Below are 125,756 nucleotides of genomic sequence, written 5' to 3'. Positions count from 1 at the left end.
CGGCTTTCAGTAGCTTGTATAAGCGGAGATAATGCGACTGGCCCGTGAGACACCCAAACTTGTCTTTGCCCCCGAATCGGGAATTGACGCGATGATGCTCAGAGGATTTATCGGTGGATGAGTTGATTTTTGATTTGGAAGATTGATCGGAAAGGAGCCTGCGCTTAGGGGATACGGATTGGGCTGTAGGCAGAGACGGAAGAGAAGATTTGGAAACTGGCTGTATCGGCTGTAAAAATGTACATTTATCCTTTATATCTTTCATGCATAGATTTTATAGAAAATATTTTGTAATATTTTTAACTAAATTAAATTTATTATACACTTCATTTTATTAAGATTTTTTTAATAAAGGTTTTTTATTACTATGCACAATCACCGAATATTTAAATTAACTGATTAAATTGTCCTTATCTATGTAGGTAATTTACTTATAATTTTACAAGTACATACCACTTTCATTTAACTTTGTTCATTTAATAACATTCTTTTTTTCTTTATTTAATAATAAATATTATTGTAATTATATTTAAATACTCAAAAGGTTGCTGCTTAATTACCGACTTAACGAAAATAATACAATTTTTTTTTTCTGAATATAAATTTTCCTCTATAATTTATCGCGTGCTCTTTCATCTCAAAAGAAAATTTAGTAATATTCATATAAACTTCTTAAACAATTTAAATCCTTGGTTTACTTTGTTTCATAATTTTTCACATCACAGAAATAAAAAGTTTTATTAAAAACAAAACAAAACAAAATACTAATTAATAGTTAGTGAGATTACCTTTCTACGTGCATTTAAATGTAATATGAAGTTTAATTTCATAAAATAATGTCACAATAAAGAGTGATTTAATTTGCGCATAAATATGGATTTAAAATTAATTGAAGCTGCAAGGCTTCATCAACGTAAAAATAAATTTTAGTGTACATTTCAATCAATCAGCTTCGTTACACGAATTATACTAGTTTCAAGGATAGCTACAATTTAAATTTTCGTCCTTATCGTAATGATTATTAATGTTATAATAGTTTTACCAACGATTCAATATAACTGACCCTAGAAAAAAGAATTATACTAAATAATAATGTTATTACAAAAGTCTTTGTCGATGAAAACATACGTATCCTAAATCTTCGATGACATGCTGAAATATATTTAGCACCCTTAGAACATGCTTGAGTAACTGCTCCATATTCCATGAGTTTTGCTTATTCTTGAATAATATCCAGCATTTATAGTCAATCATTGCTTCCGAATCACTCTTAATTGTATCTGCATTCAAGTTAGCTTGTTGCTCTCTTGGCCAAAAAATAGTACAGGCTATACCAGAAGCGATATTACCGGCAAGTAGCAACAAATGTCGATGCATAGATAAATCCAAACTAATTGGAGATGAAGTCAACAGTATTATAGTCTGTGAGAAAAGGCTGCTCGATATTGGCGACAGCACTTCATTGGAAAATCCTGGGCGTTTTTAAATAGATAAATAATTATAATAATGAAAACGTATCTCTTATCTACTTTTAATATAAATTATTATTATGCTTTTTTTCCTTTTTTTTTAATTTTCGTGTTGTTAATTACTACTATTGTATCAATCTATTATTATTATTAATCGAATTTATTATATATCCGTACTAATAAAAATGTATCATAATATTGAAAGTTGCTCAATTTCCAAATAAAAATTAAATTAATGAAAATAATTGACTGTTTTAGCTAATAAAATTCCAAAAAAAAAACTATTAAGCTTTTATAATGAGAAAGTATAAATAAAAAGATAAAAGCAAAACTATTATCCAAACTTATAAAAGAAATCTTACCGGGCACATTATCAATAATTTCTCCTCTCACGCTCAGCTTCTTCATCGGCTTCTTGACAACTTGCTTACTACCCGATCCAAAACAATCCCACGCCCTCGGATAAAGAGTAGTCAAGTAAGCCTCACTAAGCATACTCAATGCTTCGCAGCAACCATAGGCAAAATACTTCGATGAAAACACAAGGAGCCTGTCAACTAGCAAGCCGATTACCCGAGACAGCGCCTCGTCGATCCTTTCGCGCGAGATACAATCCGAAACGCGAAAGAGAGCGCTATGTGGCTTAACAAGGCTGCTGATCAACAAATTGTTCTCTATATAGCTAGGGAAGGTTGGATTTACAGGACTCGATACGATGGATACGAGGAATCGCTCCATGTATAAGCTCGCTTTACGGGTCACCGAATCTTCGTACGGCGATCCCAAATATAACGTTGGTATAATTCTATCAATTACAAAGAAAAGCATTTTACTAGTTAGGCGTCGTATCTACGCCATCGCTTTTATTATTATATCGACTAACAAGATTGTCCTTCTTTACAAAATATTATAATATTTAAATTTAAGTTTTAAAATTTTATCAAAATTTGCTTATCATAGCTAAAATTTACTACACATATTTGGAATATAAACGTATAAGAAATAAACATATAAATTTATACATCTGTATTATTAATGATAAATAAATAATAAATTTTTTTTACATTCTATAATTAATAAATGATAGCTTATGACAAACTGCAATAATAATGAATTATTTATTTAAATAGAGCGTGTAAACAAAATTTATAAATAAAAAATCAACTATGAGAATTTAGCATTTATCTTTCATTTACGATAGATTGATAAATTGACAAAATTACATATTTTCGTATTGTAACTGTAATTATTTATAATCAATATAAAAATTAAAATAAAATTTTATAATTCTAATTAAAACTTAATATTGTATTAAATTATCAATTTTTCTTTTAACACAATAATCAATACTACTTTTATGAAATATTAAATTTATAATAATAAGTTTTATGTAACTATTTTACAATTGTTATAATTCAATGAGTTTTATAAAAATTACTAACTTTGTAATGGCATTACTAGCAGCTTTCCGAACTCTTTGATCTAAGTCACTTAGTAGTTTTAGCAGAACATTAAGTATACTATCTTGGAACTTTAATTTTTTATTTACATGTTCAATTGTTGTATACGGCAACTCACTAAGAATTTCGGCTAATTTTATTTTTACGAGAAAATACGGATTTTTCACTAGATTTGGAAGAACTTTCAAAACTGGTATTGCATATTCACATTTTTCAGATTCTAAAAGACTAGGTAAAAATATACTAATTGCATTCAGCGTATGGTGACAAGTTGTTGCAGATTCATCTTCAAGTCCCTAAATAATTAAAAAAAAATTTAATACATTAAAAAATAAAAATATGGACAATAACTTTATAATTTAATACCATTAGGATTAAATTAATGAGATGCTTCACCGTAATGGAACTATCAGGATACTCCAAATGAAAATATCCTTTATTATATGTAAGAATACCCTGCAATAAGCAACCAATAATCATCGACACATTTCCCCTAATCTGAGGATCCGAGTGATCAATGAACTTTAAAATGTCAGAAATTACTTGCTTATCTTTAACATGTTCGTAGCTTTTAAACACTTTTGCAACCGTTTCAAAAAATATGTCAGGATAAAGCCTGAAAACATTACCAAGACATGTCAGTGCCAATGATTTTACACTAACGCGGAAGTACTTGTCAGATATAAGTTCACCCGAGACACCAGTGAGTAAGAAGGATGATACTATGAAACGACAACAAAAGCGTAACGGTACGTCATTGTCCATAATATTGCCAATCATTAAATCATTACGTTGTGACATAAATTGTTCAAAAGTAAATTCGTGGACTGAAATTGAGGGCAGAGACGTTTCTTCATAATCTTCATCTTCTTTCGTATCTTCACTAGAAGGTAAAATAATATCGACAGGTTTCTCCAATTTTTCGACATCACTACTTGCATTACTTTCTAAATCCATTTCTTCATCTAAAAGAAAAAATCCAATTTTATTCACTTAACTTAGTTGAAACTATTCATAATTAGAAAAAATTTTACATTGCTTACTTCCTGTACATCCAATAATAAGGCTACTATAATCTCCCAAATCTTTGGTTTCTATAATTTGACTAGAATCCGATATATTAGTATTACTTTGTGCTTTATGCACAATTGGTATATCATTTCTAACATTAGTCATCCAATCTTCAACTTTTGGAGCTACATTAGAAATATCCATATCAGATTCAAAGAGATTCGAACTAGATTCTAAATTATCCTCAGACATCACAGTCATCAAAAGGCTTATTCTGCTTGTCCATTGCTCTCCTCTCTCCTTCAATTTATGAATTCGTTGACTTATTCCTTCTGGTGATAAGAAGGCCACTACAACATGTTTAGGTGGATTTTGCAGCAGCTGTCCTAACGTTTCAAGTGCAGCATTTATCATATTATGATTTGAATATAATTCTGCATAAAATAAACAAAGCTTATAAATACAAATATAATAGTCCAGGATGTGGTCTTCATTAAAATCTAAATTTAAATTTGAATTTGAATCAATACATGGTAGTATTAATCTTAAACAGGCAAAGACACCAAAAACTCTATTTGTACATTCTTCTTTTACTTCTTCTATCTCAGTATCTCCTTCCGCAATTTCAAACAACATATCTAATAAAATAATATGAAAATAATGTAAAATGATAAGAAACAAATCTAAAATACTTATATTTGTACATAAATAAACTTATAAATATATTGATTAATCCTACAAGTAGTTTTAATTAGTAATATAATTTACCTATTAACTGTTCAATCACATAATTCAAAAATTGCTGTGGCTTACGAGAGTTTAAACAAACAGTCAATATCATATTGGCTGATGCTCTTCTATGAATAGCTTCACTAGATGCAAAGTTTTTAAACAATGTTTCCAGTAATATCTGCATTAAAAGATAAATTAGTTATCATATTGTTATATCTCTTTTAAACAATATAAATTCTCTGTGTACCTGTATATCTTTATCGGGTATGTAATGACCCAGTGTTTTTAAAATTAATGGTAAAGATTGTGAGAGAGTTTCAATTACAACATCTTCTTTGCGATTAACAATTTTTAAAATACATGGAATCAATTTAAAAGCAAATACTTTCACCTTCACTGGTCTAATTAAATGACTCAGTAGCCCAAATCGCCATAATGCTGCTCTTAAACAACGGGGTGCTCCATTTCTATTAATTTCACGGTATAGCAAAAATTGTACTTTCAAAATATAACTATTATCCATTGCCTACGAAAATTATACAACATAAGATTACTGTTTCTTTTAAAAAACTATGATCTATATTTTGAACTAAAAATATATCTGATAAATAGTAGTAACAATAATATAATATGACATATTTTAATCAAATATTTATTAAATTTCAAATTCTTGTTAGTCAAAATCTTATTACTATATAGTTATAAATAAACATAATACCTTTATTATTTTATTAAGGGATTCATCCGCTACTGTCCTAACATCCGAATCAGAATCATCACATAAGCATAGTAAAGTTTCGATAGAGAGATTCAATATTTGAGGTACAGTTTTAACATTCAATAATGTAACACCATTTGTTAATACTAAACAATTTGCAATTTTTTCTTTTTTCCTAAGAATATGAAATGACAAAATTTTTAATAAAAAATATATGGTAAGTATTAAAATTAAAATTAAAATCAAATGAATATATAAATAAATATTTTATATCTATATTTCAAACCTTAAAACAATGTTTCAAAAATATAATTCTTAAAATTACTTTTCTAATAGTATAATAAGCTGTTTAAAACTAATAAAAATAAAATCTAGGAATTACTTTGTTTCATAATCATCAGGTGCTAATGAGTCTTGAATTTGCAAGTTTCTTAAAATGTCTATAGTTTTTGCAATTTGATCAAAAGCTGCCACATCTTTATCTAATGATGTTTTTCCAATCATAAAACTCATTTGTACTTATCTGAAATTGTGATGAGTTTAATACATTATGAATGAAGATAAACAAATTAACTTTAATTTGTAAAGACTACAACAGTAAAAAAAGAAAACATATTATGAATTAAAAAAAAATAAGCTTTTATAATAAAGGAAAACTTAAAATTTATGTAAATATAAAGGAATATTACGGTTTAATAAATGATTTTTTCTTAATAAATATTCTATCTATTTTTTTTACTATTTCAATAATTGAATTTCAATGTTGTTGATATTTTATGCAGCTCTTATTTGAATATAAATACACCAAACTTTTTTCCATTGAATCAATAAAATAGTCGACTTTCAAAGCAAAAAAAATATTTATTTATCGATTACAAACCCTAAAGAAATTGTGCAGGTGTCGCAACTTGTTAAAAAACAGATGGCAGGCACAATCAACGAAATTTAAGGTTATGAAGAATGAATTGACATTAGATTACAGGTTAGGTTTAGCGCGTCTGCGTCTTAATAACGAGATATAGCATGGAGTTTTGTTTTCAATCATTTATTCTTTTGATGTATAAAGTTTTCATTATGTAAATTAATTTTGTTATCACAGTAATATTATTTATCAATGTAACTTTAAAAAATTGAAAGATAATTTTTAACAGAGTAAGTATTTAATATTTTTTTGCCATTTAATATCCAATCTTAATTGATAATTATTTAAATTATATTCAAATTTTTTTTTTATTTTTATTGTATACATTCAACAAAAATATTCATAAAAAATCATTTATAAAGAAAATAATTTATATAATCTTATTTTAGTATATTTATTTTTACTTACAACATTTAAATACTAATGGTATATATTTTAAAAATTAATATACCCATTCATGTGTAAAAATGTTTGAAATATTCAATTTATTGAAATATAGTAATTTTATAAATTGTTTTTTATTAAATTTATAAAATAAATTTTTTATTTGCATAAAATATAAATTAAAATTTAAAAAATTATTTTTAATGCAAATTTTGTTTCAATAAAAATTGAAAAATGTTATTCCATGATTTAATTGTATTATTTTTTATTACAAACTTCTAAAAATAAATTAAAATTTGAAGGAAAACTGTGACTTAATTATTTTATAAGTAAATATATATTATTAAGTAATTAGTTTTACTTATTTTTCTTTAAAACCTCAATTTTTTTAAATTGAATCTGTTATATGGCATTAAAAATTTAAATAAGGTATGCAGATATTGAAATTAATATTTTTTTTTATATTAAATTGATATTGAAATTTAATATTTACTTAATAAGTTCATGTACTAAAGATTGCAAAATTCAAAACTTAATTATTAAAATTGATAAGTAAAGTAAAAGCTGTTTAAAATACCCAATTTTTTGTCATTTTGAAATTATTCTTTACTAAATATACAAAAATACTTTTTCAGGTAGAATAAAAAAATGGCTACAAAACTAAACTTTATTTTATGAAAAAAGGTATAGGAAGTACCTAAACTTCATAACTATAGATTTTAAAATGCCTGGTTGTGCGGCAATTGGTTGCAATAATCGAAGTGAAAAGGGTTATACAATGAAGTGTTTTCCGCGTGACCCAGCTTTAAGAAACATCTGGAAAAAAAGAGTAGGCCGAGCTGATTGGGAACCATCTAATAATTCTTTTCTATGCCATGTACACTTTGAACCAAATCAATGGGTAGTCACACCAAGTGGACGAATTAAATTAAAAAAAGGTGCTCTGCCATCCATATTTACTGTGACCTCTACAAGAAAATCTCCAAAAAAAAGGCAAAAATTAGGAGTACAATTAACGGAAGAAGAAGAAGATTTAGAAGAATATGAAGTAGAATATTTAGAAAATGATTGTCCTTTTATTTTCAATATGGATAATCAAAAAATTGTGCCAAATATTATAAATGTACAAACTCAGGTAAATAAATATTATATTTACATCTTGTTCGCATATAAAATATATTTCAAAATAAATTGACAGAAATAAAAGTAATATTAAAATATTTTGATTACACAATCTCAATATTTTTTTTAAACACAAATTGACATTTTTTATATAAATTTGCAAGCTTAATAAAAAAATATTTTTATTCCTATCATTCTTGATAGAAAAATTTTAATTTCTTTAATTAACATATAGTTTTTCAAGAAAGAAAAGAAAATTCTAATTTATTATTGATATCATTAACTAAATTCAATTATTTGTATTTAATTACGTTTTTTAACAGTTTTGCATTTACATAAATAACAAATTTATAAGAAAATAAACAATTGTTATCTGGTTCAACAATTATCAACTGTATGTAATATTTCGTAACATTTATTAAATTTTTATTATTGTATAACAATAAAAATTTGTTACATATTTATAGAATGCTTCATCAGTCAGTGGACAAATATTGCAAAATATTAAATTAGTAACAGGAGATGCTTTAAAAGACTTACAAAATGAGAATATTATTATCGTAGCTGATGAAAATAATAGAGAAATTGGAAAAATAATAAATGAAAATGGATTTGTATTATTGGACAATGAAAGAGGAAAAGAAAATGTTCAAATCTTTCCAAAAGTTGATAAAGCATCAACATTAGGAATAAAAGTTGAAATCAAGGAAGAAGTATCAGAAAATGGTTTAAGTGCTCACGATTATGATGAAATAGAGAGAAAACTTAAAGAGATATGTAATTCTGAAGATGAAACTGATATTTCAAACAATAATAAAGATTCTCCAAAAAATGTAAATAATCGACCAATAGAAACTGGAAATACATTTAAGTCAGAAGATTTAAAACATGTAGATGATTTAAAAAAAACGTCGAATGACAAAACTGAAACTAATGTAACATCAACAAGAATAGGAACAAAACGTAAACGAAAAATTAAAGCAAAATCCCCAAATGAAGAAAATCTAAAAACTAGTCAACACGCTTCTGGAATAGATAAGACACAATTCACAGAGGATGTCAGTGATATTATAAATGATTTGGAAACCGAAAGTTCTATAGAATGTATTTCAAAGCAATCAAAATACATTTCATCTATCATGACATTAAACACCGATAAAACAAATAATACATGCAAGCCTATAATAAAAAATGATATTCAATTAAAATTTAAAAATGATATTGTTATTAATAAGCCTGTAAGTAATAAAAATATTAATTGTGAAAATTCAAATAGCTTTAAGCATTCGAATGAATTGACGGCTAAATTAAATATACAAGGAGAAGTAATTGAAAAATTAACAAATCAGTTGATTTTGTATAAAGATATGGATCGTAAAATACGAGCCTTAACTCAAGAATTACAAAATAAAAATAATGAAATTGAAATGCTAAATCGTAAAGTAGCTATAAAAAGATCACAATTAGAAAGAAAAGCTCCTAAAAATGAAAGTATTGATTTAAAAGATGTAAATGAAATAGATTTAATAAATAAACTTGATTTTCTAGAAGATACTAATAAAAAACTTATGAAAACTGTTACATTAGAAGGTCAAAATCGTAGAAAATTGGAATGTCAAATTAAAAGTAGAGATAATCAAATAAAAGAATTGAATTGGAAACTCGAAAAAGCTTCTAAATTTCTGGATCGAGCAGAAAAAAATTCAAATAATTATCGAAAAAAAATGTTGAATATGCAAGCACTTATTAGACGGAAAAAACTTTTAAATGAAACAACTAGCATATTTGATGAACTTCTTATTTGTCAATCTAATCAGAACTTTTCAAAAAATTCTTTGAAAATAGCTTTAGAAATAGAAAAGATTTGTAGTACAGAAGGTTACCAAAAATTATTGAACTATAAATTTCCTTTACCAACTTTAAAAGAACTGAATAGAAATTATCCTGATAAAACTAACTATTACAAAACAAATGAAGAAATTTCTTTGGAAAATGGGAAAACGGATACCAATATTGAAATTGTATCTACTGATCAGAAAATGGAAAATATTGAATATTTGGATCCAGAATTCCTAAACGAACCTGGTGAAACTGTGATAGGAACTGTACAGGATATTTTTAATGAAAATAGTGATAATGAAGATTTCAATTTAAACGAGTTAAAAAAACATATCATGATCAACTTTGATAGTACAACGTAGTTGGAGTTGTTCAATATGTTTTATAATAGAAAAATCTTGTATTAAATAACGTCTTCAGACTCTGATTAAATAGAGCTTGTGTATAATTATATGTAATCAGGTAAGACTTTGACTGCAAAATGAATTTAAATAACTTTGAATATATTAATTTTTGCAGAAGTGAAACTATATAGTTTATAATCTTTTCTTATACAAGAATAGAAATAGAATTAATATAGAAATTATTTAAATAATTATTAATTTAAAAATACATTTAATCTTTATCTCTAATCCATTATGCAATCAAATTCTTTTATAAATAATCTGATTACTAATAAATTTTACATTAATATATGTATATGCAATCGAATATTGTCATGTACAATTATCTACTTGTACATATTTTTTCTTAGTGAACAATTCAAAAGTCATTGTACATTCAAATTAAAAATTTTGGTAAGCACCAAAGACTTTGATAAAATATTAAGTAAGTATTGTACAGCAATATAATGTTATAAAACATGTATAAATTATACACCAATTTTTATATTTTAAATGAAAATGTTAAATTAACTGTGGATTAAAAAAATAATATTTAAATAATTTCAAGCCTAAAAGTCTATATAATTAGACAATTATCATTTTTAATATTATTTTTTAACAAATTTTGTTAACAGCCTGGTTTATTCTATCTCATTGTACACTTTTAAATAAAAATCATTATTTTCTTATAAACCTTATTGTGATTACGTTAAATTTGGAAATTCTTTATAGTATTCTATATTATTCGTGTATAATTTTGTTTACAAAATATTTTAATCCGTTATGTAAATTGTGTAAAAAAAAAAAAAAACAATAATAAACAAAAACGTACATTTGTCAAGAAGCATGCATGAAAAAGCGTCTTCGAAAAATAGTTTTTAAACATCATGACTTGTTCTATTTTTATATCCCTCTAAAAATTTGTATAAATATTGTTTACTAAGACATTAAGCATGGTATGCAATATATATTTTCAAATATGTAAATTTAAAACGCAAAGTTGTACATAATATACGTGTAAATATATGATTTGTTCATGGAAAGGGCAACATTATTTAAAATCTGTTAGTTTATTTCTACAAATGTTTTTAGGTGGATTCTTCATGCTTAATGATAACTGTGTAGAAACTACGTTGAGCTCATATAAATAACTAGCCAGAAGTTTTGTGCCTTCGATATAACAACGTAAAGATATGTTTTCTTCCTCGGTATGAGTCTTGGCTTCGCAACTAACTATTGGTAGCATTAATATGTTGCGTTTTGGAAGCGCGTTGCGGATATTTAAAAGAATAGGAAAACCGTTCCCCTCGCGAATCAAACTTACCTCTTCTTTATAAACCTGGTCAAACGTAAGTTAATAAGTATTTTCATGCACAGAATTTCATGTACGAATTATTATAATTATATAATTATACTAATTCATGAAAATAAAAATAATATTATCAAATATATTTATTATTCAATCGAATAATTTATTATTTTTGACCATTTTTAATAATAAACATAATTATATTTAACTTATATATTACAAATAAAATTTTATATACTATTTTGAGTATTTAATTAAAATTGAATGTTTGTTATAATATTTTAAATGATATTCAAATAAAATATGGTTTCTATGAGAAAAGTGATCCTATATCAAATATTCATGCAAGATACTTTCCGTGCAATTAAATACATTATAATACGAATTTTCAATTTAGAACATTAAAAATTATTATTTATTATATACTATAATTAACCTGTTTAGTTGCTGCAATAGCAGCTTGATAATTCCAATGTTGATTATCCTCATACCATGGATCTGAAGATTTTTCTATATCTAATACAATTTTATTTGGCGTTTTTAATTTTTTTATTAATTCATGAATATAATCAATGACCAACTTTGATACTATTTCATATCTTTGATTAGGTACAATACTAAAATATATAATTAAAACACTCTATTAGTTCTAGCAGTGAATAAATAATATATAAATGGCTTTTTATAAGAAATTTGTAATTCAGCAAGAATCAAAAATAAAAACTTTAGAATTTTAAAAAATATACGAATAAAACTTATATTAAACTTTTACCGTATAGAAAAACGGCAGAAAATTTTACTAGGTATATCTAAAGTACTACAATCGTCGCATGAACTCTTAATATAATGTAAATTTAACCAAGGATGTCTCCAAACATGCATCAACATCGTTTTCATATCTTCGTTGTGTCCGAAATGATTTACACCTACATTTTGTTTGTATTCATGAACGGAAACTTTGATCTTTTCATATATTTTTTCCTCTTCGGGCGTAACTCGAACAACATCATCATAAAAATGAGGAATATTTATATGTCCAGAAGAATCTATTAAACTATTTCAAAATATATTTAAAATGAAAATAATATTTATTATATCTGAATTATAAAAACATTAACATTTAATTGATTATATAAATAAATCAATAAATTACAAATAATTTCAAATTCATTAGTTATAGAATCTTCTATAATATTGAAATAGTCTTCACAGTTATAAAAGTGTGATAAGTACCCATTTATAATGTTCAATAAATCTTGCATGGGTTCATAGATAATGCCCCCGAAATTACCACTATCAAGATTCCGATTTGGACCTTCAATGATCACATTAAAATAACAAACACCCCTTGTGCCATAAATTATACACGGATATTCTTTGCCAAGCCAGTGACTGTCGGTTAGCAACACGCAATCAACTTTTGAAAGAAAGGTTGCCTTTAATTCATTTAGTATACTTACCAGTCCTTTACTTCTACATTCATTCATTGATTCTGAAATGAAGATTATGTATCATCAGCCTGCATTTACTTATTACATGACTGCATTCATTCAAATTCTCTAGGAATAATACGAGGCCTTGACATTTAATGATACGAAAATAATACTAAATATTAGCGAAATAACAGTTTTTTATCAAATTTGATATTAATATTCAGAAAGTTTTTAAAATAAAAAGTATTTTTATGACATTTAAAAACGAATAATAATTTTATTTATACAATTTGTTTCAAATATTAAATACATCATAAGGTATGCTCGTTTGTATTAATAACGTACCATATTAATTCTTTCCTCGTAATGTATTACTTTAAATAACTATAATTGTAATTCAAAAATAAATCATACAACCCATTAGGTAGTAACTTTATGTAAATACTTTAACCATTTCATATACGACATTTCACCTATTTTTAAAATATAAACATATGAATAATATTAATATTAAAATTCTTATATTTATAATACATCAATTGAATTCTATTATATAAGACAAAATTAAATTTATTTAAAATCTATTTCAATTTTATACAATTTGGAATAATGAATTTTCATAACTTCAAAATTAATTTTCCTATATATCAACAACCATTAAAATAGTTAAATTAATTTGAAATAATTTGGAACAAATTTTAATCTTAAAAAAAATGATACTAAAAATTATAAAATAAAAAGTATATTTTAATTAAATCATTATCTATTTACTTATATAATATGCGTAATAAAATATTTTTTAGTCTAGATGTTAGGACTGTTTATTCGAGAATTTAATCAAAGGCCTTTACTAAAAAAAATTAAGAAAACTAAAAAATTTTTGAATATTACAAAAGATTTCAAGTAAAAAATAATTTAAATTATAGTATAATTTATGTTGCATCATTTTAAATTATCTATAATTTTCAATTTAATAATTACTAAAATAGTTTAAATAATGTTAATGATAAAAAAAAAATATATATATATATATATATATATATATATATATATATATATATATATACATTCTGTAATTCTCAATTGAATTTTTATCACAGCTCTCATATTAATAATTTCTATTGACATCTTATGGAAAAGAATTTAATAACTATTTTATGCTTACCACAAATTATTTTTATGTTTACAGGTACTTCAATTCCTACTTTAACGTAACTCTCAATAGCATGAATAAAACAGAGTAGTGGACCTTTCATCTTTGCAGTACCTCGTCCATATAATTTTCCATCCATTTGGATCATTTCAAAAGGATTATTTTTCCAATTTGAATCATAAACTTTTAATACATCGAGATGACAATAATATAAAAGTGTTTTCTTTTTTGGACAATTCCCTAAACTCGCTATAATAATAAATGGTTTATTTCCCTAAAAATGTTTAAATATATATAGAAATTCTGAATTCTTTACTTCATTTATTAGTATATTAATCATTTGCCTTATATTTTTCATAATCTGGCTCTTTTAATTGAGTTTGAAAACCCAATTGTTTTAACCGATTAGACATCCAATAAATCATAGTTATTAGATCACCTTTTGCTACCGGATTCGAACTCACGTTTGGAATTTTTATAATCTGTCTTAATTCTTCGATAAAATTTTTACTTTGTAAATCTATGTATTTGAAACATTTTACTACATCAGGAGGAATAGGCATTTTTTATATTTATGTTAAATCTAAAATTAATGTACAATTACAATACTATTTAAATTAGAGAAAATTATAATGAAAAAATAACGGGAACACGATTTTAGGTTAACAATTTTTTAATTCAATTGTTTTTTATTATTCTGTATATATTTTTTATTTATTCAATAATTTATTCGATTTTCATTTGATAGTAGGTAATTCAAATAAATAGGGTATTTTAATTATAAATTAAAATTAAAATCCCCCTAAATATAAACAATTGTTTTCTAATTATTAAAATTCTGCATTAAAATTAAAATTAAACTGAATACAAATTACTTTTGTATATTTATACAACGAATTATAATTTAATTTATAAATCACTGGTAATTACAAAGTTTTTTAATATAAGTTATTTAAAACTAATACATAAAAACAAGGTAAACTTATAATATAATACATATAATTTTTATTAACGTTTTATTTTTTTATCATTAGTCTTTTTATCCTTTGTTACATTATTGGTATCACATTGACACCAAGGTGTAATAAACTCATCACACATTAATGAAATATTTAAAATTGTCATTGGTGTACTTGCTATTGTTGCATTAATTGAATTTTCTATTTTATAAGACACATTATGTAGACCTGTTTGCCGATCACGTTTTCGAGTAACTTCTCTTTGATTGAAACACTTTACCATATCTCTTTTACGATGATTTCTATTATGATTATGTCTGAAACATTAAAATTCTTGATGAGTTAGTTGAACAAAACAAAACACTTTTTCATCAGAAATACAAATAGTAAATAATTCCTTATTTTATGTTTGAAATATTAACATTAATCTTTTTATAACAATGTTAAATATTATATCATTGGAAAAAAATTCACTTTATTCTCACTTAAATGTGCCTTGAATTCCTGTTAGAAGATTTGGTGGTCGTGTAATATTTAATCCAGCTTCCTTCAGTCTTACATAAAATTCATCATCTTCTAGCCCCCATCCCCAATATTTATTTGACATTCCATTTACTTGTAAGAAATGTTTTCTGAAAATTATCAATATAAATTAAATGAATATATAATAAATATAATAAATATGTAAATGCTTTAAAACTTGAATAATACTCAATAAAATAAAATAAAATAATTTAAAATCTGACAATCATAAAATTTATCAATAATTTTCATTTTACTTAAATATTACGATTATAAAAATATGTAAAATATGGTAACAATTTGTAATTATTAACTTTTTGTAATTAGAAAATTATAATTTATTATGTTTCATTTATATTTACCTATTAATTAATAAAATTCCACCTATAAAAGTTGGATAATGATATCTTGGATGTAATTCTGGTGAAGAAATATGTAACGGGCCATTTTCAGGATAAAAATATTGTAACTCATCATTCATTGGTAAGAGATCTATATCATGCATAGCAATATAATCAAAATCTTGTTTAATTTCTAAAAAACCTACATTTATAAGTGATGCTCGATTAAATCTATATCTATCTATCTGAAAAAATAATTAAACACAACTTTGCTATTTGAAATAAAGATACGGTAATAAATATAATTACAAAAGTTAAATGTATTTGATTTACTTTATTGAAAATACTTTTTTGTAATTATATTATTGAAAGAAATTAAACAATTTTGTACAATATAATTTATAAATTCTGTTAGAAAGTTTATTTACATCCAAAATTATTTAGTCCATAAATATACCTACCTGATTTAAAATAAATATATGGTAGTCTATATCTTGTTTATCAAGAAACTTCTTCATATGTGGAGCAAACATTAACAATTCTTCAAAGCGATCTCGAAATGGCACTAATATGGCTAAATGATGCTTGTGGTGTTTGGATGCTACTCTATTCACATTTTGTTCATGTAAATCAATCTTATCTATATTATTACATTTACATTCTTCTGCAAACAATAAGTAAAACAATTTATAAAGTAGTTAAAATTATTAAAATATATATATTCAATATATTAGTAATTGATAAAATTCAATTAAAATTATTTATATTTTATGACTTTCAGATAAAGGTTTAAGATTATATCAAATATTAAAATATAAATCATGAAAGGAAGGACATAGCTTTGAAGCATTTGTGTAATTTGACACTTTCAAAAATCTATTAAAGTAGATGTAACTCTATGGTCTATTTATTCGTTTTTTTTATTAAAAATGGGCATATTTATGTATATGTTTTATAATATAAATTGTTGATACCTATACTAATTGGAGCGATGCTAATCAAACAAGAAATTATAAAAGTAATAAAAATACATGTAAAAATGTATTTAAATTTAAAACTCGTTAAAAGTACTTTCATAATCACGTAGGATAATTCAAAACACTGAGCACCAATGGAAAAAGCAATTTTGCAAATGAATCCATGACATTTTTAGTTTTTACACTCGTTTCCCATAAAAATAACTAAGAATCAAACACATTATATTCAATTTGAATTATATCCTTACTAATTTTAAAGACCCCAGGCTTGGTGCTACTGATTACCCAATGATAAACTTAAACTCACCTAACCTATATGATATTTTTTCAAGTAAACTACCCGCCCACACATTAATCTATACTTGTTTTAAATATTTTAAAAGGTTTTTAAATTAATTGCATATTTTTTAATTATACTTATTATAAGTAATAGACAATTATATCTATTAATTTAAACAATACATTATCATTTAATCATAATTATAATTTTCTAAATTTATTACATGATAAACATATTTTTGAAGAAATGTTTTTAACGAATTATAAAAACTATAATATTGAGATGTAATATTGTTTTTTCAATGTACACGAATATTTGTATAATTATGGCTCGTTGTAGATACATATATTGGATATTTTTTATATAATATTAAAAATTTTGAAATTTCGTTTAATAATGTATTGAATTAAATTGAATTTGGTAAATTTTATTTGTAACTCAAATGAATATATTCATTACGATAATATTAAATAGAAAAAGTCTTTTAGTTTATGTTAAACTTATTTTATACAATGATTTATTTTAAACAATTTATACTACATACATGAATATATTTTAAAAAATTGATCATTATAAAAATATATAAAAAGACAAAAATTAATTACACGTAATTATATGCATATTTTATAAAAATCTTAAAATTCACATATTCGAACGTCTTTAAAAAATAAAACAGACTCGATGATTAACTTCGCAAACTTCGAAGCAAATATATATTTATAGAATAATAAATTCTTGTATATTTATATAATTAGAAATAATATTAAATGGATTAATAAGGGGTTCTAATATGAGGTAAAAATCTCTTCCTGCGCTGTATTAAACTTAGTAGTTAGTAAATAAAACGCGATTTATTCGGTTTTTATGAGATCTTATAACCAATTTTAAAAAGTCTGTGAAGATGACTATAACGCAAGAGTTATATAAAGATGGCCATATATCAGATAAAAGTGATAATATATCGGTATATAGTGAAAATCCAGCCAGAATCGAAGACATTTTCGAGTGGGTTGATGGCTTACCTTTATCGAAGACTACGAAAAATTTAGCTCGGGATTTTTCTGACGCAGGTACCTAAATGAATGTTTTTATTTAACTAATACAATTTCATATGTTCAATGAAAAATGATTTTTAATTAAAATTTATGGATGTTATTAATAAATTATTAATTCGACTGTACATTACTAAATGCAATTTAAAAATAACCCAATATGCTATATTATTGTATTCAAGTATTATAAATAAATTAATAAAAATATATGATAGAAATCCATATTGAAAATTGAATATTAACTGATTAATAGTATATTGTTATTAAATTATTATCATTTGCTTTTCCCGTATAGTATGTAAGAATAATAGATTCTCATTTAAAATACCATTTTATAAATATGAAATATTAATACATTTTGTATATCATAAATCGTTTTATTTGATAAGAAGATTCAAATGTAACTAAATCCAAACTTAAATAATTTTAATATTCCAGTCCTCATGTCAGAAATCTTGAAGTACTATTATCCGGGTCTTGTAACAAAACATAACTATATACCAGCTAGTGGGGTGTTCCTGAAAAAAGAAAATTGGAATACCTTAAACCGAAAGGTTCTCTCTAAAATTGACTTAACTCTAAGCCCAGAAACGATAGACCAACTGGCGCACTCACAAGTTGGTGTGATTGACAAAATTCTTGCAGATTTCCGAGAGAAGCAGATGTTGAGAAAGAAAGTAGGGAATAGTGGAGCAGAAGTTACTCCAACTGGTTAGATATTCTTTTAGTAGTGCATTAAAATTAATTGTATATATGTAATAATATTTATATAGTAGAGCATAAATCAGCTTGAAGGTTTTGAGTTTTAAAAAGTCTAGAAATTTGAAAGATTAAAAATACATCCGAATCAGTAGCTTAAATATTTTTTAGATAGTATGTTCGCTTTTATATTTCTAAAAATTAATTATTGTTATTTTCATTGTTAAGTATTTTACATTAAATTGAAAATTATTTGTTAAATTTAATTCATTAATTGTTCAATGATTTCCATTATAATATAATTATTCTGTTCAATAATATGTTTAACGCAGATGACTCAGACGCTGAAATAACAACAGTAAAACAACTACCTTCTCACCAAAAGTACTTATGCACTCGAATGTATCATGGGATAAAAAACTTTTTTGGCACTATTTTCGGAATCTTATTATCTATTATTTGCTTTTGGAAATGGTTTTCTAGTAAACAAATGACTCTTAAAAAAGTAACGACGATACCTTCCAAAATTCAGCCAGAAGGTAAAACAAATAATCTACTAAATAAAAGAGAATAGAATAAGTTAATGAAAAATAATCCTTTAAACTAAAAATACTTTCTACTTTTAATACTACAAATTAATTTTTTATCTTAGCTATAACCTTTAATTTTATAAATTTAGTTTTATGAATAATATTAGAGATATTTTTGCAATAAATAAAGCATAAAAATTTATCTATTATATTTATGAATATTAATACTTAAGTTTGTACTCAAATATAAATAAAAGAAATTAATATTTTATTTAAATTTAAAACAAGTAGAATTAAAAAAAGTCAAGAACAACGATTCTTTTGATATTAAAAAATATTGGATAAATACATAATTGGTTATGTTGAAATGAAACTATTTAAAAATTAAAAATACAACATATTGATTACATTATAACATAGAGCAAAAATAAACAACATGAAATATAATATGTTAAGAAAAAATGATGATATAACAATTAAGGAACAAATTTTCTTTCACATAGGAGAAAATTCTTCTGCCAAGGAAAGGAACCTACGAAAATCATACACGCAAGCATTGCAAGATCTGCGCATGAAATCTGAGATGATAAAAACGCTTTGCTATAAGATCTCTTTCCTCGAAGGTGCACTTAAATTTAAAAATATAAAAATTACAACACTCACTAGTCAATTGAAGCAGAATACACCAGAAACTTTTAGTCCTTTCATTTCTAAAATAAACACCACATCGACGAACATAACAAAACCGCGTAGGAGGCCGCGTACACAAATATAGGGGCCAATATCATTGCTGTTTTCCGTTTTCCTAGTTACTCGGACAAAGATGCAGATAATATGCCCTAGGCAAAATTTAAGGAAAGCAAATGACGAGAAGGACGTGGACTCTTACCGGTCACAACAACTACCACACGCCATAATTTATTCATTATTTTTTAACAATTTCATTATCCTTTCTAAGCTATAAGCGTCTGTATGGGGCGGAAATTGTAGAAAAATATGAAATATTAAATTTCACCTGTATATAAGCCTATCGTCTCTTTTGATAGTTATGTATTACAGTTTATATTTACAAATTTTATATATTTTATTGTAATAAATATTTTTTATAATGCCGTATTCGTATTCGTATTCGTCTAATTAATGGAAAATCTAAATAACATTTAATATAGGTAATACACTTTGAATATTTTTTTCTCATTCGCCATTTTTTTTACAAAAATATGAAATAAGATTTTTATGATAAAATGTTTCAACAAAATTAAGACAACACAAAATATGCTATTATAATCATTTTATAGTATTTTATAATAATTTTTAATAATAGTTTTTTACTATGTGTTTAATGAAATACTACTCATAACATTAAATGATATTATTAAATAACATTAAATTTTTAGGAATTCTAACTTGAAAACATTCATTTTTATATTACGATTGATATGAAAATATTGTAGTTCCAAAACTAGAGTCCAGATCCAATCATTGTGAATATTATATTCATACTTAACAGTGCTTATAAATGCAACAATTATGATATAAATTCATCAATTGTGATACGCTTCCACGCATCACGCAGTCAAAACGTAGAGCATTAGTTTCAGTAAATTATGTAAAGAAATTAAAGCAGTTTCATTAAATTACTGCTATTTCAATACTATTATCAATTTTTTTTAATCATACTTCTTAAATAAATGAAAATAAATGCAAACGATGAAAACCATGAATTTTTCAAAAAAGAAAAGAAATCGTAACTATCATAAGCCCATTTTGATGACAAAAATCATGTTAATAATTGTACAATTATAAAATTCACTTATGGCATTACATTTTAAAGAAATTGTCTATTTCATTTTATCAACAAAAGTTAGACAAAATATACTTAATAAACAGATTTCAAATTATACTTCATTTAAATATATATTTAGTGAACGTTACAAAAAGGGTCATCTCCCTCCTTTACACTGTCTTGCTCTCACTCGTTCTCTCTACCTATCTATGTGAATTTTTATCTTTCAATGGAAATTGAGGTAACGGTACCAACAAAAAAATTATAATTTTCATTTTTGTCATAGATTCAAGAAAAAAGTTCAATCAAACTTTAAAGTCTTGTCTAAATAATACAAACTACATAGTTAAAAATACATAAGTATATTTTTACAAACTTTAAAATAACTTCAGAATAAAAATTTATTTTCAAGTAACGTCATCATAACCCTATGATAGCAGATAATAAAATTTTATATATAATAGAGCATTAATATGATATAATTTCAAATAAATATTAACTTTTATTATTCTATTAAAAATAAATAATAAAGAATAACAAAGAACACTCACTCCTATAAAAGTATGTTTCTTTTTTAAATTTTGTATATTTATACTCTCATTTTATAGTATTTAACAATGTATATCATGTTGATAATGTTTTCAGATTATTAAATGTGAATAAATTTTTATGCATAAAAAAAGCGAAAATTTGAAAATCTTTATAGTATGAAAAGCGTAATAGAAAAATCATTTACTACACTACAATAATATATATATATATATATATATATATATATGTAATATATATATGATAGTAATAATAGATCATTTTTTAATTTCATTGACTAATACTATATATACCAGATAATTAAAACAGTATATGTATATGTAGACGAATGATCTCTGTATTATATATAATATATTATATATAATCGCCTCTGGGTATGTGCGTACACACGTATGTACAATATTAGATATCTGTAATATTCGATATAATCGATTATCAGTTAGATTATTAATTACAGGCGTAATTATATAGATTTATAAATATAGTGTCATTTAATAATTTCGAAATTAATAAATTCACGATTTTTTTTTGTATTCAAATATCATTTACCAAATCTTTCAATAATACAACAATATTTCAAGTGTTATGATAGAATAATATGTTTAAAAATAAATTTTTCAACTTTGTATTGATCTTAATCATTAAAAAATAAGATAATAGACTTCAAAATATAATTCAATGATTATAAAATTAGTTATTCATTTTAAAATCAAATTTATATTATATTATTAATTTCCATATAAAAATTTAAAGTACAAAATGTTAATAATGTTTTCGTATTTGAAACTATGCTACTACAATGTAACTTATTTAGAAATATACGAATTGATAGTTGCTATTTTCTTAAAAGTTATTGTATGAAATATTTCTAAAATAAATTGTTAAATACATTTTTTAAAATATTAATATTAAAAAATATATATTGCGAATAAAACCCAAATCTTATAAATGTTTTTAAATTTGAAGAATAAATTAAATATTATTATGTACAAGAGCAGCCATCCAATAGGTATATAATACATTTAAAATTCATTTAAAAACCTTACTAAAAAATTGAAAGTGCAATTATTAAAATTAATTTATAGTCCTTATTCATATCCACTCTATTAATAGAGCTTGGCCGTTCCTAGTATAATTATAGTACAAATACCCTAGTGTTACTACAGTATAATGTACCATTCAATAGAATACTAGTTTCATAGCAATAAAATATTCGAATTTCTGACTATGATAATATGTAGTATATCTTCATAAATTATAAACTAACGAGAACGGTATAATATAATTTAATATAACAATTTATCAGTTAAATTTGTTAATTTGTCAATGCTGCAAATTTAATAGTAATTGCCCAACTAATTTTCAAGATAATTAGTAAAATAATGCATCCGATTTGTTTTAACAAAAATTATATGTTTATTCACATGTACATATATTATTATTATATGTTAAATAATTAATTATATCGTATTTATTATTGATATTTCGCTTTTATGATTTTTTTCTAAAAAATTTATCAATTATTTTCATGTTTTAATTTACCTTATTGTATGAAATAAATAAATTGCTTGTATAAATATATAAAATATAAAATTTTAAACAATAAAAATTATTACTCTTAACATAAATAGTTCTTCACAATTATTATTGAAAACTTTTATCAAAGATTATATTTTAATTTTTAATATTTTATTTTTTAATATATTAATATGTTATATAATTAATATTTTAATACATTAATTTTATTTCTAAATGGTAGCCTTATATATGCATAAATAGAAATTTGGTTAAAATATTATTGATGAACATCTTTACTAGTAACTATATTGAATATAATGATTAGTTTAATAAGCATTCAAAAACGTTATAAAATTTTTTTTAGATATTTCCACAATATATTTTCTGTATAAAGTAACTTTCTAAGTCATCGTTGACCTACAATTTATGTCAACGATTTGCATTCCTTTTTGAAGTTAATATTACATTTCATTTTATATCTAATTCTATGGAACAGAAAGGAAGACATTATATAAATAGAAATAAATAAAATATTTAATAGTCGTAAAATCGAGTATTAAGCTTTACAACAACTTTTATTTTAAAAATATTATTTATTTTTTTCAGTATTGTATCTTAAAGTGGTGTAAAAGTAATTGTAAAGTAAATAAACCAATAACAACATTTTTCCATATATTAAAAAATATTTTTACCAAAAATATATTTATATTCTATTTTATAATATATTTCGAAATATTTGCACAGAAAATATATGAAAATGTTACAGATGTAGTAATAAACATTAAATAAAATGAAAAAGAATAATCATAACTTGCTGTATTTATTGTATTATCATCGGTAGCTAAACATTTTCCGCTGAAAAGTAGGGGAACTGTTTTATACATCATAAGTTTTATTTACTTTGTTACATTTAATTGTAATTTCGACATATATATTTATTCAAATATATATATATATATATATATTATTTGGATTTTTATCTATTTGAATAAATGAAAATTGAAGTCTATTACAATTATGCATTTACTTTTTATATTAAAAGCTCCATTTGAATAACTTAGAAATTCTTTCATTCTCGATGTATTAATACATTCGTTGGAAATTGCTGTTGTATCTATAACCTAAATACAACAAGTCATTTACATAGTTTCACTCTATCGCCATAAATTCGAATTATTCATAAACAAATTTCTTTCACAGAAAAAATATTTCTTCAAATAGGAATATCGAATAGTGGAACAATTTTCTCATATCAATGCCATCGATTACGAATGGAAATATCAATTTTCGATTATTCGTATAATTAAAATATTCATACGCCAGTCGTATTCTCTCACGCTCTAGAATTTAAGGCCAGATCTCTAATCTCTAAAATATATTTAAAGTTAAGCAAGAATGTTGGCCAAATGATGATTTCAATGACGCTTAATTAGTATTCGCTTATTCACCGTATTGCAAAATTTAGATGCTAAATGACATAAAATTTGTAAGTTAACGGAACCAAACGATTTCGTTTTAATTTAAATTACTTGCATTTCAATGCAATTACAATACAATCAATATCCAAATTTCACTCAAATGTGTACTGTACATAGGTTAAAGATACCGTTTGTGAGTTATATTTCCTATTACTTGTATATAATTATTCTATATAACTAGATTATCTTTAACTTCATAGTCCTAATATTATTAATAAATATTTTCATGTAAATTCTTAATTTTTATTTATAATTATTTCATTAATATATCAATTATAAAATTAAAAAAAAAAATTATTATTTCTTTAGAAAGTTTTTAAAATATGCCAAATATTAGTTCAAAAATATGGAATGAAAGTTTGTTATCAATTTAGTTTTCAACTTTAAAAACAATTAAGTCAATTGTTCAAAATTATTTTTGACATAATCATGTAATAAGACATTACTTTAAACAGCTTTAAAAGAATATTATAAAAATTATATATATAAAAGTGCAAAGGCTGTTACAATTTTCATTATTAATAATATTATTGTTTATTCTGTCGGACATAATTTAATCACATTTCTAACATTGTATAATTCTAGATTATAAATCACAGAAAATAAGCAATTCTTTATTGTCGGAGAACTTCAAGTTCCAGAAATTACAGAATTTTTTTTACAAAAAGAATTTAAAAAATAAGAAATTTCTCTTTTTAACGCTTATATAAATCTTTACACGCACGCATACACAAAGGCAAAGAGGAGCACCCCCCTTCCTCTCTATCGGCATGCTTTTCTTTCTATTCTTTCTATTACATATATCTATCTATTTAGCCATTCGTTTATTTGTCCGTATGTCTACCAAATTTATCAATGTATGTCTAATCAATTTTGGTAGTTAGATTTCCAATTGCTAATATTCGAGAAATGATATAAAGTATTGGAAAGACATTTTAGAGAGTTAAAATTCTACGATATTAGCTTGTAAGCACAGTCAACGCAAAAATCCTTCAAAAAAACGTCAAATGCACTTAATCTTGTGGCGCCACGTATTCGATTCCGAGCACGTCTATGGTAAGTCCTGGAACATCATCAGGTGGGGGATATACTAATCGTATTTGTCTCTCCATCTCACCATCTCGACGAGGACCGCGCGGATACCGCAAGTTGAATGCACGCGCATAGTCCAACGTGAGCAGACGCTCATCGACAACAATCACGAGAGTAACCGAAAACGTAAGTCACGCTTACATTACCGATATTTTTATTAATTTGCATCCTCTTTTGTCTGCGGTTCCACTATATAATTGAGCCACTTGTTGAATTCTTTGAGAAGTAACATTTTGTAAAAAAAATTCTATAGTATATATCTTTTTGGATTTACTTATATAAAACATAATTTTAATCTATCCTAAATTTACACGTCGAAATTTAAAAAAAAAAAGATTGACTCGATATTTTATAAATTTGATAATAAATTTTCTTAAGTAATTATTTTTAAAAAACAGAAAAAAAATTAGATTTCAGATAAAAAAATAGAAAACAGAAAAATTATCAAAGTAAATTATTGAAATTTATTCCTTTAAGATTTTTTTAACAATATATAAAATGTAATATTTATTTAGCATTTGTTATTAAAGGATTTAGATACATGAGATATACTTTAACCTTTTTAGAAAAACTATATTCTAAAATTATATAAAATATAACATTTAATACGCTATAATTACTTGATCAATTGATAATTTATATTATTTTTACAATGTTCAAAGAAAAGATTTTTATTCTATTTCCTACAAATTCTCTACATATTAAAATACAATATAAAACCAAATCATATTTCTTGAAACGTTAAAGATCCTATTAGAAATAGATATTTAATTGAAAGTAAATGATTCGATTATCTAAAACATTTTAACGAATAAATTTAAATAACACGATTGCAAAATATTTAAAGAAGAAATATTAAGATTCAATAATCAGAGTTCTTTTATTAGTACTTTCACTAAATCGGATAGTTGCTTCATTATGCCCTGAGAAATTCGTGTTACACAAATAAAAACGTCAAATTTCACACTGTAAGTTGATTCATACGTTGATTCATATAATTAAGAAATCTAATGTTGCCTGAATCATAAATCCATCATAGCACTCCCAAGTCATACCGGATATTTGTTTTTCAACGGGCTACGCGTGAATCGAAGATATGTCCGGTCAAACCTCCTGCGTGTCACCAACAATTCGTAAAAGAAAGCGGACGAAATGTCCAAAATGGCCGCGCGTGCGCTACAGAACCGGCGTATACCCTGAAACCGGTTCCCGACGTTTACCTTGACTGTGGCTGCAAATCATCCACACAGTTGTCGTTAGATCGTTGCGCGTGTGATTACTCGTATCTCGGCCTCGAAAGTTTGGAAAGTCCTGAGTGTCCGTCCGGTGAGTTTTCTCATTTGCTTTTGCTCCCACGACCAATCATCCACTATTTTCTTCCTCCGTTTCCCTCGAACTACTTGCATCTTAAGATAACTAAATAAATTTAAAACGATTAAATAAATTTCAAAAACGATAATTAAAAAATCTATACCTAATTATTACAATCATGTGCTTATTCGTCCATAATTTTGTATATGAAAAACCGCTAAATATGTATTTTCAAATACATTAATATGATGACATTTCGTGAAACATACAATTAAAAAAAAATCATACAAGTAATATTTACGGCTATGGCTGCTAATAAGCTCGATGTCTTTGGTAAACGATAATGTTAGTTGTGTACTTTTACGAATTATATTGCACACGGTTTACATATAATATTACGATAAACTTCGATTTATGTTATATAGATTTGTTAGGCAAAAAAAAAACTTGTTTGTAGTTAATTTTTTATATAATTATTAAATATTATTAGAAAATTTTAAGATAATATAAATGTATATGACATACTTGCATCTAGTAATATTTAACACATAGAAACATAGTGCAAATATATATCAATGTAAAATTAACTTACTATTAATTAATTAGAAGGTAATATAAAACTTGAATTAGTATGAAAATTCAGAACTCAGAAATTTTATTCCAACTTTTCTCCTCGTACATTGTTAGTTCTAATTAAAAATGAATAATATTACGTGTAATAAAAAAATATAATACTTCAGCAAATGCAAGACAGAAAATACCAACGAATACTTATACTGAATTTTCTTCAATAATAGAGAAAGTCACCATAAAGATAATTTACTACAACAATATTCTGTATATCATTACTTTAATTCATAAATATTGCATATGACGATTGAGAAATCTACAGTGACACAAATACGAAATAAAAAACTGATGACTCGGGTACACTTTCATTAACGTAGAAAAAATCTGATCCCAAAAATACAGTTAGTAAAAGTTCTTGACTTACATTCTATAGAATTACATACCTCGGTTATTATTTTATTTTTAATAATGATTCTGCAACGAGCTGACGACTCGATTAGCTAACAATGCATTTCACAATTGTTTGGGAATAGCGAGGCAATAAGTTAAAAATAGAAAAAAAATGTAGGTTTCTTTTTTCTGTCCCTATCAATTGCTTCCATTATATTCGTCATCATCATCATCATCATCATCATCATCACCTACTCAATGGCAGGCAGCACGATGTTTCTAAACATTTGGACATGCTCGATAATATGCCTGCTGGTAGCCGCGACCATCATCGGCGGAGTTATTTTGCTTCTACTGCTCCTGCGGGTCTACATTTACCTCAGTACCGGGGTCTGCAAGAGCAAGGTCAGCATGAAGGGCAAAACCGTGTTGATAACCGGCTGTACGTCGGGCATCGGCCGCGAAACCGCCAGGAATCTCGTAAAACGCGGCGCCAGGCTTATCATGGCCTGTAGGAACGTCGAAGCGGCCAACAAGCTCAAAGGTAGGCCACTTTAAATGATTGCTAATGGAAAAATCGATCCACGAAAGCGGAATCTGATGTTCGCGTGCGTTCCGCACATGCGTTTTATTGGCCAGCGATAGTGCGATCTTCTTCGAAGTATGCGAAAATAATTCCTCGGCTTTTTATGTTTTTAATTGAACATATCTATTAGCACGCCTTCTCCAACTTTCACTTCATACTAGATTCTGTATCCCAGTTTGAATTTATATATCTTATATATCTACTGCTATTGCAAATTATATTTTATTCGATACGTGAATCTGAAAATTTCACGTGCGCAAATTTGTAAGAATACTACTCACTAAATCGGCTCTTCATGATGAAACTTACGATTCATCATTTATTAAAACATCTCCTCCTAAATGCAAATATTACTTTATTCGAATCAAATAATGTTCTTTTGGCTTTTTCAATGCAAATTCTTCAAATGTTAACGTTATTGATTTTTCAAAAACTATTTAAAATTTTAATAATATATAATAATAATATAAAACTCACGCATCTTCATATTGTAAAGCTAATAAAATTGAACTTTTTCTAAGATATTCTATTATAAGATAATCCAAGTATAAGAAAATTATCAAAATAAATACAATTCTAAACACCGACTAGCGCACGTATAATTAGTAGAATAGGCAGAAGAAGCCATTCTTATCAAATAATGTATATTTTGTTAAGACTACATTACCAAAAACAATTGAAATTTTACGTATAAATAAAAATTTATCCTCCATACATCAAAAAATACTTGAAAAATAAACTTTTAAATAAATAATAACGATATTTACAATAACAACAAAATGATATTGATAAGAAGTAACCTTGCTTATTTTGATAATATTGTTATAATATTGTTACATAATAAAGATATCTCTCAATTTCCGAAACTACTAAACAAAAATGCAATTCTTTTTATATATAGGAGCAGTTTTCGTATTTAAAATTTTTATAATAAATTCTTTCCATGTTTCATTGATTTAAAAAAATATATTAAATTCTAAATACAATATTATATAGTGTTATTATTTTTTCATTAATTATTATAATTCTAATTAATAAATATATTCCAATTACATGAAAAATTTGATTCCGATATTTGTTTTAACGTTTAACTTTAAAATGAATAAAATATGAAAAATTCAATTCAATATTAGTCGAATCAGATTAGATTTATAACTTTTTTCTGATATACTTTTTTCTATTAGCACTGCAAATAGCAAAAAATTAAACGTGATTTTTTTTTAAATTAACCATTGACAACAAAATCAATTACAAAATATAATAAATATTTATTCATTATCGTTCTGATGTCGAAGTTTCATTAAATTATGATTCATTACTTACGAATATTATAATTTAGCCTTCTTACTTTTATAAAACAACGGAAATTTTTATTTAATATTAGTCAAATTCAGTAATATGTATATATTATATTAATAATATGAATATTCAGTGATTATAAAAAAAGTTATGCGACATTTTTATATGCAATATAATTAAAGAGATCCGCTGGTTGAATAAACGTAATATCTTATATTAATACATTTAAAATATAATTGTATGTATTTGCAAAATTTTGGCTGACGATATTTCCTTCTGAATCAACTTCCAAAGGCATGAACGAAATTCTGTTTCAACGAATGTAGATACCACCTTGCAAATAAAATATTAAAGAACCAATGTAATTAAAAATTGCTTAAATCAAGAACATACAAATAAAAATTTAGTAAAATAATATATATATATATATATATATATTATATATATATATATTTATTTATTTATAGGCAACATTTTTAGTCCTTATAATTTATATACACATATTAATTAACTTATTAATATATAAACATTAAATAAGCATCAATAAACTGTGAAATAGTAAACAATTTTTTTAATTTAATAGTACAATATATAATTTTGAGGATGTATATTAAAATTAATTTTCTGAATTAATGCTGCTTACATTATTAGATCTGTAGATTAATACTTTGTTATTACTTTTGTTGTAAATATTTTATCGATATCTTAACACAACAAATAAATTGTAAATGGAATTTATAAGATTTCATATTACAATTTGAAAATAAAAATTAATCAATATCATTAAAACGATCGAATACTTTATAAAATAAGTATTATTTAAATATTATTAAAATTCAAGAACATTATGAAAATATTTGGAAAAAATTTGGTACTTATACTTATAATTGTATTTTAATAAATAATAATGTAAAAAATAATAAAAATCTTTAAAAAAATAATAATTTAAAAAATAGTATTTTAAAAAAGCTGTAAAATTTGTAATGGTAAAAATTTGTAATTGTAATGGTAATTGACATATAATTATTGTAAATGTTAAACGAAATGTACAAAATGTTCATAGATGAGCTAATAAAGGAGAGCGATAACCAGGAAATTGTCGTACATAAGCTAGACCTATCGTCCCTAGAGTCGGTGCGAGACTTTGTTAAGCAAGTGAATAACGAAGAGAAACGGTTAGACGTACTGATACACAATGCTGGTACAGCAGAAACTTTCAGTAAGAAGATTAGCATCGACGGCATCGAGATGACCATGGCCACGAATCACTACGGCCCCTTTTTATTGACGCATCTTCTGATTGGTAATTATTGCAACGTAGCAAAATAATATTAAACTCGGATGCCTAATATCATAAAATTTTTTCTACTACATGCTCATAAGCGCTGAATAATAAATAAAGACCTCGATTCATTCATAGATAAATAAATCATTATAAAAAATTTCATGATTGTTAAAAAATTTATTAAATGCTTATAACATATAAAAATATCTTTAATATTTAACGTACCCAACAGTGAAATTCAATACCTGCATATAATGAAAAAATTACAAATAATAAAATAAAGTAATATGAAAAATTATAATTATATTTAATCAATATTTGTACACATGTTTAGGCATTAATAAATTACAATAATGATACAATCCTTACAAATTGATGATTAAACAAATTTCTTCTCTTGTCCTTTGCTACTCTATCAAGTCAAAAATGAAAAATATTAAAATATATTTTGCACATTATTGTATACATTACAATATATTCTTTTACATATTATAATAAAATTTTATTTTTAAGTAATTCATTATGGTAAAATTCCATAAGTAAAATTTTCAATATTATTCATTTCGTTAAATAATCGAATCTAAAAATATCTGCTTTTACTTTTTGTAAGAAATATAAAATATTCTTATAAAATTTAATAATTTTTTATCTTTTAAATTGAATATTAATTATATATATTATGAAACTAAACAAATGTAATTGCATTAAAATATAGGCCACAAATCCAATTTATTTAGGAATAATATCTTTATATTAAATTACATTGTTTAAAAATGATCTTTGAATTAATTGCTTAAATAAATAAAAATAGTTCAAATTTATAATTATAAGATATTGATATCATACACAAAGTTATATATAAAAATAAAAATTGAAAAATTCTGTAATAAAAATTTATTTTTATTCTTTATTTTATGTGATACGTATGATTTATTGTCTAGAAAAATCAATAAAAATATAATCGGTTGCATATAAATTAATCGTTACATTCTTTCAGTCTTACATTATTTATTTTATATTTTAATTTTTTACTTTGTACTATCCGAATTCAAGCCCTTTCATTCTTATGAAGCTCTTATGCTTTTCGCTACGAAAATAATTTTCTCTATATAAAATTATCTTTTTCTGTTTGAATTTTCATTTATGCATGTAAAATTTATTATGGTGCATTGATAAATCATATAAATATGACCATACGTTTGTAAATTATGTAAATAACATACAAATTCTAACAGACTTATAGATTAAAAAGAACAAAATATAATATATCGATAATAGCAGCTATTCCGAATTTTATAATAGCTCTTATTGTTTCTTGTACTTCATTAGATACTCATTTCTTAGATTATCTATAATAATTTATACATCCATGTAATTTAATATCACTGGTCACGCTACTGATCAAAACCACGCGATACTGTCACAAGCTCTCATTCCTCCTTATTTTCATCGTTCTTCGCCCTTTATCATCACGCAATTGTCATGCTGTTTTAAACCAATAAATTTTATATTTATACTAAAGATAAAACATGTGACATTATGCTTGGTGGTACTACCTAATAATAAACATTATATTAAATGTAATTATATTAAAAAATAACTACATTATCAAATATGGCCGTTCATATCAAAACAAGATTTCATTAATTACCATAATAGTCCATAATTTTTTTAGAAATTCATCATTCTTCAAATGGTGGTTGCTACTTCTAGTTCCTACATAATATCCACTTCTTCTTCAACACCTTAACGCCCATCTCCTTGAACTCTATTGAAGTGAGGGAGAAATAACTTCCGTAAGGTGTACGGAAATACCTTTTGCCGTAATCGCAAACCGTGTCCCCTTTTACCATCACGCTTATTATTTTACTAAATAATAGTCTAACTGAAAGCATCTCTTTAGCATCTAACAGAGTATTATGTACTCATCTATAAATAAAGCTATTATTTTTCCAGCTTTTTTTGTTTATTCTTTCTTGCATTATATATTCAGTCGATCTGCAATTATCCTATGTCTTCTATATAATAATAGTTATATTTATATAATTATAATTGGACATATATAATAATTAAGATTACAATGAAGAGATGATAGTATGATTAGGATGATAGAAAAAAAATATTTCGATAATTATTTGACATCACGATAACGAATTATTTTTAACGATTTTATATAAATACTATATATTTTATATAAGAAATAAAATATATGAACGTAATTTATTATTATTCTTATGAGTAATTGAGATTTTTTAATATTAAAAATAAGTAATTCTCTAATTGAATAATCGAATTCGTTCCTTGATATAAAAATAACTGACAGCTAATTACTCTCATTATTACAAAGTCTAAATATAAGATAAAACAGATCTTTAAAATAAGATTATAATGAATTAATATTTTCATATATTCATTAGATTTTGTTTTAAATTTCATTAAAAAATCGTTTGAAATTGTATAAAATATATTATTCGCTTATTTCTTAGTTGTATTTAACTTTCTTTTCTTCTATACTTCTTCGTGTAAATTAAAAAATAATAAATCAATAAACTGTATTATTAAATAGATTAATATCCTAATAAATTACAAGGCATTTTTCAATCACATCAAATATTAGGCTGTTTCCTAACCTTTAGTTTTTTTATTTCATAACTTTTTTTATAATAGATAGATTCTATATAGATACATATAGTAACGATATATGCATAAAGCCCTATTATACATAAGTTAACTTTTATTTTAATATATGGATTCTGATAATCAAATATTGCATTCTCACTGCTCTAAATGGAAAACGATAGTTTCACAACTCTTCCTTATTTCCAATTTTTCTGCAGATTTGTTAAAACGCTCAGCTCCAAGTCGCATAGTCGTGGTGGCGTCAAGCCTGTACCGATTGGCTAACCTCAACTTGGATAATATTAACCCAACAATGACGTTTCCGGCATACCTTTACTACGTATCCAAGTACGCCAACATCATGTTCACTCTAGAGCTCGCCCGTCGTCTTGAGGGAACTGGTGTTACCGCTAACTGTCTGCATCCGGGAATGATCGATAGTGGCATCTGGCGTAATGTTCCAGCACCGCTATCCTGGGGACTCCAAGTAATTGTCAAAAGCTTCTTCAAGACACCCGAACAAGGCGCTCAGACCAGCATCCAGTTGGCCGTCTCCGAACATCTCAAGAACACCACTGGAAAGTACTTCTCCGACTGTCAGGTAAGCATAGATTTGTATACACTGTATCGATTTCTTCTTGCCGATGTTAATAAAGATGAGATTTAAAATAAGAAACAATAATTAAAACATCGTCTATGTCTACAAGTGATTTGAAATTTTCTTTTTTAATACAAATAACTACAAAAGTGAATGGCCATATGGCTAAATCAGAAGCTCATATTTCGAAAATCATTCACAAATTTATATAACTGTACACAAATAAATTTATAATGTGATATTATGTATCTAAATATTATAATGATTCATACACGTGCTCATACATATACACATTGTACATTGTTCTCTATAAATAAATTCACTTATTAATCGATTTAAGCTTAATAAATTTATCATAAATTACTTCATTTTTATATATTTTTTAATATATGTACATTTTTAGGAAAGTAGTTTATCCTCGGGAGTCAGCGATGCAGCCAAATGTAAAAAGTTCTGGGAGCTCAGTGAAAACATTGTTAAATTGCAATCTACCGACCCGAAAATATAGTGTTTCTTAATCAAAGAATAATATACAATATATTTCACGTTACATATGATAATAGATATATTTTGTTATTTTTCATATTTGTTGTCTTTATAGAATAGCTTTATGGCATTGCGCATAATTATTTAGTTTTAATTATTTAGAAATATTAATTAATAAATTATATAATATTTAAAATATTTTAAATATCAACTTGTAATAAAATTATAATAAAAACTATTTAAGCTTTTTCTAGAAATATGTAATACTTTTAAATAAATATTTATATAAATTAATTATTAAATTATTAAAAAATAATTTTACTTCTACAAAATAAGAATATTCTTCAATAAATTAAAATCGTAATATAATGTGACGAATGAAATTAAAAAATTTTAATGTTAAATGATTGTTTACTAAATATTGCAAAAGTATTAATAATAACTATAAATATACATATTATTTACAAACATGGATGTTAAAGATTATTCAAATTATGAAAAATACAATACATTAAATTTATATTAAGTTTTAAATAATTATTTATAATTTTCAAATGTACGAGAAACAATAACAAGTGTATAAGATTTATATTGATTATTTATTTCATTTTTATGTATTTCATTTATTTTATTTACAGTTCCCTATCGACAACAATAATTCCAATAAATTCAATTTTGAAATACTATTTCTGATGGTTTTAATGATGATTCCAAATTGTACAATGAAACAATTATACTAAAAATAAATGAAGGACTCCAAATATCATCATTATGTAAGATCTTGTAAATAAGAGTTGTTTCCATTTTGAACTGCTTCGAATATTTCCACCTATTTTATATCAATTTTCACCATTAAAAATATTTATTCAGAATTAATGATATCTCTTTATCTATAATAATAGATACTGAAATTTTAGATATAAAAAATATGTTTTTTAAAACTACCTTAAATTGTTCACTACATGTACATAGATCACAGCAAGGATAAACAACAATTTGGAATGCTATAATTATAAAATCAACTATAAATAAATTAAAAGATTTCAAATAAAAAATTTTGTAATTGTAAAATTTATTACCATAATATACAAAAATGCAAATTAATATATAACCTTCAAACAATTTTTTCCATAGTTCTCGGAAACTGCCTATACATTAAAATTCATTTTAGAAAGAGAAATAAAAATTCTAAAAAATTAAAAGAAATTAAGATACAAAGAAAACGAAAAAATTACAACTTTATTAAGTACACAATAATTGATAAAGCTCATTTAGATATTAAATTCATATTACAACATTAACACTTTTTAATATAATTTCATACGTACTTAGGATATTGTCAATGATTCTATTTTTGTACCACATCGTAATTATTATGATCTTCTCAACTAATATAAGTATTTTAATTTTAAATACAATGACAATAAGATAATATATAAATCAATAATATATAAATAATATTTTAGGCTCCAAATAGTATAAAAATTAAAAACCGAGATTGGCAATTACCTAAAAAAATGTTAAATATAATTTTCAATATAAGCCAAATATAAATATAGTTAAATGTTCAATATGTAAGAACTAATCTAAAAATTTCAAATTAAAAAATTTGATAATGATAATAATTTTATTATTACATTGAATATAAATGCATTTTAGAAAATTTAATTCAAATCATTTTAAGATTTAACCAATTAACTTTCTAACGATAACTTTTTAATTTGTATTATCTCAAAATTCATAATTGAATTTTTATTGTTTGTTCTTAAAATAATTGTATTAAAACAAATTTTCTATTTATGCTAATTACAAAATACTATCGTGACTATATAATGTAGTCACGATATAAAATACATCAATGTTTTCCAATTAATAAATTATTATTATGTAACTTGCTTTATTTATTGTATTGATACGTTAGTATCACTAACATATTAAATATTTAATTAGTCCAGCAATTTAAACTGCAATCAAAATTTTTGATTAAAGAAATTCATGGTTCTATATTCTTTTAAGTATAGCAGAGTTAAATCCAATATATAATATAATGAATTTTTAATATATAATTTTATGTATATAGGTTTTCAGCAATATAATTCTAATTGATTACACAATTAAACTGCAGTACTGTTATGAATAATATAGACTGAAAATCACATTAAATTTAAAATTAAAATTGATAGTACCAAAATCATATACCTTACACATTTAATTACATTTATAATTCTGTTAAAAAGTAACTGTAATGTGAAAAAAGTAATAGTTTTATTGTTATATGTGTATAAAATACTCGTAATTATTAGATTGACATTTTAAAAACTTCATATTTAAGTATATGCAAAAACAGACAATATTTTTCCTTGCGTAATGCCAAGAATATAGTACGTCTGAAAATGTCTAAAGATTACTCGAATTGACTAGAAAGAAATGATTTCAATACACGTACTGTATATATATAGATAGTAAGCGATACAGATTTCATTCATTTTCTAAATACAAAGTATGGAACTACATTATCATCTTAAAATTTTAAATTTCCAGCTGAACACAGTCATCCTATAATTTTCACTGATTCCAATATAAACAGCCATACTTCTTCGTTCTTATTATATTCACTATAATATTAATTATTTTTAATTATAACGAGAATGAAACTATTAAGGAGGTTTCAACATTTTTCTTTGATATTCACATAAAAAATAGTTTATTTTATTTTATTTTAACCACTTGAGTTTATTTATCTTAGATTTAATATGGATGCATATCGATGCTAGATGCATAATAAATTTAAAACTACTTTGAAATTGTATTAATAGTTTGAATATAATTTCTATATTTCTATATTTATATTTATTGAATAATAATAATTTGAAATTAAGCTATAGTTGATGATATAAAGAAGACTTGTCAATAGCAAAAAATATGAAATTTATCTAAATTTATTTTAATTTTTAAAAATTTAAATTTTGTTATCATATATATATATATATATATATATATATATATATACATATGTATTTAATAATTATAAATCAATGTATAGCTTACCATTAGTATTTAATAATAAACTTCAATACAACAAATAGTGCTTAAGATATAATAATCCTATATAAACACAGAAACAAAAGTGTGTAAATTAGTTCATGAAAAATTTTATTATATTAACTATAGTATCAATATGAAAATAATTTTCACTAACATATTCGAATAATAAAACTTACGTATATACTTCTTTGATGTAATCTTTTTACCAAGCATTATAAATTTTTTCCTTAATCAAGATTTACAAATCCAATCGAAATATAATGCTGTAAAATTTAATATTTTTTTAAAATAACCCTTATCTTTAAATAATTTTAATACAAAAATAAGTGATACAATTTACCAACTTCATAAAATACCTTTCACCAATAGACGGTCTCCTGTATGTAATTCAGTTGAAGCAGAGAATGAATATTTTTTGGTGTTTGCTGGTCATAAAAGAACCTTTAATGGTGCCGAATTTCGGCATCGACGACGGAAATTTCTTCGATTGCCGTGAGAACTAATAACTTCCATATACATTCTTTACAGCTACGACAAGTGAGTTATACAAAGCCTACAATATTGTTCTTATACAGATTCGCGGTACTTGAACGTGAATGATGATATGAACTACGGACTTACATATTATAAATATAAATTACACTCGAACAACCATTATAAGCGCATGCTCGAAGGAAAAGAATTTAACACTGTGAATGACAAATAATAATATTTTTTTAAAATTGTGAGTACTTTTTGTACAATATTACAGATTTATTCAAAGCAAACAGTTCCGGAAATAAATTCTGTTTACACACATTCAATTTTAAATATTTTTTTAAGTTAAACATATTCTTTATTAATTAAAAATATAATTTCAATTTGTTGTTAAAAGTTAAGTATATAATAATTTAAAAACTTACTCAGCAAAATTAATTTTCTATTAATAAATTATATTCTACTTTGGATTCCTTAAATTTAATTAGATTCTTTTGATCCTACGGAACTATAATATTAAATCACTTACATTATTTATTTAAATTTATTCCTTTATTAGTAATAATGAACATTAAACATAATTTACATTGAAAGTTAGTATCATTTAAATTCTTATTTACAAATAAAAAATAGTGTAGGTAACAAAGAACATGATACATTCAATACATTTTGTTGAAGTATAAAAAGTTAGTTTTTGAAATATACTAAACAGGAATACATATAAAAAATTATAAATAAAATTTTTCTTTTCATTGAAACGTGATGATGAAATAAATAAAATTTGTTTATCCTAGTAAACGTGTAAATTTATTATCATAAACTATATACGAAAGTGACTAAAGTAATTCTTCATTATACATACTTGTGTATGTAGTTGTTATTATTTTATTAAATCCAAACAAAATATACAAATAAAATAAATTCATTTTAATTTTATAAATAGTGTACAAACTTTATGTCTACTTTGAATGTTTTAAACTACAAAAAAAAAATAATATTTGTAATGTCCGATAATTCATAAACTATTAGATTTACTATTTTATATAAAATAATAATTCAACGTAGTATTGAATTTAAATCATACTGTATTCCTAAAAATATATTATAATTAATATATTATAAATAATTTAAAAAGTTTGCAATTTATCTATAATAAAGATTTACTGTTCACAAATTATCACATCAAAAGAAGCTTTAATTACACGGTGTTTAAAAAACAATCACTACTTGTCTAATTGCCAAGTAGAAAGAACTAATTTTTTTTTAAACTTAATTAATAATGTTTAAATATATAAAACACGTTCTAAAAATTTAACAAAATTATAATAATAAATTTGTTGTATTAATTTTTTGTTATCTAATAATATTAATATTCATACCAAATCACAGTTAAAATTCAATATGCTAGATTTTAGATTTAATAAAACCTGTACTTTAAAACTATATTATATATATTAAATTACTTTATAATAATAATTATCATTATAATTATTATTGTTATTATTGTTGTAGTTACTGTCATCATTGTTATTATATTACAAATTCTATTAAAAACAAGCATTTCTATTATTTCCCCAATTAATATCTCCTAATCTTGTAAATGTGTGTTTTAAACTCTAATCTAAAAATTCTTGATATGCATTTTATAGATATAAATACTTGATATTTCATTATGTAAATTTTATCATCTTCATTACATAATAAACTTTAATAATACAATGTCTAATTATTTTACATTAAAAAAGAAGTCTAATAATAGTTATTAGAATAGCTATTACGTGGTGTATACCTTAAAACTAAATTCTCGGTTGTACTTAGGGCCGAAGTTGAAATAGCATAAAATTTAAGCATTGATATTGATGGATACGATCCTTTTTTACTATCAATTTGAAATTCCATGATTTGCTGTGCGAGATTCATAATATAATGTATTCGTTACAAAAATTAAAGATATTCTTAATTCCCGAAACACAGAATTCAATGCTTTGAATATAAATAAGAAAACCTTTAATTACAAAATTTGTATAAACGTCACGTTGCGTTACGTTGAAATAGAAGTGGTTCTGTTTATGGTGTAAATTACTGGAAAATGGATATTGTCTTTGAAGATCCATTCGGCTCTTGTTTAAACATCGAGGATTCTTGTACATCCAGCAAATAAATTTGCTAGTGCACATAATGCGAATGTGTGTCCGATGGCGCACTCTTTAAACACTCACGGTAATAAAAACCGAACGTGACTCGTGACAGACGATGGAGGTCAAAAAATGACACCCCACATCAGTTTTCATTAAAAAGCACGACCTGTCCTTGTCGACGACTCGTGCATCTGTTTTCCGTAATATCAAACCACTTGAGTGGTCTCTCTCTCCCTCTCCCTCTCTCTCTCTCTCTCTCTCTCTCTCTCTCTCTCTCACTCAGATTCTCCTTCTATCTACCTCTTTATATCATTATATCTTGGTTTTTTTCATTTGCGCCACAATTTTCGCGAGGGTGATACAGTTGAAGACAAGCTTAAAAAATATTAAAATGGCGCCAAGGTTTAAGAAATAAATTTATATAAATATTTTATAAATTTAGCGATGGATGTTAGATTAGAAACAGGAAACGAAATTAAGTAGTATTATTATTTATGTATTATTCGCTTTAAAATTTAAAATAGTATTATAGTTTATATTAAGTTGTATTGTTATTGACAAGTACTATTATAGCTAATTTAAAAATACAAAATGTGAGATATTCATCTATTTATTACGAAATTTTCAGAATAAGCGATTTTTTATTAAAAGAATGGGCAAACTACTACGTAAGAATGAAATATTAATTATTTAAAATAAATCTAATAGTTATTGTTATATTGCTATATATAAGATATATTTTCTTTTTATTTCGCAATATAAATCGAGTATCACAAGATCTAATAAATGATAATAAATATAATGACTTGCATAAAATAAATTGTTTTTCATGTGGAAGAGCATTTTAGTGAGGCGTAATGGAATTTTCTTTATAATTTCTTTATAATATTATTCACAAATCTTGAATGTTCCCATGAACTTTTTTATATTATTTTACAATATAATTTCTGGAATGCTTAAGCATTATTCTGTTTAATAATACAAAAATAAGAGCTATCTTTTAAAATTAGACAAATTTAATTTAATGTAAGTAAATATAAAATTCATTAGTGGCAAAAATATAAATATTGTAAAACGAAGGATATTTGCAAACATAAAAGATAAAAAATAATATATGAAAAAAACGAGTTTAAAAAGAATTTATTCCGTTGTTTTTATATGAAGAATTTAATATCGCAGCTTTATGATAACCAACATAAATGTTAAAGACAATTTTAATTGATTGTATTTTCAAATGCATCATATCGTATAGATTTATACTATTTCATTGACAATAATTAATTAATTTTTTTTATTTTCAAAATTTTATATTCTTATTGCAACTATAAAATAAATTATTTACATATATGTGCAGACTCATAAATTAGAAAAATAAAAAATTTTATTCGCGATGTTGCCAATTTCATAAATTTTCATGTATTGTGAATATTGAAAAATCCAAGATTTTCTAAACAGTATGACGACAAACAACACAATGTTTTGTTACTTAAACACATTATTTTGTAACTCCTACATTATTAATAAACTTAATTGCTAATAATGTATTATAAAATGGATTACGTTATCACACAACAATTAGAATAAGTAAAATAAACATATTAACGATCATTAAGTATCGTAAATGAGTGTAAATATAGCCTTCTGATAATTTAATGAATGTCTAAATCTATAATTTATATATTTACCTATTTAGAAACATATTACTTATAAATGGGGCTGCCTGCTAAAAAGTTAATACAAAAGACTTACAATCAACACATAGATGTCCTCTTTCATTCGTAGGCTTTGAATGCTACGTAGCATCAATGCATTTTTACGTAAAAATCCATAGACAGGCCTTGATCTTACCTCGGAGCCAAAAAAAAAAGTCCGCTGCGACCAGAAATCGAGTGGAAGTAGGGTAATACGGCACAAAATGAGCTTACAGTATCAGGCAACTGATAAGAATGTGTCAAAGAGAGATACGCAATCCTTATTGCGATGCAAGCGACGATCCATTGGGGATGCGAGCAGTTTTTTATTAATGGAACTATCAACCATTTTTGGACTGGAGCCTCTCTCGCGATTTCCCCGAACTGAAAGAATCGCACGACTTTGTCATCGCCTATTGGCCTTGTGCACGGATGGGGATTTCATGGTCTCGGACTAATTGACGGGATGCGTGTACTATTGATCGCGTAGTTGAATATTTCAAGAGCGCTTACTTGGAGTTGATTTAAATCGTGATTTATGAAAGATAAATAAACGCTGACTCGGCCGCCTCGGCAAATTGATGGGATCAAGTAAGTCTACTAAAAGGAGAGCTTTAGATTCTAATGTACTGAAATCGCCAAAATGACCTATAATTCTCTCTCTCTCTCTCTCTCTGTTTCTCTCTCGGTCTCTCTCTCTCTGTCTCTCTCTGTCTCTCTGTCTCTCTCTCTGTCTCTCTGTCTCTCTCTCTCTTTCTCTCTCTCTCTCTCTCTCTCTCTCTCTCTCTCTCTCAAAATTGAAAGCATGATCTCTGTTTGGCCATTACATGGAAAGCATTGAAACGATTAACAACAAATATAAAACATTGACGAAAAGTTCGTGTAAACGATCGTTTAAGATAATCGTCGGTGATTCTAGGCTCTTCTTGTTATCAGGAGAGATGCCGATGACTTATAGCACCTACCAAGTTGTATAAGAAAATTATGTATGAATATTGGATTGTATTTGTTAAAATATCGAATGTCTGCTTACGTATCACTAGCTTATTAATAAAACCAAATACAGTGCGTAATGAGTGATGTAAAGTGACAGCGTTGCGACGTCATGTTGACCTCGTCTATTCTTAAAAAAAAAAAAAAATTCAGAACCTCAAGGATATGCGGAACCTGCTTCGCACGCGATGCAATGTCCTTTTCGTAGAACTGCCGAGTCTCCGCGCACGCACGCGCAAAGGCGTAATTAGCGCCCATCGCCTTCTCTTTTCCCGCATCTATTTTCCCAAACGAGCGGCCCTCGGGTACAGCCGCGCGCGCGCGCGCATATCAAATGAGAGTCGTGCGCTCAAGACTAAAAAGTGGGGAAGTGGAGAGTCGAATTTCAAATGCGAGACAAGATGTGTCGAAGCGATGTCTCCCTTCTCGTCCCCGCCACTCTTCAACATATCCCTCGTACTCTCCTTATCGCGCGTCTTCCTTAGCAGCTTAACAGCTCGCATGTTCTTTTACTCCTTTCTTTTTTAACCGCTCGCACTGGCGAGTGTCCAGTACTCCAGTATCCGTATGGGAGTTGCGCCATCGTTTTGTTATGTATGCCAATAGAAGCCAGCTTGATTCGATTAATATTCGTTGCGTGGTAGCCGTTTTATACGTTTCGCGGAATCACGCTATTGTCACCATCGTTCATGTTACTTTTTTGACTCGCGCCATTTTGTCGTTCCGTTTGTTCCGCCAGCATGTAACAATGGCTTTTCTGACTCATCTGATTCTTATGTTTCTTCTTTCAATATCCTTTTCGGCGGAAAGGAAATTGAGGATGTTGGTGGCCGACTGAAATACAAATTAGTAAAATCTTACACTCGGATGTCGTTTATATCATAGTTAAAGCTTGAACGAACAAATACTTTTATTTTTTGTATCTTGATATTTTTGGTTATGTCAATTATGGTATAAACCATTATTCTTTAAGTTTTCATTCTAACTACAATGATAAGGTAACGAACAATTGAAAGGAAATGTAATCGAAAATCGCGCGTAACTTTACAAAATATAACAAAAATATAAAAAAACAAAATAAATCAATAAAAATAAAATAAACATAAACATCAAATTGCGTTAATAATGATTCGATATAATATGAGGGCACATAAAACACTTTAATATGAATTTATTGTTTTAATAGTAAAAAAATACGGTTACATAAAATGAATGTTTGTAGTATTTTGTCAGTAAAATAACATACTGATAAAATATTTAAATATTCTGAGCAACATTTAACTATTTGAGTGATGTATTAATGAAAGCTGATTAGAACTGGGTTTCCTGTACCCAATTGTAAAAATTCAATTCAATTAAACCATTCGTATTATATTTTTTGTGATTTACAATATTTAAAATGATTAATTCTAAAATTGAAAAACAATTTATCATGTACATGACGATTTTTTAGACTTTTAATATTTTAAATAATTTTTATATTTACAGTTGGCATTAAGCATAGAAAAAATCCGTTAGTATAAATATATATAATGTAGTGAATTGGCCTTAACTAAGCTTTTCAATTCAATTTTGAAAGGACCTGCGCCGTTGTGGGATTGTTAAAATTTCACACTTATACACTATGACGCTAAAAACGCTGCATACGATTAAAAGATTCCTATAACGTAGGGTATGTACGTTCTAGCGAGGCAAATACCGAGAGCACAAAGTTAAAAGGCTGTTTACTTCTTTGCAATTAAGGAGCTCTCGATGCTTAAATCCATACTGCCTCTTCTTCAAAAGTTCCAAATTACTGTGTCGATTCCTTTGGTAGCGGGAATCCCTTTTGAAAGGGCAGAGGGTAGCACTATCTATTTGTGATTCATCTAACGATTGTATTTTATTCAATGTAAAAGGTTTTTTTATGAGAATTGATATGTTGCTCTGCTTATCGAATTCTCCTTACTCGATAGAAATAAACAGTAATTTTATTTTCGTGATACTACAATTTTACACAAAAACCTGTTGCCGCAAGCATAAACTCAACCTTGACGGTTTTATCTTAAAAAGTCAAACTCCTTACAAATTAAAGAATATATATATATGTGTGTGGGTGGGTGTGTGTGTGTGTGTGTGTGTGTGTATGTATGTGTAAGCATTCAAATATGTAATGTAATACAATTGTAACTGATTAGAAGACAACCAGAGTATTAGCATATAGAAATTTATAACATTACGTTATTAAAACTATGTGTTTTGCTTATATCATGTTTTATTATGCATTTATTGCACCATAGTAGCTTAAAAAATATTTTTAATAACCTTTAAAAGTCTACTTGTAAACTTCTTTTATTGCGATCATTCTTTTATACAGTCATTCAAAACTAATACGAAACAGAAGCTCCAATTATTCATAAAATCCAAAATAACTGCTATGTATCTGCGGAATGAAAGTATTTATAATAAAAATATATAATAAACTGATTTATACTAATATCTTACACGAATGCATCTGCATTTATAATAGATATTTAATACCAATGAATTAGACATACTCGAGTGAAATCGCCAATGTGTTTTTATTATTTTTCATCTGCAATGAAGCATTAACTAACGTCGAAATATGGCATCGAAATATTAAAATCGCCAAATGCAATTCACATGAAAATAAAAATTGTAGCGAAAAAGGAGCTTATCATCGGAAAAGAAGTAAATAATGCAAGGAAAAAGAAAATTGCACGTGGTAGTGATGACTTACGCGCGCGAGCCAACAATCCCGTGTTTCTCGTTTGCGAAACAATTTTTCGTTTCGGTAGTCCTTCATAAATCAACCGAGAATCTTGCGGTAAAATTAATTCACGATGCCCTGTATGATAGTCCACGTATCGTGCCGAATGTCGGATAACACTTACCCATACCAATGAGTCGCTTGGTATCTTTTTTGGATGGGGGCTGAATAGGCCCGTATACAATACAATCAGTATGAGGGTTCACTCTCTCTCTCTCTCTCTCTCTCTCTCTCTCTCTCTCTCTCTCTCTCTTTCTCCCTCATTCTCAATTCAATATCTATCTATTCATCTAATATATCTAATTTAACTATCTAACTTATTTATCCATTAATTTTTTTCCTTATTCATAAAATATGTGGGTAATGTGAGGTTGTAACGACACTTTGACAACTTGTTCTTCGTTTAATTCCACGGTAAACTGAAAATCTTTCATAATTTTCGAGTCGTTATTCAGGGTGACTACATATCACGAGAAATGGAATTATGTGACGTCTGACATCAGGTCTGAATACGGAGAATCTTGATTAAGTACGATGATCGCTTCTTGTTATACGATACGTTAGGAAACATATATTCGGATATTTGCCATAGACTTGAATATTAAATTGCTCAATGCGCATTTAATGAATATTCAGTAATTCGTTTTATATTATCTTTTTTACACTGATTACCTGATAATGTAATAAAGAACTGAAATAATCGCTGCTATAAACAATATCTACAAATTTATATTAGCAAGCAGTTTACTCTACATTATATGATTTCTACGAATTGCTTAAAAAGTTATCCAAAGAATAATTCGTCATTCTTTGCATTCGTAGTATATATAATAATTCACTTGATACGCTACTCTCAGAGACTATTGGAGATCCTTTCACCGGTAATAATACCTAGTGTACATGGAGATAATAGTTAGTTTTTTTTATTTTAAATAAAGTTAAATACTATTACTGAAAAGCCGTTGACATATATAAATAAAAAATGCGAAAATACTTGTTTAACTACAAAGAATTTGTACTTTTATGAATATAAATATACTTATTATAATCATATATAAAATAATATTAAGATAATTGTTACTTGATTCAATTATTAAAGACTGGCAATTCCACGATAAAGTTAAAAAATCTATGGATTGTAAAAGCAGTTTCGCTTATTAAATGATTGATTGTAGAATTTTTTTTAAACGAATTTTTAAACAGTTTTAAATATGGAAAATTTAAGATATATAAACTAAATATCAGCAAGAAAAATATAGAATTCTTCAACCGGTTTTAATTAAAATTATATATATATATATTTGCGCTAAATGGACAAAATCTGCTACCTAGCTTCGTAAATATTGAAACCATTAGAATTCAAATGTTGACAAAAGAATCTCGTTTATTACAAATAATGACATGCGCTGAAATGAGTCTTATGCGAAATAATGTATATCTGGAACCAAAGAAAAATTGATTAGCAACTTGGTATCACAAAAAGATTACGATAATAAGTATAGTCGGCTATTATCATCTTGCATCGGTGGTGGATAAATTAGTACAAGGTCAGTACTGTAATTGTAAAGAGTATATAATAAATAAAAAACAGAATGTATTCCCCGTGTCAGGCTCGATTCTCTCTTCCTCTTTCTTATTTTTTACAAGTACATTCGCAAACGTAGGTACAAGCGTAGCTGAGGAGCTCTTAAATTCGCTCTTGAGTCAGAGTAGGTAAAGTCTTCCATGAAAAATCTGAAAAATCGATGCCCCTCGACTCTTAGTGGCCAATAGATGTCGGAGGTGTGGGTCCTCCCTCTCCTTCACCCTTGTCACATCTTGCGACCTTCCCGCGTCCGCCTACGCTCGGCGCCCCGACGCCCCTCCCGACGACAGGACTCTTCCACCGCCTCGGCGAAAGCTCGGGTGCGTGCAAAGCTCAGTCGCTCGGGCGCCGCCGAGGTGATTGTCGCGTTGCGTCGATAACACAACATACGGTTAACGTTTTGACACGTGCGCAACATGTCGGCCTACTGACGAGCTCAACCGGGAGACATGGATCGGCTGCCAATACCGATTCGGATGCTGCTGCTGCTGCAACTACCACCACTACTACAGCTTCTACTCGCTCAAGATGGAGTGGCTGAAGGTAGGAACTTTAATCTTGCTCTTGACTGTCTTTAAGCGCAGCCGACCAACCACTGTTGCCTCGACCGTTGTGCTCAAGTGTTGCGATTTCGAAAACAATTGAGCCGGATCGTTGAGATTGTAAAACCAGCAACTAACCACTAAAGTTAAATATATATATATATATATATATATATATATATAGAGAGAGAGAGAGAGAGAGCGGGTGTGAGAGAAAAGACGAGCACTTTACGCAAATACGTTGTCTCGTCATAATCGCTTACCGCTTATCTCAAATCGAGAATACTATAAATCATAGGGAAACACATCATTAATAAGAATCCAAGATCGCTGTATCTGATGTCAAGGATTGCGGGACATCTCCGGCGACACATTCGTTACATCGCAACCCAAGCAGAGAAAGAACGAGGAAAGGAAGAGCAAAGGGAGTAGGAAAAATAAACAAGCTGCCGGCTTTTTCGCGCGTTAAAAATATCGCGAAATATTCGCGCGCAACGGATATTGTCGCAGCTCGTTTCGTGCGCACCCGCACATTAACTTGTGCGCATCTGCACTATTGCACACGTGCGCGCGCGCTCACACACATGAGAACACAAATGATCCCAGCAAAAATACGAGCTCGAGACAGATTCATTGAACCCTTGCACTTTCAAGTCGCATCGCAGTGTCTCCTTCGCGCCTCTTTGACTTTGTCTCTTTTTTCCTTTAACGCGTCCCGCATTACTACTATATTTGCAATTTTACCTCTATCCTTTGTTTTTTCTTTTTTTATGTTTCTACATTTCAGTATTTTAAGCGTCCCCGTATGCTTATGTCAATTTAAGAGGACACGCATACTGCTTCATTTATTGCTTGGAATTTGCACAATAAAAATCCATTTTGTTACTAACACCCCTTTGCTTAGTAGTAATAGTTACATTGTGCAGTAGTACTACTGTATTTTTGCTTTATATATTTCGTGTCTATTTCGGCAAAGATATTATTTTTTAATTAATAAATATAACTTTCATAATACGAGATATTTATAGATGTTTAAAACTTTTTTACGAAATTATACTTTACATCTTTGAGATGAAATATCAAAATATTATCGTAAAATATTTGGTTTATACCAATTAATTAATTTTTAATTTGTTTTACAAAGTTATCGCATTTATTTTAATATTAATGCACTGGAATACATTACTTTCTGATAAAAATAACATTCCAATTAATTGCTTGACAAAAAATCCATTAAAAAAAGCAAAAATTACCGTTAACAAATAAGTTAATGCCTACGCACTTAACAAAATATTACACCCAAACTGTATGTAATAAAAAAGGATACAGTGTTTGCAATTTATTATTTGTGCATGAATATTTTAAATGCATGAACACTTTGTATGTATTGTACTATAATCATTGCTAAGATAATAATTATATATTTTCACATCTTTAATTTTATGCTTGCTTATTCTTAGTTACTTTTTCTTTCTCTATGTATTTATCCCTTTCTTTTCTTCATATTACATTTTTCTCTCTTTCTCCATCACTTTATGAGATATCAACAACAGCTTTCCGCCATATGTGGCTTCTTTTTCCTCATTCCCCTTTTCCTGCTTATTCTTACGCGCCACTTCATTATCTTTTTTATTATTGTTATCATCCCCACTTTATCAGGTCAAATTATTTCCAATTTCTATCATTCTCCTCTCTTTCTTTCTCGTATCCTCTTTCTTATTCTATTAGTGTATTATCTTATTAACTTTTATATACATACATTTGTACATTGGATAGATAAAAAAAATGATTTATAAAATATTGATTCATTAATAAACATTTTATTATTTCCTAATAAAGTCATTTGGTATTATAGTTATATTCCGGGTCTTTTTCTTCCTACGGCCTTTTTTTATATTATAAATCGAATGCTGTTGTTTAATGTAGGCGTATTATTTTTATTTATCAAAAAATTTTATAAATTAATTTTTAAAAATATACTGAGCAATAACTACCATATTTACCATAATTCTTTAGAAAATCAAATAAATCTAATTTTAAATATTGCAAAAAATACTGAGGCTGCAAATAGATTGAAATATACCTTTCAACGATAAAAAAAAAACAGTAATTAATTTTTCCACTTTGTTTATCGTGCATAGTAATAACTAATAGGGCTAATAAGATAAGTACGAACGTATTATTTTATTAGTTCCGAGTGCCCCTCCCAATGAAATAAAATAAAATTATCAAGCGCAATCATTACTTTAACGCAATAGCAAACTAAAAATTAAAATAATAATTTGAAATATATTTGTGAATGATATTTTATTGTAAATTTATAACTGAGTAAAGATAATGCTAAAAGAAGTTCGCGCATGTAGCTTGTTAGCGTAGCCAGAAGCTGATAAGTTTGAAAAATGTAATCCGCGCACAAAGTATGGCTCTAACATCACGATTCATCACTTGACTAAAATTCATATTCACACTATTCTATGCATTAATACGTGTTCAGATTAATTTTGAACTTACTTTAAACTTATCTTTGCAATCAGGTTAAACATTTTTTTGGTGTTTCACATCGCTTTCTATTCTTTTCATGTCTTTGGCTTCGTCGAGGGTGGGATCGCGAGTCTAAAGCCGGAGACTGAATTCATGACGCGGGTAGCTCTTTGATAAATTTATGAGACCGAATTTAAGCCTCAGTCTCAGAGAGAATTTTTAAAAATATTTTGGAATGACCCAAATTTACAGAAATTCGAAAGATTAATGTGTCAATCGTTAGTGCTCCGCATATACAGTATTCCTCCTATATTTGTAATCATTTCTCACTTACGCGCAATTGAAACGTTTTGTGAATAGACAAAAATGTTTATATTATGCACAGGTATGCATAGAATTATAGATATGAATGTATATGCAAAAGGTTAATATATTCTCCATGAGACTTTCTTGAGGACCGTTTCATACGGACTGCAAATTATAAGCGATGCATGCACGCACGTAAAAATTGTCTCGAGCAAGCCACTGCCTTATTCATATAAATGTTTTTACGTTTAAATTTTACAAAGTTTTGAGATTAACCGGAGAAAGGACATTGCCTCATTTTTCTGGTTACTACATGTTTTATTTCTAATTGCATTCAGAATTTCATTATATCGCATGTTTTTCCTAATAAGTGTGCATATAAAAGAGAGAATTGATTGAATTAATATTATTATTACAAGGTGAAATTAATAATAATTGCAGTAATTCGTGTAATTCTACACTAATAAATAATCGGTAGATTGAAAATTAAAAATTAATATAAACTATCCATAGAGTAGTTAATACGTACGCAAGTTAGCGCGCGTGCGCTCACACACACGCACACGCGCGCACACACGCACACACACACATAATATATTATAATACCTTCATACAGTATCAAATAATTCTATTTGAAAGAATGAACATTTTTCATTATTTACCATTTTACACTTCAAAATTCACAAATGCTTCTCTATAAATATTGAGCACATAAGGCAGGCATTGTTTCTAATACAGATATATTAAAATCTGAAAGTAAACAAAATATATGACCGTATAAAAGGTTCTATATAAAAAAAAAAGAAAGAAAATATCGTTTAGAAATGTTGCGTAAAAGTACATTAAGCTGTGTTACATGATTATTTAAGCATCGAATCGAAAATAGTGAGCAATCTAAGAAATTAATGACTACACTTATGCTTTGTTTCTGTAATTAAAATTCCATGAAACAGATTTGAAGATATATCGCGATCGAAGATAAGATGCACTCATCATTGTTTTTGAGATCGATTCAACGAGATCTTCGATCATGGACAATGAAGAAACTGCACATTTCGATATAACTACGAAAGCGTGTACAATAAGCTCAAGAGTCATAAAGTAACAGGCCCATACACCTTGAATACAACTCGACATGTAAAGGCTCGGATATCGTGCATTGTACCACAACATTTCAAAATATATCCCTCTTCCTCCTCGTACGTTCGCAGGTATACGTGTCTGTAAACGTGGTAGCTAAAGAGAGAGAGCGAGAGAGCGAGAGAGAGAGAGAGCGAGAGAGAGAGAGAGAGAGAGAGAGAGGGAGAAAACGAGAGACGGCGCTTGTGAAAATCGCCAAGTTATTCATTGCTTGCCACAACGTGAAGATTTACTTCTGGCTGTACGCGCAGGAGCACGCCGCTCATTTCGACGTCGCGAAAGTGAATCGCGCTCATCTTTCATCCTTTCCTCTCGCAATTTTATTTTTCCACCAATCTTTCTCTCCCTTGACGCTTTCTCCGTCTCCCCCTTCCCCGTATTCCCTCTACTTGCCCTCGCCCTGACCGTTTCGTTTTTGCGTTCACTACGCGAGGGGGAGGTGATCGTGTATTATTTTGGTCTCGTCGTCACGCGATTACAAAGATAGAAGTGAGAATTTTATTTCATTTTTCCGTAACTAGTTGTTGGTGTCTGTCCGAACTGGGTCGCGAATTTATTTTACGATATTTCTGGACGGCAGTAGACGTGCTCATTTTCTTTGTGTCGTTTTTGGTTTTCGAATCAATAACGATTTTGTATTGAAACTTTTGAGAATGAAATTTATTTCTTGTCTTTAGAGCTCCACAAAATCTAGATATCAATTTCCGCAAGGTGCCGTCATTACCACGTGATTTTTCATTATTTCGTCAGAAAAGTCACCTAATTAAAGCGTCGATCGAGTAGAAGTCAAGATACTCGCGATCTCTAGAGACACAGAAATTTGCTCGTATGAAAATTATTAAACAATATTAAATTAATTTCGAGCATATAAACATAATAATTTGAGATCTTGTTTCCCGTGATGATTTCATTCTATGGTTAATAAGCTTCATTTACATTAGATAAATCAACGTATTTTTTTAGCTTTGAAATAGTCATCTTAGCGAAGTATAAAACGATCTTAATGAGTAGTAACATTTTGACACGATTTTAGTGAAATTTCTCTCACTCGACAATTAGAAACTAAAAATTTTAGCACAAAACTTAAATATGTAGGCATTATAATCGTGAGATTCCTCTAAACTGCTTGATAACTTTATCACCGTAGTCAAGTCTCCTGAATCGTGCATTACAAACTCGCAGCTTCTCGCAGCTTCAGAAAAGGAGTTTCACCATTCGCTATGCGTTCACGCACACTCGTGTACAAACCGGCGCGCGCCTATATCCCAAGATTTACGAGCTTACTGATCCAAGCCTCAACTGGTAACCCTCCCAACTTGACGCGCACGAGCTCAAACTATAATAAAGTGCCTTATGCGTAACTCACGACGCACTTTGCACCGTTCCATGTTTGCTTGTTCATTTTTGTGACGTTTACTTAATCAGGATTGAGTTCCGTTGTGAAACATTCGATGAAGTTAATTAATGTCTTTTGAAGCACGTGCATCGATATATTAATTGATTTGCCATTAAGTCCTATCGCAACTGTAACCAAATGACTGTTCAGCTTCTAGGCTGACACGATTAAAACGTAAGTGCTTTTCAATTTAGGCAACATTAAATTGAAAAAATTGAAAATTTAATAGCGCATTCAAATATAATCATGTGTTCAATTGTCTTTTACAACGCTTTCTCCATTTCTAATTGGAATTCCTGATTCTAAGGCTTGAAAATACCGAAGATGGGCCTAAAGAACCGTGCTTCTTTCCTCCTAAATCCAAAAGCAATTGAAACGATGATCGGCGCGAATAACACGGATATTTCCAAATAATTGCCTTCCGCCTAATCTCTTGAAAATTACTGGCTCAAGCGGAAGCTCTCGGCAGAAGATTCGCCAAGGTGACGATAAATAAGCGGTAAATAATCGGGCCGCGCCAGCTAATCGCCTTATGGCACGCAATCCGAGTTTACGAACAACTTGCGACTCTTCGAAGTATAAAGCAAGTCCCTGACGCAGCTTGAGGGCGATGTGAGACGGACCCCCGTGGGCGCTACTCCTGGGGTCACGGGATCCTCGCGATCCGCAAAATAAACACCGAGGAGCTTTGCAGATTTTTGATTATTTATTATTATGCATCTGAGCAACGGACTTTCGAAAAGTCGCGTTTCTCCCGTTCCCCTCTCGAACTCAACGAAACAACAGTTTTTAATTTTTACGAAACTGCTGGACACCCCATTTACCGGCTCTCAATCTCGTCTTTCGAACGCTTCTGAAGAGACATGTTACTCATGATTTAGTAGTACACCTTACGATATAAACTCGAAACTGTCGGAATGGAGATTTTTCTAATGATAGTTTTTAATTAATTATTGCCGTGCATCTAAAAAATACCGTCCGCTATTCTTGAAATAAGCGTTGCATTATTACAAATCCTGGTTTCACTTGAAATCAAACTACAAGGTCTGCTATTCATCAAAATTAGTCTGAAATAAAATATTACATTTTCCGAGATATTGAAAATAAAATGCTCCCTTATGTTAAATGACGACAATTACTTATGTATTGAGATATATAATTCTCATTACTTATGTATTGAGAAAATTTTAGTTATAAATACATCTGAAATCATACTCGCATGGATATTTCGCGATTTCCATGTAACAGCGTTTAACCATTATTGGTTTACCTTACGACTATTTAATCGGTTTCGGAAGTTCGTTCAACGGCAATAATTGATCGTCTCCAGAAAAGGTCCAGGTTAGAGGCGCGCAAAAAAGCTACAAGCAGCCGTAAAAGTGGTGGCAAGGGACCGTGGCCGAACTTAAAGAAAAAGGAAAACGTTGCCTCTGCCGGTACAAGACTGAGACGTTGGTAGATAAATAAACCGGTAAAGTCCCGTGACGGCTTTCGAGCGAGCCACAAACTGCTCGGATAGAAGAGACAAGATTCGAAGCTTCGAAATACACGTGAATTTTCTCGAGATCTTTACGCTTGCTTGTTGTAGAATGTACGATTGAACTCGGCTGTAAATGTGCTCAAAATCAGAAACGTTGTAGATCCAAATGGAGCTGATATATATATATATATATATATATATATATATATATAAATTCATTTTAATACATTCGCTACTACATATATATCTATGAATAATCAGTATCAAAGCACTTCTTGTTGGATAGCTTACGCTGCAATTATAATGAAACAAGCATTTGAACGAGTTATTAATTAGTAATTATCGAAGCAATAATAATTTCGTTTAACTTACGATTATTATAAGTATTTAGATTTCGCTTAATTTAACAACGTAAAAAAATTATAAATTGCAATAAAATGCAAGCATCGCTCTTGAAGAATATATCAAACAATAATATTAATTTTAATGATTCAAAGTAATCGATAAATTGTTCCTGTAACACGTTCAAAGATAGCCTTAAAGCAATATTAGATATTTTATCTTTCGATTACTAGGTAATACAAATTATAAGACCACATAGCAACTGAATCACAAAATATTGAAACAGATATTTAATAGTTAATGGCATTAGATCAATACTTTATAAGAATTAATTTCTCCTATAATGCGATCTACGCATCCACCTTTATATGGAAACTAAATTATTGATTTTTCTATATTTTAAATTCATATTTTGTTTTCATCAATAACTAATTGTTAAGACATTTGCCGTTTATTTTTATTTTACCTGCAATTTACGCTTTTAAGTGTATTAAAATTTTTTTAATTGAAATATAGGCGTTTTTCTATTAAAGAATAAAATAATTTATTGCTGTATAATAATAATACTTCTCAATAGCTTCGGAAAACAACATACTCATTGTTAAATGTAAAACTATCGTTCGTTATATTAATCAGAATGTTTACGAATGTGCAATACTATTCGGTAACATAAGTTTAATAGTCCGTTTTTCGATAGTATACAAAATCACATTATTCGTGCGAAAATTTTTTATTAGTAATAATAGTTTGGTTTCTATAACTAATGTAGATGACAACGCGTTAAATGAACTATTGTGAGTTATATTGGACACGCCATTAACAAAATCTTTATTTCAATCTTCAAAAATGTTTTCGAGTGCTTTATGGATGTCATTAACATTGCACATTACTGAGATGTAGTGTGCGTGCCTTATGCTTCATCTTTATATTTTTGTGATTTAATTTATTACGTTGATGGAATTACAAATCTTTATTTTATTACAAAAGAACTAGTGATTATTCATAAGATAATATAATTCTACGACGAACTTTCCAAAAGTACTATAATCAAATATGGATAATAGAATGTGTTACACACGAGTCTTTATTTATTGAATAAGTTGTTTTTAACATGTTACATCAGCAATTCATGCATAAAGTCAAGAAAGCAAATATTTTCTAAGTAGTACTCTCGAATTGTAATTATGAGATCATAAGAGAAATAAAAGTAAAGATGCAATAGATACCAAACCCAAAGTAAGATACGCGCAAAAAAGTTAATCGCAGAAAATCTAATTTCAAAGCAGACCTACGGGCCCGCTGTACAATAAATCCCAACAGATGCACACGATCAAGGTTCGTCGCCGTCCGTAAAAAATAAGTAAATACGAGAGAACGAAAGAAGGTGTGTACGTGTGTGAGAAAGGAAGGAGAAGAGAGAGAAACAGACAGACATAGAGAGAACAAGGCATAAGAGACTCGAAATCGCGCACATAGTCCGTGGGTGACGTCATTGGGCGACAGCCATCGCGTGTAATTGACCGGACGTGCGAATCGAGCTAGAAGCGAATGGTCCATGAGAACGAGAGTTGCGGGTAAAATGAGGGGCGAAGGAAGACAATAAGAAAGAGTTGTTTAGTAGTGCGAATATTATTACGCTACTAGGCCTCTCTTACTTCCCTTCTATCAATCAACTTATGTGTGGGGTTAGCTTTGCGAATGAGTTACGCTCTTCAAAAGTAAAAATGTACTCGACAATTATATAGGGGGACCCGTAGAGCACTTTCTTGTCATTGATAAATAAATATTCGTAGATCGTTAAGAAATAATTGTGAATTAAGATAAATGTCAATTAAAATATTAAAAAAGGGGATATCATAATTTGATAAAAAGCGTTACATTCTTTAACAATTATGTTACATACTCTTTATAACTTATATATATATATATATATATATATATAACTAGGTTTTAAATAAATGCAATTAAAATAAAGTAGAAAGTAACTTTATCGAATAATATAAAATCAATGTGATTGTACTTATATTTTTTTACAATATAGTAAACTGTGAAAATATAAGCGGAGTTTGGCTACTTTATTTGTTTATAAAAATATCTTTTGAATAAAATGAGGTAGTTGATGAAATTGTCCAATGAAAGCAATTTTCAAAACGTATAAAGATGAATCGAACACTAATAAAATACCAATGCATAAGACAGTTGCAGAGTAAAAAAGCGGCATATTATAAGGGAAATAACATAAAAATGTGTTTAACATTGTTCACCGGAATCGTAAAATGTGTGCAAGTTTAAAACAATGCAGTCCGACGATCTTAAAATTTACGGTTGGTCTACGAGCAAAGCCGAAAGAATACGACAACGACGACGACGATGACGACGACAATCGTCTCAATTCACGCACAATTTTACGATCGCATCTAAACGACTCGGCGCGCGAGCTACCAAGAACTCGCTTGACATTCTAATTTTTACGATGTCGACAGTAGTGAAAACATAGGTGACGGAAAATCCCAGGAAAAGAAGTATATCGATAATTAATTAAGGGATAACGAAAGCTCATAAATCAATCGCTGAATAAGTAAATTGTACTCCGACAGTCTTAGGAACTCTATACTCAATAAAATCATTGATATAAGCTTTACATTATTCATAAAATAGGATATATCAATTGAAAACTGAAAAGTCTGGCGCCTGTATTATTTACACAATTCCGTGAATATTTCAAATCAGTCAATATTAATTACGAATGACAAACTTACTATTGTTAATTAAGTTTTGGCATACGAATATTTGTCATTATAGAAACAATTTTGAATTGTTCGTGACTTGTAATAGTTGTTTCTTTTACTCTGTATCCTTAGAGGCCATAAGCCAGATTTTTAATACGATACGTTAAAGGATACATTTAACATTTTTTTTTAAGAAACGTTGATAATAACTTAATTGGATATAAAAAATGTAATGATATTTTTTTCAATTTATGCCACTGGTAATTAGCCAAGGATTAATCAAGTTAGATAAATTGAATCAATTAATTGGAAGTACTTTAGTTTGATTGATTTTTTAAATAAGTAATATTTTCATATTTTCCATTTAATAGTAAACAAAAAATGACTAGTCCATCAAGTAATAATTTTTCAAAATAATGCTCAACTTAATTCATTTATCGATTAATACAACAAGAAAATAACTGCTGCACTTTTAAGAGAATAATTATAAATTCATTTGAATGATACGATAAACCGGATGGATTAGATCCGGTTTATGCTGTATTTGATGTTTCAAATACAAATATTCTATTGGATTAAAGTGCTCGAAACCCGTTAAAGTTTATAAGCATCCTGTAATAGAGGTGTACGAAGTACAATCTGCACATGTATTAAATTTCGTAAGTAAATCGTAACTAATCGTGGCGCATAATTCGATTTATCAAATCGAAAGTGTCTTCTACTACTTAAAATGGCAATATACAACCGGAAATAAGTATTTAACAGGGAATAGAAGGCTCGGTGAAGAATGACAACTTCGCAATCACTTTCCCGGCATAGGTGCTAGCTAATGAAATCGTCGCGTCTACCGCCGGACGTCCAGGGTATAGAAATGGCGCCTTCCGGCCAAAAAACCCAATTCGTTTTGTACTCTGACTGTATTTGTGTGAACTTGTGCAAAAGTTTCGACACGTCATACGAAAATAGCTCGCATTTAAAAGCATCGCGCGCTTTATTCTATTCAATTGGCGGTGAATGCGCGCCTTTGCATCGGCGTGTCGGCTATCTTTACCTCTCTTTACACGCGATTGAAAATCGGCGCTGGAGAAACGTGACTTTGTCGCTTTAGTATTATACGAAGCATACTTTATGCTGATATGTTGATTGTTCTAATAGGAACGTCGACGACGCTATTGCCTCTAAATAGTAGCTTCGACGCATATTTTACATTATATTTGCAATTATATATTTTTTATAAGAGTGTTGCGATTAAATTTACTATAAATTTAATACTTTACATGAATATATTATGGTTATTAAAGAACATTAGAAAAGACAGAGGGAGTGAGAGATGGAGAGATAGAGAGATAGAGAGATAGAGAGATAGAGAGAGAGAGAGAGAGAGAGAGAGAGAGAGAGAGAGAGGGCGGGACGTAAGTTTATATGAAGCCATTATAATATTGATCTAATTCCCATCTATTATTATATTTAAAAATGAAACTTCATTAACTTCTACAACTTCTTTTTAAATATATAAATCAAATATATAAATTATTTATATTTTAATAATAGTCAAAATAATATTAAATAAATATATTAATTTTAAAGTCTCAAAATGTTATTTATTAAAACTTCGCACAAAGCTACACAATTATATTTCAATGATTAACATAATAGTCTGAATAATATAATTGAATAATGCAAAAGTAAAGGATATAATATACTGTTCTCTCGATCTGTTTAAATGAATAATTTCCGATACTTACAGTGGATGGCAATGTTCTCGCACTTATTGTCTAATCAATTGTTGGCTTTATCGCTGTATATGCGTGTCGGACAAAAGAACATAAAATAAGAATGCTCCTCTAAACTTATGCTTTCCGAAAAATATATATTGCAACGCATTATGATACATATTATGATACATATGAAATGACAAGTACCAGTTAGGCTCGTTAATTATCTTGAAAAATTTAATCCATCGTACTGCGTCTCTGTCAGCGGACTAATCATTCGATTCAAAACAACGTCTGTCAAAACAACAGATGCTACCAGAGCGCAATTAAATTCAGCATCTCGCAATGTACATTTCACGCTCATGAAAATGTCGCTCTATTATTAAATCGCGCGTTTTTGACTGCAGGGACATTCCTCTTGCTACGACGATCCCGAGGGCATATTTTTCAGTTCCCGTCGTCAAGGAGGCAAATAGCCACAATAAATAGAAGGCCGGGAAACACGGGTCCCAGCGTCTCTGGCTCAATTTGCCTCTAATTGGTATTTATTAACTCGAATTAAGAGTCGGCCAGCAGCTCCTACGCTTACCAGCATAGATGCACTTTTCCTTCAGCTTGTCTGCAGCTTCATATTCCGCGAAGTTCGAGCAAGAGTTGAAGATGCGAGTGAGAACGACTTGAGAGCAAATAATGTTCGCTGAATGCATTTCGTAGGTTGGTTTAAGAGTCAAATGTCGCCTTTTCATTCATTCTTTTTATATTGTTTATCTCACTCTTCCACTTTTATTTCGTCGCTATCAGTATTCCAAGGCCCGCTGCTAAGGCTTTACCTGATCCATATGCATAGTCCGTCCAATCATAAAATCGACGGACACACAATTTTCTGTTGAAATTATCATTAATTATGTTCATAACGTGATTTGCGAGTTTCATTAATCATCAAAGGTGAGCAATAAAAACTAGCAATAAAAAAATTATGCAAGGACAATCAGTTTTGCCAACAAGAAGCCAATATAACAATAATTCCGTTTAGTATTGAACCCAACTTTATATTGGAAAATGGAAAAAGATATTGCCATATGAGCAATGTCAAAGTCGCTACATATTGTGCAGTTAGTGACGGTGTATCAATCATACGGCAATAAATGGCATTGCGTAAGAGTCTACGCGCATCCCACCGAAGACCCGCGCACCGTTGATCCGCGACCTCATTACGGTACGAGCTGAGAGACCGCCCTCCCGCTGTTTCTCGTACACCCCCCCCGTCTTTGTCATATTCTAAGAACATAATAAGGGTCTAAAAAAGTTGGGCGTTACTCTCCGCGTGTGTTGGACATTTTCTCGGTTAGGTACCCGCATTGATGAGACCGCCATTCTTCAAACAAATTTTAATTCAAATGCTAACTCGGGTTCCATTCGAATTACCATTTGTTTATTTATGCTCAGTTTCTGAAGGCCATAATGATGTTAGTCTAAAGTCAAGTCTGACATAATAATGTCCGCTTGTGCGAAGTCATTTCATAAAGTAAATCTTCGAATTTTTTGTCCGAATCAGTGTCTCATTTTGTTACGATAAATTAGTATTGCATTTTGTTCAGACCAAATGAGGATACTTAAAAAGTAAAAATGGCGTTTGATATACAATGCCAAATGGTGCGATTTATTTAGAAGATTCATATAAAAAAGGTTAATATGACATTTAATGTATAAAATAATAAAATAAAATTCTATGTGCATTTTCGAAATTCTACAAGTTACAATGAAGTCAAATGAATATAATGGGCAAAGAACCAATGTCATTACAAATGAATATATTCTACCATGATAATATTCGTGGAAATTTATATTTCCCAAAATTCTCTGCAAACGCAACTTCTGTTCAATTATTTACTCCAAAGTATGGAAAACAAAAACTACTAAACGCGCCGCTTTACTAGAATCTCTTATTACTTCCGGTCTAGTTAAAATTAGCTTAAATTAGTTATAAAAAGAGAAACCCTCGTTCTCATTTTCATTCCAAAGGATATAATTGAAAAAAATATTATGCAAAACTACAGTTCATTTAACTTCGGAGACTAACGTTAGCACGTACGGTTAAAATCTCCTAAGGCAATAAGTCGATAATGAGATAATAATAACTCGGCCGCTATTTTTTTAACTTCGTTACCGATAAAGAGATACCGACTTAGTTATACGCGCGCCACCTCAAACGTTCGAAATTCAAAAAGACAAAGCAAGCCCGATCATAAATGAGAGTCTAATACTAGAAGCGCATAACTGAAAGTCGTCTGGCGTAGTTTTGACGAGATGACACGTAGCAGACGCATTGAAAATTGAATTGACGGGGGGAAAACGAAAAGGACGCCGCTCTTGTTTCGTGCTTAAATAACCAGCCCACATTTTTTGTTCCAGAGATGTCCTGCTGTTCGTCAGCCACCGGCTCTTGTCGCAGTGTCTGTTCTAAGGTGCGTATGATCTTTAACTCAATAATATGTAACCACTGTGATGTCTTTTATCTCCAAAGCGATATTTTTTGTCCCTTACAGAAAAGTGCATTATATGTACTTATTTGATGATGCCGTCGATCTTTATTTAGATACTAATATTGTTTAACCTACGATTAATCCTCAATATATCTTTCGTGTATAATTACATTTACGTAAATGTATCAAATTAAGAGCGTAAATTAACGTCCACCATATATCTTCTTTCGGACGTTATTATAATTAACTTTATATAATGTATTAAATCTCGATGTTATAGAGTGTTGAATTTACCTAATTTTCTTGTAATTTTTCAGCCAATGCAATTTGCTTCTTACTTAAAATTTGTGTACCTTATTATACATTCATCTACATTTTACTTTATTTTCAAAATTTGTTATCTTTTATTCGTGCTTTCTAAAGCGTAGAAATACATGCCCAGATAATGCTTATTTGCAGAATGATTCAATGACAATTATTATTTAATTTAATAAATTTCATGATTTTTTGGTAATAAAAAAAAGATAGGAATGTAAAAATTTTGTTATGAATAGAAAATGAACGGTTTAAATAATTATTAAGCCTCCTATTCAAACATAGCTTTAAATAATTTTTTCAAAAAATTCACGAAAACCCCGATAATTATTGAAATCGTTTAATTATTAACTTCAACTTAAGAAAAAGTCATAAACTACTTCGTATTTCATACACTACTTTATGGTAATATTAGATTAGTTTACATTTTTGAAAAGACTACGTTTCCCCCAGGATGAGAGTGCGCAGGGTTTTAATAGGCATATGAAAATACGGGTACTTGGCCACTATTTTCCTTTTCCATTTCCTCTTTCTTTTGCGGTATTTCATACGCATTTAATGGCTTCGGAGATTTTTGTAAGAGGCTAAAAATATCATTGTTGTTGTTTTTACTGATACCTTTATTTCTATAAACTACTTTTCTTCAATTATTGTTGTTATCGTCGTTGTTATTTTTATGTTGATGATGATGTTATTATTATAAAATCCCTATCCATAATTAATATTAAACAAAATAACTAATAAGTAAAATAATCCTAAAAACGTGATATTAAGGAAAAATTAATTGAAATAAGCAATTATTAGCAGAAGTGATAGTAGTATTTTGATAATAGAACTATGAAAAAATACAGAAAAAATCTATGAGAAAATAAAAAAATTATTTTAATGATTTCATCTTATTTTAATCAATCATATTTTGCCTATCATGCAGCCTATCATAGTTTGATCATGATAATTAAACTTAAAAATAATTTAATTTATATACAACTGTACCAATTAATTTTTATAATTTAAAAAAATTAAGACTTCAGATATTAATTTTATATATCGACATCTCTATACTCCTAAATTCAATCTATAACAAAGGTAATTCCATTATGGCATCCAATGCAGCATCAAATGCAAAATTCAATAATTTAAAGAGCTTTATTTGATTTATTATTTTTTTTTAATAAACGCTCTAGCAAAATATACTTGATTGCAATAATTTGCTTATTTTTTAAATTGTTCTTTATTATCCGTAGTATTATTATGAAAAATATAGCTTTTAATATTTATTTTATACTTGATTTTAAAATATTACATGAAAACAATTTATAATACGTATAATTGTATGCTTAACAAGTATATTTCTCTATAAATATATATTTCTCATTTTAAACAATTAGAAAAAATTCACTATTTCAAACAAGTATGGAAAATATTTGATGATAGTAAACAATTATTTTCCAAAAAATTAGATACATTAGGTAAAAATAAAAATACTTTTTCAACGCTTCAATTTCATGTTTCAACGTTTCATACCTTATTAGGACAACATTTCATTCCAGTCGTATCTGCCAATTTTATTACCACTATTTATCAATAATATCAATAATGTAAATCAATAATACAGATATTAATAGTTCTAGAATATATTGATCAGTTATTGAGAATCATATGAACTGATCTGAAATTAACAATTGATATCGATTTGCAAAAACATGAGCAAGTTGGGAACATATATTCCCCCTCCATGATACTTTCATGATACTTTGTTTCATCATTTATTTAAACCTCATACAATTAATTCAGTAGTTTTTCCGGTCAAACATCACAGCTGTAGGTGTCGTCCTCGATTTGCTTTGAAAAGAGACTATTCTTGCCACAATTATACGTGCAATTGTATTAACTTTTCGCTGAATATGCAGCTCGTCTTTTTTTAAACGTCAACTCTTATTGTCTTTTGGATTTACCAGAAAATTTAGGAATGTGATGAGCATCGCTTAATACACTGGCGTTATTCAATTTCATCTCTGTGCCAATAAAAAATAATTGTCGATGACCGTTATTTATTTAGCTATTGCACTATATGAACTGGATATAAGAACAGTGTATTGGGGCCACTTAATGTTTTCAAGTCCATAAGAGATGCAATTATTGTCTTAAATAATATTTTGTTCTTGACCAGAACCCTCAATGTATAAAAAAAGATAAAGAGGAGTTCGTTTCTAGCCATTACAACGAAACAAGGCAACTATTGACTTGACTTTCTTATCCTGTCAATATTAATTGATTCATTCGCATGTGATTGATAGAGTAGTTGATAAAGTTTCATTGTAATATCAGGTATTAACATAGGAAGTAAAAGAAAATGATTATTATGGTTTAAACATTTTTAAATACTTCAAAAGAGCTTTTGAAAAATTTCTTAGAAAGAATGATATAATGTTACGTTAATCGAATAGATATATATATAAAATTTACAATTGATCAATTACATTTGCCATCACGAGAAACATTATAAATGCCCATAAATATAAATAGCTGCTTCATTCATTATATCAATCTGATGATTTCCTAATTAAATGGCCATAAAAAGTTTATAGTATATTCTTATAATAGTATTTATTATTCGATAATTTATTAACATTTATCAAGTGTTTTTATTTAACATACTGCCAACTTTAATTTTATTTAAAAAAAATTAAATATAATTTATTTAATTGTTTACGTTTCAATTGTTAATATTTACGGGATTTTGTATAACATTATTTGAGCTTTTCTCACAAAGATAAATTTAAATAAATCGATACAAGTGGCATATAATTATAGGCCTTGTCAATAAAATTTCTATAATTCATACTTATGGGCAAATTTAAACAATGACTATTCCTTAAAAATAAAAAGAATAAAAGTTGAAAAATATAAATTATTCATAGTGTATATGTTTAGATACAATTTTTTTTTAATTTCAATACACTTTATATTTCAATGTCCATGTTAACATAAATAATTAATGAACCAACAGGAATTTGAAATTATAGGACTATTAAATTTTATGTGAAGCGTAATGAAATTAAATTGTAAATGTTTGGACAAATGTACTTTATTCATGAAATGATTATAATCACAAGTCCTCTGGAGTTTATATTATCCAAGTACTCGTAAAAATGGCATTTTATTTGCTGAGGACGTACAGTTGAATTATCAGTACAACAACAGCAGGTAATGTCTTCAAGTACATTAGTTTCTTTCTTAGAACAAACTTATGCGCTACGGTAAATGGCTAAAATTCCAAGGAAAACAAACGCGTAGAATTTATAAAACGCCTTTGAATTTACATTTATAGAAAGATGTTCTGCTCTTTGATATTATCCGCTGTTATGCATCGTCTGTGTTTTCAATGTCATCATTTATTTCACTACACCTCGTACTTATTAAATTTATACTTTTATTTTGTACTTGTTGTTGTTGTTATTATTTATAAAATATTAGAAGTGAATGTTTTGTTCTGTAATATAACTTTAAAATGAAAAAAAGAAGCGTTTATCGTTCTAAGTCCTGATAATTGTAATATTATACAATCTTTATATAATTAAGATGCCTTATCTTGAAAAATATAAAGCTTCTACTCGTTTCTTGATGGCAAAATGACGACTATAAAAACCGAGCACCATAGCAATATTTCCTACAGCGGAATTATGCCTATAAACTACTTTAACGCGTATTATAGAAATATCCATAATTTCCTCACATACGCTTAACGCTCTTAGACAATTCATCATAAACCGAATAAGATACCAATTAAAAAACAAGAATCAGTGTAAATTTGCAAGAAATTTGACAATGATTTACCAATCACGGCGGAGGAATGCAAAAAGTCTTTAACGAATCGTTGGAAAATGTGTTTTTGCGACGCACTATCTTTTATTAGTGAGTGGAGGCACGCCGACCCGTTTTATTCTATTCCACTCGGTAGCACAAAATAGATCCCTTAGCTGTTTTTGAATGCTCACATCGTGTTAAAATATCGCGTATGTCGCTGTCTTTGATGCCTCGGTGTCGAGGAGCAACGACACATATTTGTTTTTCCTAACTCAACGAGACATTACGGAATTTTTTTATCGATCGCTTACTTTTCCTTATTTCGATATGTAAATGCCGCGAGAAGGAGGAATCTTGAAGCGTGACGTGAAATAATTAGCGACTGATATATTGATACGAGATGCTCAACATTGAATATTCAATAATTTTGCTCAATATCCCTAATCACAGATAGCCCACGACCTGTAATTATTAAAAATTAATTGAAAAACGCCTAATAAAATTACTGAAACTCTATGATACATAGTTCAAATTATATACTGAATTTTTGTAATTGAAAATTTTCAGAATGCTTTATCGAAATAATTCAAACTAGGGCTTTTTTAAATCAAATTATTTTATACGTGTTTAATATCTCACTGTTATATAATTTGAATTCTTAAGGCAATCCGAAGGTAATGTTGTCAAGAAAATTTAAATAAAATATATGTTAATTTAGCAATTGAATGGTATGTGAAAAGTACTTTGAGTTAACTAAGTTAAGGGAACACTGCGTTAAAATAAAAAATTTAATTGACGAGATAAACTACGATTAACTATAATCATACATTTCCTATATTTTATTTAAACACTTATTTACCATGTAGAATATCATTAGTGATAAAGACTTTCATTTAAGAAAGCTGAAATTATACGAAAAAAAATTTATATCATCTTTGGTGTGAAACAACCGTTAATCTATGATTAAGCAAAAATGGCCTAAGTACTCCATATTGTATAGGACATTATAAGAAATTCAACTCTTATTCCATTTGCAAATATTACTTTATATAAAAAAACTATACAAAGATAATTTTTATCCAGAAGAAATTATAAATATATAACAAATATATAGCAAAAATCCAGAAGGAATTGAATATTTTTACATAATACGTATAGCTGCAACTAATTCATCAAATAAAATATTATAATTCTTCGATATCCTTCAACGCAAGTAAAATCATTAAAAATCCATTATTAAGAATTGAATGCAGCTGTATATAATTATTATTTTAAATATACAAAAATGTAATTGTATGCAAGATAAACGTCTCCAAGTCGAAAAAATATAATATTTTAATTAAATTTGATGTATAAAAATGCCAGCAAGTCAATGTACAAATGAAAAAAGCTGAAATCACTAACTATCTGATCAATGAGCGATAATGATTGGTTTTTATTATATCACGATAATTACAGCCAACACCTCGTTCACAAAAGCTTCTTTCATTCTAATGCAATGAAAAAGGAATATGGGGCGCGAGCAGAAATAAAAAAAATGAAATTTAACGCACTGAAGCGCGCAAAAAGAAGAGCAGAAAGAAGAGCTTCGTAAAAAAAAAATGGAGGAACGAGTACGATTCTATTTTCGTATCTTTTGATGCCAAGCCTAAGCTTTCGACGACACAGAATCGCCCTGGAAAATCGTTTTCTTTTTCGCGGCCGACTTGATGCCCCTTAATCCGTGCTTCCGATTCTAGCACCCGTGCTCACATAAAAGTTTGTTTGCTTTTTCCGCGCAACGCACGCCTCTCTTTTTTGCGTGTACGTGCATAGATTATTGTATTGCGTCTGGCTTCTGACAGATTTGCCACACCCATTTATTTGCTTTCCATTGCATGTCGTTTTTTAAGAGGCTGCGAAACTCTTCTCTATTTTAGTCAGCAGGATTTGGATTTGTAATCCAAAGATTCAATAGACTGTATTCTCATTATTATGGTACTTTCTAAATATTGTTTTATTTGAAGAATTTTACATGCAGTAAGGCTAAAAATTTTTCTTATATAATGACGTATCAACAATATAGTATTATAATTCAAATTCTTTGTTCATCTCGTTATATTACTAATAAAGAATCGTGATATTTTCATTGGCTATAACATCAACGGGTCTAATTAGACCGATATAGATATAGCTTAGTTTATAGTTTATTAGTTAAACTTTATTTTTATATTTTTATACATTTAAACAATTAATAAATTATCATAGGATCGATTTTCTATACCGTTCAAACGGTAATTTATTATGTCATCTATCATTCATACAAGAAACAATGAGAAAGCCTTTCTCTGATATACGATAACAGATTATAAAAAGAGAAATAAAAATGTAGATTTAAATATATATAAAGAGTAAGCGAGAGAGCGAGTAAGAGAGAGAGAGAGAGAGAGAGAGAGAGAGACAGAGAGAGAGAGAGAGAGAGTATTATAAACATTAAAAAGTACTCCCTTTTACCAACCATAAACGATAGTCTTTTAACCACAAATAATTGATTAATAAATTTTAATAGTATGCGAAAAAATTCAAGTCTTTAACTTCGTATAAGAAAGAACCTTTGGTTATCAAATGCCAACAAGAGCGTTAGTATTTAGTATTCGAATCCAGGATCGAATACAAAATTTTGCCAATCCGTACAGATTGCTTGTTTCTTCTCCTCAAGCATAAAATCTCTTAAAAACGAAAATTTACAAATCACCGACCAAACTACGACGTGTATTGTTTATTATTCGTTTATAGTAGTTATAGTAGTTTAGTACATTATAGTAGTTTCCAATTTCTACTTTACGATTTCATTTTCTTTTCTTGTCCATGAAGGATATGTTAAATAAAAGAGATACTTTTTTATATTTAAAAAAAGATGATATATTATTTGATGCCTTGTTATTTAAAATACACTATATGTATCGATATATAAATGTATTTTTTTCAGATTTCGATGGTGTCTTTGAGTGCAGATCTATATGCCCGAGAAAATGCAACAAAGGGTTTTTCGGAATTTTGCTCATCAGAAATGGCAAGCTAACAAAATTTTATACTTTTAACGTTAACGATACATTTAATATAAAAATTTTGATAATTAAATAAGAATGCATAAAATTTTAACAACAATTAAAAACATAATTACAAATGAACTTTCACTTAATATGGATATATCAGCTTTAATCTTTACTATATCATGAATAATGGCATTGTATTTAAAAGTTTGACAAATACAAAAATAAACAAAATTGCAAATAATACCTTTTAAAATATTTTATTTTAATATTAATAGTATAAATTAATTGTTTTATGAAATAATTTCATCTTTTACAAATCAAGTGTTTGTATTTAAGTATCAAAGTTTCTGGGAATCAATTCAAAGCAATTGGGAATGTTTGAATCGTTATGTGAGAAAACCATATAATTTGTGCATAAACTATTTTTCACTTAAAAATTTGTTATGAAAAATTTTTTAATCTAAATTTTAAATAAAGAAATGTATTGGAAGTCTATGTATGTATGTAGTTTAATAAAAATTTAAAAAATTAAAAATAATATTTTAATGAATATTGTATTTTATTATATAATCTATATTTCTAGGCTTGTAATGTCGTAGTTTAGGTTTTGTAATAATTTTCCGACGTTTCTTGTACGAAAAAAAAAAATATTCCCATGACACTTAAGGCAAAAGTAAAAGTATTCATATTCATCTTTAGTACTTTTTTTTTTTTAATTTTATGAAATTTTCGATCGTGGGAGGAATTATTTAGAATTAACCATTGTATACTGTATAATTTCGATAAAATTCAATATAATTGGATACCCTTCGTGTTATTGAAGAACAATTTTATAAAATATAATATAAAAATGTGGTGACGCGAATCGTCGTCAATAGTCGATTGATTGATGGAAAGAAGATGCCGTTTTATATTTCAGCCTTTATTCTATTTCCACTGTTCCTCCATTCATTTTACATGTATTATTGTAACACGATCTATACCTTTTCTTTTCTATTATAGGTGGAATTCTGGGATTGCATTAATTCAACTTTTAAAGGTAAGCTGTCACATTCCCTTTTCATAAAACATTAATATGTACTTATAATATTGCTCGATTATTGGGATAAAATTTGTCGCCTGTATAAATATTTATTCACCTCTAGAAACTGAGTCTCGATATAATGCCATTGTAAAAATGTTGATAATCGATAATGATTAATGAAAAAATTAATAATGTTTCAAGCGCGGCAGACAGGATAATATAATTCATTTTCAGCGCTTACCGTCCAACTAAACTCTCATTGCCCATTACCCAATTACTTTACTTAGCTTTGCAAAAAGTGACAAGTCAAGTACTTTTCTCACTAAAAGATGAATCGGTCTAACCCAGGTAACACAACCAGATTAATTAAGTTCCAAATGATTAAAGACTAAATCTGCAGTGTAAAGAGCTTCATTGATTTGATTAGAGATTAGAGCACACTGAAAATTACGAGTGACTATCGTGTATAGGAATGGTGAGGCACGGGTCGAAGGAAGTAAAGGTTCTAAAAGTTCTTGTGCGTGATCCGTCTGAGGAGGCGGTATTTCCTCTGCCCACAACGTGGAAAAGCCAGGGTGGGCGTATGGCGGAGGTGTACGGCAACACGTTGGCACACGCGACACACGATCCTTAACGTCGGGCCCGAGATTCCTCTGGGCTGATATATGCATTAATGCATATCGAGTGGGAAAGGCGAGGAGCGAGAGGCAAAACGATATACTGTTCGAACGGGCGCCGACGCATGCGTATCCCGAACTTAGGTGCGGATAATGTTTTCTCGAAATTATCAGCGTTATTTATAAGTAGGCTACGCGCTGTTATTATTGTCTGAAGTGGCTGATTCGTATTCGTAGATAAGCCTATCCCTGACTTTTTAAAGTTTTGCTGGGCGATTTAAGTGTGCGGCGACGTAGTATTTTTTAGGCTCGAGCTTCGCCGACCGAATATTCCTCAGTGAAGATTCCTCCGCGGACTCCTTTGACTTCCAGGATCTCTGAACTTTTATTGCCTTTTTTCCGGCGCCATCACGTAATAATTCAGCTACTTTAAAGATCACCGATATAACAGAAAAATAATTTTGACTTGGTGATACGATTTTATCGCGAGATTTAACTTTATCACGAATAATAATTACTATAAATAAATGTAAACAAATGTTTTTACTGTTTTCTTTCTGTACAAAGGTTTTTAATTGGGAAGCTGTTTTCTGTTTTTTTTTTTTGTTTTATTCCGTGTTTATTTTTTTTAACGGCGTAAAATATGTGACTCTGTAATATATTAAAAATTTAATTTCGAGTTAGTTAAAATTTACAATTTTGTATGCTTGTTTGCAACGCGGAATTTATCTACAAATTAATTGCTATAAAATAATTAATCAATTAATTCGGCATCTGTTGAAATACCTTTACATGATTACGTGATTGTTCGCTGCCTTTTTGCCTACTATTAATTGCATTAAACATTAAGTACGTTGATTAAATTTAAAAAGTTTACATCATGGATTCGCTAGAGTAAATCAGTGCCAATTTATTTAATAATTTACTATCGGTCGCTTGAGTAGCTTATTAAAATTTACTGAAAAGATTTATTATGACTGCGTGGAGAATCATAATAATCTGATAACAAATGTAGCAGTTAAACATATTTAATAATTTTCAACTGTTTATTTCCTTCAGTATATTTTGGTTTTAGTTTACTTTTGCTCTAATCGACCCCTTTAAGAATAAATTTACGATAGTTAGACGAAATTACTAGCAAACAATGTCACTTGACCGTCGTTTCCTTTCTGATGTGCATTCAGAAATAATCGACTATGCGCTAGTTAGCATATTAATCAAATTGTACGTGAGCAGCAATTAAAAGCTATGCATAAGGAAGGTACTTGCAGCACATGTGATAAACCTATATTAATAATCGCATGGCGACGAATTGTCCTATAGGCATTCCAAAATTAAATATATATAAATGGCAATGGAGTCGCCAATAACCTTACTCGGCCATTGCCGTGTTTCCCAGACATGGAACGCAATGAGAAGTGGACGGGCCGCAGCTGCTGCGAGCTGGCCCGGGGCCCGAGCTGTCGCCTGAGCTGCGTCAGAGCGGGAAATCGCCAAGAGCTCCGAGGCGCCTGTCGCTGGAGCGATGAGCCAAGGCTGGCCGAATGCCTTGAGCTTCGAGAACGCGCGGACGAATGCTGCGCGAGCGTTACCAATACGACCTGCCGAGCAATCTGTGCCGATCTCTTTCATCGACCCGGCAAGCAGGCAGCCGCTCTGAAGCTTTATGGAAGTAAGGGACCACGTGCCTAAGTGCTTAAAGAGCCTCGCTGAAGCTAGGACTTCCGAGGATCCCAAACTCTGTGAGTTTTGCCTCCAGGTATTCGCGTACCACCTTTGCATTACATGTTGATATTCAACCGTTGCTGCATGCGCTTACATCTCCACCGGTCCAAACTAATTTTACCATTTTACCACCCTTTGACCGAAAGCAACTAAATGCAAACACCGACTCTTATGTTATCATCGGGAGTAATGATTTTAACGCATTGTAAACACAGCCGAAATTATAATTACAATCGTAATATCGAAAATCGTGGCGGTTTTATGTTAAGAAAATGTTTTCACAAGATTTTTGCATGTAAATATGGGCTATAAAGGTGGATATAAATTTAAATGTAAAATGTTCTACGTTGTCCGGATTTTAGGCTCATAGACGTAAATTGAGAAAGTTACTTGAATATCAGGGATAAAAATGAAAATTTTCGAACGAAATGTAGATGCATATGCAGTGTTATAGTTATACTCGATTCGAATTTTAATGGAGCTTCTGAAAGCCAAGAGGAGTCTCATCATTGTGATGCAAAACCAAAGAAAATAACGTATACGTAAAACGTAGATCTGCACTGCTGTGAGCAGGCGCCAAGCCCCGGCTGCCTGGATACCTGCCGTCGCGCCCTTCACGCCCTGGCCTCGATCCATGAGGTGCTCGACGCCCTGGAGGAGACCTGCAGTCCGGTCGTGCCGCACTCCGGCCTCTGGGGCTGCCTCCTCAAGTCCGCTCCAGCCAAGCCCCAACGACTGCCCTTGAACGTTGGCAAACTCGGTTGTTGCTCGCGGGCTTCGCGTCGTACCTGCCAAAACCTCTGCTGGCGCGCGTTCCAGACCGATTGGTCTGCCTGGCAGCAGCTCGAGTCCACCTGTCTCGCCTCTAATACCGAGAGCGAGCTCAGACGGTGTCTCGACGATACCGACGACGCTTGCGAAATGGGTTGTTCCGGGCTGTCGTTCTGCTCGCGCTTCAACGACAGGCCCACCACATTGTTCCGGTATGGGCAGTTTACTCTCAAACTTCATAAACTCCAAACCAGACGCCATACCCATTTCCGTTATTCACTGTTTTTCAGCCATACATAGTACGACTCGTCTTCACGAATTCCTAGTATCCGAATACTAATCCATAATTTCGCAGGAGTTGCAGCTCGGCGACGGACGAGTTGGCCAAGTGGGAGGCCGATCACTGGGTAAGGGGCGGCATAATAAGCGGTCTTGGTGTGCCAGTACGAGCAGCGCCTTCCTGCCCTTCGATGACGCTACGAGCGGCGGCCTGTCTCCTGCAACTCCGCCCCTGCGAGTCCCGAGCTCACGAGACGCGGCTCTGCCGAGAGGATTGCATGGAGCTGGTGACGAGTTGCGTCGATTGGTCGGCAGTAAAGGGTCATAATGCAGCGACGCTCTGCTCCAAGCTCTCACCTCCCAAGCCAGACATGCCCTGCGTCTCCATTAAACCATTTCTCGAAGAGCCACGAGAACAGAACGAGCCACCCCCGAGAATCGAAGAAGATATTAATATGCCCTGTAAGAGCAACCCCTGCTCTCAGGGTCAAGTCTGCACCGTTAGACCCGAGGAACGTAAGGGTTATCGCTGCCTGCCAGGTTCGTTGATGCATTTTTTTTTGACATTACTAGTCCGTAATCACAAATAATTGTTTCTCTTCCTTACCTATAATATGAACTACCATTCGATTAGATTTAAAAAATTACTTGGAACCCTTCTCGCGATGTATGAGACGCTTTGAAATTCGGTAAATGCAAAGAATGTAAAAGCATCCTAAAAGGTTGTCCACTTAGGTTGTCCGCTGGGTGAGATGTCACGCCAGCTAATCCCGGTTGGGACGTGGGCCCAGATTCCGCGTTTCGAGCACCAGGGCTGTTACCGGATTTGCCAATGCATCGCACCCGGAAAGCTGGACAAATGCCGAGACCTTAACTGTCTAGCACTGAACACATGCTGGGTGCAGAGTAGCTTCGTCGCCCATCGTTCGAGCTTCTACCTCGAGTGCAACCCCTGTCGCTGCTTCGAGGGCGAGATCAGTTGCTCGCGCAAGAGCTGCGCCGAAGTTCGGATACCGGGGCTGCCTTGTGACTGTCCTGACCACTACGTGCCGGTCTGCGGCAGGCTCGGTGTTACCTACGCTTCCGCCTGTTTAGCCAAGTGTTCGGGCCTCCTGCCCAACGAAGTCGAGTACAATAGTTGTTCGTCCAAGGATCCGTGCGCTTCGAGACCCTGCCAGAGCGGCGAGCGCTGTGTCAGGAGGCCGAGGGTCTGCCTCTCGCCCATTCACAAGCCTTGTGAGCAATTCGAGTGCCTGCCCCACAAGTGCGACCACGGTGACAATTCCCGAGGTATCGAGCTAACTTAGCCCGGACGCCCAAACACCCATTTCCTATTTTCCATTTGCCGTTTAGATATGCAAATATCCCCGGCTCGATCAGTTAAGGATAGTACTAAACAGGCAAGCCACACACCGCCTTCTCTTTAACGTTATTGTCGCAATAAGCACGTTAAAGTATAATATATTTCATTTTCACAGGCCGCGTGTAAAATAATCCGATCCATTGTCTTAAAGCAAACAAAGAAAACTGAATATTTTAAAACTAATTTATCAACAAGTAAAAGTATTCGAATATTTAATTAAAATTAAAATCGTTCATTTTGGTAAGGGTCTAATAATTTTATGATGCGGCGTGCCTGAACGACCCTCCCAATAAAGTGAAAATGACAATAAATCTAAAACTTCCCACGCTTGTCTATCTCTTTCCTAATTCCCCTTACCACATGCTTACATATAGACGGGCAAGATTCACCACAATGATCACTGTATTATTCCGATTAAACTAAGAGAACCTTGATACAGGTCCGGCCTGCGACACGGATAACCGCCAGCATCCGTCTCTCTGCTCATTGCTGCGCTCAGGCAGTAACCTCGCGTACCGGGGCCCGTGTCTCCGAGGTTGCAGCCTTCGAGGCCCCGTCTGTGGTATCAACGGGGAGACATATGCGAGCGAGTGTGCGGCCTGGGCCGAACGTACCATCGCTGATTATCCTGGACCCTGTGTAGCTGTCGGTCTCATTGGCGAGCAGGCCGAGCCCCGCTGCGGCCCTGCCGTCATCTGCCCGAATCTAGCACGTTCTTCATGTCAAGGGGTCACGCCACCCGGAGCTTGCTGCCCCGTGTGCGGTGGCGCTGCGAGACTCTTTTATTCGAGGAAACAGGTACGCTATCCCAGCTCGATGAATGACTCGAATTGTCGCTAACGATCAGCCTCTGTACCATAGTTGGACAGGATCTATTATCAATTGACGAATGAGGCCGACAAACACATCGTTACTCTCGAGGCTATGTTTACGGCCCTGTCGCGCCAGCTTCAGGTCGCCGAGTGCGTGCTACGGGGCATGGTCACGCCCGAAGGCGACATCTTCCTCATTAATCAACCTGCCTCCAAGAAACCCTCGGAGCTTCAACTGGCTGCCTGCGTTGCCGAGATAGAGAAGCTTGTGAGTCGCATCGCCGAACGAAGCCCGAGGATAATTGCCGAGGTGCCGCTGAGCTCCCTCACAAGGGCGGAATTGGCCCACACGCGGGTCTCCAGTGGCACTCTTCCTCTACTTCCTCTATTGCCCTTACCTTGCCTCCTCATTCTCTTACTTCACCTCTTCCTCTTACTTTCGTAGTGATAAAAGCATTGTTCTCGCTTTTTGAAAATTAGAGTCACCTCTATTGGCAGAGCGATTGCCTTCGTTTGCTGCTGTCAACCATGATCCGGGGTTTGTGCAAAGTCTCCCTAACGCGATAAACATAATTCTATTGCTATCAGAATAATGCAGATTCTCATGATGCAACATCTTTTAGTTTAGAAAACTAGATTTTTGCGGTAATTATTAAAAGATCTAGTTTCTAATCTATCAATCTTTTTTTAATTTTTTTTATAGTGTTGAGCCAAGCGATTGTTTTAGTTTTAATTTTAATATAGATTGTTGAATATATCATTACTATTTCTAAATCCATGCAAATTCATTTGGATATATATATATATATATATATATATATATATATATATATATATATATAACATATATATTTGTATAAATAAGCAGCAAGGCAAGGAAGCTGATTAAATTTAGAATGCGCAAAGGAAATTCGATTAATATTTTCGATTTGAAAATTGTAAGAATTTCTTTAATTCAATCAGATTTAGTTTTTAGAGCATGAATAGAATAGAAATAGGACTGTTTGTTGCTTTCCTTGTATAATACTATGTTCTAAAACATTTGGTTTTCATAATTTTTTTATAACAACGTTTTGACTTGTTTTTCTTTGGAACTTCATGCTAATAGTATCGGTACAATAGGCAAATATCGTTAATATAATAAGAAAATAACATTAATATGATACATTTATCGATGAAGTTTCAAAATTATTTATTGCATATTTAGAAAATATTTTTATTTCGAGCTGTGGTTAAAAGAATATACGTATATTTTGCTATATTTATATTGAAATCCTATAACAGATTACAAATACTATTTTTCGTTTATTTTATGACAATTACTATAATAAACATATGACTCTTACATTTTTTTAGTTTGCTGTATGAAGGTGAAAATTGATAAAATGAAAATGATTACGTATTTAAGCCTATAGAAACAATAATAACCATAGAACTCACTGTGTGAAATAATTAAAATTCTTTTAAAATCAAAATACGTTAATATAGCAAAAGAAAATGATTGTTTAAACCACTGCCAAAGGTCATTTCTGAGTAACTTTTTTGGTCATATGATATTATCATAAAGTTATTTTTTTAAATGTTATAAACAATGATGGGTACTTCATCTAGAAATAATAATTAATATCCATACACCGTATTAAAGTCCACATACAAAATAATATAAATAAATAAATGTAAATATAAAATATTTTATTATATATTGTCCAATATTTAATATATTTATATTTACATACTAGACGCGCCAAAAAATATGTTAATTTACTGAAAAGAATAAGTTTTTATAAATTATAATATAATAATATAATGAACCGAATGAAGTTTAATACCCAACATTGTTTGAATGGTGACCCTCTCAATGTCTGTGATTCTTCTAGTGCCTACGCAATTATATTAAGTATATAAATTTAAAAATCAGTTTTTAGATATGTGTAATCATTGTCTCTGATCAAAAACTGCCAAAGAGAAGACGTTTTAAATATAACTTCATTGTATATGAAGCTGTAAATAGTTATATATTTAAGTCACTCTAAATTAAGTTACCATATCATCATAAGAAATACCAAAAATAGATGTTATCTACAATTAAATGTATATGAATATAGCAAAGGTAAAATTTTCTATAGTCAAGAAGAAATATTACGCATTTTGTTATTACTGTTAAATATGAACTTTTGTATTACTATGACTTCTTATATATAATAAAATGTCTAATTTTTATCTTATATTAAATTTTATAAGTATAAATATACTTAATTATTTAATTTTATCATTAGTATTGAGTACAAACATCTTTAACCAAACACTTTTTTCGTTAATATTACATCCTTCGTTCAATTAATAATTTCATTTAAAACAAAAATTCATTTTCCATCAAATAAATAGTATTGATTTTCCAAATTCGTGAAAGTCTATTAACATGATATAATGCTTAAGAATTATACATTATTATCCATTTGTACTGTTTCAATTTTACCACACTCGTTTAATACATCTACAAACGACACAACTTCGAGTCCATGATACTTATATAGTAATTTCAAAGATAAATTTCGAATAAACAATCAACGGAATTTGAAACTATCTTTGTAATAAAAAAGAATAAACTTCGATTATTTCTAATACAATACAGTTTACACAAGTAAAAATGTTGAATGTTTTTTTTTTTAATTAGAGATATTTTCAACATTTTATTTTTTATATTATTTATTATTTTTATTTATTTCAGAATGCTTAGAAATATGTTCAAGGAAATTTTATATTTTTATATTAAAATAATAAATAAAAAATTCTTGATTTCTTAAACAATAAAAAATCTTACTTCTTAAAATTAGTCATTAGACTTTGGATTCAGCATAGAAAAATCTGACAATAAAGTTAAAATTTTTCATATTGTTTTACGATTTTCTAATTACATTTAAAGTTCAAAATGTTGACAAAATACTTGACATCACAAACATAAAACATTTCAAATAATTTTTTTACTTATAAAAAAGCATACAAAATTATACATATAATTTTATATAATTATACATATAACAAGATAATGAACAAAATAATGAAAATGAAAAAGTTAGTTAAAAATTATAATGATTTTTAATTAATTAAAAACTTATATTACATAAATTAATCCTGATTTAACTAAATTTCAGATATATTTAATTATGTAAAGTACAATTTTATAAAATAGAAATTTTACTAAATTTATTCTCTTTAGGTAAAATTATGCAAGTAAATTCATGTTAAATTGAATATGTAATAAAATAATTTGTTGTTGCCTCTTCTCTTTTAATCAGACTCTTGAATATTAATAATTTAATGGTATACGTTTTTTAAATCACACATATATACTATGAAATTACTATATTCGAAATATTATTTTATTATTATTATTGTTACTTATTATTTAATTTGAAAGTTTCTAATATTTTTCTTAATATCATATTTAATAATTTATATTTATATAAAGTAACATTGCGGTATTATTGATTAAAAGAGAAGTGGTTATCAAAAATTAAAATATTTACTAACTTTTTTTTTAATATTTCAAATTAACATTAAGTTAATACTTCGAACAAAGAAACGATAAATTCCTTTAATTAAAATTATGTAAGTGATAAATTAAGTGACTAATCTATTTTAATATATATATAATTAAGATCGGTCAATTTGCTTTTTAATTAATATCAAAATTAATATTTTTCGGAACATATGAGCTATACATAAAATTATTTGAACTGATTAAAAAATGTGTCTATATTCATTTATTTATTTATTTATAGCATAGATGTTTGTAATTTGTCAAATATTTGAAACATGATATAGTATTTATATTATTTAAATAGTATTTAAATTGTTTCGTATGTCGAATATTTTATAGTATAATTTTGTTCAAGTAAAAAGATTATCTGCAGTTAGAGATATCATTAAAACAGATACAATTTATTTTGATCTTAATTTCGTACTGAAATTAATAATACATTATTTTCTAAGCTTTCGTAAATTTTTGTAGCAAATGTACAAAGTTGAATGTTTCATATCTATATGAAATGTAAAACATTGTGTCATGTTATGTATGGGACAAATGAAATAACAAAGGAGCAAGTTCAAATTTGTTCGTTTTTAAAATAATAAGTTGACTGGTTAAACGCATAATGCTCTTGTAAATAAATCAAGAGTAAAATATCTTCTTGAAATTTTTCTCTATGAATGGACTAATGGCTAAAGAGTCCAATATTTGTGAATAACTGCGTTCGATAAAAAAAAAAAAAAAAAAAAAAAAAAAAAAAAACGGACACAAGTCATCCATGTAAGCACGTTTGCCACAAAAATTTCGAAAAACAGACAGGAAAACAAGAGATTATTAATTTGTACAAAGAGTGCAGGAATGTCTTTTGACGTCCAAGTGGGTTCACGTGCTTGCAATCGTCCATGAACTCGAAATTCTTGCTGGCGAGCCTCCCAAGTCTGAGGACGAAAATCGCATTTTCTTAAAGAACCTTATAGCGTCCGCGTGAAGCAGTGTGGGCGCCAGAGGCTTGGAGTTTTATAAGTTCTTCCTTGATGAGCCTGGAAACTTCAGCCTTGGCTTTACTTACTGCAAGCTCACTCGTCGACTCGATTGCTAGATAAAGTTTGCGTTCGCCATCAGGGGGTGGCTTGCCCGGAGCTATATAAGTGCCGCGTACCGTAAGGCCGGCCTCTGAGTACTCAGATATCTGAGCGAGAGCCTCCTTACTGGTTACTCGCCATCTTGCCTGCTGTGGGAAATCATTTATCTCGAGCTCCTCCTCGTACTTGCGGAAGGTCTGTTCACCGGGCTCTCCCTCACCCTCGATCAAATCCTCTTCCCGTGGCTGGTAATTTAGTTTCGTGTTTAGTTTGGCCGCTAATTGCTCCGCCACTGTCTTTGCCTATGAGCGCAAACCAAAGATATTTGTTAGACCGACAATCATCCGGATATTATTACTCAAATAGTGACAATAGTAAATGATGTTAAGTATAATAGTAATAATGTTTATCAATTTATGAAATGTCGCTCTTGAATGTCGCTTAAATTGCAGACAGATTAAAAAAGTAAAAGATGGTTAGAATACCGTATTCTAAAACCATATTCAAATACAGTTACAATATTATTGAAAATATAATTAATAACTTATCATTAATTAAAAAGAAAAGAAAATATAATATTGTCATTCATATTACGAAATTTATTTGACAAGATAATTATTCGATTATTTTAATGATTTAATTGCCCTATTCTAGAATAGATTATTATCTTTCAAGGAACATATGATTATTTAAACTAGAATTTGAGATACTACGTACTTTAATGTTTCATTCAAAAAGTTAATGTAAGAACAATTATGAAAACAATCTATTGATTAAAATTATTAAATTGTTAAAAACAAATGCAATTGTAGTTATTTAAAATATGTTGTCAAATAATTAAAGATGCACAGAAATAAATGTCAAATCAGCTAAAAAACCAATTTGAGAACACTCATACCGTAATTAAATTGGTTGGCCCGGCCCCCTTAAGGATTGCCTCAGCAACTTGCTGAGTCGCCCCCTTAGCCTCGGCACCGAGGTTCTTGGCAGTATTGATTTTCGATGCAAGTTTTTTCGCGAGTTCGAGCTTTTCCGTAGCACTGGGAACCGCCTGACTGCCGGCTCCAGCCATACCTGTCGCTCCTGCCGCGGATTTTGGCATCTCGTGGACAATCTTCTTGGCCTGTAACATTGTCTCGATTTGCTGGTCGATATCATTCTCGATGTCCTCGTCGTCTGAGTCTTGGAGGCCAAGAGCCGCCTTCTGGAATTTCTTTTTCTCATTGGCGAGAGCCGCCTCAGATTCATCAAACTTGTAACCTTTGCCACTAAACCCACCACCCGTGTGGACCTTCTTGCCATCAGCCTCCTGTCGGCTCTTATAACCTTCCCAAAGAAGACGCAACGGCTCCGGCACCGGTACACCCGCGAGTTCATACGCCCGTAAGATATCGCCCGAGTAGCGCTCTTGCTCTGGTGTGATAAACGTGTACGCATAACTGAATAAATAAATAATAATTATTATTATTATATTATTATATAATTTAGTAGTAGTAATAATTTCTAAAAAGTCACTTAGATAATTGGGGTGCGATTAATATTATTATAATGCATATTGTTTTAAAGAATTTCTAAGTTCCATAGTATCAAACATAAATTGAGCGTTCAAATGCACATCATTCTAAATTTGATCATAATCACTTCGATGAATAAATTACTTTTTAATTACATGTAAGTGAAAAAATTCATCGCTAAGATTAGATTTAATTTCAGATCTCATTAAATTTTAAGAAAAAAAGTATTTTATAAAATAGTATACTGCGAAAATCACAAAGCAATAGGACTATAAAATAAATGTACAAACAACTATTCCCAAAGACTCTTACCCCTTATTTCCAGCTCTACCAGTTCGACCACACCTGTGCACATAATCCTCATAATGATTAGGACAGTCGTAATTAACCACCAGTACGAGGCTTTTCACGTCCAAACCTCTTGCAGCTACTGACGTTGCCACCAGAAGCTTTACCCGCCCCGCCTTAAAGTCTAGTATCGTTGAATCCCTATCACACTGATCGATGCCCCCGTGTAAGGACATGCACGAATAAGAGGCCTTCATAAGGTCCTTGAGTAGCGTATCCGCGTTCTCCTGCTTATCCACAAAAATTATCGTTGAACCCTTGTCCTGATAGTGACCGAGTATCTCTAGCAGCTTCAGAAACTTCTGGTCATCATCGAGCACTACCACGTGCTGCTCCACGTCTTTGCACACCACCGATCGACCACCTACTTGCACTTCCACAGGTTTTGTGAGAATTCTACGGGCCAAGGCCTCCATTTGTCGGGGAAATGTCGCACTGAATAAAACGGTTTGCCGGTCCGGTCGAACGTTCTCCATTATTCGCATGACCTTAAAATAATTTAAAAAACCATTAAAATCTCAATATTATTGCATAAATTTGAAAACGTTCTTTCATACACAAGTTTAAATATAATTTAAAGTAAAACAATTTAAGTATAACTCAATGATTTCATTAATGAATATTATATATCGTTATTAAAATAATTAATTGTTAAATAAATTATTTTATAAATAAGAATAAAAATAAATATTAACCTGCGGTTCGAAGCCCATATCAAACATTCTGTCGGCCTCGTCTAGTACAACGTACGTAACCCTCCTGAGATTTGTCACTCTTCCATTATTTGCCGCCAACATGTCGATCATTCTTCCAGGAGTGCACACAATGATCTCTGCACCCCTTTTCAGCTCGGCAATTTGTTCGGAAATACCGGTGCCTCCATAAACACAGACATGCGACAGCCCAAGACTCTTGGTAAACTTCTTCGAATCCTTTCCAATTTGCATGCATAGTTCACGGGTTGGTGTCATAATCAGGGCAATGGGTCCATCGCCGTCGGCGAGAGGCGGCTGATCCAGTATGTGCCTAAACATCGGCAAGAGAAAGGCAAGGGTCTTGCCGCTGCCTGTCTTAGCGATACCAATTAAATCCCTGCCCGACATCACCGCTGGTATCGCTTGACACTGAATGGGCGTCGGCTTGTCATAACCGAGCTTTCGCAGTACATCGAGCTCCTTCTTTGAAACTCCGCATTGCGCCCACGATTTTATGGGTTTTGGACAATTCTTACCCTTTACGCGAATGCCTTCAAGCTCCTCTTTGTACAGTTCTACTTCGTCAGATGTCATACGTGCTAAAAGTATTTTGGTTTATTATTTTGATTTCTATAATTAATTTTTATTATTATGTGAAATCTTTTTCTGTAATTACTAATAATAATGTAATTTAATTTATTTTCTTCAAACGTAAGTATTGAATCTATGATTTCAGAGGACAAATCAATACTATATTATATATTAATTTATTACAATGTTTTCTATTTATCTCTCATCTCTTAAAGGTATTACCTATTTCAGGAACTTCACGATAAAAAGCCTTTGTAAATGGTATATAGTCCGTAGCATTATGATCAACTTTAGCCAATTCACGCTTCTGTTTATTTGCAATTCCAGCAGCTGTTTCGTGAAGATTTTCTCCTTCTTCTTCACTTGAATATTCCAAACCATCTTGATTCTGTTCAATTAATTCGCCTTTTTGTTTTTGTACCTTTTTCTTTGCTACCCCAGTAACAATAACAACACCTCCAGTTGATGGGGCTACTATATTATTAGTACCTATAATTTAATAATAAAAATAAAATTTGTAATAAACCCCTTACTTTACCTCTGATATATAAATATACAGGTAATTCAAATTTTAATTTATATAATTGTAAATATACTTTGTCATACAGTTTATAATAATTTATTTTGCTTATTAAGTTACCTGGCTTCACAGCCTTATTATCAATCTTGTTTACTTTTCTAACTTCTTCTTGCACTTCTGCCATAAAAGCATCTAATGGATCAATTTCCTCTTCGTTTTCCTTTTTAATTTCAACTTTTTCCTCTTCATTCTCTTCTTTTACATTTTCTTCTTTTATGTCTTTATTCAAAACAATGGGAGGTTCCTCGTCACTATCATCTTCAAGAGACCATTTTTTTGCTGTAGGCAACTGTAAATTGGCTAACATTGTTGACTTTCCATCCTTTTTAGTGGCATCTAATTCTTTTTTCTTTCTCTCTGCTCTCCACCTTTCAATTCTTTCCCTTCTTTTCTGCATCTCTAATTCTAAACGCTTCTGTTCTTCTTCCTAATACAAAATTAAATTAAAAGGTTTACTAACAAAAAATTCCTTATTAGATCATATAAATAATTTTATGACTTTAATTGTCTTTACTTTATCAAGTTTTGTATGATCAAATGGTAATTCTTCATTGTCACCTTTATCCTTGTCTTTCCCCTCTCGTGACCTTGATCTATTAGATCGTTCTTTACCAGATCGAGAAGATTTTGAGCCTGTAAGACGCTTTTCTTTACTGTCTCCACTAGTTTACAGAAAACAATCAATTATCATTGATTTAATAATATTCTGTTATAAATTATTTTGAATTTTTACTACAAAGTATGATAATATAAGTACATTTAACACAATGTGTGTTATTGCATAACTTTAAAACAATAATATAAATAGACTGTGAATAGAAATATGCACGTCATATAGTTATGATAAAAAATCTAGTATTAACTACTGCCAGCATTATATTAAATTCTATAGAACTAAATAATTAAGCGCTTTAATACAAAAATTAATAAAGTAATAATTTGATATATAAAATTTTATTTCATTTTAATATATTTATTTTGGATCTATTTATTAATTAATCTATTTAAATTATCTAGTTATTAATATAATGTAAAAAAAAATTTTGAAATTTCTCATTATCATTAATTACAAATATAAAAAAATAATATATAAAAGTTATAAATAAAGTATAAAAATATGTAATGCTTTTAGATTAATAAAAGGAATTTTATCAACTATAAACAAAACTTAATCATTCTATAAATGTAGTTTTTAATAAACTACTTCTAATTAATTACATAATTTTCTTAATACTTAACAACTTTTACCTTTTCCTATCTCTGTCACGATCCCTATCTCTGTCAGATCGTTCTCTTCGATCACTTCTTTCTCTTTCTTTTTCACGAGAACGACTACGTCTATCTCTATGACGTGTCTTTTCTCTGTCCCTATCTCGATCTCTGCTCCTTGAACGTCTCCTCTTTTTTTCTGGTGTAGCGGAACGAGATCTTGATCTAGAACGAGATCTTCTTCGATGATGTCTATCCCTAAAAAATTATCAAAATGTAAGTCAAAATAAATGATAATAAATTAATTTAATAAATATGAATTATTGAGTAATTAACATTTTAATGTTATTTTATACTTGCAGTATTGGGAAATATTTTAAAAAATAATTATATTTGAATTACATATTTTGTTAATAACAATATCTTAAAATTAGATATTTCCCCACGTAATAAAGAACAAGTATGTTATGAAATGCAATTTATAGTAAAAAGTAAAATTAGCGTTTCTGACATAACCTCAATCATTTTAATATAATTGAATAATACTTACTTGTCACTACTTCGAACCATTTTAAAAATTTCTTTCGTTAATTAAAGTAATCAGTAACTGTCATTCATAAGCCATTTTTTATTTATGTTTATACTTTTATTAATTAATCTTGAAAAATACGGAGATAAAAACCGCCATAGAGGTTCGCCACGTTTATGTGTATAATGTGTAAGCTCAACGCGGTAAAGCAACACATGCATGCATATGGATGTGCACATATATGCAAATCCACACATAAATGACATGTAAACGCGTCACTTTATTTGAATATGGACATATAAAATATTAACAATACTACTATTAACAAAGCTGTTTCCTGAACATTATGCTTTTAATTTTATATATTCTTATCTTCAATAAATATTGAAGTCTTAATAAATATAATTATTATCAATATTTCAATTACAATGTTTGAATAGATTCGTAAGCACCATATAACAGGAAACACTTTTTATTGCTTATATAAGTATTTAACCATTATTTTATTAGTTAGGTCCTAAGCAGAGAAAAAACAAGTTTAAAACACTAATTGGATTTTTTATTGTTTTTACCCAATTTAAAAAGAAAAATGGTTACCAAAACATTCCATCATTATATAATTGACTTTAAAAATTATTTATTAAAAATAAATTGAGATTTTTCGAATTCTCTTTTTAAATACTATTCATATATATATAATTTTATTTATTTATGTTGATAAAGATGTAAGCATTATGAATATAATATACTAGCACCATAATATATGTAATATAGCACATTTGTTTATATAAGTACATAATGTTACATAAAATTCATCTCCTTTTTATAAAGGATTGGGCGCTACGAAGAAATTAAAAAAAAAGATATAGGAAAAAATCTTAATTATAAACACTTTATTGTATAAAATTGTAATAAATACTTTATCACAAAAATTATAATTTATAATTATTAAAAGATGCAGATGCGAAAGTAAATAAGTTTTCGTATTATAGCCCTTCGTATAGCTTCGTACTATCCAATTATCTAGACAGATGATTTGGCAAGCATCATTTTGGATTTTCGTGCCCATTCGTATAAGTGAAAAATGTGAAATGTATGGCCATTATTAAAGTTTTTACCTTATTAATATCATAGAACATATTAGTACCCCTACAAACTCAAATTTATGAATAATTTAGACAATTTTTAAAGGCTGCCCTGTTCCTATCATTCATTCTTCATTTATTTTGAATTATTATTTTTTAAAGTAAATTTATCAAATCGGTAATTACTTTATTTAATTATTTTATATTTAATTATCTAGTTTCGATAAATGTAAAAATAAATAAATGTAATAAATTGAAATATTTCTTAAAAAAACTTATGTTTGACTTATTTGTGTTGGTACATGTGTAAAATATCTATTTACGTAGTTTTTCTCCTATTGAAATTTTTTAAAGTATTAACACTTTATAACTAATTTAATAAATCATAAAAAGCATATAAAATATTTAAAAGCATATAAAAATAGTTTACATTCTTTAATAATGAAATAATAGAATAATAAAACTTGATTAACCCAAATTGAAATCTGTATATTTATAGATTGAAAACTGCTTATATTATTACGTTTATTTTTTTATATAATAAATTTTATAATAAATACTATTACTTTTACAGTTCTTTAAAATTATGAAAATCAGCATTTAAAAATTAATTAATTGAAATAAATATTTATTTATTTTTGTTAAACTCGGATCTGATTTAAATAAAATTATTTAAAAATATTTAGTACAAAAAATATTAGTATTAGTTTAAAAAATATATTTTTTTGCTAGTGTCGTAAGAAATAAATTATTTATAAATATTATTTATAAAAAAAGTATAAAACAATAAATAGACAAAAATTATTTTTAAATTTAATATATATTTATAAAATGTATATTTTATCGCAATATGGTCTCTATTTTAAAATGTTTAAAATGTAAAGCAATTAAAAAAAATTAAACAAATACCTATAAAATATTCATTGATAAAAACGAATAGATTAATTACGTATTTAGAATTTATATAATTCTGGCTGTAACTAAAGGTTTTTTTTGCGAACTCCATCAAACCATCAAACAGTCAGTAATGAACAAGCGAAAATGCGCCGATAGAAGTTAAATTAATAATTTTAATATAAAAACTTGAAGCTTCTGATTGTGCCAAAAATAATAAATGATACAAATATACCTGCTACGTATAAAAATACGCTGTGTGTATTGTAAAAATTTATTATGTGTTCTTTTAAACCAAACCCCCCCCCCCCATATATCATCTTCTTTCACTATCTTCATCAAAAATCAATGGGTGCATTAAAACTGTATATATATATGTATATGCACTACTAAGAATAATACATTTTTGTTAAGTAAGAAACTACGAATTAATATAACCTTTTCATATATTATTTTAATATTATCTCTTTTTTTTATATTCGTGTACTCCGAGTATACATAAATGCAATGTTAGACATGTTTCTATATTATATTTATATTCATATATTTTTTATCTTTTTATTCTACTTAAATACATTACGATGAAATATACAGCTTTATTATTTACAAAATTCAGTATTTATAAGGAGATATTACATGTTATTACTATTATTAAACCATTTCACTGGGGATTAATTAAGCGCAAATTGTGCAAATATTATAAAACGAAAAAAATACAAAAATACTTATATCGTTTGATATTGATACAAACTTTCACTTATACCATAACTAAACTATTCGATTTGCATCGTCATCTGCATAATCCATTTTTATAATGTTTGTTTATGCCAAATAATATAGACACTGTTAACAAATTACTCACAAACGATTCATTCATACGTACTTCATATAATATTAATATAAGAAAGTAAATTTATCAAAAATATGTTATACACAAAAATAATTACATAAGATTTCACTATAATTCTTTGTGGAATCTTTAGAAAGACATTATCAATACTATTTTTATATATTTAAAGTCATTGATAAGACTTTATTATTTTTTGGAATATACTTTTAATAATTACATTTTAAAAGTTAAAAATTATCGATAGTGAATTTTTAAGTTTATATTCAATTTTAATATAATTTGTTGTCTCGGATGTTACAGTACCTTACTTTCCGTAATACTTAATATTTATTGAGACGACGGTAAAGTTATTGCTGTAAGGCACGTTCGAAATTCAAAGATTATACACAAATTTATTTTACAAAAATATTAAAAATATTTTATAATGACATCACGCGTAAATGTTTACCTTTTTTCTTGGATGTCCCAACGTTTATTTATTTAAACATTAGCAATGACATCAGAATTATCTTCATTATATTTTTATTTTTTCTATTCGAAGCTACATTAAATGGTTCTTTCCTAATTAACTAATATTATTTAAAAACTTTAAATAGAATTGTCAATTCTTAAAGTCAATAATAAATTGACTTTAATAAATATTTCATTTTAATACAAAAAATTAATAACTTATGTGAAATATATGGATTAAGTGTAAAGAATTTATAAATTTCCATTCAACATGTGGTAATCTATTTAAAATTTAATTGCTTTGTAATAGTCAATAAAATTACCAAAAAATATTTTCATACTTTGTATTTCATTTTATATTTGTAAGAAAATATGATATGCTTTTAATTTTAATATACTACTATTAAATCAAAAAATTATGTAAGTTATGTCGTGTATAAGTTATAAACATAACTTTATTTTTGAAAAATACTTATTCTTACTATTAAGTATTCACACATGCCTCATTAGAATAGAATCGTTAGCATCGTCCAATATTTATTTATTAAATCGCTCGATTTTTATTAATTAATAATTTAGTGACATAGATAAAAAATGAATTTCTTAATTTATTCACCATATTAAATAGAAAATTGTAATTGATAAAGAAATTTAAATTTATATCCTCGAAAAATTTTGTCACTTCTTTCTTATTTGATAAAGTAAAAAATCGAGCAAAAATAAAAAAAATAAAATAAAACTAAATAACACTGAACAATATAAAAAAATTAGAGATTGTTATATATATAACACAAAATTAGGCCTCTGAATTTCTTAGAGCTAAGAAGAGCTTTTTTCACAAATATTATTACTGATGCAAAGTAAAATTGGAACAAAATATTTAATTTAATTCAATAGCTACTTAAATTAAAAATATTTTCCATAAAATTAACATTTAGGTTATCTTCTGTTATTAATCAAACGAGTAATGAAGATTATTTTCTTATAATACGTCGAAATTACTATATTTAATTAAAAGAATTTTTTATGACAGAAAAATTTTCATATAAATATTATATATTTAACAATAATCATTCAAAAAAGCTATCTCCGTTAAAACTTTTATCATCACAAGAGAATAGTACTAAATTATTTTAATATAATATTAATTTTGGTTTAAAATTTAAGACGAACATTTGATTTGATCTAATATTTTGAATTATAGAGATATTTCGCTATACTTTAAGTCTTACAAAAACTTTATATGCATTAAAATATGATATTTTTATCTTTCGAAAGTCATTGTTGATTTTTTGAAAAATTAGTATTTTCAAATTATCTAATCTATTTGTGTGCTATGTTTAAATGAAGATATTCTACTAATTATTGATCGAAAATTGGATTAAAATACTATTCAACCGTGGTTTTTTTTTTCTTTTTTCATAATTATTAATGACCAAAATTATCAAATATATTGCCTATTTTAACGATAGAAACTATTGTAAATAATTAATTTTATCTATTCAAATTTCAAATAGAATGATCTTATACCCTAAAAATATAATAACGAAATAAAGTTTTGAAACTTTAGAAATTGCATAAAATGAATGTTGCAAATCAGCTTTGATAAACTAAGAAATTCCTTTTACAATAACCAAAAACTCTAATAGGCAAAGAAAAAGGTGTCGTATAATGTATGTTTACTACTATTTGCTACTGGCGCACCACAGTTCATTCTTGTGAAGTCTAAGAAGTTCAGAGATACGTAAATTGAGTAAAAGAGAAGAGAGAACACGAAATTTTAAATGAATTCTGTAACAAAGATCTTCTTGAAGTCGGGCGCTGACCCGCCAATGTCGTGCCTGCATATTTCACCGTTGTCCAGGTAACTGACATCGGAGCTCCTAAGGATGCTCTTGAGATTCTCGATGGAGAGCGACGGTTGTTTAGCCACGGCCACGTTGAGCCTATCAAGGTCATTGAGTGAGTAGCCCGGAATCATTTTCTTTTTCAGTTGAAACGACTGGACAATGGGCTTCGAATTCTCCAGTCGAGTCGTGGCTTCAATTATTCGGGGCGTAAAACTACGCATACTGCCTTTGGTCTCAAGAGGTCGAGAAACGTGGCTTGACAAATCCTGGGTTGAAATAGAACTAAATTATAAAATGAACGTTTCATAGGGGTTAACGAATAAGACTTTCTTTAATTTCATGTATACAATTTTAAAGTTAGTAATGCTACAAAAATAAATTAAAGACAGTGATCATGTTATTAGAAATCATTATATTTTTATAGATAACATACAGTCGTATATCGACATATATAATGACATTTTATAATATTATCTCTTTTTGTGCTTTATTTTATTACTATTTTAGACGGTGATTTTATTTTCAATTATTGTAAATGTTAGGCAAAGACTCGCATAATCTATCAAGTTTATAAACTTATAATTTTTTTCAATAAATAAAGGAACATAAATAAATAGCAATATTATCATTTATTTCACGAAACTCATTAAAATTGTTATTAACTAAATTTCATTTCACGTTATGAATAATAAATGTATTGATCCAATAATTTTTAATTGTAATCAAATGTAAAAATATTTCGAAAAATAGTTAAAACAAAGAATTTATTATAATAGAAGCGAAGTATTTTACAGTTAAATAATAGATGTATTTAAATGAAAAAAATAAAAGAAAAAACCTAATTATATATTTTTTAAGCCTAAAAAATAAACTTTTCCTTTACTATATCCTAGTTATATTTTCATATGTATGCATAATGCATGTATGTATATAATATACTAAAGATCCGCAATATAAATTTTATAATAATTCAAATTAATAATTGCATTAACGTCAAAACAGTAAGCTTTTCTCCCTACTTCATGAGTATTAACATTTTTAATAACGATCACTAATAGTGGAAGTTGAAATTCTTTGAGCTTTAATTTTAATGAAACAATGGAAATGAGCTTTTACTATAGAGTAATGAATGGCTAATAGACCTAAGTACATATATTCTTATAGTTATTGTCTTTTTCTAATGAGAAAATAACTTCGATTCTCATAAAAAAAAAAAAAAAAAAAAAACATTATCAAGTAATTATCAAATAATTATAACTATATGATTTCATCTATTTAATTCGTATGATATAATTCATGAAATTCCGTTCAATCAATCAAGGAAACTTATTTTCAGAACGTCAATTAGGCCAATTAATTTATAAGAACCATTCGAACAACAACAAAAATCATCAAACCCGCAGAATCTCAGACCTGCTTCAATTCTCTGTTGATCTACAAGTATAATAACCGATAGAATTTGATCATTTCTTGATTCAGCAACTTCAATCGAACCACTAATATTCACAGAATTCTCTTCCGACAGCAGAGCCTAGTTTCTAACAATTGAGCCATAATTCACACGCAAGTAATTCTTTTATAATAATAAATAGAGCTCATGTAATAAGGGGGCTGCGAAATTTTACTCATTGTAAAAGGCTTCAGTGATTTTTAGCATTAGGTCTATTGTCAATGGATGAACGAGGCGCGATAAATCAAGTCGATTACTTGTTCGACGTCTTTCTTACAGTAAGTACAGTCAAGGACACGAAACGATGTGGTTAATCACGTTGAAAGGATGAGCTTCCGGTTCGTGCTTAAGTATTAAACCGAATTTCAGCGGATTGCGTGTAGCGACTCGAGCGAATGTACATTGAATTAAAATTTGCCTAATTGAAGCTTTTAACGAAACTAAGTCCATATTCCTCGGAGAATAATGAATAAACGTTGTACAATTTCAAGCGAATTCCGTTAATGAACAAGCCCTCGATGCTTATCTCTTACAAATAAATATAATCAAATTTTATGATCTATGTATTGCACTATGACTACAATGGATCGTATAAGAAGCCTCTCGCTTAACTACAGCTCTATATTTATTTGTCTACTGCAATGAATATTTTGCCAATTGTACAACAATGTTTTAATAATACCTATAAGCAGTCTTGTTGCATTATGAATGTAATTGCTTTAATACATGTGAAACGATATTTATAAAAGCAACTCAGCACTAAGTATGCAATAAAATAAAGTATTTAAGGATCATGTAAAGTCATTTACTAGAAAATCAGTATATTTTAAGCTCTTATTCATTAGAGAAATTAAAGAGATAATATTATTTTTGACATCAGAAGATGAATAGTGTACGATTAAATAAATGAAAAATGATTGATTTATATAATTTAAGGAACATCTTCATATTTCGTGTATTATACATAAATACTAAAATTAACTGAATTAAAATCGTCTCTTGATTATAATAACTATTACACATATTAAACTTGTAAAAAAGGTCGTATGATAATTATATCAGCCATTGTCATTTGTACGTAAAATTATATATTAAAAATCTACTGCAGTACTATTAAAGTGATTGTATTAAAGTGTACAGCAAATCAATTTATTATACGAAGCTTGTAATATGTAAAACTGGAACAGTAATGTATGAATGGATTTGAAAAAATGACCCGAATTCCTTTGAAGTTGCATATTTGGTGAATCAGTTAATGAAACTCAAAAAAATCTATATAAAAATTATAGATAATTCGTTCAAAAATAATCTTTCAAAATTAAAAATCTTTAAATTAATGAAGTATATCCACCGCTTGGAATAAAGCATTCGGAGCGATAACGAGAAAAAGCTCTGTTAAATTTAGTGTTCATTCGCCGCCGCACTCGAAGACTTCTAGATATGGCCAAACAAACTGACAAAACTAACTTCGAACTCACCTTCATTTCCTTGCGCTGGAAGTACTCAAAATCATCGTTGGCGACAGTTGTCACGGAGCAGCAACTACGAGCTCGACTGCGACAGGAACTCATCGTATCGAAATCACGGTTTTCAAGGTCACAGCTTTCATCATCGGACGTATCATAGCCAACGCCGTCATCTTCATATGCTGTTGGTAAACAGCATATCTATATAATTATATTGCATCTCCTTTCGAGGAAATTTGGAAATCGGTACATTGAATTTTAGCATGAAAGAATTGGTATGGTATATTCAATATTTTGTGTGTTAGTGAATGAATAATATTGTTAGATAATTGAAGTGAGGCTGTTTTGGAGAACTAACCCGATCATTGACTAGACTTATAGAAATTTTTATAACAATCATTAACTTCCTCTACTCTTTAATCATTAAATTTACATGTTTTTCCATATATTTAAAAAAATTAATTATTATTCAATAATATAGAGTAAATAAATGTTGTAAGAATTTAACATTATAAAAAATATTATCATTGCAATTAACGCACTAACAAATTTTTAATATCAAAGTATTTTTATTGCTAAATGCATGTATATAAATAATTTAATTATGGACTAGCTTTATAATATAAAAAAAAAATAATTTCTACAAAAATATTTATAAGAGAGAAAGACCATATTATTCTGTGAGTCTGATAAGTATAAAAATATCCACTACCGGAAAAATATATATATAAATGGCTATTTGTTTAAATACAATTCATTTCAATCATGAAAATGTGAAAGTAAATTAAATAACACTTCTCATTGTAATTATGAATTTATTAATAAAAGTTAAAATTATAATTGTAAAAACTTTAAATTATCTTGAAGTAATTTATAATATTAAATTTTTTTATTATTAAGTGTATCCGAAATTAATTACATCATCTTCAAATCACATAAATATTTTGTATTCATCCTTTAAAATAACACATTGTTGATTCAACAAATTTTATTCAATGTACAAAAAGTCACGTTTCATCTTTGAAATGAATTTTATTATCTCTCATGTAATTTAAAACACTGTTTTAATATCATGAACAATATATTTTGCTTTATCATTAATAAAAAAAAATTTTATCCATTTAAAATGAAAATTAATTCAAGTAAGCAAAAATATTTTAATAATTGACAATTCATTTTCTTTGGAAAGTACAAATTCTCAATAATTAAGAATGGAATATAATTTATTTCATTCCTTCAAATTCTGTTTCCCTTCAAATAATGAACTGAACTCTACATCATTTAATCTTTCTTCAGACACGGTAAAAAATGATGATAATTAAAAAAATTAAACAAATTATATGAAAATACTAGAAAATAAGGGAATTGTGTTTGTGTACTTTTTAAACGCGCATTCGTGTACATGACTAAACTTGACCCTAATAAGATAAATCCGCCACTGTACCAGCAAAAATAATATACATTACCTACAAGAAATTAAAATAAATAAGAAAAGCTAGTGGCAAGCTACACCTACTATTATGGTATTATAAATATATGGAAGAACAATCCAACAATATGTTGGAACAATATGTATTAGATGAAAGTAATACATATGCGCATATGTATTTAATGAATGATTATCGCGTCTAAGATTGAAAAGCGCGAGAAACGGATGCTAGCAAAGAACGTGAAACCATCCGAAGACATAGTCGGTGCGAGAAAATTTAATTTCACTCTGTATGAGGTGAAACGTTATTATTTACGGATAATAGAAGTAGCTCCGCGAGCTTCTCTCCATATTATGCATAAAATATGTATTGTTGATTAACTAAATATCTCCTTTTTCCAGGCTACAGACATTGAATATCTAATTCAGAACTAAAATAAATTAAAATAAATTAAAACGAAAGCATCGAGAATAAGCCAATGGTCGATTTATCTAAGAACATTATAGCTTGAATACTTCATAGATGTCTATACTGAGAAACTGTTCAAAATAAATGAATAGAAGCTGATCGATCAATGTTCGCTCAAGCAAACAATCCACCAAATGATTATTCCAGTTTGAGAAAACAGATAGAACGTTAAGCGTTGGAAACCTGCTTTCTTCTTTGGCATAAAAATTCGGGTCCTGTCAATAACTCACCTCTATTGCTCTGTTGAATATTCTTCTTGATCGCCAACTCGCGCTTCACATCGTATGTCCTCGAACTGACGAAGGGAAGTTCGATCCTCGGGTAGCGCGGGCGAAAGTCGAAGCTCTGGTTCCTGCGAAGGGCGGCGGCGACGACGACTGCGGCTGCGGAGACCTGCTGGACCAGTATTTTGCGTTGAGGTACCTCCTCACGAATCTCATCCAGACTCTTAGCGAAGTGCTTCGGTCGACGAGCCACACACTAAACACGAGCGTTTAATCAATTAAGATTATTTACGATTTTCTCCTTGAACAGTACTTCTGGGACATTGTGGTTCAACGTTTATGTGCAAAGGCAATGTACTCGAAAATTTTATATGATAAATGATAAAGGCTAATAACAAGACAATAATGATTTATTTTATTTATAATATAGGCCATTGAACTTTCGATGACAAGGAATATAAACGGTCTATAACTAATCTGTATTGTGGGAATAATAAAAATTTTATTGTTTATGAGGATACATTTTATTTAAGCATTTATAAAATAAGCGATGCTAAAATTAAACGAAATAAAATATTTAAAAATAGCACTAATCCAAAAAATAATTTACTCTGATTTGTAAATGACAAGAAACTTCGTTACGAAAAAACCGTTTAAAGTTAATTTTTGCTATGTTTTAATATATCAATATAAATTAAGAATTTTAATTTAAAACGTTTATTTTTAAAAACATTAAATAATTAAATAAATATGAAATAATACACATATAAATAGTATGTTTAATTCATGGTAGACCATATGCATGGTATTTTATGAAATTATGTAAATTAAAAAGATTGTAGGTAATCAAATTATTATTAATTAAATTAGTCCCATACTGTTTTTCAATAAAGTATTTATAACTAATAAAATAATTGATTTTATAGTCCATTTAAAGTAAGAAGTTGTAATTTTAAACCATAATCATCATCAATATCATACGATAATATATCATTATATATTACAATGAGTCTACATAATTTCGAAAATTAATGTTTGAAAATCAACGAAAAATCAATTGCATGATTAAATTTATATTTATAACGAATTACAAAAACCATATTTTAATCTTTTTTATTTGGGGTTATATTTTGCAGCTAAATGTTACAATGTTGTTGTTCTAAGTATTTAAAAATTTTATTTTCTAGTGTATAAGTTATTCATAATTAAATATAAACATTGTTATATAAATTAAAATGATTTTATAAAAAGTACGTAGTATAGTTTATTGATTCTCTAGGTCTTAATAAAATAGAACATATATAATTGTTTAAGAATAAAATCTTGATTACAAACAATGACATTTAATTCGTGTTAGCTGTCTCACTAATATTAATTGTCAGACAACTCAAAGTTAAAAAAAAGTTATTGTTTTTGTTTCATCGTTTCATTTTAAACAAGGGCCACCCGAGTTTCATTTCAGATAGACTTACTCCGTATGACTGTTCATCAAGGTGCATGAGATTATCGAGCTTCGATTCGGATATGTCACCGTTCAATTTACGCTTGGAGTCAAGTTGTTGATGGTGTTGCTGTTCGGTGGAAAGGCTCGGCCTGAGGTTAGCATTATTTACGCTATTTGCGCGTGTTACCCGTCGCGTCTTCGGCGACTTACATTCGAGACGTTGTCGCGAGTCGTAGTTTGAACCCGTATACGAGGAGACATCAGGGGCAATTGATGCATAGCGGCTGATGCCACCTGCGAGTCCACTTCGTCCATACTGGTGTATGCCCAGTAAGGTTGCGCCATTTCGACCTATTGGTATTGATCATCGTTATAAGATGGTGTCTAATTTGGAAGATTTGTTGTCTTTAGCAAAGGAAATAGGTGAAATAATAAACAAATAAAATTGTTGATTAAAACTGTTGATACGTAAATAATCGATATACGTGGTTGAGCCCTTGAATTGACTGCTAGACCGGTACTTTCGCTAGATAAGTTATAAATCATTAAAAAATAATACTAAGAATGCTCAAAGTGATCTAAATGATCATTATATGTAAATTCATTGCAATTAATTAAGCGCATGAGTATTGCATGAACATGCACTACAATCATTCGTAGAATGTAGAAAAATTAATTAATAATGTTGAAGTATTTTTACGAAATAAGAGTTTTATAAATTTTCAAATTTCTATTTGTTTATGTATAGTTATCATTAACAATAAGTACTAAGATATCACCGGAAAAATATTTATCTACAATAAATCACCTTATCTTCAAATATTAATCTTTTCACATGAATGATTTTATTTACACATTATGTTTATATGGTTACTATTGGCTTTTTTTTTATTATTTTTTTATGATCGCATAGTTAAAAGCATTAATTGCTTATGGCTTTCAATAATTAAAAATTAATATTTGAATGATATTTTGAATAATGAATAATTCACTATTTCTAAATTAGAATAAAATGCATGCATTATGAAAAATCTATAAAACATAAAATCCGTAATACAAGCATTCGATTGTACAATATAATATTTAACATTTATAAGTGCAGTTCAATATCTCAATGTGATTTGAGATTTGATTTACAATGAATAATCTATAACGAAAATTAAAATTAAAACATTCGCAGCAAGTTCTACTATTATAAAGTTAAATGACAATTCAAAGACTGTATTTAGGATAAAAATTTGTTATTGTTTATAATTCAACCATTTTAAATGAGTATAATTGCAGTTAACGACAATAAGAGTAATCTCACTGCTTTCATAAGAATACATTTTCATAGCAATCATATTTTTCGAGGTCAACAGCACGGATGAAATATCTTCAACGCACGGCATTGTCGATTCTACGGAATGAGACGGCCTAAAGCAGTCGCCTTGAGTTAACTGAGAATATAAAAGCTAAGAATGCTCGAAAATATCTTCCGCATATAATGACGAAAAGAATAAATCAGAGATTATGTGCAGGCCTTTTAAAAAGGCGGGTCTTCTTGACGCGTGGCAAGCCGGAAAGGAAATTCAACTCCGCGAAGTAAAAAAGGGAAAGTTGAGAGCGACGGTAATACGCGAGGCGAGCCTTCCGTCCTCGCCCATTTGCAATTGCTCCGAAAATATCGCGGACGGGCGTATTTCCGTCGTGGCGACGGGCTCTCCTTATAAGGCACCTACACTTCCTATTTTCCACGTAGTAACGTGTGCATACCTCGGGTCTGTTGGTTGGGCAGTCGGCCGTAGAGGCTGCCTCCGGCCCCGCAGGCTCCGGTCACGGCCTTCGACAGCGGAAACTTCAGCCCGTGGTTCAGGTTCAATTGCAGCTTGTACTCGTTGTCCTGCTCGAAGTGTCGGAACTTGCCATCCACGCCGCCTTATGTACACAATTTCGCCACATGGATGGACAATAGTTGGTTGTTAATTATTTTGCGATGCTCGTGTTAATTTCACGGACGGCTCTGTTAATCTGAATATATATCTCTTCGACTTTGGCATTATCATGCATAATTCATTAGCATCTTTTTAACAAAAACATATTAATTTGGAAAATATACGCGAGCTATAAAACTATTGAAACGGTTATTTTATTTTAGGCTAATTTTGCATCTTTGTTGTGTAAATAAGTTATAAGCCCGAATATAATTCATACTATATTATTTTGATAACAATTTACTAAAAAGAGTTAAAGGTCTTAAAGAATCTCATTAAGTAAAAGTCTTGAACGAAGCAATTTTTAGAAAGGAATACTAGGCAAGATGTATATTATTAATACCGAGACGATTAGAAACATATGTAAAACTTTCAAAAATATCATACGTTTTCTCGTTTCAACCAAATGGATATCTCAGCTCAATTTTTAAAAGCTGAATTTGCGTTTAAAAGAAGCTCAGCATAGTCGCTTGATACTCGTAATTTTTCTAGCTGTTGGAGACTGGTGGTTATTTTAAAATCAAAACCTAAAAATCCCTCGTTTTATTTATATTTCCGTGAGTGACAAGAAAAAAGTAAAAAATAAAAATCCAATCTAACCGGGCTATCTAATTGCTGGAAAAGTCCCATTCGTAGATAAGAAACGGGGCTATGCTCTAGTAAAAAAAAAAAAAAAAAAAATGGAGAGCGAGTACGGCAACTTACGACGAATACACATGAATTATGGCCATGCAAAGCGAACAATGTGTTCATGAGCTACCGAAGAGAGAACAAGATGGGAAAGCCATCGCGGTTCTCTGACGCAAATAATGATTTTTTCCAATTGCGTAAGAGGACTCGAACAACGACACGCGGATGCAACTCAGACGACGTGGTAAGTGTTATAATGTAATCTCCGATGAACTTTAGCGATGGCCACCTGATTGGAAATAAAGTCTCCCCCTCCCTCAATTGAATTAGAAACTTTGACGTCGAGCGAAATGCGTAATGAAAATTGATTTGCCCGATAACTTCTTCAGTGCAAGTTAATTCGTAACGTATTTACTCACGATTACAACACTTCGGGATAGGATAATACGACATGTTTCAAAAGCATTTTCTATTCTCACATGGTGACTTAAGATATACTTTACATTTTCAGATATGCCTTTGGATTTATTCAATTAGATTTTATACGAATTATCTATCGTATAAATATAATGAAAATGAATTTTCTCTTTTACATTAAAAGTCACACTTTATGGACATCCTAATTAATTCAGAGATACAACATTACTCGAATTTGTCAAATTTTACTTGTATGTTATAGAGTTTGAAAATTTAATTACTATAAAATATCTGTGTTTATTTTTCATTTTATATAACAAAATATTCACGAATGAATTTACGTTTGAAATGCATTTATATCAAAAGTATCGAAAAAAAATGATCAAATATATTAAATAGTTTTTACAAAATTAAAAATATGGTTATCACCGTTACTTAAATAAATCAGATGACATGGTCGAAGAAAAACTCTATAAACTGATTGTAAATATGAACATATTATTCAGAAGCTAAGTATAAAAAATCCATAAGAACATTTAAATAATTTCATTGATTAAATGTTTAAGATAAAATATTCTAAAATATTTTTTTCACCGATGGATATTAAAGTTTTTATTACATACCGTGTGTTGATCGTGTTGAATGGTCTTGTTTTGTGTAAACTTTGGCGACATATCTACAAAACATTTTGTCAAAAATTGCGAGTACAACCGGAAGGAACGTGTCTTTCAACAGCGGCAGCCATGTTGCTAAATTTTGCGGAGTGCAGAAATTCCTCAGAAGGTTTGGCCTTATAGAAATAATCTGAAAATGATAAATTTCACTTATTAATTTACATAAATGAAAGGGTGTAGTTCCTTAATATTATTAATCATCTAGTGATATACCAAATTTTTAAAAGCTCATTCAAATGTATGATGTAATATTGAAAATATTAGAGGAATATCGACGTACACATCTATAATACGTTTTTGCATTATACTCTGCAAAGTATTATAATATAGAACGAAACTTTATTTCAATACTGACAAGGCCATCTACTACTATATTTAACACATGATTATACTTAAAACACTATAGTTAATACATGCTCTCCCGCAATTGTGCATTAGTTGAAATTCTAAGATGGTCATGTCGTAAGTATTATAATCATTAAGAAGAGGAGAAAAACTAGACTGCAAATACAAACCGGGTTAGTAAACACAATTTTTTTGATGTTCGCCGACTTTCTATTTTATCCATATGCACAACGCGAGAATTATTTAATCGGGAAAATGTATATTAATACGCGTAGGTATTTACTATATGAACACCATTTAGAGAGGGAAAATTAAATGTAAATTGCGCACGTATGTGCATACATATAAAACATAGGTAGAAGAAGACAAATTATACAGACCATTCGTATATTCTATATAAACAACTGGCGTATTATCCACTTACTGGATATGAGATCAATCGAACAATGAATATATATTTAAAAATCTTAAAAATCTTAAAAATCACTCTTTAGTACTTCATTTCTTGTTACTGCCACGACAAAAACTCTGAGTTCTTCGTGCAGCTTTATTGTTTCTAACTCAATAAAAAAATGGTTTAACAGACATAAAATGTTCCTTAACGACTCTTTTCAAAACACTCATCTGAAAATTAACCAAACAATTACCAAACCATTACCAAACAATTGATTACGTGGAATTAAACTATGCAAATCGCAGGAATATCTGCGTAGTAGTACCTATTGATTTGTATTCCTAAATTTGAAAATGATGCGCAGTAATTTGTTATTACAGATACAACAAACCTGATACTGCTACATGACAATGAAGAAATTATTAAATATATCAAATTCTAATAAACAATTCACTTGTGATGTAATATAATCAATGACTTCAATAATTAATATGTAAAGAAAAAAATCCGCTTTATATTTCTTAAAGTAATTATTTACAAAAATTAATTTAAAAGTATATTTTTTATAATATAATATGTAACTGCATTTTGTAACTTTTCGTGCGCATATTTATATAAATTCTATCAATATCTTTATTTGAATTAGGTTGCTTATTTTAATTATTTTAATTAGTGTTTATTTTAATAAGGTCCTTGAATTAATTTGAATCTACTTTCTTTTGATACAAAAAAATAATATTTTACTGTAATTTGGATTCGATTTCAACATATTCTCTTTTAAATGCATAAATATGTATACAATGTAATTATTATATTTAATATTAGAATTATCCCATTAATCGTCATAATTTAATAAAACATTATTACAGTAGGTTTGAATATATGGAGTATAGAATTTATAATTTTACACTAAATCTGATACTCTCGAATATAACAGCATAAGTAGAAGCTTACTGTAAACCATAAATGGAAAAGGATCTTATATATAGAATTATACGAGGCATACAAACTTTTTAAAATAAATTCATATTTTCTAATGTATTAATAACTTTAAATTGGATAAGATTTCATGCGACAAACGGTTATGTAATTGAATAATTTTACTAATTTACATACTTCGTTATTAATAGTGAAACATACTTATACAGAATATTTTTAAAATAGTATTCTCTTTTTTTTCTCTCTTACCAATACTAATTTTAAATTGAGTAATGCTAAATTAATTTTGTAATCAAATTAATTTTATTTAAAGTGATTTACAAAAATTAATATATTTAAATTTTACTTTTTCCATATAAACCATACGTTCGATAGTAAAAAATTTTTAATTAGTAATAAAAACGGTTTTCAAAAATTTACTTATATATTGTAATAAATCAATATGTTATATATTTTATTATAAGTACATTATATATTGTATTATAAATATAAAACATGAAAAACTTAAAAATTGAATTATATGTAAGTTAATTGCCACGAGTCATGCAATTTTTGAATGATAAACAAGTAATATAAACAACGTCGCCTCGAACTGAGTTTTCCATTCTTATTGAGGTGCAAATAAAAGATATATGTATGAATATGAGATAAATACTTTTTGCTTTGATCGAACTACGCGTGTCTTCTAACAACCAACATTTGTTTTCATGTTTCATGGCATCCTGAACGCTGATTAATCGTATAAGCTGATTCACTTTCTATAGTGCAAAAAGTGAATGGTTCTCTTCAATTGTTGCATTAGCTCTAAAACCGAAAGCTGTTTGAATTTTATTAACATTGATTTTTATTCAAAACGATTAGATTCTCCTTTTCTATTTTCATGCTACTTTCTCTGCTATAAATATATCTTATATTCGTAAGTGACAATGCTTTGAAAACTAGTACTTCTAAACAGTTGTTAAGTATATTATTGTTATTCATTTTATGGATTGAAAAAAATTTAATATCGGACATAATGTATGTTTGCAGATACATTAATAAAATTGCACTGATACATTATTATATTTTTTAGCATAAATTTAACGTAGCATAATTTTAATTAAAAACTTTAAATATGTAAAAATAATATACAAAAATACATATTGCAGAAAAAGAACATATCATTAAAGTAACAAAACTTATCTATAACTTTTCTCTGAAAACAAAAATTATTGGAAAGAGAAAATCAGATTGAGAGTACATATACACATAAAGAATATATGATATTCTATTATACAAGAAAATGACTAAGAATCATTATTCATTTAATGAGTATTATATAGAAATTCGAGCAAAAACACGTAATTTGAGTAAACTTTCTAAACTATGTATCTACGTATATAATCTCCAACGCTACAATTTTCATATTCTCGATTATTTTCCATCATAAAGTTTACCATATAATTTAATAATATTTAACTATCTTTAATTTTTGATTCGTAAATTACCTTAACTTATGAGAATAGTCAGATTTGATAATTCAGCTTTTGTTCGGATAATCTTGAAACTGATAATATCTTCGGTTTGTACCACAAAATTTTTTTCTATACTTAATACGAATGAGAACATCATTTTACTTGTGTTTATATTGACGTTTATATTCTATGTTTCTATTTTTCAGCAAGCACATACTAAACATAAAAATTTATTCTATAGAAACACTTACACTTACAATCGTTCTTAACGCCAAGCAATGTAAATATTTCTAATTAACTTTTACTTACATCCATCATATTTAAAGAAAGTTGGCAGTTATCAAATAGAATATTTGTATATTTATATAATTGAATAATAATAATAATAATAATAATAATAATAATAATAATAATAATAATAATAATAATAATAATAATAATAATAATAATAATGATGATGATAATAATGATAATAATAATAATGATGATATTTTTCTTTAAAATAATAATTGCCTCCAACTTATCATAATTAACGAAAAAAGTTAAAGTAAGAATTAATTTATACGTTAAGACTATTTAATTAAAATAGAACAGAATCAAAAGATAATAATTTCTATTTATTTTATAAATTATTTTACAATTATTAGATTTGTATTTTCCAAGAAAATTTTATAAATGTTAGGAAATAATTTTTTTAATGCAACAAAATTTTGTACTTAGGAAAATATAAGATAAATTGTAAATATTAAAATTGATTTATAAAATATTATCAATAATTATGATAATTAATAATTTTGTATAATAAATTAGCTATATTAAATGAGAATAATTTTTACGTAACCATTTAATGCGATATATTAAAAAATGTTCATTATTATTATTGTAATCTTGGCTTTTATGTTGACTTTTTATACTTGTAATTTAAAATCTATTTACACAATTTTTGTTGTCTAAATCAATATCTATAATTTTCCGAGTACTTGTATAAAATACACTGTTAATGATCAATGAATAATAATAGGAACACTTCAAATTATTCTTTCCCATATAATAATCGTGTTTTCATTAAAGAAAATGTATTTACGGCGTGAATTCGTAAACTTTAAGTCCATAAATTTTGAAATGGTCTACATTAGAAAATTTAAAGATTATTCGAGAAGCGAGAGAAACGATATAGCCATTGTCAACGGTAACTGCCACAGCAAAGAAAGGAAAAAAATGAAAAGCCAAGTACGTCTGTTCTGCGAGCGCAACATAGATCGACGGGGTACTTTCACCAACAGGCGTGGACTTTGCGACTCTCTAACAATAGTGCGCCGATTCCACCAGCCACGCGAATATCCCTGAGAGGAAGAAGTACCTTTACCTGAGTCAAGAAGCGCCCGCCAATGTTGGCTCGCAAGGGTACGGATGTAAGGACGAAGACACTGGGCCTCTCACGCACTCGATAGGATGTTGCCTTATTTCAAGAGCAGGAAAGTGCCGCTATGTGAATAATAGTGCTGTAGAGTGGCTTCCTAATCTTTAATTAGATCTTTATGAAAATTAGACGAATGTCTTAATTCTTGCTTTCTTCTCCTGTATTACTCATGATATGAAAGGGAAACATTCAATTCTTCGATAAAAATTTTCCTTTTTCCACTGATTTATATGTAGTTCCTTTTGTATTAGATGTGTATGTGATGCGTATTAGATTTTGAATGGTTAAGGAAATTCTTTTCAAAGTGTCGTAGAAATGAATTTTATAAGCCGGAATATTCGTTTAATTTTTAAAGGCAATTTCTAAAATTATAAGCTTACCAGCTAGCTATTGATGTACACATCCCATCGATTCCAGTGATCGTCATTTCACTTATAATCTCGAATATACCCATACGAATTTAATGCTGCCGATAACAAGACTGATAATACCTGACATAATACATTTCCGTAGTAAAAGTACATTCAGCCGGTTACAACGCACAATAAAGAAAAACGACGCTGTGTATGAAGATTGCAATCTCACGAAAACTAATGGTTATTAAGGACGTTTATTTGGTGTAATGCAATGGCATGTAAACGTAACTATCAGTTAAATATAATAATGGTAAGTCTGTAAATAAGGAAACTCTAGCGTATTCAGTCAACAAAGATTATTATTCAGTAGCTCGAGGAGAAAAAAGCCATATGCCCATTGGTGCCACGCCTTTTCAGTACCTTTTGAACATTGGAAATAGCCTCCACTGGAACATCGGCCACTTTCATCGACAGTTGGAAAGTAATGGCTGCGGCCGGTTAAAGAATTCTTTCAAAAATCCAACGGAAGTCCGTAATTTATTGCGCTTTACGGTAGTCTACGTTTGAAAATTTCGAAGAGCCGTGTATAGCGACATCATTGCGAAAAGTACTTCTGACTTTTACGAAGATAGAGGTACATTTTTAATTATCATCTATTATTTAAAATTTATCAAGTAAAACTTTCCCGTGAATTTCTTAATTAATGACTTGTATAAAATCGACGTAAGGTTAATTTTAAAAAAGGAGCTTGTTTGGAATTATTATAGGTAATACGTAATCGGAATTGTCGCATTTTTTTTTAAGAGTAGATGGTAATGCGATCTTAACTACTTTTTGAAAATACGAAAAAATGATATTTTTCAATACAGAGCATTTCTAATTTAGTTATTTTTAAGATTACGGTCCAATCATTGAGTAGTATAGGTTCATATTAAATTCATTCAATTAATTGTAAAATAAGAGAAAAATTTTAATAATATTAAATTCTATTAATCGAATAAGATATGCCAAATAAAAAGTACAAAAATCAATCAGTTTAAGAATATTTTATTATAATTAATTGCTTTTATTTATTTCGTTAGTAAAAGATTTCTCTAATATACATCCACTACAAATAAATGTTAATGCATAAAACGCAAAGCAAAATATCACATTATATTTTTCTAAAAGATATTAAGAATCATTTGCACAATTACTTTAAATTTCCATTCATTCAATGTAAATAATATCTTAGTGTCTTTGAAACCAATCGTTTAATTTCCACACTCCCCCTCTATAATGAAAATATATGCAAATATATACTATTGTTCCTCATAATCATGCAAAATTTCATCAGGTTATTACAACTCATCTTATTAGCACGTTTTAAGTAATAAATATTTCTAAAGAATAATAAAATGAAGTAATAAAATTTGCTTTATTATTTCTAATTATATTTCATATATTTTAAAAATTTATCTTGAATATTTTTCAAAATATAAATTTACTACATAAATGCCAAAATATACAATAATTAAGAAAAATTGGAAATTGTTTGTTAAAATATAATTAGAAATAATTTAGAGATCACTTGTTTCTAAATAGATCAAAGTTTTGTATGTAAAGGAACATAGCGTGCTCAATAAAAGAAAGATATCGTTTATGAAAAAAAGCAGTTGTGACGATTATACTACAACTCCATAAATAAAATTTTTAGTACAATATTTCTGTATAATAAACAATCTATTTATTAAATAACCATAAAATTTCATGTCAAATAAATACACAAATATACTTTGATAGTATTTTTACTTATTTAACCTGTAATTCTACAAACCTCCACCATTCTCCATCTCCCATTTAGCCCCACTAATTCCTTTTTTTATTCAAACAAAGTGGGTGTCGTTGAGCAAATTCATATTTGTATTGTGTGCAAACGATCAAAAATATGGCGCGTGATTAAAATTTGATGAACCGTATAGTAGTATATTTGTGGTAGACGAGGACACGAATGCTAATATTCATCCGGATTAGTAAAATCGGGGTCGAAACTTTTACTTAGTATTATTGAGATCGTCCGCGTTTCGCATTGGAAAGTGTAAATTGCACTAACTTATAAAAGGACGCGCAGGATTTAAACCACCCACATTTGCACAAGCAAGTGAAGCTTTCCTTTTTGTGAACGATGTTGGTAATAAAAACTGATCCCTGTATTTGGGCAGACATGTGATAATCTATTTGATCTTTCTACTTGTAAAATATTAATTAAATTTAATGACGTGCCAGCCAATTATATGAATTGCGATTAATTTATGCTGAGGTATTGCAATGAAAAGTGTCCTTGAACTTAATGTAAATTATTAATTTATAATTTAAGAATATAACTTTGTCATTTTATTTAGTAATAATAACGTTATATGAATATCACCTCTAACATTAATGCTGTCCATATTTATATCATATGTACTCGTTCATAAACATAATTGTACCTATTACATCAATATTACAAATCTAGATCGCAAATAACGACACGTGAAAGAACGTATACATTTTGCTTTTACACGTAATCCGATTTCTAAAAATGCAAACAAATACAATTTCAACATCAATGCTTAAATCATGCAATTAATTAAATAATAATTTATAAGATATCTTATACCAATAGTAATTATAAAGATACAAGTTCTATTGTTAGTCAAAAGCCTATCAATGAAGTACTTGTGAATTATAATAAGTTTGCAATAGCTTATTTTTAATAAATCTTTACATAAGAATTCAATTAATATTTTATTCCAACTTTATTATTCATATTACATCATCTTAAGTGAATATGTGCTCCATCAAAATAACATAAAATAGGTAGGACTTTGATAACGAAATTTCAGCCTCCAAATAGTCCTATTAAAAATTTTTAATAAACAAATTAATATTTCATATTGAATGGAAGAATAGGCAATTCAATTAAGGTGTGACTTACGATCCTATAGATTTCACATGTATAATATAACTAATTTTCTTTTCAATCGAACGTCTTCAATTGAAACGCTTATTTTATATGAAGATAAATATATGATTCCAGATTAAAATGATAAGTTACGTCAATTTGTAATATGCGATTGGCTCAGTCTCACCCAATAAGAAATTTAGAAAGCTGGCGTTAAAAAGCATTAAGCACTACGACTTCAAGGTACACTAACAGGTCCATTGGTGCAATCGAATGAAAAAAAAATTGAATCGTTAGGAGTCCGCAGCAGTATCATCGATCAGGAATAATGAAAATCAGGAACTCGTGCGTGCGCATTTTCATAGAATACCGTTAAATTTACCGCGCACGACATTTGCCCTTTCACGCGATGAAGTCACATATCCGAAGTCCACTTCCGGATGTTGCCAGTACAATCCAGTAGCGATTTCCGGCAGATACTTACTCGCACGAATATCCGCATGCGACACTCTTAATTTTTCTCCTTTTATGTGTATTCACGTTTTATTTACTGTATTAAGTTATTGTTGTACGTTATTCGCTTCAACTCCCGTATTATTAATTAATTTGTTTAGAATCATGGTCTTCAATTTGTTTATTTTTTGTGGATATTTTGTGAATGATTTATTGAACGAGAACAATCTATTATCATTTTTAATCGTACTACATCGTAACCAAGCACATTATGGCATTCGTTGTTGATTTCGTTCATTATACGTTACCATATATAGTATGTCTGAACTAACATTTGAATTGCCTTTCGCTCTTTTAATCTTATCCGTGCAGTATATAATATTTATAATTTATCGATATTTTCTCTTTATTAAAATATTAATTAAAGCCTAATTATATATTCTTTTATTTCATACAAAATATATAGTTATAAATTGCACATATATGTTATACAACTTTTAATTATTAAAAAGAAGAAATTAATGTATTGAAATTTTAATATTAATTTAAATTACGGAACAAAGACAACTTTTTAAATACATAATATTACCAAGACAATTAAACATAAAAAATATTTATAAAAAGAATTCATGACTGTAAATAGATTTCGTAAGATGTATTCATTGTATAAGTACTTTAATTTTTTCTATTAGCAACTTTAAAATAAACGTTATTTCTTTAAAAGTATTTTATTACATTCATGTTTTCATTTTTATATTAAAATCCATAAAATAATTTAAACCAATAAAAATATCAGTCTTGTTAACAAGATATTTATTATATAATTGTATAAACATCCTATAATAAAAATACATCATTAAACACATATAAATAATTTATGAATTCAATATAATATGCTGAATTTATCTTGTTTAACCAATGTATTATATTATATATGCACTTAAAAATACAGACACTTAATTAGTTTAAATTTATTTTGATAAAAAAATTCTTTATTTCCATCATTCTTTTATACTATTGTGCCTTTTATACTTTAATACGTTTTTTTATACTTATACTATCTATATACAATAGTGAAATTTTTTCTTATTCCATTAAAATGAAGAAAAAAATTTCTCGTAGGTCATTAAGCACTAGAATACGTATTAGAATATTTAATTATATAAATAATGAAAATATAACAAAATAATGTTATTATAACAATTTTTTTCACTATCTATGCAGTTTGATAGTATTATAAAAATAGAATTGTCGGTGAATATTAATTTCATTTAATACATTGTATTTTTTAATTAATTAAAATTATAATTGTAATATTTAATTGTGTTTTGAAAAATATTTATAAAATATATAATAATAATATGAAGCATTCATAAATTACTATCTAAGCATTAGCAGTAATAAATTTTAAAAAAAAGAGCAAATAATAAAACGTAAAATAAATATAACTCAACTCACTATTATATGAATATCGTTTTTACTATCACTATGAAAATATTTAAAATTATTCTCTTGTATATGAAAAACCTGTATGCATCTTCTAGATCTTATCTCTCTCTCTCTCTCTCTCTCTCTCTCTCTCTCTCTCTCTCTCTCTCTCTCTCGCCCTTACATCTTATTATTTCTTTTCTCTCTTAGACTAAATTGCTTAATATTTCACTTGGCTAAATGTGGATAGCCTTTCATTAGTATTAAAAACTAGTTTTTTAACTCTTTTGAGTTCATGTACAATTTAGACAAAATCAAAACAGACAACCGCGATATGATAGAAATTGGTTTGTTTATTTTTATACTAATATACTCTATTTCCTATTGAATTTAATGATTAACATGTTTTATGCAATATTTTTGTGTTTTCATTTGAATTCATTGTTTATTATAATTCAAGGTAGACTTTGAAAATGATTTTATATGTACTCACTATAATTTATGACTTGAACATAATTACTTCCAGGTCAAAGAACTTGCTTTTATTATGATATTTAGTAACAACTTACTCGTATCTGTTCTCACGGAAATACTTATTGTTATGAAATTATAACGTTTGCGTACCGTAAGCTTGTTTGATCAATAATTTAATTAGATAAGTTGGCTAAAATAACGTACCACTAACTTTTTAAAAATTTTAATTACCAAAATTCAATCATTAAGGAATCATAATTTTCTGATTAACATCTGTAATTCTGATCAACATTTGTAATATTTAGAAACTTTGTAGATCAATTATCATCAGGGTTACTTGTAAACAGAATATTATTTACAGTTATACTTTTTAATTATACATAATAATAATTTACAATATTTCTTTTATGAAATAACCTCCTTGCAGCATAATAAATCTACATTTTATTTAAATTTATATGTCTTTATTAATAATAGATATAATTATAAAGTATAATAAAAAAAATTAATTTCAATAAAAGACAAAGAAATTCAAGTTTGCTAACTATATGAATAATGTTATTTTGAATTAGAAATACATCACCTTTGGTATTCGGAGTAGACATAGACTAGAATCAGTCATAATTAAGAACTTTGATTTACATTAATAGATGTTCTTGTATAAAAAGCTTTCATCGAATACATTTCATTTGTTTAAAAAAAATATTAAATTTGTAAAATACTCGTTACAATTGTACCATAATAAAATTTCTTAAATAATTCCTCAATATCCTATCTATAATAATCCTCAATTTCTAAATATTTAATTTGAATGACAGTTTAATATTTTTAAAACAATAATATAAAAATGATATATTTTGATTATGTTTAAGGTACAGAACTGAATTTTTAAAATTATTTTAAATAATTTTATGTATATTTGATAATATAATAACGTATATTTATAATAAAATATAATAAAGTATAGTTCAAAAACTGATTCAAATAATAAGAAAACTATTTAAATGTATCTGGGCACGTAAATTTATAATTCATATCGATTAATTTATTCACATAAAGATGCACATGAATATGAGTAAAAAACTAAAGTACTACATTATACAACAGTTATATTGTCTTAAACTTTAACGATGATACAATGACAATAACTATAATCCTTTAAGTAATCAAACAGTATACTTCTTGGAAAATGACCGTTACTTCCGGACTATTCATATATATAAATGCGTTTGTGTATGTGTGTGTATGTGTGTGCGTGCGTGTGCGCGCGCGCGCGCGCGTGTGTGTGCGTGTGTTTACTTTATAATATAATCTATATAATAGTTGTATTGACCAAAAAGAGGAAGAAAATTATCTAAGAAATTCCATTACACAATTTTGTCGTTAGTAATTGTCGAAATTAAAGCTTAGTTAACGATTTCATATTTGTAATATATATAACTAGTACTATAATCTTTTTATGTTAACTTTTTTAATTTAATTTGTTTGCTCCGAATGACTTAAAAACTTTTACGTTATAAGAATAAAGATATAGTCGATGATATGATGATGAAATGATGATATATTTCTATATCACAAAATACTGCTGCTACAAACGATATTTGAACGGTGGGAGTACCTTATTACTATCTCACAGGAATCTCATACCCCTCTGCCCTTTTATCAATTACCTTACTGTAATAAAATTGAAAATAGTCTTTTTAGTAGCATACACCGATATTGTATCTTTAATAAAACGATCCAGAAAAAGCATAAATAAAGAACTATTTCCGCAGATTACTTTGTCTCACTATATTATAGATTGTGAAATCTGTGAATACAATCGATAAGTTCTTGTTAATGGCACTGATATAAAAATCTTAGATTCGCGTAATTAACTTGCAATTGGTAATTTGAACAAATATGAGAATACTCATATTATTTTGTTTAATGCCCGCATTTAAAATATTTTAAAACAAATGCTATCTAAGATACTAAACATGTTTAAAAGAAAGTGAGAAAATAATTTAGCAGGTAATGCGTAGCTTACTAAGAGTGGCAGATGGTCGAACACGTAGGAGACAAAGAGTATGCTATAGATGGTGGACCACCCGCTAGCCTCGTCCACCGCGAGCCTCCTCTTCTTCAGGCAGGCCCTGCTGTTGGTGGAGTCGCTGGTACAGGAGCCGCTCGAGGGCTCCCAGTGTTGATGGTGTTGGCACTCGAAGGCACCCGAGGAGTTCTTTGAGCTGGCCTCGGATTGCGGCGACGACCGACATGTGACCCGAAATAGCGCAGTCAGGAGGCTGAAGACCAATTACGCGTTCGATGGATTTACATAGACAATTTTTAATAATTTGCGTGTGGGAAGTGCTAGGGGAACGAATAGTATTTCAGATATTAACGAGGTGTCAAAAGATTAGGTGGACTAAAGCAGCTGACGTTATTACGAATACATTGAAAAAAATATTTTTCGGCGGAATAATGTTGTTTGTTTATGAAATCAACGCCAATTTTTAGAATTATTAGATAGTATTATTGTCATGTATTTAAAAAATATATTGAGAATCAAGGAGATAGTAGGTTTTCATAGAATACGAATTCGCGAGGTACCAGTATAGAAAGACTGCGTGATTTAGTTCTTACTAATTACCTCAATATTGTTGTTGTCATCAGCAGACTTCTCAAGCCATTAAAAAACAAGCTATACTTAGGTGAAATTTCATTAGCAAGGAAAACGCAGCCTTCGGGCTCGAAATTTAAGATCCCGGTGACGCCGATACAAGCGCTGATCACAGTTAGACTGACCAAGTGATACTTAATATGATGCTTTTTAATGGTAGGTCCCTCGTCATGAACCGTTAAAGCAGCGAAAATGGCGATCGAAGTTAGAGTGAGCTCCTGGAGAATACTGGACGAATTGAGAATCCAAACAAGACTTGAACAAAATTCTGCAAGTAATGTTTTTTTTTTTATTATTCCTTTAAAAATGCTGATGTAAATCAGTAAGGCAGTATAAATTTATGATAAATGATCTATAAAATATCACATAAAAGTTCAACTTATACAGTAATTTTTATTACACTTTTCGAATAATTAAAAGTTTAGTAATCCGATTTCTGAATATTTTATCATTAATCCGCAATGTTGAAATGAATACACCACTCTTATTTAAGTATGTTTGTATATTTTCATTTTAATATTTGTGAAAGTAATATAGTTCAAAAATATTTATAAGTAAACGATTGATTTAATATTTGTTAAAATGCGTTGTAAATTTAATTAAAAAAAAGACTAATTAGTCTAAAATAAAAGAAATTATGATATTATGAGGAAATAATAATTATTGGTTATTTCTGAGTCTTAAAAATAGCATAAAAATCTGATAGTTACAAAGAAATTATCGATTGATAACTTGAAAATACAGTAGCTATAAATTTCACTTTTGTCGATCATTGAATATGAATAGTTTCATAGTCTTATACTATGTATTTGATAAGTATTACATTTAACCTTAAATTGTATCAAATGAGGTGAGCTCAATGAGCTCGTAAGTTTAATGTACAGATTGTAGGAATTGCGTTTCATTATCAATTCTCTTTATTCGATATTTAAATTCTTGAAGATTACAAAATCTGATAATATCTACTAATAGTATATTGGCTGTATTCGTAAAACTGCTACTATATATATAGCATAAATTTTAAAATCACAAATCTTAAAAGGGAACTTATAAAGCAATTCATAGCTCAGCTCTTTAGTATATTTAATGATACAAACCCTGTATTTAATTAATGTAATTACAAGTAGATAAGTTACTAATCGCACTTTTTTCATTAATTGCTTATTTTACTTAGTAAGTCTTATCTTTGCCAATAATTAATCAAACTATCAATCTTGAAACACTAGCACGCATTTTACATCGTTTTAAATAGCTGATTACCACCTTTCAGGGTTTAATATCTTTGCCCGATTTACAATAAAACTTTTTACCGATCATTCAATTTTCTTACCAATTTAAAAGATTATTAACATTTAAACATATTTCAATTAAAATTAATAATGTTTTTCAATTTTACAAAGATTTTACGAGCGTCATCATGTAGAGGCTCAGGGCATGCAAAAAATATGCAATTATTAAATGGCATTGCTGTCTCATTATCTGAGAATGAAAACAGATCCTCGTGGATGGTCAACGCAGTTTTACACACAATAGCATGTTTGCATAAGTAATTACAATTCTGCCAATCATATATAGATTGTAAACATTGCCAGCCTCGTTAGAATCAGTGTCAATGTCGTGGGATGTGGTTGGCTCGTACGATCGACGCAATTAAAGCAAACCTGATTAGTCTCACCTCCAAAGTGATTCGCTGGATGGATAAGGGTGAGGATCGCATAGAGCAGGAGACCCAACTGATGCGTAAGGCTCTGAGCGAGTATGGCCACTGTAAGGACATCGATGCGCCGCTTAGAGACCTCCGGTTGATTCTGGTAAATGAGTAGCGACCAGGACAGCAGGAGGACACAGATCGGCGAGCCGACACATGTCGCCAACCACTCGCCCACCTCGCTCCTCATGCCTGCAACACGTCACGAAAACAGAGACTCCCTTTAAATTACGCAACCAACTTTAGAAAGGAAGACGCGCGTGGGGAAGGCCACAATTTGCAATATTGAGAGAGGGAGGGGAGGTAAGCGACGAGGGTAAAGGACACATCAGATTGCAAACGCCGTCGGAAACTTCGGTCCATTAAGACAGTTTTCACTCAGACGAGCAACGGATATTTTCTTATTTCTTCCTTTTATCTGTACACTTTCATGACGTGTCTCGGCTTTTCCCGTTCGAAATTCATAATTCTAAATTGCCATCAACAGTGTTAAGCAACTTTTTTTTTTTATACTATACTCACCATTTATTTGAAGCTTATTTTATACTTTATGTACTTGTTATTAATTTATTTCCACCAATTAATAATTGTAATATATGAAAAATATTCATATATATTTACAATCAAATTGCCAATAATTTAACACGATGTTTTGTTAAAACCAATTCTGGCGAAAATATCAATTTTATCTACGGTATCAATTAAATTAATAAAATAATCTATCATTAAGTAATATTTAGGTAAATAGCAAATGTGAATAATGTAAACTTTGTAATATGTATGTATTTTTAAAACAAACAAAATATTATCATTTTAATCCAAGTATCCATACATGAAATTGTAAAATGTACCTGTAAAGCAATTACAGTACACTAATCTTGAAACACGTTTGTATCTGCCTTTTTTATTCTATTTATCAAATACATTTCCAACTTTTCGGTTAAATAAGATTTTATTGATATTTTGCTAAATAATTCATGTAGTATGAAAATTTAGCAAGTAAAAAACAATTTGAAGTCTATTAAAGTATAGAATATTTTCAATACACATTAAATAAAATATATCAATTCGAGCTTATTCAATAATAAATTATAATATTTAAATCACATAACATATACTTTTGCAAAAAATTATATAAATAATATCTATAAAAAATCTATACAATAAGTATATAAGGCCTCTCATATTTACTAAATATTTCATAAGAACGTGTATATAATATTTAATGTTAACTAAAACGTAAACTTATGGATAAATAGAATTTTCAACTAGTTTTGCGGTCACGTCTAAAAATAAATAAAACTACAAATGTCTATATTTTTAAAAGGATAGCAATTGTTATTTTTTTTATTACCAATTATCAGACTAAACTATATTTATATTAAATGTATTGCTATAATAAGTTTTATATTTTTACGTTGAAATTTTCACGATTAATCGTAATAAAATTGTAAAAATTAAGAAAAAAATCCTTAACTGAGTTGGATCGATGAACGTTAACGAATCGAATTATAGAATTTGTATACGTTCGTGAACGATAGAAATATAAGTCAATTAGTATTCGAGAAATATTGGCATTGCAACCCGATCAAATTGATCAATATTCATTATTGTAAATCGACAAATGAAATGAAAAATCCGATAGAATTTTTTAAAACTTTTGTTGTGATTACAAAATAGTTAAGAATCAAAGATATTTAGATTCGCGCCAAACGATATATTATTTCTTTTAATTTTCTTACATGTAATAAGATAAAAATTGTTATTACTTGTACATTTACATAATGATATCTGATAATAACTTTTTACAAATGATTTTCATATTACCATTATACCAGTTATTAGTTATTATAGTCAAACTTAATGAAACTATTTCAAAATTTATAAAAATCTATAAATGATTCATCGTAAAAGTTAATATATTAATACCTTGAATTACGTACAATAAGAAAAGAATTTTATTCTTATAAAATGTTCTATACTGATACTTGTTCAACATTTATGTTAAACTGTTTATTTTTGTTATTATAATAAGAAATATATATTCTTATATGTATTATTCTTACTTCAACACTTCGAATATATTATATCTTGAAAATACCGTTTATAATAATATTGAAATATAAATTTAAATAACTAATTATTCGTCTTTGTAATGCAATACATGAAAATTTGATTATATACTCTATACTAAGAATAAAATCATAACAAAAAGGAATTATTATTTAAACATGTATTTTTGGTGATAAAAAACTAATATTCATAGATACAAATAAAGTACTTATACTAATAGTATAAGTAATAAATTGTACTAATATTTTTATAGATGAATATAATTCATACATTGATTATATATTTAATTTACGTGTAATTTAAACTCGTCCTATATTTTATACAAGACTGCATAGAAATGTACAAGCCGATTTTTAATAACAATTTACAGAATACGTAAAACAATAAATTTTCAGTTTCTCTCAAAAATATATAATTTCAACAGTTATATCATTTTTATTCTGAATTTGATGCCTTATTAAAATTATTGCTTGCGTAAAGAATGAAATAGGAGAAATATTGACAGACAGAGAAAAATAAATGCCTTTTTGTATTCAACATTGATCACCCAGCATTATTATTAAATATTAAAACTCAAAGCTCTGATTAATTTAATTATAAAACTCAGCAACACTTACTTAAAATTTTCAAATTGTGAGAGAGAAAACTTGCTTAAAATGATGCTTGCAGCTTACATACAAAGCAACATCATTTCCAAGACTTAACTTAAGGAAAGCCGAAAAAAAAGAATTCAAGTTAAAATCCCGTCCTCATTCATACGCCATTATATGCATTAAATAATTGTTCTTACTTTTTTTCAGTTTGAAAAAGAATAGCCGAGGATACTTACAAAATAAAATCATTACAATGATGCAGACTTAATAGTTAAGATATAAGAAATATGTTGAGAAAGATTCATAAATTAATGCGAAGCTTCGAAACTTGGACATTTAAAATAATATGTAAATAATAATATTGAAAAATATGTAATAATATGTGAAAATACTGCACAACCATTTTTTACACTTACTATGATTCATTATGTATAATTTCAAAGGCTTAATTTAGCAACGAATTTTTATGTACATACTTTCAGTTATATTTGAGCTTTGGTTTATTAACTCATGAACACACAGTTACTTTAAATCATAAATTACAAAATAAATACTTTAATCATAATTATTAAAATTTTCGCCAACCTATCTATAATTTTATATGAATTTTATCAATTTTGTATATATATATATATATATATATATATATATATATATTAGTTATAATGCACACTAAATATGTTCTCCTTATAGTTTTTTAATATAATTTCATCATTTTTATTAGCATTACAAGTGATACGTAATAATTTATTATTTGTACTTAGAATTTACATCTAACTTAAATCTATTATTTACATTAGACACAGCCAAAGAACTTAATCTTAATCAAAATCGCTACTAACACAAGTAACACTAACTTCTGCGTAAACTTGTAACGAGTCTTTCAAGAAAATATTGCGTGACCTCTTACAGTACATCAAGCTTCAAAAGAACATTCAAACGCTTCATTCGGTGTTTCGTATACTCGAGCTTCCCGCAAAGACATTCATCAATCTTCCGAAGGCATCACTTCTGCTCCCATTGGAAAATTCTTTCAAAGAGCTTTCGCACTTGCCTGTAAAAGCAAACAAGAGACGACACGTGTGCAAAAACTCAAGAACAATTTTCCAGCGTGTCATTTATAAGACATGACCGCGTATCCTGCAAGGGACTCGCCGCTTCTGGAATGAGGAAGTGGTCACGATAAAAAGGTATACGCGTGTAGAAATTTATGATTACGGAACGGAAGATTTCGTCGGCGGAAGTCGTGGCTCAATACGAATTTATTGACAGTATGGCCTATTTATGATAAAAGCTATGATTTCGCAAATTGATTAGTTCAATCCTCGAAAAGCCAAGCAGACCTATAAAATTATTGGCGAGGCGCTTTATAATGTGATACTCGCTTCCCATGACATAACTCGGTTAATCCAATCAAATTAATTACTATTGATCTCGTCCTATTTAACAACGGTCGATAATGAAGATACGAAGATAATATGAATGAATGCAATTTGCTGAAAGCTAATCATTAAATTAAAGGTTGTATCGATGATCGAATTGAAGGCTTTAAGAATATTACTCATTACTTTTATTATTGATGTTATATACCAATATTCGACATAGCTAAAAAAAAATGTTATGTAGACAACAAATTTTCTACATTGTAAGTAATCCTTATATAATATAAAAATTCATCTTGCAGTTGATTTTGAAGAAAGAGTAGTTCATTGAATTCTATTTTATTATTTATTACTAAATTATTCCAAACAGACATTTCAAATTAGTTTCCATATCCTCGAAATTAAGAAAACGAGGAGTTTTTTTTTAAATTTAAATATAAAGTAATAGCATATTAATTCATTACATTCAATATACTAAACGTAAATTATAATAATGATAACATATACTTTTTATCGGATTTTAAGTAAATTAAGTATAAATAATTTTTACACATATTATTTTAATTTAGAAATACCTTGTATCTCATTGCTTTTTATTTTCCTTATTTTTCATTCCCCATCGCAACTTTAGTCAAATATTTTCAATACTTCTTTTTAATTTGCACCGACTTTTTAGAATTTCCTTCACTCGAAATGCATATACTGATAGTAAAATATATAGCATAATTTTTCACTGAACCTCCGTTTTTTAACATTCACATTTATATATATCATTAAACTACTAGAAATGTATATCAACTATTTAGATAAGTAAAATTGTGGACGCATAAGGTTATTAAATAATATTATAATTGTCTCTTTATAAAATATATTAAATTACAAGTCACAATTTATGTACGAATATTTACAAATATACTATTTTATTATAAAGATAAATTTTAATCCTTGAATTAAATTTGATATATTTAAGATGATGATTATAAGATAAATATATTTGTTAATTTATCGTCAAGAGCCCTTATAAAAATGTAAAATACGTAATTAGAAAATTATTTTAATAGCGAATTTATCACAGCGCCAAAATTAGCATTGCTAAAACTTAGTTCAGGATTGAAAAATCTATATTGCCTATTTATAACTTAACAAATATGAATGTCCATCAGCCTTTGAAAAATACTGAAAATAAAAAATTCGGGCACATAAATAGCACATAGAAAAATATGAATCGTTAATTTGTTCGTTAATTAAGTGAGTAAAATATTACTGTCTGCCAATGCAAATTACAAATTATTTTTTCTCCTGTTTTTGGGGAGTGGGGGCATATCTTCGTATTATTTTTTTTATTTATTTATATTTATTTATTTCAAAATTTTTAATTAATATCGAATTTTAAATTAATATGCAGCTAACAATAGGGTAATGTTCATATAAAAATTTTGTATTTCCTGATTATCCCGTTACAAAGTTTCCCTTTATTATCTTTTACTCTGGTAGCATAACTTTTATGTATGGTACTAATATTTCTTAAGATTTTTTGAATTACCACTCGACTAATCTTTTCAAACATAAAAAATAATAGTGTATTCTTAGAAAAACTTATATATTATTGTAATTACTACGTTCATTTTATTTGTGTAAATATTAAAAACAACAATTGTTTAGAAGAATACATTTAGTATATAATTTTCACGAGATATTATAGAAATAATTGACAATTAAATTTACATAATAATATATGTCCGATTCACAATTTTATATTCTTTTTATTGTTAAAATATGTAGAAATATATTTAACAATTTAATCATAATTTAATCAAATTTAATGAAAACATTATCTTTCATAAAAACATATTATTGATTTGTTACGTGTAAATATATTTTGGTGTATTTGAATTACTTTGAAATTTAAATTTCAAATATTGACGAGTAATTCTTATTAGAAGCCAGTTATTACACTTTCTAGTTAAATTCTATCAGTGTAGAGAATATGTTATTTAATTTTAAAAAACATAAGCGTTTAAAATTAATTTTATTTCATAAGGTAAAGTCGTGCCTAAAATTCGAAAGTTATAATAAACATTAATATTGTGTTAATAAAATTGTATATAAAAATAATTAATCGTGCCGATCAACATAACAAACACAAGGGGAATTTCATGATAAATGTTTTTTTTTTACGTACAATAAAGTTTCTTGAAAAAGCCCCGAGTATGTTATTTTAACGACTTATTATGCAATATAATTAATATTCAATATATTAAATAAAATATTTTAAGTAATTGTAAGGCGATAGATTATGAGGATATAACAAAGGCAATTAATGCTCGCGATTTTCATCTGCTAAAGCACATGAGAAACCAATAAACGAAGCCGGGACATTCTTACGCTTAAGCGCAATATCATTGTCCATCGTTAATAACGGTTCGAGGAGGACATTTTTTATTATGGGAATTAAATCGAGCAGCCGCTTATCGTGAGAACATTAAATCCAAGAAGACGTTATTACCAGTAATATCAGTTTTCTGAAGTGTAATTGAGGATGCCCCATGGTTGATCGCAATGCGACCAATACGTAAAAAAACGTCGCTATAAAATCCTTGACGCTAAATGCTTGATCGTTTGATTTTGCGAATATATGTGGTCTTGTATCTACACGCGCAGATCCCCCCTCCTCTCTAATACAATGCGTACGAGCGTGACACCGGAGGTAAGAGTACGCTTTATACGGCACATTTACCTACATTCCACCCGTCACTCCTCCCTCTCTGCTCCTTTCTCTTTTTGTCTTTCTCTCCAATGCATCGACAGCTGGGTCACAGATAAGGAGGAAAAAGAAAAGCCCGACGGGAGCTAAAACAGATTGCTGCACTAGAGGAAGTTGGAGCGAATTTTCTTCTTCACCTTTCCTCTACCGAATGAATTTGTTTAAACGATAGGCATTATATAAAGCACAGTGTCATTCTCGTATCCTCGGATTTCAGTATAACTTTTTTTTTCCATTGAATTCATACTTTTCAATTATATATACATATATATGGGCCTGTGTAATAAATTAAATAACAATGAATGCTAAATTTACTTGTCAGTCACTCCAATTTTAAAACTGTTTATGTTGAGATCTGTGGTATAGAGGATAAATAATTAATTTGTGGCATCGTTATATATAACTTATTTAAATTATGTTGCTGTAAATAGTAAAAATTAGTGGGTATCGCTATTAAATTAAAAGGAACACAATTTTTGTTAGAGAATTTATGGAATATGTAATTGCTCTTGTAAAAATATAATATAATATGAGATAAAAGAAAAATTTGTGCTTAGGTATTATTTGTAAATAACTTACATTTTGGCCATGAAATCATATTGGAATACCTTTAGGTAAAATATAAATTCTATGTTTCACAGAATCTAAGACTTTTATTTCTGTAGTTTTTAATTTAGTGTCGTACTCAGAATCGTTTAATGTATTGTAAATATAATTTATTCAAAACATTCTACTAAAATATGCGATAAAATTCTTCACTACGATAATTAGAGATATTATACAATGCTAGCAACTTATTATTACATTTACATACATTCATATTTAAAAATATTTTTATACATTTCTATTGTAAAATACGAATTTTCTAATTCTAATAATTTTTTGTTCTTATATAAGTAGACTACATGTATTTCTATATAGATATACTGTATTAGTAATAACAATATGGCTTTACATATTAATATGATTACACAATTAATGTGATTCCTACGCCTATAAGTCATCAAAGAATATAATTACACTGTTCAAAATTTTTAAATTTTAAATTTTGAGAATAATTGAATGAAAAATCCAATGACTAACGTGTATTTTACATTGTATCCAAGTATTTATAGAGTCAGATTGAAAATATACAAATTAGCTTTTCACAAACAATCAAATATTAACTCTGCCCTCCCTCGGTCTTATAATGAAATATAGAATGCAAATTAACGAGGCTATGTAACAACGCTCAAATCTGTTTTAGGCTTCTAAAATAATTACTTTCATATAATCCGACATTGGAGGAGCGATTCCTCCTGTTCTGATATATTCGACTTGCTAATCCCGACTACTTCCCACGCGAAGCTCTAATCCTACTAGGTGCAGCTGATCGATTTTCGGTCGATTAAACGTCATTTTGTCGGAACGCGGAAGGAATCAATTTCATCTTCCTTTCGGGATGGCTATGGGTTGCTGTAGTTTAAACATACGTACCATCAAGTCTTCATACCCCTATGTACGCTCTTGAAAACAAGCCTTGCCAGTCGGTACTTTTCCATTTTTAAAATCCTTTTATTATAAATGTCGATTGGAGTGAGAAATGATTGGGTTCGTTGAATAAAATATATATTTTATATTCATACACAAAGTGTAGGATATAGTAGGAGTTTATTTTATGTGCTTTATTTGGGTGCTGTGTTTTATTTAGTCATGAGCTCACAATCTAATCATACCGAGCAAGTGTATAACGAAAGTTAAATTATTTTCAAATAGATAAAGAAATGAAGAAGGCTAATAAGATCTAATCAATTTTACTGTACTTGGAAACTTCTCTTTACGCATTTATCTTATTTATTATTAAAGTTTTTTTTTTAATTAATTTAACTGGGATATACATACGAAAGTGAAAATTGTAATCATTTCCTTAACAAAAAGATAATAGGCAAATGCTAAGTTTGTATAAAAAGGCATTTGCGTAGGTATAGAAAAATACATATAAAATAAAATTATGTAAAATTAAATAACATTTTCATATTTTAAATTTCATTTATTACTTGGACTAGTAAATTTTAAAACTTAATTTAATTATAAATCCAAATGAATATAAAAACACTTTATTTTCCATTAACCAATTAATCGAAATTCACAAAGCATATCAAATTTTTGATAAACCGTAGATATTAATCTCGATTGGTATCTGCGAGTAAAAGTTTGCAATTATTTCAGTGTACTTTTTTGCCTTCATTCATTTTTCTTGCCTATCGAGTGTCAGTAGCCGGAAGAATTTTCTAATATCTATTGATAGAGATACGAAGTTTTTTGTACTCCAATAATTTTAACTTTATAGGGTTTCATCTACATATATGAAGTAGGTCAAATCGGATGATCATATGTCACTAATAAACAAGTAAAATTCTTTCGAAGCTTCTGTATTGATCCTAGTTCTATTATTAATTTATATTTTTATTTATTATATTTATTTATCATATATATTTCTATTTATTACATTTATTCGTCATATATATTTTTATTTATTATATTTATGCGTCGTATTTATTATGTAGCATATTTATTATTAATTCTTACATTTTACGTGCAAATAATATTTGATTTTCTTATTAATAATTTCTTACTTCTAAAATAATACTAAGAATACTCAATGTAACGTTCATTATAATGTATTTTAGACAAATAAATTGTCGGTAAATTTTATTTAATTCGTGTGAGAATTACCAATTTCCAATAATATATACAATATAATAAATAAGTAATATTTTTAAAGTTAAGTAATAATAAATAAATATTTTCGTAGTTTTCAATTAAATAAAATGTTTTAAAATAGTATAAATAGCGCGTAAATAAAATTCTAAAAAATATATTATAATTAATAAAAAAAATATGTTAAATTATGAAATAAATCATTTATTCAATATCGATTTTCGAATATATGTAAACTTACGAGCTCGTTAATTATAGATCAACCTTTTCTTAAATATGTACTATTGTATTAATGTGAATTCCAATTTCTAAATTAAGGATTATTCTTTAATCAATTGTTATATAAAAAATCAATAAATCTATTTAAGGAAATTGTTTGTAGG

At 28.4% G+C, this 125,756-nt stretch overlaps 9 protein-coding genes across 10 annotated transcripts in view; 4 read left to right on the top strand and 5 right to left on the bottom strand.

Moving 5' to 3' along the window:
• htt (huntingtin) overlaps window positions 1-5,903 on the bottom strand; it is a 17,989-nt gene extending 12,086 nt beyond the window's left edge. The window contains 11 exon segments of the mRNA XM_011502047.1: window position 1; window positions 4-229; window positions 1,129-1,472; window positions 1,832-2,274; window positions 2,912-3,225; window positions 3,296-3,894; window positions 3,973-4,578; window positions 4,709-4,850; window positions 4,920-5,198; window positions 5,391-5,565; window positions 5,773-5,903. The exon segment at window position 1 is cut by the window's left edge and continues 423 nt beyond it. Of these exon segments, the coding sequence (XP_011500349.1) occupies window position 1; window positions 4-229; window positions 1,129-1,472; window positions 1,832-2,274; window positions 2,912-3,225; window positions 3,296-3,894; window positions 3,973-4,578; window positions 4,709-4,850; window positions 4,920-5,198; window positions 5,391-5,565; window positions 5,773-5,903 (3,260 nt within the window).
• A 1,442-nt stretch (window positions 5,904-7,345) lies between these two features.
• LOC105366535 (golgin IMH1) lies at window positions 7,346-10,126 on the top strand. Its single transcript, XM_011505054.1, has 2 exons — window positions 7,346-7,831; window positions 8,286-10,126. The coding sequence occupies exons 1-2, from the start codon at window positions 7,421-7,423 to the stop codon at window positions 10,017-10,019; spliced, it is 2,145 nt and encodes a 714-aa protein (XP_011503356.1). The 5' UTR covers window positions 7,346-7,420; the 3' UTR covers window positions 10,020-10,126.
• Window positions 10,127-11,062: 936 nt separating this feature from the next.
• On the bottom strand, window positions 11,063-14,498 carry LOC105366448 (cytosolic non-specific dipeptidase-like). Its single transcript, XM_011504935.1, has 6 exons — window positions 14,280-14,498; window positions 13,948-14,209; window positions 12,583-12,841; window positions 12,122-12,403; window positions 11,786-11,966; window positions 11,063-11,379 (listed from the first exon to the last, which is right to left on the bottom strand). Exons 1-6 carry the CDS (start codon window positions 14,496-14,498, stop codon window positions 11,092-11,094), a joined length of 1,491 nt encoding a protein of 496 aa, XP_011503237.1. The 3' UTR covers window positions 11,063-11,091.
• A 443-nt stretch (window positions 14,499-14,941) lies between these two features.
• Window positions 14,942-17,035, bottom strand: beta4GalT7 (beta-1,4-galactosyltransferase 7). Its single transcript, XM_011504819.1, has 5 exons — window positions 16,732-17,035; window positions 16,219-16,421; window positions 15,779-16,002; window positions 15,380-15,526; window positions 14,942-15,211 (listed from the first exon to the last, which is right to left on the bottom strand). Exons 1-5 carry the CDS (start codon window positions 16,832-16,834, stop codon window positions 14,944-14,946), a joined length of 945 nt encoding a protein of 314 aa, XP_011503121.1. The 5' UTR covers window positions 16,835-17,035; the 3' UTR covers window positions 14,942-14,943.
• Window positions 17,036-17,790: 755 nt separating this feature from the next.
• LOC105364163 (sperm flagellar protein 1) lies at window positions 17,791-20,326 on the top strand. Its single transcript, XM_011502037.1, has 4 exons — window positions 17,791-18,084; window positions 18,505-18,777; window positions 19,098-19,304; window positions 19,799-20,326. Exons 1-4 carry the CDS (start codon window positions 17,916-17,918, stop codon window positions 20,068-20,070), a joined length of 921 nt encoding a protein of 306 aa, XP_011500339.1. The 5' UTR covers window positions 17,791-17,915; the 3' UTR covers window positions 20,071-20,326.
• A 5,425-nt stretch (window positions 20,327-25,751) lies between these two features.
• Window positions 25,752-35,014, top strand: LOC105366220 (retinol dehydrogenase 14). Of its 2 annotated transcripts, none has more exons than XM_011504617.1 (5): window positions 25,752-25,844; window positions 28,255-28,533; window positions 30,938-31,177; window positions 33,997-34,379; window positions 34,780-35,014. In XM_011504617.1, exons 2-5 carry the CDS (start codon window positions 28,263-28,265, stop codon window positions 34,882-34,884), a joined length of 999 nt encoding a protein of 332 aa, XP_011502919.1. In that variant the 5' UTR covers window positions 25,752-25,844; window positions 28,255-28,262; the 3' UTR covers window positions 34,885-35,014. The 2 variants fall into 2 exon arrangements, with proteins under 2 accessions (XP_011502919.1, XP_011503001.1); XM_011504699.1 differs by lacking the exon at window positions 25,752-25,844 and adding an exon at window positions 26,847-27,044.
• Window positions 35,015-47,871: 12,857 nt separating this feature from the next.
• On the top strand, window positions 47,872-76,719 carry Reck (reversion-inducing-cysteine-rich protein with kazal motifs). Its single transcript, XM_011504498.1, is given in 11 exon segments — window positions 47,872-48,104; window positions 62,105-62,157; window positions 69,266-69,349; window positions 70,335-70,371; window positions 72,373-72,652; window positions 72,654-72,715; window positions 73,252-73,681; window positions 73,825-74,288; window positions 74,484-75,038; window positions 75,551-75,909; window positions 75,973-76,719. Coding segments are annotated over 11 exon segments (2,814 nt in total). The 5' UTR covers window positions 47,872-48,010; the 3' UTR covers window positions 76,369-76,719.
• A 3,512-nt stretch (window positions 76,720-80,231) lies between these two features.
• Window positions 80,232-86,172, bottom strand: Prp5 (pre-mRNA processing factor 5). Its single transcript, XM_011504385.1, has 9 exons — window positions 86,022-86,172; window positions 85,511-85,729; window positions 84,777-84,924; window positions 84,323-84,689; window positions 83,905-84,171; window positions 83,092-83,690; window positions 82,361-82,884; window positions 81,433-81,973; window positions 80,232-80,836 (listed from the first exon to the last, which is right to left on the bottom strand). The coding sequence occupies exons 1-9, from the start codon at window positions 86,039-86,041 to the stop codon at window positions 80,414-80,416; spliced, it is 3,108 nt and encodes a 1,035-aa protein (XP_011502687.1). The 5' UTR covers window positions 86,042-86,172; the 3' UTR covers window positions 80,232-80,413.
• A 4,774-nt stretch (window positions 86,173-90,946) lies between these two features.
• On the bottom strand, window positions 90,947-116,051 carry LOC105365938 (uncharacterized). The gene is made up of 9 exons (XM_011504270.1): window positions 115,829-116,051; window positions 114,124-114,421; window positions 113,521-113,776; window positions 101,255-101,435; window positions 99,367-99,528; window positions 97,640-97,962; window positions 96,174-96,423; window positions 94,058-94,227; window positions 90,947-91,395 (listed from the first exon to the last, which is right to left on the bottom strand). Exons 1-9 carry the CDS (start codon window positions 116,049-116,051, stop codon window positions 91,060-91,062), a joined length of 2,199 nt encoding a protein of 732 aa, XP_011502572.1. The 3' UTR covers window positions 90,947-91,059.
• Window positions 116,052-125,756: the final 9,705 nt, after the last annotated feature.

Source organism: Ceratosolen solmsi, unplaced genomic scaffold (genome assembly GCF_000503995.2).
Source record: "Ceratosolen solmsi marchali unplaced genomic scaffold, CerSol_1.0 scaffold10, whole genome shotgun sequence".
Taxonomy (NCBI): Eukaryota; Metazoa; Arthropoda; class Insecta; order Hymenoptera; family Agaonidae; genus Ceratosolen; species Ceratosolen solmsi.
The sequence above is the reverse complement of the archived record's forward strand: the minus strand, read 5'-3'. Positions and strand labels throughout refer to the sequence as shown.

Bases quoted from the DNA above. Each gene is read 5' to 3' on its own strand.
- LOC105366535 (XM_011505054.1), top strand. From the start codon at position 7,421: ATGCCTGGTTGTGCGGCAATTGGTTGCAATAATCGAAGTGAAAAGGGT. The intron at 7,832-8,285 runs GTAAATAAATAT...ACATATTTATAG, and splicing joins TTATAAATGTACAAACTCAG to AATGCTTCATCAGTCAGTGG.
- LOC105366448 (XM_011504935.1), bottom strand. From the start codon at position 14,498: ATGCCTATTCCTCCTGATGTAGTAAAATGTTTCAAATACATAGATTTA. The intron at 12,404-12,582 runs GTACTTATCACA...ATTTTGAAATAG, and splicing joins TTATTGAACATTATAAATGG to TTTAATAGATTCTTCTGGAC. The intron at 11,380-11,785 runs GTTAATTATAGT...ACGTTTGACCAG, and splicing joins CTATTGCAGCAACTAAACAG to GTTTATAAAGAAGAGGTAAG.
- beta4GalT7 (XM_011504819.1), bottom strand. From the start codon at position 16,834: ATGAAAGTACTTTTAACGAGTTTTAAATTTAAATACATTTTTACATGT. The intron at 16,422-16,731 runs GTATCAACAATT...TATTGTTTGCAG, and splicing joins CATCGCTCCAATTAGTATAG to AAGAATGTAAATGTAATAAT. The intron at 16,003-16,218 runs GTAGGTATATTT...TTATTTTTTCAG, and splicing joins ATATATTTATTTTAAATCAG to ATAGATAGATATAGATTTAA.
- LOC105364163 (XM_011502037.1), top strand. From the start codon at position 17,916: ATGACTATAACGCAAGAGTTATATAAAGATGGCCATATATCAGATAAA. The intron at 18,085-18,504 runs GTACCTAAATGA...TTAATATTCCAG, and splicing joins TCGGGATTTTTCTGACGCAG to TCCTCATGTCAGAAATCTTG. The intron at 18,778-19,097 runs GTTAGATATTCT...TGTTTAACGCAG, and splicing joins AGCAGAAGTTACTCCAACTG to ATGACTCAGACGCTGAAATA.
- LOC105366220 (XM_011504617.1), top strand. From the start codon at position 28,263: ATGTTTCTAAACATTTGGACATGCTCGATAATATGCCTGCTGGTAGCC. The intron at 28,534-30,937 runs GTAGGCCACTTT...AAATGTTCATAG, and splicing joins AGCGGCCAACAAGCTCAAAG to ATGAGCTAATAAAGGAGAGC. The intron at 34,380-34,779 runs GTAAGCATAGAT...GTACATTTTTAG, and splicing joins AGTACTTCTCCGACTGTCAG to GAAAGTAGTTTATCCTCGGG.
- Prp5 (XM_011504385.1), bottom strand. From the start codon at position 86,041: ATGGTTCGAAGTAGTGACAA. The intron at 85,730-86,021 runs GTAAGTATTATT...ATAATTTTTTAG, and splicing joins ATGGTTCGAAGTAGTGACAA to GGATAGACATCATCGAAGAA. The intron at 84,690-84,776 runs GTAAAGACAATT...ATTTTGTATTAG, and splicing joins ATCATACAAAACTTGATAAA to GAAGAAGAACAGAAGCGTTT.
- LOC105365938 (XM_011504270.1), bottom strand. From the start codon at position 116,051: ATGAGGAGCGAGGTGGGCGAGTGGTTGGCGACATGTGTCGGCTCGCCG. The intron at 114,422-115,828 runs GTGAGACTAATC...CATTACTTGCAG, and splicing joins TCCAGCGAATCACTTTGGAG to AATTTTGTTCAAGTCTTGTT. The intron at 96,424-97,639 runs GTAAGTCTATCT...GCTCGTGTTTAG, and splicing joins TTGATGAACAGTCATACGGA to TGTGTGGCTCGTCGACCGAA.